The following is a 123,944-nucleotide window of genomic DNA, read 5'->3' as shown; positions in this document are numbered from 1 at the left end:
TGGGAGCTGCGGGTGTTCTGCGACCGAGGCAGGGCCCAGGTACCCGCACTCTGCCGATCTCCACCTCATCTCCTGGCTTTGACAGACAGCTCTGAGGAGGCTAAATTCATCAAGGCAGAGCCGCAGGCTCCCGGGGCCAAAGTAAAACCAGAGCTCCTGTCAGCCGATCTGCACAACCAACAAGCCCCTCACGCAACGTAAATTTGACTCCCTCTTCCCCAAACCTGCGCCTCATATCCATCCCAGGTAGTTTACCACGTCGACTCAGTTACTCAAACCAGAAACCTGGAAACTATCTTAGATTTCCTCCCTGTTCATCTTCACCTGTCCTCTAACAATTCACCACGTTCTCCTTCTTAGTATTTCAAGTATTCTCTTCCCTCGACTCCCTGTCCCACTTCAGATTATTATCTCTTACCTGAATGCCATCAGTTGTAAAACTATTACTTTATGTCCCGATGAGTAAAAAGGTAGCAAGTAAACTGTGACATAATGCTTTCTTATCACTTCGATTTTTTATTTTATATTTATTGAAAGTGTAGTTTTCTATAGGTACAGGTTTTTTTATCATACTTCACTCCCGTGGAAAAACATAAAAAGGAAAACAGAAAAGAGTAACATGGTAACAGTGTTCCTGAAACCTCACAGACAGCAAATTTTATGATTCATTTTTTTGACTCAGATGTGCATGATTTCCACACAATATAGTCCTCTGTGCATGCCATCAAGGGCTTTGGTGATGCAGCATTTCTTAAAGGAATGTTCCTTTTCTGCCTCTGGAATTTTCTTCCAAGCCTTAGACACCTATTTGGCAATTTTTGATTCTTATGAGCCAGTATGACAAATATAGTATGACTGTTCTGGCTAATAGTTATAGTCAAACATCCCGATTTATATGTTCAAATGAAAAAAAAAGAAAAAGTGCCAAGTGGCCTCTTAAAATTAATGAAATATAATATCTTCCTGTTTCATCTTGCCCCTCAGTTATAACCATCCTCTAAGAAACCACCAGGGTGATCTACCCCAAATGTCACAACACTATTTAAAAACTTTAAACAGTTAGAAACATAATGCATTGATCATATGTTTATCCCATCCCCCTTCTGAAACTACATCAAAATGAAAATTTGTGAAAATTGAAAACAAATTATAAACACTTAAAGACAAATAGAATTGAAGGATCCTGACAGCATGAATGGCTAAATATGCCCACCAGGTTCATATGAGGTTGCAAAAAAAAAAAAAAAATACAGAGAGGTTCCAGTTTAGGCTTATTACAGATAAAGCTGCCATGAACATTCATGTGCAGGTTTGTGCCATGCATCATGCCAAGTTACATCAGTCGTATCCAACTCTGTGACCCTATGGACTGTAGCCCGCCAGGCTCCTCTGTCCATGGGATTCTCCAAGCAAGAATACTGGAGTGGGTTGCCATGCCGTCCTTCAGGGGATCTTCTCAACCCAGGGATCAAACCCGAGTTTCGAATGTCTGCTGCCTTGGTAGGTGGGTTCTTTACCAGTAGTGCTGCCAGGGAAGCCCATGTGCAGGTGTGCACGAACATAAATTTTCATTGCTCTGAGATAAATGCCCAAGAGTGCAATTGCTGGGTGGTAAAGTAAATACATGTTTAGTTTTGTAAGAAACTGCCGAACTGTTTTTCAGAATGGCTGTACCATTTTAGATTCCCACCAGCACATATGAAGAATCCAGTTTTTCCACATCCTCAGCAGCAGCAGCAGCAGCAGCATTTGGTATTGTCACTTAAAAAAAAAAAAATAGCCATCTGATAGGTATGTAGTGATACGTAGTTGTGGTTTTAATTTTTGTTTCCCTAAAGGCTAACGATGTTGAACATATTTTAATGTGTTTATTTGCCATCTATATATCCTTTGTTGAAAGATCTATTCATGTCTTTTGCCCATTTTTTAATTGAGCTGTTTATTTTTTTGCCTTTGAGTTTTAAGAATTATTTAAATATTCTAGATAAGTACTTTGTCAGCTAAATAGTTTCTCCCAGTCTTTCTTTTGTCTTTTCATCCTCTTAACTGGAACCTTCATAGGGCAAACATTTTTAATTTTGTTAAGATCCAATTTATGAACTTGTCCTTTAATGCATTACTTTCTGTGTCACACTTTGCCTAGCCCTAGAGTCTCATAGTTTTCTCCTATTTTATTTCTAAGACTTAGATAATTTTGTTTCATAATCCATTTCGAGTTAATTGCTATATGAGGGTGTGACATTTAGGTAGGGGTTCCTTTTTTTTTTTCAATGGATGTCCAATTGCTCCAGGGCTGTTTGTTGAAAAAGCAATCCTTCATCCATTAAATTGCTTTTGCATCTTTGTCAAAAATCAGTTGGGCTGGGAATTCCCTGGCTGTCCTGTGGTTAGGATTCAGCACTTTCACTGCTTCAAGCTCAGGCTCAATCCCTGGCCGGGGAAGAGCCCACAAGCCATGCAGAGCCACCAAAATTAAAAAAAGACACAGGAAAACCAGCGGGGCGTATTTGTGCAGATCTGTTTCTGGGTTTTCTATCCAGTTCCATTGATCTATGTGTCTGTCCTTCTGCCAATGACACACTGTTTTAACTATTGTAGCAATAGTAAGCCTTAATATCAAGTAGAATTATTTCTCCCATTTTATTGTGCTTTTCCAAAGTTGGTTTAGCTATTCTAGATCCTTTGCCTAAAAGATCATTTTAAAAAGGCATTTATGTAAGCTGGCAAGAAAGTAGACTATTTAAGGACCAAAAGACTAAGTGAATGCTGGTGCCTGGAGAGGTAACTGGGCACTGAAGCCTGTTTTGCCTTGAGGGCACTTGCTTAAACATTTAATTTAGGCATGGTGGCCTCATAGGGGTGTAGGGGACAGAACCCAGGGCCTCCGTAGGGTTGGAAATCTAATAGAAGTCCCTACCATAAAGCCAGAACCCCAAAGAACTATATCCTCACCTAAGAGTGAATTTAAAATATGCTAATATCTGAACTGCCCCTACGGGACTACATAGAAAATCTGCTCATCTGAAACCTAGGTAGCTACTAGAGAACTTTTCTTTTTTCTTTCAAATATATGCAGACAGGGCTTCCCCAGTGGCTCACTGGTAAAGAATATATCTGCCAATGCAGGAGACATGGGTTCCATCCCTAATCTGGTAAGATCCCACATGCCACGGAGCAACTAAGCTTGTGTGCCACAATGACTGAGCCTGTGCTCTAGAGCCCAGGAACCGCAACTACTGAGCCCACATGCCACAACTGCTAAAGCCCGAGCACCCTAGAGCCTGTGCTCTGCAACAAGAGAAGCCACCGCTGTAAGAAGCCAACACACCGCAACTAGAGTAGCCCCCGCTTGCCATAACTAGAGAAAAAGCCTGTGCGGCAACAAAGACCCAGCACAGCCAAAAATAAATAAATGATAAATAAAATTATTAAAAAAAAACATATTTGTAAATATATGCAGACACTTTATAATCAATGCTGTGGTTTTTCTGTCTGAATTCCTTATTGGTTCTAAAAACAAAATAGCAAGAACTTAAAATGGTTCCAGGTGGACAGTGCCACCAAGCACCGGCTGTAGCAATGAAGTCCTCTCTCTGGATGAGCTTATCTTCGATCTAGGCCTTGGGGAATTTCCACAGATAGAGTTCCAAGAAAAATAAATTGTGGTCAAAAATTGGAAACAAATAAGGAACAAAGAACTAGGAGCAAGAGCCAACAAAGATGGAGATAGGAAGTAAGAAAATTAGAAAATCAAGCCAAGTAGTTCAACATCTGATTAATAGGGCTTCTGCAAAGAAAAAACAGGATATGAGGGAGAAATATTACAAAAGAAATACAAGGGAAAAAATCTGAATTGAACAAGTCTTTCTGGATTAAATAGTACACTGTGTGCCTAGCATAGTGAAAGGAAAAGAATCAGGTCAAGACACATCTTTGTGAAATCTCAGAATATTAGGGGAAAAGAGAAGATCCTAAAAGATTTCAAGAAGAGAGAGAGGGAGAGGGACTTCCCTGGTGGTCCAGAGGGTAAGAATCCACCTGCCAATGCAGGAGATTCGAGTTTGATTCCACATCCCTCAGAGCAGCTAAGCTGGTGTGTTACCACTGCTGAGCTTGAGCTCTGAAGCCTGTGCTCTGTAACAACAGACGGCACTGCAGTGAGAAGCTGGAGCACCAAAACTAGAGAGAAGCCTGCCCAGCAACAAAGACCCAGCACAGCCAAAAATAAACAGATAATAAAAATTATTTTTAAAAGAAAGGCGTAAGAATGCCGTGGGGAGACTCAAGGCTATAGTTGTGTGTTGAATTGCATCCTCCCAAAAATTTTTATGTGGATGTCCTAACACTCAGATCTTAGAATACGACCTTATTTGGACCCAGGTTGTTGCAGAGATAATTAATTGAGATGAGGTCATATTGGTGTAAAATGGGCCCCTACTCCAGTATGACTGCTGTCCTTATAGAGTGGGGAAACTTGGAGAGACATGCACGGGGAGAATGCCTTGTTCACATTCAGATAGATATATGCCTGATATGTCTATAAGCCAAGGAACACCAGATAAGCCAACAAACCACTAGAGGCCAAGAGAGGCAGGGAATAGATTCACCCACACAACCCTGGTGATGCCTAGTGGCAAGACTTCTAGCCTTAGGAACGCAAGTGGATACATTTCTGTTGTTTAAGTCTAAGTCTAAGTCGCTTCAGTCGTGTCCGACTCTGTGTGACCCCATAGGCGGCAGCCCACCAGGCTCTGCCGTCCCTGGGATTCTCCAGGCAAGAACACTGGAGTGGGTTGCCTTTTCCTTCTCCAGTGCATGAAAGGGAAAAGTGAAAGTGAAGTCACTCAGTTGTGACTCTTAGCGACCCCATGGACCGTAGCCTACCAGGCTCCTCCGTCCACGGCATTTTCCAGGCAAGAGTACTGGAGTGGGATGCCATTGCCTTCTCTGTTGTTTAAGTACCCAACTAATGGTACTTTGTATACAGCAATCCCAGAAAACTCATACACCTCTCTTGAACTAGTACATGTGTTGGATTCAAAACAATCAACAAATTTTGTACATATATATATATCACATACATGTGATAAAAATACCAAAGGGATTGACTTGTTATGAATACTGATAAGTTTAAGAAACCAACAGGAGTAAACAAATCCAAGTGTTTCTTAGATCACGAATCACCCTGAAGACAAAAATAGAACATTGTTTTTTCTGGGGGACCTTTAGGTACAGAAGGCAGAGTTAATCCTACTCTTCAGTTCAGGACACATGATCTCTAGGTATGCATAAAAAGATTTTATTTTTTGTTCTCTTTTTCCTTATTCCCCTTCCCAGCCATAGACAGCATTATAAATTGTTTGATATTTATAATTTTGTGTTTTTGCAAAATGGGTACTGTCTTCCATGTGTGTGTTTTTAATTTACATAAATGATATCATGTTTTAAATCTCATTGTGTTTTTCCACTCAGCTGGAAGTTTTAAAGAGGAAAATTGTACAATTTGTAAATGAGCAGTTTTCTCTTTCCTTCCAATTCTCACATCCATTTAATTCCTTCCCTCCTCTGTTCTTTCCTCCCTTCCTCCCTCGCTTTTTTTTTTTTTTATATAACACTAACTAGGACCTTCAGTACCAAGTTAAAGTGCAGCAGCAATAGAGGGCATTCTAGTCTTGTTGCTGATCATAAGGGAATTGTTTAGTCACTAAGTCATGTCTGACTCTTTGCGACTCCATCGACTGTAGCCTGCCAAGCTCCTCTGTCCGTGGGATTCTCCAGGCAAGAACACTGGAGTGGGTTGCCATTTCCTTCTCCAGGGGGTCTTCCCGACCCAGGGAGGGAACCTCTGTCTCCTGCATTGCAGGCAGGTTCTTTACCACTGAGCTACTGGGAAGCCCACTCTTAAGGGAATATATATCCACTCACTATTTGGTGTGGATCTCCAAGATGTCACCTTTACCAAATTAAGGAAATATCCTTCTGTTCTTAGGGCTTTTCAAAATTATAAATAGGAGTTGAATTACTTAACTTCCCTTTTCTATATCGACTAAGACCATCACAGAGAACTAAACCCTCATCTTTCAAAACAGGAAGCTAATAGATGTCTAAAGCTGAAAAACCATCAAGAGCAGGAGGGCATTTTATTTCAAATTATGATGACAAATACCAGAATAGTTCAAAAAAGTAAAAGCCTTTCATTCTGGGAAGCTAGTTTGAAAGATAGATGGGTAAGGCAGGAGATTGCTGTTTTTGTGATATAACTTTGTCTTCTTTTTGATTAACTATACATGCATGTATCACTCTGATTTTTTTTGAAAAAAGAAAGCTTAATTTAGCCATAAAGTGAGATAAGATTCATGTAACATATGAACCTACACATTTAGTACACAATCACATGATTTTTAGTATATTCACAAGGTTGTACAATTATCACTACTAATTCCAGAACATTTACATCAACCCAAAAAGAACCCCCATACCTGTTGGTAGTCATCTCCCATCCCTCACTCCTTACCTCATCCCCTGGCAACAACTAATCTACTTTCTGTCTCTGTGATCTGCCTATTCTGAACACTTCATATAAATGGAATCATACAAGATGCAGCCTTTGACTGGCTTCTTTCATCTGCCAGTGTTTTCAAGGTTCTTCCATGTTACAGCAGTACCTCATTCATTTTTTTTTTTTTATTGTATTTATTTTCAGCTGTGCTGGGTCTTCACCGCTGCTTAGGCTGTTCTCTACTTGCAGTGATCTGGGGCTACTCTCTACTTGCAGTACACCTGCTGCTCATTGCAGAGCACAAGTTCTAGGGCGTGCAGGCTTCTGTAGTTTCAGCACATGGGCTCCAGAGCATGGGCACATGCTCTGTGGCACCCAGGCTTAGTTGCTCTGCAGCAAGTGGGATCTTCTTGGCCCAGGGATCAAACCCATGTCCCCTGCATTGGCAGGTGGATTCTTTACTAATGAGGGAAGCCCCCTCATTCATTTTTATAGCTGAGTAATACTTCATGGTATACATAGACCACACTTTGTTTATCCATTCATCAGTTGATGGGAGATTTGGGTTGTTTCTTCTTTTTGGCTATTCTGAATAATGCTGCTATGAACATTTGACTACAAGTTTTTGTGTGACTATGTTATCAGTTCTCTTGGGTGTATACCTAGGAGAGGAATTGCTGGGTCATATGGTAACTCTCTATATAACTTTTCGTAGAAGTGCCAGTTTTCCAAAATGGTTGCACCATTTTACTAAAGGTTAAGTCTTAATGGTTCTTTTTTTTAATATATTTATTTTAAAAAAGTATTTTATTTGACTGTGCCAGGTCTTAGTTGCCTCACATGGGATCTAGTTCCCTGACCAGGGATTGAACCCCAGACCCCTGCATTGAGACTGTGGTCTTAACCAGTGGATCACCTGGGAAGTCCCCTTAATAGCTCTTTAGTCTTCTTCATAATCTGACTCTGGCCTCTATCTCCTGCCCGCTTTCTCATTAGCTCTGCCAACAAACGCCGTTCACAGCTTTCCTGTATGTGCCAGGCTGTTTCTCACCTCTGACCTTTGTTTCAGTTTCACCTGCCTGGAAAGCAGGCCAACCTCCATACTGTATCTCAGTTAACTGCCTCCTCCAGAAAGCCTTCCCTGCCTTCATTCCTGCTCCCCTAGGATGAGGTAAGAGTCCCTCTTCTCTGTACCTATACAGTAGGTTAATTAACATGCTTTAAATACCATAACAGATTTTACAATTATGCTTAGTCTCCCTCTGTTTTATTGAAGTCCAGTTGCTGTACATCAAAGTGATTCAGTTATACATTCTTTTTTTTTATCTTCTTTTTCATTATGATTTACCCCAGGAGGTTGGATATAGTTCTGTGTGCTATACTATAGGACCTTGTTGTTTATCCATCCTAAATGTGTTGAAGTGTAATAGTTTGCATCTATCATCTCCAAACTCCCAGTCATCCCTTCCCCTCCCCATCTCCCCCTGTAACTATGCTTCTTTGTCTACCTCCTGCGCTAGGAGGACTTCTTTAAATGCAGTTGTTCTTTTTTTTCCCTTTGTATCCTGTGAACCTACCAGTAGCCTTCAATAAATGGCTGTTGAATGTGTGACTTCTACAGATACTTACCAAGGGTCTATTAAGAGCCAGTATACAAAGAGACCAGATATGAGACTAGTACAGTGAACAAAGGTGTGCAAGACAGTCCCTGCCCTGAATGGGGATAAGCCCTAGTCAATGGGGAAGATGGACACACAAGACATATAAAACCAAGCAAGATCAAAAAGCAAACACTTGAGTTCAGAGGCTCGGACGACTCAAAGTAAAGGGACCTTAAAAAGTCTTCCCTTGTCTTCTTCCATTTTTCCAAAACCCTACACACATTCCAGAGGACTGTCATTACCATTTACACTTGCCGAACTGTGTTAAATATTTTATGTGCATAATTTCATTTATTCCTCACACAACCCTATGAGAAAAGTATTGTACAGCTCCTAACTGACAGACTATAAAAAACTAAGTCTCATAGAAGTTAATTCCTTTGCCTAGGGCCACAGAGTGTTTCGGCTTGAGTTTAAGCCCAGCTCTGTCTGACCCCAAAGGCCATGTTCTTAATCAATAGTTTCTACACTACATGCCCCTCCTCAAACTATACTACTCATATCAACCTAAAACATCCTTCCAAGAAACACAAATAGCACTTATAACCCACATAAAAGATTTCTTTAAAAACAACACATCAAATACTTTCCTTATTTCATTTTGCAAATATTTACTGAGCCTCACATACACTGGGCTTCCCTGGTGGCTCATATGGTAAAGAATCTGCCTCCAATTCAGGAGACCCAGGTTCAATCCCTGGGATGGGAAGATTCCCCTGGAGAGGGTAATGGTTACCCACTCCAGTATTCTTGCCTAGAGAATCCCATGGACAGAGGGGCCTGGTGGGCTATGGTCCATGTGGTCAGAAAGAGTTGAACACGACTGAGTGACTAACACTTTCACAATTTCTTTCACTTCACATACACTAGGCACTGATGACACTCAAGTTAACCTTAATCAATACACAATTCTAGAAACTGTAGCATATTTTTCTCCTCTCAATTGAGTAATGTCAAACATTTAAGTTGATTTATAGCTGAGCAAGTTATCTAAAACACAAAAAAGCAGCTGGTGTCATACTATGCTTCATTACAGCTAGACCTACCCAGCCTTCTCCCAACCAATTGTGTTCCCTCACCATGCACCACCAATCACTCTTCTCTTCCTCACTGGCAATGTTCTACTTCTTTCTCTGCTTACTAAAATCCATCCTCTTGTATGGGGCCGCTCCTGATTAGGCCAAAAGCATTCTCTTATCTAGATTATTTATCACCCACATCAGTGGTTTCCAAACACAGCTCATTAAAATAAACCGGCTGTTAAAATGAGAATGCCCTAAAATCAGAGGAGACATACTTTGACAAAGCAAAGGCCTAGAAACTATTGGGCATGCATGCTCAGCCACATCCAACTCTTTGCGACCCTGTGGACTATAGCCCACCAGGCTCCTTTATCTGTGGGATTTTTTAGGCAAGAATACTGGAGTGGGTTGCCATTTCCTATTCCAGGGATCTTCCCAACCAACCCAGGGATCAAACTCCTGTCTTTTGCGTCTCCTGCATTGGCAGCCAAATTCTTTATCACTGCACCACCTGGAAAACAATCTAAATGTCTATCAAAATGGAGTTGGTTAAATCATTATGGTATATAATGTGAGGACAAAAAACTGTATCTAAGTTACATTAAGTGAAAATGTAACTTAATGTGCATGGAATTCAGTTTTTCAGCAAGATAGGTAGATAGATAGATAAAACAATCTTGTACACGCACAGTATATATTAATATCCAGAAGGATTAAAAAGAATGTCATGTATGATTGCCTTGAAATGGAGCACACAAAAAAAACTCAGCTGTGAGAAAACTTTTCATCTTACTCTTCTGTAATTTTATAATTTTGAACTATCTGCCTATATAGATGGATATATTTTAATTATTAAAAAAAAACAACAACCCAAAAAGACTCTTAAGACTCAGCTCAGTTCTAAAGATCACAATCTTTGGGGGCAGGGACTAGACTTTTAAACTGTTAAACTATGCAGAGATTCTGATGATCCATAAGGCTTAGGAACCACTCATATGGTACTTAAGGCCTCATATATTAAAGTGTACATATGAGACTATAACTTTATACCCATAACTAGAAAAGCATGGGGGGAGAATATTTTATACTGTTTTTCCTATAGTTCTCATCTCAGAAAAGGTACTCAATAAATATTTTTTGACCAAAATAGTGTAAAAGTATAACTACTTTTCTATGACATTTCATTCCAGTGCAGAAATGTTTTTAAAAATACATTTAACATGGCATTATGGGACAATTTAAAATGACCACTTTCAATATATGAAGGGCCAAACATCAAAAGATGCCAACAATGATTTTTTATTTTTTAAACACCACAGGTATGGCTAGACTGCAAGGGGCAAGTGGTGAAGTCCAAAGCTAAAACTGTAAGAGTTAGGGATGAGTTCCACTTCCTCCTTGCATGAATGAGTAAAACGAGCATCTAGAGGAAACTAAAGTTGTGGATAATGGATTACAAAGGAGTCCCGCATTATCACTGAGAGCATCCAAATCCCCTTCCTCATAAGGAAAAGTACTTTTCCCTTCTCTCTGGTGATAGACATGCCTCTTCCACAGTTCCCAGCTTTTTCTTCTACCGGTGCTTCCCATGTCGATTAAAGCGTTTGTAGAGAAAGCTGATGCGTTTGTTCAGGTTGTGCAGATCATCAATGAACATCCGATTTCCTACCATTCTCTTCTTTCGAATACAACGCTGCAGTTCATTCCCCTTCCAGCCTCGAAGCCACACGGGGCCCTTGATCAATTCTTTGGGGTGCTTTTCAAAGTTTCCTGTGTAATGTGACAGAAGGCATTAGTTCCAATCCGAGAGAACCCAACCTCCAACAGCTAAGCCCTCACCACAGCTGCATTTCCCTCAGCAGCACCTACAGACAGGACAGTCAGGCTACAGTATAAAGACCACACATTCTGGAGCAAGACTGCTTGGGGTACATATTCTGACACTATCACGTACTAGCTTTGGAAAAAACTACCTAACCTCCCTGTCCCTGAAGTTCCTCACCTGCAAAGGGGAAAGGTTATGAGGGTTAAATGTGTTAAATGCACGCAAGGGACACAGAAGAGTGCCAGGTAAACTGCCAGATAAGTGTTTGTTCTTACTATTCAACAAGGTACCATTTCCACACAGGTGAAAAAACAGTCATTACGGCGTAACTGCAATTCTGAAATTCTGCACCACGGAGTCAAGTCTTACCCAGGATCCCGATGTTGTCATATACCCCAAACATCGCCCTCTTCTCGTTCCAACGATCAACCACTTTGGGGGGCGGGAGGGTGACCCTTACATGGAACAATCTGGGAACACCTATGGATGGGAAAGAAAGAAAATGAATCTGAGCCGCTTACGAGAAGCAGCTCTCGGGGTGTCCTGCATCAGCCACTTACCCAGAAAGAAACTTCTGCAGGCCAGCGGCACCTGGCCCCATAAGCCCCTGCCTGCCACCCAAAAGAGGCTCCCTGCCATTGCTCTCGTCTCTCCCCGGCAACACCGCACGAGCACTAGAGGGAGGGCCGGACGTGGCCTTCCAGGAGATAACAGAACCTTCTCCGCTGAGGTCACACGGGTACTAACTGCATGCAGCCATCTTGGATTTTACCCAGGTAGCTCTGGGCTCAAGGCCCGCCCCAGTCCCGTCTTTCCCAGCCACAAGCCCCGCCCCTCCGCTTCCGTTCTGCCGGCCGGAAGTTTTTAATGCGCTAGAAGAGCGGAGAGTGTTGTCTCCTTGTTTAGGGAGTCCCAAAAATGAACTTCAAGCAAGAAAATTCACCCATTCTTGTTTCCTTGGGCTTCCCTCGACTGAGGGTGATGAAAGTCCAGAACCTGGAGCCCAGAGCTTCCTTTCTCCGTGCCCCACAGCACTTTGCGCTGTAGTTGTTTTTATTCCCCCTATTCGACCGGGGAGGAAATCTAAGGCTGAGAGAGTGAAGTGAACTGCTGGACGTCACATAGCAGAGGAGATGGCGGAAGCTGGACTAGAGCCTAAGCCTTGTAACTGTCGGCTCCTGTCCTGGGGGTGACTGAGTGGGTCACTATCCCAGGGGCACGGCCACTGCTCCGCTAGGAACTCGACATCTCCGGCAGGCACCGCGGAAAGAGAGGACTTTGTAGGGAAGGAGGCGGCCGCGAGGGCGGCGGGGGTGGGGGAGGGAGCTGGAATCTAAGTCCCGCCCTCCTCGGGCCTTCAGGCTCCCGCGCTCTGATTGGCCGGTCTCTGCCGCGAGCGTCGCGATTGGGTCCCTTGCGGCCGTTGAGATTTGAAATCCATTTTCGTGGCTTGGCCCGCGCCGCGCGGGGCTCAGTGGCGGATGTTTCCCTCTGCCTGGCGGGTATTGGCTGGATTCTCTCCCCGCGGGAGTGCTGCCTCGCAGATTGGTGCATACTGTGCCCTCCGTGGGTTTTTTTGGTTTTTTGTTTTTTTTCATTCCAGCCCCACAACGCGAGTTGGAGGGACGGCGGGTGAAGCTCTCTTGTAAGGTGTGGCGTTCTGGGGGAGCGGGGAAGGAGAGGCCGGGAAAATCTGGCATCCGGCAGTGGGATGCGGTATTAGACTGGAGGTCTAGTAGATGTGTCCTTGTGGTACAACGTGGTGGAAACAGTCATAGATCCGCAGTGGAATTTGGGCAAATCGCTTAACGTTCCTTAGTCTCAATTTCCTCACCTGTAAATGGAGCCAAATTACTATGGACTCCATGAAATAGGCATTTGGAGACTTAGATCAGGTATGACGTTCGCGTAGCCTAATAGAACCTGGCACAGAGTAGACAAATAGTCAATATTAATGTTCTGTGGTTCTGGAGACAGGAAACCCATCAGCTCACACTGGGTCACTGTTCTGGTCTCAGATGAGACCTCTCTATATACTTAAGAAGTTTTCCCATAAAAACAGAAATAACAATGCTAAATGCATTGATATGCCACTTTACAGTTCTTTAAATATTTTAATATCCCTTGACTCATTTGATCGTGAGAGCAACTTTGTAATCAGAGATCAGTAATCCTGTTTTTTATAGGTGAGGCCCAGGGTGGTTAAGTGACGTGACCAAGTGTCAGAGCCACAATTAGAGTTCGAGTCTAGTCCAGGGTTAATCTCACATCCTTTAAGATAATGTTATTAGCTTGACACAAAACTAAAAAGCATGTATATTCAAGGAGAGTAAAAGAAGCAGATTAAAAAGACAGCCTTTAGATGTAGACCCTGACTTATTTGCTGTTTGGCTTCCAGCCCTGTGAGCCACTGGGAGAAAGATGTCTCCCCAAGTATGTGAATTCCATCTGCCCTTATCCCCAGAGGAGTTGTTGAAAAGTGGAGGGGTGAATCAGTATGTCGTACAAGAGGTACTGTCCATCAGACATCTTCCATCGCACCTTAAAGGTAAGACTCCATAGCTGCCACTGTGACTAGCACTTCAGAACAACTGCCCTCATGTGATTCTATTGCCTGTCTGTTCCACTACACCACTAAGCTCCATGGGGGTGAGGGACATGTCTTTTCTATTACTTTCTGTTTTCTCTGTAGTGTTGTGTTACACGAAGAATATATTCATTAACCACTTTCTCTAAGTTATGCAATAAACAGTTCTGGTGTATATGGTTAGTCTTTGGGGAGAATTTAATTTTTGATGTTTACCTCTTACATATCCCAGAATAGAGTCGTGATGGTTTTAAGAATTATAGAAGATGTCTTCTAGAATGTCTGAGACTTGACGTGACCTGTTTCAGGTTAATAGTTTTTTAGAGTCTAGATCACATTTCCAGGAATGTCCAATGATGGAAAAAAACCATATGTGCACAGTGGCGATACTGTACAATATATGTATAGTTCAGTTACACACTGAAACTTATAGATGACCGCAAACAATTCCTGCAATTATCAACAAGACCCCATGCAGAATGTCACTGTACTGCTTGGAAGTGTCTTGTATCAGTTAGATTGCTTTGGAGAGTTACAGAAAGTAAAGATTAAGTCTTTTATTGCCCACAGCAAGTAGGGTTCATTCATTATCAAGCAGCTTTATGATATAACTGCAGCTTGTCTCTTCTTGGCCTTCCCGTTATTGTTACCAGATAACAGCTCCTTGCTCTAATGAGCAGAGGTAGAGAAATGGATTTTTCTGTCTTTTATAACAATTGCATTGCTTTGGGCATTTAGAACCCTAAATATAAATTCTGTAAATAACCCATGATCAGATCATTTAATTGGTTCAAGTATTTACTGGTGATAATGCTGTGTGCCAGGAAGTGTTCTCATCACCTGGGATACAGTAGTAAACAGACAAGATGACAAAATTGTTTCTCTCACGGCTTTCAACAAGTAATAAATTGTGAATGCCAAAGAGAAAAAATTTTTAAGATAAAAAAAGAATGCAGTGTGTGTTATAGATTGGCATTTTATGTTGGATGATAAGAAAAGACTTGCTGATAGGTGACATTTAAGCAGAGACCTTACAAGTGAGGACATTAACTATGCAGATTCCAAAGGGAGGGCAGATAGGAAAAGCCAGTCCTGAGGCCCTGAGGTGGGGAAATGACAGTGTGGTTGGAGGGGAGTATGCTAGGAAAAAAAGAGGTCAGGTGGGAAGTAATACAGATTATTCTAGAGTCTTGAACCTCAAAATGTGGTCTTCAGGAGCATTAGTATCATTAGTTAGGAGCTTATCATGATTTATGAGCTTATTAGAAATGCAGGATAAAAAACATCCCCAAACTGCTGAATCAGAACCAGTCCATCCTAAAGGACATCAGTCCTGGGTGTTCATTGGAAGGACTGATGTTGAAGCTGAAACTCCAATACTTTGGCCATCTCATGCGAAGAGTTGACTCATTGGAAAAGACCCTAATGCTGGGAAGGATTAGGGGCATGAGGAGAACGGGACGACAGGATGAGATGGTTGGATAGCATCATCGACTCGATGGACATGGGTTTGGGTAAACTCCGGGAGTTGGTGATGGACAGGGAGGTCTGGCGTGCTGCGATTCATGGGGTCGCAAAGAGTCGGACACGACTGAGCGACTGAACTGACTGAAGAAGATCCCCAGATGGACATTTGGTGGCTCAGACATAAAGAATCTGCCTGCAATGCAGGAGACCCAGGTTCAATCCCTGGGTCAAGAAGATTGCCCTGGAGAAAAGAATGGCTACCCACTCCAATATTCTTGCTTGGAGAATTCCATGGACAGAGGAGCCTGGTGGACTACAGTCCATAGCATCACAAAGGGTGTCTACTGTGTTGAGCAGAGACTGTAAGGGGCAAGGGAAGAAGCAGGGGCTAATTCAGAGGCTAATGAAATATCAGGGAGCTTGCTTGGGGTGATAGCAGCAGAGGTGATCATAAAAGGTTAGATTCTGAGTAAATTTTGAAAGTAGAGTCAACAGGATTGTTGATGGACTAGATTAGATTTACAGGGTTAGAAAAAGAATTGAGGATGATTATAAGGCTGTTTGACTTGAGCACCTAGAAGAATGGAGTTGTCATCTACTGAGATGGGGCAGTGTATGAAAGGAGAAGGTTTAGACTGTTGGTTATATGATTGTGGAGTTCAGGGGAGAGGTGCCAACTATTGATACATATTTGGGCTTTAGTATTCAACATATAGAGGGTGTTTAAAGCCCTGAGATTGAGTTGAAGAAGAAAAGCAGTTTCAGATGTAAGACCTAAGACAGTCCCAACATTTGGAGGCTAGAAAGAGGAGAAAGAACCAATAGAAGAAATTAAGGACCAGTCACTGAGGCAGAAAGTGAGCAAAGATGCTAAATGGAAGCTAAATTAAGAGACATTTGAAAAGGGAAAGGAGAGATCAGCTGCACATTTAACCCTGGACTTAGCAACGTGGCACTTGCTGGTAACCTTGATGAACACTATTTCAGAATGGTAGGGTCAAAAGCCTGATTGGAATACAGTTGTGAGAAAGTGGGATGAAAGAAGTAATTAGAGATGGTAGGTTTAGATGAGCCTTTCTGTTTGTTTGTTTTTGTTTGTTTTTTGGCTTTAAGGAGTAGCAGAGAAATAGGGTGTAGCTAGCGGGGCAAACAGAGTCAGGAGAGGACTTAGTATTTTTTTTTTAAGATGAGCAACATTACATGTGTTTATGCTTAATGCAGGGCTTCCTAGGTGACACTGGTGGTAAAGAACCCACCTGCCTATTCAGGAGGTGTAAGAGACTTGGCTTCCATCCCTGGGCCAGGAAGATCCCCTGGAGGAGGAAATGGCAACCCACTCCAATATTCTTGCCTGGGAAATCCCATGGACAGAAGAGCCCAGCAGGGTACAGTTCATGGTGTTGCAAAGAGTTGAACACGACTGAAGTGCCTGAGCACACATGCACACATGCTGAATGGGAATAATCTGAGAGGGGAAAGTTGATGATGCAGGAGGGAAAGGGAAGGATTGTTGGAGAAGCATCCTTTATGTGATGGAGGTTGGGAGCAGGAGATGGTTTTATTAGAGCAAGGACGGTTTATCCACGGCAGTGCAAGAGAAAGCAGAGCATATGGGCCCAGATGCAGATAGTGCCTGCCAGTAAACAGAGTTTGGCGCAGTTGGAGGTTCTCTTCTGTCCGATTCTGTTTTGTTATAGGCAGAGAAAAGGTGTGAAATAATGCCTAGAAGAAAGCAGATAGGCCTGGGAACTTGTAAAAGGCTTACTAAGGGCCTACTTGAAGTCCTGAGATGAGAATAGTTGGCATGGTTGTATGTTTTTTCGAGCCACATTTATAAGTTTTGAAAAGCAGAACAAAGAAATGAATATGTGATGTGACCTCGACAGTCGTAATAGTATGCATAGAAGATAAACTGAAAAAAAAATTAGCCAGATGTTAACAGTGTTTGTTTCTTTCTCATATTCACTTTAGTGTATTTTCTAGATTACAGAAGGAGGTTTGTAAGAATGGGAGATGGTTTACAAGTACTGAGTTACATTGTGTGCCAAGTATTGTCCTGACTGCTTCACATGGATTATCTCACTTAATCTTTACCAAAAAATTCTGAAAAGCCCTACGAGATATGATCTATTATTATTCCCAGTTTACAAAAGAAGAAACTGAGACTTGGTAAGCTAAGTGGCTTAGTCTAGTAAATGTTCAAGCCGATTGTAAATGTAAGAAGTGTGACTAGACTAGATCAGTGGGTGATGCTTCGGAGAAGTAAAGCGGGGTGTGAATGGAGAGAATCAGTGAATGTAATAAAAAGTAGGTAACAGGTAATCTTTGAAAGAATAGCTGTTAGATTCATCAATCTCAAAAACTAGGTTTCAGGGAATTGAGAAAGACAGATTTTAAAGGGACATGAGAGCAAAGTCAAATGAAAGGCATCGATCGGTTTTGTATTGTTTGTTTTAAAGAAGTGGGGGCCTGAGCGTGTTGTCAGAAAGAGAGTGTTCCTGGAAAGGATGAAATCAGAGGTGAGAGAAAGGAGATAAGACTTTGGCAAGGCAGTGAGAACAGCTTAGCATTGGAACAGAAAATCTTTTCACTTGAGACTGAAGCAAAGTGGGAAGGTGTTGGCGGAATGATTTGTTGACTGAGAGGCAGGATTACTTCGGGTCTCATTCTTTTGGGTAAAGTAGAAAACAATCATCTACTAAAAGAAGAGAGGCAAAGGGTCAGAAAAAGTATAAAGGGAAGGATATGCTGTGAGTATAGTGTAAGGAGTCAGTAGGAGTTGGGGAAATAAAATAGTTTGTTAAACATTGCAAAGGACCAGGTCATAGTTGGACAGTGTAACACTATAATGTGATGAATCAGGTCAGCAAGCCAGCAGTGATAATGGAGTACAGGTTCAAACTTTATTTTCCAGGCAAGCCAACTTGGTACCTCAGAAAAGATTTTGACAGAATTCTTTCCCTCCCCACCCACAAAAAGAGCTAGATCTACAGCTTGTTTCAAAAATTAACTCCATACAAGTGTAGCAAGGCTGTGTCCATGGGGTTTCCCTGGTGGCTCAGCAGTGAAGAATCCTTCTGCCAATGCAGGATACTCGGGTTCGATCCCTGGGTGAGGAAGATCCCCTGGAGAAGGAAATGGCAACCCATTCCAGTTTTCTTGCCTGGGAAATCCCATGACAGGAACCTCGCGGGCTATAGTCCATGGGGTCACAAAAGAGTCAGACACGATTGAGCGACTAAACAGCCACAACAACAGCACTCTCTCATTACACTGGACAGCAGCAGCAGTTGCAGCTCCCGGACAGCCATATAATCACAAGGGTAAACAGCCTGTACACTTAAAGCCATCCTCTACCCAGACAGCCATTCTGCTTTTCACTTTGAGGAAGTATAGCATTCAATAAATGACAAGAAATACTCACCACTTTATTATAAAATAGGCTTTGTACTAGGTGATTTTTGCCCCCAACTGTAGGCTATTGTAAGTGTTCTGAACATGTTTAAGGTAGACTAGGCTAAGTTGTGGTATTCAGTAGGTTAGGTAGTATTAGATTTTTGACTTAACAATGTTGTCAATTTATAGCAGATTATTCCAAATGTAGCCCCGTGGTAAATCAAAGCAGGTCTATGGTAGCAGATGAACCTAAGTGTACTGCAAATGTTTGACATAACACACTAAAGGACTGGAGAACTAAGTAACTAGGAAAGCCAGCATTTTGACTGTGATCTGTATACGAAAGAGCTTTACACAATTAGCATCAGGTAGTTAGTAAATTTATCTTTTAAAGGAGTGTGGGTTAGCAGTTCTGAAACTGTTACATGTGTATGCTAGGATTAAGCAAATACATAAATGAACTTATGTTTTTAATATACACTAGAGAGGTAAAAATAGATACTGGGGTATGTCCATTTTTACCTACACACATGTATGTCCTGCATTTCGCAGGCTGGGTGGAAGGAGCTCCTAGTGGTCAAGTACGGGACAGTCTGAACAACAAAAGAAAAAGTAATAGGAATGGATTAAAACACAGAATGAACAAAACATTCATGAGCCCATTCTGACATAAGTTATGTATTGAAGGGAAAGAAATAGCTCATACAGTGGCATTCCCATTAGTAAATATAAAAGGAATGATAGAAATAGACAAATCACCATTTAATAAAAGTAATCCATCCTAAAGGAGATCAGTCCTGGGTGTTCGTTGGAAGGACTGATGTTGAAGCTGAAACTCCAATACTTTGGCTACCTCATGCGAAGAGTTGACTCATTGGAAAAGACCCTAATGCTGGGAAGGATTGAGGGCAGGAGGAGAAGGGGACGACAGGATGAGATGGTTGGATGACATCACCAACTCGATGGACATGGGTTTGGGTAAACTCTGGGAGTTGGTGATGGACAGGGAGGCCTGGCGTGCTGCGATTCATGGGGTCGCAGAGTCGGACAAGACTGAGCGACTGGACTGAACTGAATCTTTGTGGCAAGTAAGAATCATCCATTTTTGCTTAAATTAGGGGGCAGAATGTAGTGAGAAACAGGATGTTTGCATAGTTGCAAAGTATCTCCCTGTAAGATACTTATTAGTTGCAAAGGGCAAAATAGTAACTTTGCAGTGAGGACACCTGGGGAACCCTACAGACTGATCAGTTAACATTGCCAGTAATAAGGCATCATGTCCTTCCGGGTATAATGGTTGAAAGATGCAACCTCCCTTTCTCAGTGATCTAGCCAAAAGCGCATGACCTCAACCTAATCATGAGAAACTAGCAGACAAACCCAGAGTGAGGAACGTTCTACAGAATAACTGGCAAACAACACTTCAAGTGTCAAAAGACAAAGATGGGAGGAAAGTAAGGAGGTGTGATGGCTAAATGCACTGTGGTGTCCTAGGTTGACTCCTGGCCTCGGAAAAGGATAGAATTAGAACAGCTGGCAAAACTCAAGCTCTGGAGGTTAGTCATTGGCATTAAGTTAATGTTCATTTTTTGGTTTAGAATAGATCTTTATAGTAATATAAGATGTTACCATTATCTGGGTGAAGAATACAGGAACTCTATACTGTTTTTATTTTATCATTTCAGAATCTAAAAAGATTCTGAGTTTGTATTCACCGTTAAGTTGGACTAGTTGCAAAACTACTCTGACATTTAATTTCTTTTGCCTTGAAATAGACACAGTACTATTTGCTTCATCTTGCTCAGAGATGGAGTAATAAAACTCAAGTAATAAAACTCAATTGTTTTGATAAAACAGGACAAAATGTCAGTTGTTATTATAATAGGTTTACATTGAAATGAACTGTGTCCTTGAGTGATTCTACCAAGAAAATCAGTTAACTCCATTTTTTTTCTGTCTTGAACAGAATTAACCAAAAATGCCTCTCCCCTCTGTACCGATCAGTTTCTTTCACCTTTACAGCATTTCAGACTGCTTTTCGAGCTCAGGGGCCCCTGGCTGTGCTGGAGCATTTCGATACCATCTACAGCATTCTGCAGTAAGTAAAGTAGCACCTCCGGTACTTTAAAAAGAACTGGTGGCTGTTTGCCCTAACTTTGCATGTTAGTCCGGAAATTCCATGTTATAGTTCACTGATACTTGGTTCTGGGTGCTGATATTTCTGCTCATGAGCATTTACCCCAGCTCGCCACCGTATTTATTCAGTCAAGTGATTTCACATGTTTTTATAAGCATTAGACTCCTCAGGTTTGATATGGTCTGTTAGAATGGGCTCTGCAGGTTCCTGGCTCACCCCCGGCACTTTCTTTCCCTCATAGTCACTTTCGAAGTATAGACCCTGGCCTCAAGGAAGACACACTGGAATTCCTGATAAAAGGTGTTTATGGGAAAGGGGGTAGGGGATGGAAAGTGTATGTTGCTGTTTGTTTGCTGTTTCCTGCATTTTATCAGCCATGTGATGATATCAAGGCTGTGGTGAATCAGTTGGTTTGGCTAAGCCCGGGACCTCTGACCTACTAGGTCTGTAATCTTGGTGGGCGATACAGAGCAATGTGTGTTCACTGTAAGGGCAGACCAACAATATTCTTCCTACTTGTGGGCTGCCTCTCTTCAGTGGAGGCTGTTCTTCCCGTTGCCAGAGAGAACGTGGGGTAACGAGTGAGAGAGTAGGGATATGGCATGCTCAGGACATCAGGGTCAGGGGTCCAGAGGACTTAGCCTGTGCTGTGGCCACTGAGAGATGAAACACAGATCTTTGGTAATCTGATGGCTGCAAGTGCTGGGGCCTTGAAGTTGGGTGGTGTGAGGAAAGTGAGTGAAACTGACCCCAGATCCTGCCCTTTGCAGTGGTGTCCCGCCACTCCCAGGAACTCCCTGCCATCTTGGATGATGCAGCTTTGAGTGTGTCAGACAGAAGTGCCCACCTGAACGCCCTCAAGATGAACTGCTATGTTCTGATACGCCTCTTGGAGTCTTTTGAGACCATGAGCAGCCAGACAGGTCTCATGGACCTGGAGCTTGGCGGGAAGGTAATTTGGTGTTCCTGGCTCGCTTAATATGGGGTCTGGGGAGATGGGGGAGTTGATGGGAAAGATGGAAGTCAGTGATTCTGAGAATCCTTTCCCTTTCTGCCCTTGGTCCTTGTTTAAAGTTTATGAGCCGGGGCGTGGAATTAGGGAATGGAATAGATTTTTTTTCCATAGTCTGGACTGTATAGACAGCACCGTTTTGATTCAGGCATTATTTTTCACACTTTGGGTTTGACTTGATGCCTGCACATTGGCCATCTTGGAAGGCTGAAGGCAGAGGGGTGGGGTTTGGGTACCTCCCTGAAGCTCTCAGAGCTGCAGACAAGCTGCGTGAGCAGACAGATGCAATCTGTCCGAAACGCTCATACAAGGGGGATATGATTCATGTGACCCTGTGAAAAGCTTTTCGTCCTCTTCCAAGTTAAAATTAAGGCAAACCACACTGTTCAGATAAAGTCACAATCAGATGGGCCTGGCTAATGGGGCTTATGATCATGCTGCACTCTGACTGGGAGCATTGGAAACAGGTTTCAGATCCTCCTCCTTCCCCTTATTTCTTAGAATATGAATGACCAGATTTCCCCACCCCCACTTGCTACCCTTTTGTGTTGCTGAAAGAGGAGTGAAACCTGAGATTAAGCCCCTTAACCTCTTTGTGGCCTAAGTTTTGTGCCAAGGAAATGCCTGCCCCACTCTTCGACATCAGACAGTCCCAGCTTCTCTTCATCAGTCGTGTCTCCCTCCTCATCCCCAGGGATGAGTCCCTGGGTTACATTGGAACTTAGCGCCTGTGACTGTTGGGACGGGTGGTTTGGGCGAGTGCCGTGAGTACACTTGAGTAAAGGAGCTGTGGGTTGCTCCTGTGCTTTTTGGCAGTTTGACTCTGCACTTGGTGTTGGTCTGTACAGTTACTTACGTCATTGTAATGATTTCACTCCTGACTGTGACGTTTTTACCAAATGCGTGAATAAATACATAAAGATTGGTATGAAAAAAAAAAATAATAAATAAAAAAAATAAAGTTTATGAGAAGGTACTCAGAAGTATCATGGTGTATGTTTCACTGAGAAGCAGCTCTTTTATATTTTGGAAGTTGTAATCCTTCTGTCTTACCTTCTACCTTGTCTTGACACTGGATAGCTTGGGCACTCAGACTAACAGACTGTGATCCTCTTTTCTTCTTCATTTTTTCCTAAATATATCCTTTTTTAGGGTAGGAAATCCCGGGCCAAGACAGCCCATGGCTTTGACTGGGAGGAAGAGAGGCAACCAATTCTTCAGCTTTTAACACAGCTGCTCCAGTTGGACATCCGTCACTTGTGGAACCACTCAATAATCGAAGAGGAGTTTGTCAGGTGGGTGGTGACTGCGCCAGGGGTTGCTGGCCGTGAGGAATGAGGGCTCTGGTGTTAGAGATGCTTTTGAAATGCTTCATTTCATGCTGCAGTTCTGTCTGTACTACATCGACATGTGCCGGTTACGTTGAGTTGTTCAGAAGTAGACAACAAGGTTAGAAACTGCTTTATTGACTCACTTAGCAGTATTTACAGAGAATCTCCTAGATGCATGGCTGGTATCATTAAAGGCACTGAAATCCAGCATTTCTATCCTGTTAAGAGTTTATATTTTAGAGCATAAAACAATTTTTTAAATAAGCAAAATATGTAGTATGCTTTCAGGTTTATTACTGTGGAGAAAAACAGAAGGGGTGGGAAGTATGATGGGAAAGGGCTGTAATTTGTATCAGCGGCTCTAGCGAGACTTTTTGAGGTGGTGACATTTGAACAAAGCCTTCGAGGAGGTACTGAGAGCCATGAGGAGAATTGGAGGGAGAGCACAGGCAGGAAATAGGTACCAAGGAGGGAACGTGCTGAGCAGGTATAGGTAATAGCATTGAGGTTAGAGCGACAGCTGAGACAAGGTGAGGGTTGAGCTGTGAGGTCAGGGCAGGGGGAGCCAACTGCAGGTCCCCGTAGGCCATCACGGTAACTGCCTTTGCCATCAGCGTGGGTGGGGCCCCTCGGGGTTCCGAGCAGGGCAGTGAGGTGGTCTGGCTGCCTTAACAAGGTCACTCTGGCTGTTGTGTCAAAACAGACTCTGGCGGGAAAGGAGGAAAGCAGGAGACCAGTTAGGAGCCTGTGGTGGTGACTTGGGCAGGAGATGGCCGTAGCTTAGACCCAAGAGGGAGTGGAGATGGGGAGCCGTGGTTGCAGTCTGTACTTGTTCCTTAAGGAGAGCCTACAGGATGAGCTGGCAGATGCATTAGAGGTTGGAGGGAGGGTGTGGTCGAGGATGACTCACCTGAGGTTCTGGGCTGAGCATTTGAAAAAATGAAGCTGCTAATAACTGAGATAACAAAGCCTGTGGAAGTGTGTTTGAGGGGAAAGTAGAAGTTCTGCTTTGGATGTAGAAAGTTGGAGGTGCCTGTTAAGACATCCAAGTAATGTCACTTTTGGATGTGAAATGTACAAAGCAAAGTAGTAAGGGAGAGAGATCTGAGCTCGAGCACACATTTGGGAATGGAATGCATTTATATAAATGGTGTTTGTAGCTGTGAGACCGAATGAGATCAGTAAATCAGTAAGCATAGCTAGAAGAGAGCAAAGACTGTACCTCGGGGTACTCCAGCATCAGGAGAGTGAGTTGAGGAGGAACCAGCTAAGAAACAGAGGAGCCTGGGCTCCTGCTGCCTGATGAGGCATGTTTCAAGGGAAAGGGAGTGACCAGCTGTGTCAGATGCAGCTGAAAGTTCAGCCAAGATGAGGACTGAGTTGGCCATTCAACATTGAGAAGTCATCAGTGATTTTGTCTGACTTTAATCATATATTCAGCTTGTGTGCAGACATCATAACTGGTGGAAAGGAGGGAGTACCTACATGGCGGTCAGCAAAGCAGCTAGATGTCGCAGGTGATAGAGCAGAGGAAACTAGAAGATCCTGACTGCAGCAGCAGAGATAGAATGAATGAGGCAAGGGCAGTATAATTGAGTCCAGACCACTGATGTCATCATCTCAATCTTTTCTCAGCTTGGTTACTGGCTGCTGCTACCGCCTCCTGGAGAACCCCACCATTAGTCACCAGAAGAACCGCCCTACCCGAGAAGCCATAATGCACCTGCTGGGTGTAGCTTTAACACGATATAACCACATGCTGAGTGAGTCCACCCTTCCTTTTCCCCACCCCTTCGCGAGGCCCAAGATCATGGCTCATGTGCAGGACTCCACAGGTGCCACTGTGAAGATCATCCAGATGCTACAGCACTTTGAGCACGTGGCATCCATCCTGGTGGCAGCTGTGAGTCTTTGGGCAACTGATTACGGAATGAAGAGCATTGTAGGAGAGATCGTAAGGTGACCCTGCCTTCTCTACATTTCTAACTCGCATTTTCCTCAGGGAGAAGAGGAATGTTGGAGACAAATTCTCTGTGTAACACTTCATTCCTTCAGATGTTGTTCTAAGTCAGGTCCAACTCCTTGCGACCCTATGGACTGTAGCCAGCCAGGCTCCTCTGTCCATAGGATTTCCCTGGCAAGAATACTGGAGTGGGTTGCCATGTCTTCCTCCAGGGGTTCTTCCCAACCCAGGAATTGAACTCCTGCATTGGCAGGCAGATTCTGAAAGGTTGCTGCCGCAAGCTGTGTGTTACACCAGAATTCGTGACCTCTGGAGGAGAGGATTTCAATCCGGGCTCAGAGACGAGGCTTGACTGCTTGGAGCTTTTTGTGTAGCGAAGTTTTATTAAAGTATAATAGAGGTAGAGAAAGCTTCTGACATAGACATCAGAAGAGGACAGAAAGAATGCCCCATTGCTAGTTTTTAGCAAGGCGTTTTATGTCTGTCAGCAAGCTGCTAATCAGATAAGAGAGACATCTCAAGGCTGGGGGAGTTTCACCAGGCCCTTCTCCCACAATATGCATTTTTGAGATAGGATGGCACAAAATGTGTCATCCCCGGCCATAAAACAATTGACACGAATGCTGGTTTGTTGAGCCATTATCAGCCCAAGGTTTGAGAAAAGAAAAAAAAGGTTAGTCTTAGGCGGAACTATTTTGAAGAAAGGCAGATTCCAAAGCAAATATGTCATTTCATTAACATAGCTTAAGAAAAATATTTCCATAAGGAAAATTGGCTAGCTCAAGGCAGAACCAGGTGTTATTAGAAGCCTCTCTTAATTTTGTTGTAGATAAGGGGAAAAAATGTCTGCCACTTGTAGTTTACTTCCTCCTTCCGCTTGGGGACCTCTGGCCTTCCTACCTGTTACTCTCTCAATTCTTTACCATCTGACCCGCCAAGGAAGCCCCTTTCAGATGTTAGATGCCAACTTAATTCTTGCCAGGACCTAAGTGATTAGGTTATGCTGCTCAGGCTGTGTTTATTCCCCTGTGTAGAGAGATTGGACAGAAGTGTCCCCAGGAGCTGAGTCGGGACCCTATGGGTGCAAAGAGTTTTGCCACCTTCCTGACGGAACTAGCAGAGCGCATCCCGGCCATCCTGATGTCCAGCATGTGCATTCTGCTAGACCATCTGGATGGAGAGGTAGGTGGGCCCTTGGTCAGTGGGTTGTGAGTCCATTGTTGAAAGGCTGTTTCTTAACATGAAGGTAATAACTTTCACATGAAGTCAAATTGTCGGCTAGTCACTGTGGCAATTCCTTCTTGTAGAGAAGCAGATGAAGTTTATTGAATTAAAGGGCCATGTTAGTATCACACTGGTTTCATCCCAACCTGGTAGAGAGATGACAGTTCCACAGCTTAAGTCAGTGAGAGACTTGGCTGTGGTTCTGGGTCCATCCATTCTGCAGGATGAAGCTCCTTCCAGCCACCCGGCTCTCAGATGCTCCCACATCAGCTGTCTCACTTCTCTTGTCCTCAGTGTTAACCTGGCTCCTTCCCAAACTGATACTAGCTCTCTTCAGTGAATGTTAAGAACCACGATAATCTGCTCATTCACCTGATGTACTGATACCATAACTTTATATTGCAAGACCCCATTCTCTGGCTCTTGGTGTGGCAAAAACCCTGAACTATTCTCCCATCAGATTCTGCAGTGCACATGGTCAGCCCTAGGGATGATTGCTGTTTCTCTGTCAGTGAATTGTGGGAAGGGGATTGTGAGGGAAGGCAGTGTTATTAGTAAGGATCAAAGGCTTTGAGGCCTCAGAAGCAAGGTGGTAATTAATGCTTCTCAAATGTGTGTTGGTGGATGGATGTGATTTCACATTCAGCTGCCACCATGGCTACCTCCTTGCACGGTGCGGGGAGGGGTACTGCTCTGGGCTCTTGTTTGTTTTGTCCCTACATTCTCTTCTGAGCAGACAAGGCCCTTCTGGCGTTCAGCTTTTTCCAGTGACCTCAGGGTGAATGCCGAGCTTCCAGTGGAGGGGGGTGCGGGTTCTATCCCTGGTCAGGGAACTAAGGTCCCGATGCTGAGCAGCATAAGAGTTTAGGGCAAGGACAGTCAGTGTGGGGGTGCAGAGCCCCCACCAGCCTCGCTCTCACTCAGAATTACATGATGCGCAACGCTGTGCTGGCGGCCATGGCAGAGATGGTGCTGCAGGTCCTGAGTGGCGATCAGCTGGAGGCGGCATCTCGGGACACCCGGGACCAGTTCCTGGACACCTTGCAGGCCCACTGCCACGACGTCAACTCCTTTGTGCGCAGCCGCGTTTTGCAGCTCTTCACCCGAATTGTCCAGCAGAAGGTGAGTGGCCGTTGACGTGATAGACATCCACAGAACCCCTTTGTGCAGGCTGAAGGAAAAAGGAAAGTAGCTGTGTAGCTGTGTCAAAGAAGAGTCTAGAATTCAGGATTTCACTGCCAGTAGTAAAGGTCCTCCTCTATCAGGGACAAAGATTTTGGCTCCATTCAAGAACTACACTGTCTTAATATGCACAGTATTCCTGAACTGTTCACATCCTGTAGAAAAGTTTCCTCAGATGAGTGGCTCGCACATGTAGAGTGCACTTCACCATCATCTTGACATTATGGCCAGTGTGGGCTGGGATCTGATCCTCTCCTCCTGCCCTCCACAGGCTCTGCCCCTGACACGTTTCCAGGCAGTGGTGGCCTTAGCTGTGGGGCGTCTGGCAGACAAGTCAGTGCTGGTCTGTAAAAGCGCCATCCAGCTGCTCGCCAGCTTTCTTGCCAATAATCCCTTTTCCTGCAAGGTACGTAGCCTTGGCCTACCCAGAAGAGGGATTAAATGGTAACAGGTGAAATTCCACGAGTCAGTGACCCTGGTATTCATTGTTCCTTGGTAGCTTAGTGACACTGACCTTGCTGGACCACTGCAGAAGGAGACCCAGAAATTACAAGAGATGAGGGCCCAGAGGCGAGCCACAGTGCCTTGTGAGTAGGGGCTGTGGGGGAGCTTTCAACCCTGACACCCTTCTCCCCACAGCGGAGAGCTCAAGGCAAGAGTCTAAGTGAAACGTTCTCATTCAGCCGCAGAGCTAGACCCCGCCGAGGAGTGGGAGGCCATGCTGCCAGAGTTGAAAGCTACCCTGCAGCAGCTGCTGACGCTTCCCCAGAAAGGAGAGGGGATGTCCAAGGGCGTTGCCAAGACAGAGACCCCCGAGGAGGTGGAAGCACGCATCCGTTGGTTGCTAGCCAAAGCCAGTTACAAGTATGGGAAAGAATGCAGTATTCTCTTGTGACCCATTAGCTTTTGAATTTGCCTTTGGGGAACTATATATATATATATATATATATATATATATATGTTTTTAATTGAAATTTAGTTGATTGGCAATGTTGTGCTAATTTCTGCTGTACAGCAGAGTAACTGTTATACACATGTATACATTCTTTAATGATACATTTTTTTTAAATGAAATCTCTCTTCCAAGCCTGCTTTCTAGCCACATAGTTCCCTTCCCATGGGGCAGCAACAGTCGTGGTTAAGCGCCTCCTTCTAGAGATAATGTTTAGTCACACGGTCAAACTTACCTTCATTTCCCCCCCCCCCAGCTCCTTTTTACACAAGTGACAGAGTTCTCCACCAGAAGGTCTAGGTTCTTGGTGAACTCATGAGCTAGGCTCTCTGACACAGGCTGCCGTGACACTCTCAAGGGGGCAGATTGGTGACAGGCCGTGTTCTGTCAGGCAGGCCATCATCCTCACTCAAGAAGCCATAGGCCACTTCCAGGAGTCTGAACCCTTCTGTCATGTGGACCTGGAGGAGTCGGAGGAGACCAGGTTCCTCAGTCTCTTAGGAACCATCTTCAAAGGTAAATTCCTTTTCCTTCTTCAGTCAGCAAACAAGACACTTCAGCTAGTATTTATGGCCCATTGACTTTATCTCAGACACTGACCTGACTCACAGTTTGGCACTGAAGGAGGCCAGAGTGGGGTCTGCAGTGTGTCTTCTTGGGAATGGAAGCAACCTACAGGCCTGAGGTCACAGTCACAGGGAGTGGAAGGGTATTTCAAACCAGAGACAACTCAAGGAATCTTTTCTGAGAAATGAACCAAGATATTTTAGACTAAATTCTAAATTTATACTTTCCTATTGGGAGTTCCCTGGAAATCCAGTGGTCGGGACTCCACATTTCCATTGCAGGGGGCATGGGTTTGATCCCTGGTCAGGGAGCTAAGATCCTGCAAGCTGCACGGCATGACAAAACTTTCCTATGGTAGAAACACATACTCATGGATGGTTACAACTTTTGGGTTTCCCCATATACCCTTGAACAAAAACTATCTTGTTCAAAAACTTGTTATTCTCTAACTCTAGGCCCAGCAGCTCCCACCCAGGAGAACCCCCAGGCGGCTGTAGGGAACTTGGGCCCAGGAGAGACTGGCTGTAAGGACAAGCCCAGTGGGTCAGAGCCAGAGGAATGCAACGATGAGCTGGTGAAGCAGGAGTTGCTGGTGCAGTACCTGCAGGATGCTCACAGCTTCTCCCTGCAGATCACCAAGGCCATTGGCATCATCAGCAAGATGATGTACGAACACACAACTACAGGTGCGCCGGCGTCCCCACCACACAGCCCAGGGCTTGCAGTTGGAAGGACCCGTCTTATCCATATTTGATTGATGTCTGTGTGCTCCTTTGAAGGGCCCAGATTCTCTACTTCTATTTGGCTAGTGTAGCCCTGTAGAGTGTGCATATAGTATTTCACGGGGCTTTGGAGGGAGGTGGGGTCCTCAGGAGAAATGGGGCGGGTGTCCCCTCACGTGTTGATACATTAAGAGAGGTTCTGTCTTTAAGTGTTGGGGTGTTTCGCCAATAGGTTTCGCTGATAGGTGACATTTGTGTCTGTCCTCTCAGTTGTGCAGGAGGTGATTGAATTCTTTGTGATGGTATTCCAATTTGGGGTACCCCAGGCCCTGTTTGGGGTGCGCCGCATGCTGCCTCTCATTTGGTCGAAGGAGCCTGGCGTCCGGGATGCTGTGCTGAACGCTTACCGCCAACTTTATCTCAAACCCAAGGGGGACTCCGCCAGGTACACGGGCTGCATTGGCTTTTGCTAACTTCCCTGAAGTCAGCCTCTCCCAGGACCTATCTAGTTTCCTGAGGGGAGGCGGGGGAGTGGGCTCCTCCTAGGGGACTTCTAGACCCAGAGGCAGTAGGTCTGTCATGGACTGGAGGAGGGAACTCCCAGTGAAACCCAGCCTAAGCAGTTATTTGGTTTGTTTTTGTTTCTTTTTATTGAAATATAGTATAATACAACATTATGTAAGTTACAAGTGTACATTGTAGTGATTCACAATCTTTAAAGGTTATATTGTTTTTAGTTATAAAATATTCTCCATGTTGCACAGTGTATCCTTGTAGCTTATTTTATACAGGATAGTTTGTCCTGTTAGTCCCCTTCCTGTCTATTGCCGCTCCCCCACCCCCTCCCCACTGGTGACTGACTGCTAGTTTGTTCTCTTTGTCCGTGTATCTGAAACAGTTGTTTATTGTTTGACGTTGGTGGGATTGCCTAAGAACCTATTTGCCAGGTTTAGCTTCTCTGTCTTTTAATGATCCCTGATCTCTGCTGTTCCCACAGAGCCAAGGCCCAGACTTTGATTCACAATCTCTCTCTGCTGCTGGTGGACGCCTCAGTTGGGACCATTCAGTGTCTTGAGGAAATCGTAAGTATGCTTACTTCCACTTACTCATTCAGCAAGTATTAGTGATTATGGTGGGCTCAGCAACTTACTCAGCCCCTCAAAGAAATATAAGATGATTTGCTTTCAACTCTAGTTGGCAGCCAAAAAACATAAAACATTTTAGAGCAATGCCACAGATAGTTAAGCAGTACAGATAACAGCTATTGTAGCAACAGTAATGTAACACATTGTGCCATGCACTAATTTAATCACTTTACTCCTATTAACATGTTTCATCCTCACAATGGCTCTAAGGAGGCAGTATTATTACCTACATTTTCCAGTAAGAAACTTGAGGTACAGAGAGCTTAAAGAACTTGGCTAACTTCAGCCAGTTAGTGACAAAGTTTAAGATTCAATCTCAGGCTTCAGAGTTCCAGAAAACATACTCCTGCCTCGTACTTTATGTTGACGAGTAGAGAAGAGAGCAGTGTCAGGTCAAAGAGTCGAGGGCAGAGCTTCCTGAAGGTGGCAGGACTTGATTTGGATCTTGATGCGTCAGATTTAGAGAATTCAAGAAAGGAGGGGAAACATTTCAGACAGAGCCAAGCAAGAGCACTGCCTCTGTTGTAGAAGGAAGACTGTTGCGTTCTGGCTCAAGATTGTTACCTGGAAAAGATAGTGAAGCTGGAAACAGGTTGGAGCTGAACTGGGAAGATCCGTGGGATCTAGGACTTAAACCTTATCAGCATTTCAGTGCGGCAGAGCTGCTTTGAAGGGTTTGGGTGGTGGGGCCCAAGGCAGAGATGGTGCTGACCACAAGCCTCCACTGGGAGGAGCAGCACCACCAGCCACGTTTTCTCCTCACTGCGGAAAAGAAAAGCCTGCTGGAGGCGCCTGGCCCGAGATCTCACAGGGCAGCATCTGGCCAGGAGCCCATACAGCAGGCCACGGAGAGCTATTTCTATCAGTACATGGTGAGCAGGGCTATGGCCTGATGAAGCAGACATCTGGGAGAGCGCAGCACACAGGCTGGTGGGAGCCAAAGCCGGGAATGTTCCTGGAGGCTGCTGCGGGTGTGCAGTGACAGGGGTCTAGACTTCGGGGGTGGGAGGAACATCTATAGAGTGGCACTTCATGGAAGACAAATTTTAAAAGGGAGAGAAGGTGGGATGAGCGACCTACGCATAAAAAATCAGGTGACAGAGGTTTGAGGCATATGAGACTGTTGGTGATGTTGTCATTGGCAAAAGGAAAGGCAAAGATGATGGTGTCCATTTGGGACATGTTGAGTTGGTGGTAGCGAGAAAACCTACTAGAAATCTCCACAAAGTGTTGTCCAGACTATAAATGTGCACGAACTCAACAAGGTCAGTTTGAACACGTCATCTAAAGAAACGTTTTGAAGGCAGGAGAGTGGAAAGTAGCAGAGGTGGAGATATCTCCCGGACCCCAGCTTTATATCTTCAGCTGCCTCCTTCCTCTCCACCTCCGGTTCTCAGTGTTCTCTTCAGAGGAGGCAGACCGGGTGTCAGGGGAATTGTTACTTTGGGGCCTGAGCCCTTTTTCTTTTCTCTCCAGATCTGTGAGTTTGTGCAGAAGGATGAATTGAGCCCAGCAGTGACCCAGGTGCTGTGGGAGCGGGCAACTGAGAAGGTGCCCTGCTCCCCTCTGGAGCGCTGCTCCTCCGTCATGCTTCTTGGGATGATGGCACGGTGAGGCTCAGATCAGACAGGCCGAGGGGTGAGCGAGGAGAGGAAGGTTCCCTGAGGACCGTTATTACTGCTCCAGTGAGAGCACTCAGGCCTGGCCGAGCTCTGCGCGTGCGTCGCCACCCAAATGGAGAGCAAGTGACAGTGCGGTTCCAGCCCGCGCAGCAGAGTGGGGTCAGCGGCGCGCAAGGGATGCTGAGGGCCGGCCCCACACGCAGCACTCCAGGCTCACGAAGCCCTGAGGAGGGTGCTGGCTCCTACCCTCCTTGGTGGTGTTCCCCACCCAGAGGTGTCCGTGAGCAGCTTTAACTCTACGGCTTCTTCTCCTAGAGGAAAGCCAGAGATTGTGGGAAGCAACTTGGACACCCTGGTGAATATAGGGCTGGACGAGAAGATCCCACCAGACTACAGGTTGGCCCAGCAGGTGTGCCACGCCATCGCCAACGTCTCAGACAGGAGGAAGGTACGTGGGGTGGTAACGTCCAAACTAGGGACAGTGGGTGTCCTGTCCACCCTTGACACTCACCCGTGTTGTCTTCCCGGCCCTCAACAGCCTTCTATGGGTGAACGTCACCCTCCCTTCCGGCTGCCCCAGGAGCACCGCCTGTTTGAGCGACTGCGGGAGATGGTCACGAAAGGTGAGCTGCCGCGCAGGGCATGGGGCAGAAGTGGCTTCTCTGCCTGCGGTGGCAGCTTCCCCTTCTTCCTGCGCAGGCAGCGTCCACCCAGACCCGCTCTGGATCCCGTTCAAGGAGGCAGCTGTGGCCCTCATCTACCAGCTGGCCGAGGGCCCTGAGGTGATCTGTGCCCGGATGTTGCAGGACTGTGCAAAGCAGGCCCTGGAGAAGTTGGAGAAGAGTGACCACCAGGAGGCCCCGAGTAAGTGGGCAGGAGGGGTGGTGGGCCACCCTGACCCCCTCAGCCCTCCCTGTCCGTATCTGTCACTCAGGCTGCACAGTCACTGCTAACATGCTCTCTACCCTCCTCTCTTGCTTCTTCTTTTCTTTTTTTAAATAATTTTATCTCTTTTTGGCTGTGCCCAGTCTTAACTGCGCAGGCTTTTCCCTAGTTGCGGTGAGTAGGGACGACTCTGTAGTTGTAGTGCATGGGCTTCTCCTGGTAGTGGCTTCTCTTACTGTAGAGTGTGGGCTCTAGGGCCCAAGGGCTTCAGTGGCTATGGCTCCCAGGCTCTAGAGCACAGGCTCAGTAGCTGTGGTACCTGGGCCCAGTGGCTCCAAGGCATGTGGGATCTTCCTGGACCAGGGATGGAAACCCGCGTCTGCTGCATTGGCAGGCGGATTGTTTACCGTTCTCCACCAGGGAAGCCCTCCTCCTTCCCTGGGTGTAAAGCACGTGAGCCAGGGGACCATCAGTGAAAACAGTGCAGGGGCCCGTGAGACTTGATGGCCTTTCTTTCCCTGCTTTCCTGCCCCCGTCCTGCAGAGGAGACCCCCATGCTCCCCACCTTCCTGTTGATGAACCTGCTGTCCCTGGCCGGGGACGTGGCTCTGCAGCAGCTGGTGCACCTGGAGCAGGCCGTGAGCGGAGAGCTCTGTCGGCGCCGAGTCCTGCGGGAGGAGCAGGAGCACAAGAAGAAGGAGCCCAAGGAGAAGGTGAGCAGCGCGCCTGCGCTTTTGGGTTCCTGCCCCAAGTGTTGCCCAGACTCGCTTCTGGCCCTCAGGTCCTTCACTTCACGTTTCCTTCTGGGGAGCTCTGCTTCTCTCCTGTTCCTTGAGCTCACGGAGGCTCTGCCTCCTCGCTCCTGATACCCTGGAATCGATTAGTGAGAATCTAGATGGATTACCCACGAAGCATTTAGGTAAATCCAGAGCATCGAGGTAGGGACCTCAGCATAAAATCAAGGCTGTGGCCAAGGCAGTGTTTGCTAGAACCTGCACACTCCCACTGCCTTGCTGGCAGCCTTCGATACTGGGTCTGGCCCCTGATGGGACTTTTGTGTTCTCTCCACTGGAGGCAGTGATGTCTGGCAGACAAATGAGATACAGCCCTGCAGCAGTGGGGTAAAGTCTGACCGTCTCTGTGACCTTGAGCCATTGTCTGGCAGGTTCCATCGGTTTATTTTGTCCAGGAAGTTATATGCTGCTATGAGGATGAATCAGAAGAGATGTGGGATGCTTTGGCCACTTTCAACACAAATGGAGGGGACCTAGTACTTTTCCTATTTAATTCACGAGTCCTTCCTCTTCAGATACACGTGACAAGCCTGTGAACAGCTTTGCAGAATTTGCCCTTCCCCAGATCCATTCATGCGAAATGAAGGGTAGGCTGGAATCAAAACTGTCTGCTCACCCATGATCCCTGGCTGCTTTCCCATCAGAATTCAAACTCTGAGTCCACCTTGGAGGAGGAGATGGGGCTGGGTGGGGCCACAGCTGATGACACCGAGGCAGAACTCATCCGCGGCATCTGTGAGCTGGAGCTGCTGGAAGGTGAGAAGGGCTGCTGGGTGAGCCTTTCCGCAGCCGGGTAGCCCATCCCACACCTTGACTTGGTCCTTCACCAGGCAAACAGACACTGGCTGCCTTTGTTCCACTTCTGCTTAAAGTCTGCAACAACCCTGGTCTCTATAGCAACCCGGAGCTCTCCACAGCCGCTTCACTCGCCCTGGGCAAGTTCTGCATGATCAGGTGGGCCCCAGGGTGGAGCTTGCCTTCCCGAGCAGGGTGGGGGCTGGTGCGGTTTCCCTGACGATCCTCTCTTTGCCTCTAGTGCCACTTTCTGTGACTCCCAGCTTCGTCTTCTGTTCACCATGTTAGAAAAGTCCTCGCTCCCCATCGTTCGCTCTAACCTCATGATTGCTACTGGGGATCTGGCCATCCGCTTCCCCAACCTGGTGGACCCCTGGACACCCCATCTGTATGCTCGGTGAGTGACCCCTCCCAGCACCATCACGGTCGCCACCAGCCCTGGAGGCCATAGGAAGTCAGTGTGGGAATCCCCAGAACTGTGTCCCCCTGGTCTTTAGGGCTCCCTCCCACATCTGGGCACCCCCTGGCTGGGTGTGACCCAAAGGGATTGATGCCTCTCATCTAAAGCCTTGGCACCAGGCTTGGCCTCCTTCCCCAAACTCAGCTCTAGACAGCTTCTACCTGCTATACGGTACTGTCAGGAGAGGCCACGGCTTCCTACTGAGGGCCTCCCTGCCACCATCGGGTATGCACACGTCCTAATGCCGTGAGATTTCATCCCTAGCCTCCGGGACCCCTCTCAGCACGTGCGGAAAACAGCCGCGTTGGTGATGACCCACCTGATCCTGAAGGACATGGTGAAGGTGAAGGGGCAGGTGAGTGAGATGGCTGTGCTGCTCATCGACCCTGCCCCTCAGATCGCTGCCCTGGCCAAGAACTTCTTCAACGAGCTCTCCAACAAGGTGAGAGGTGGGGTGGCTTACGGCTTGCTGCCAAGGGACCGGGCAGTCATGTGCCGGTCTCTGTGACGTGACTCTCTCTCTTACAGGCGAATGCCATCTATAACCTCCTTCCAGATATCATCAGCCGCCTGTCAGCCCCTGAGGGAGGAGTGGAGGAAGAGTCTTTCCACACCATCATGAAGTAGAGTCCCTGGGCCTTGGGGCATCGGTTCCATTGTAGAGCAGGCTTAGGAGTCACACAGACCTGTTTGTGATGTCCCGTCTGATGCTCTGAGCTGTGTGGACTTCAGCACCAACCCGCCTCTGCACTATATTCCTCCTGTGTAAAATAAGGCCCCCAAATACTTGTTCCTTAGTTCTTGAGAAGATTCAGTAAGATAAAAGTCCTAACACCACGGTGATAAGCACGTAAATAGGACTCACTGGATGACAGCTGCTTTTGTTCTAAGTTTCCAGTCACACTGTAAATTCCTCAGGAGGGTGGGGTGGACCCTTCCCTGAGGTGAGGGAGCGGGCAGGAGGGATAGGCCAGGGCACAGGCCAGGGCAGAGGAGAGTCTGCTGCTGAGTTAGGAGGGCGACAGAAGGCGGGTGCTGGGGAGGGCCTGGGCGGGTGTCAGTGGTGGGCTCGGGGCCACCCCCAAGGTGGTCCATCCATTTCCCCTCCACAGGCAGTTGCTCTCCTACATCACGAAGGACAAGCAGACCGAGAGCCTGGTGGAGAAGCTGTGTCAGCGCTTCCGCACGGCCCAGTATGCTGCCTTCCTGGAGGGTTCTCGGGGCCTCTGTGGGGCTGGGGGAGACCCTTCCCTCGGGGGTCCCGCTGAGCCTCACCACACCTTCCCTGCCCGCAGGACTGAGCGGCAGTACCGGGACCTGGCCTACTGCGTGTCTCAGCTGCCCCTCACGGAGCGGGGTCTCCGCAAGATGCTCGACAATTTCGACTGCTTTGGCGATAAACTGTCAGATGAGTCCATCTTCAGCGCCTTTTTGTCCATCGTGGGCAAGTTGCGGCGTGGGGCCAAGCCTGAGGGCAAGGTGCGCGGTGCCTGCTGCATTCAGGCCGCAGCTCACACAGGTGTTCTGAGGCTCAGGGTTTCTGACTTAACCCCTAGCTGATTGCAACCAAACAACTGGGTGACCTGAGACCAGATCTTTCTGTCTCCATTTCTATTGTTTCTTTTTTTCTTTTCTTCAGGAGATGTTCTTAACGGCCATTTTAGGTTCAAAGCAAAATTAAAGTATAGGATTCCCTGTGTACCCCCAGTTACCCACATCCCCCGCCACAGGCTGTGCGGGACATCTGTGAACCTGCCTTGACACATCCCCGTTGCCCAGAGAGCGTGATTTCCAGGAGGGTTCACTCCTGGTGATGTGTGCTGATGAATGTGTGCTGATGACTGTGCCCACCACCGTGTGCGCTTCACACTCGACGCCCCACCCTGAGCGTCCCCTGCTCGCCTGTTCACCCCGGCCCAGCCCTGCCACCTTTTACTGTCAGGGCAGCTTCGCCTTTCGCAGGATGTCACGTGGTTGGAACCAGAGTGTGCTCTTCTCATTCGGGTTCTTCATTTAGTTCCGCGTTCAGGATTCCTTCATGTCTGTTCGTGGACTGGTTTCTTTTTATTCATAGAAATAACAATTTCCAGGCCTGCTTCTAATCTGATTTTCCCTCCAGGCTGTAATAGATGAATTTGAGCAGAAACTTCGGGCCTGTCACACCAGAGGTTTGGATTCAGTAGAGGAACGTGAGGTTGGCCAAGGCAGTAGCCAAAGAGCCCCGTCAGCCAGAAAACAGCCAGCTGGTACACGGGGCTGTCCTTTGGGAGAGTCTGGGCGGGGCCCTCCTCTCGGGTGGAGGTTCCGTTTTTTCTTCTGGACTCACACCTCTGCCTCTTGTAGCCGCTCGACACCGGCATGTGGCTTCTGCAGCATCAGACAACTTTGTCACACCGAAGCCCCGCCGTACTACCCGCCAGCATCCAAACACCCAGCAGCGAGCTTCGAGAAAGAAACTCAGGATTGTCTTCTCGAGCGATGAATCCAGCGACGAAGGTGCAGTGCTCCCTTCCAGACCCAGCCCAGGAGTGGGGGTGCTGGCGGGGCAGTGGGGGGGGGTCCTGCTGTGTAGGCCCCACCCCCAGGTCATCTTCCTGTGCAGTGTAGTCTAGGACTGTCCCATTTGTTCTCTGAGACCTATTTTTCACCATCTTTGTGACTCAGCTTTTTCTTATTCCCCCAATTCTTTGTACAGAACTGTCAGCAGAGATGACAGAAGATGAGACACCCAAGAAAACCACCCCCATCTGCCGGGCATCTGCTCACAGGCAGAGGTCCTAGGGGCAGCCTTGCCTGTCCCAACCCCTCTGTGCAGGTGTCTTATAGTGACCGTGAATTCATTCCCCTTGTAAAATACTTGTTTGCCTGTCTCCTTGGTTTTTTAATGCATAAGTGGTCATTGTAATGTAAGGCTTTGCTCTTAAACTAGCCCAACTGAACTGAGTTGAGCTGCTTTCCTTGGAATATATATACATGTTTGTCCGTTTCCTTGTTTTCTAATGAATAAATATTTTTATATAGTTTTAGAGGTTTTTCCTAAGCTTGTCTTTAATTCGTCTTTCTCGCTAGCCCGGAGGCAGGCAACAGCAGAGGGTTATTGATCCAGAGGGAGACGCTGAGCCCAGGGGTCTGATGTGTGTCCAGTCCCTCAGTGCCTCATCGCTCCCTCCCAGCCTCCCCCCCGCACATGTGGCAGGACGCTCCGCTGCGTAGAATTAGGCAGCCTAGACTCCAGAGCCACACTTCTCAATCTGGGGGCGATTTTACCCTCTGGGAGACATTTGGCAACCTCTAGAGACTACTTCTTTGTCACAACCTAGCGGGGAGGGGTGCTACCAGCAGCCAGTGGGTAGAGAGAGGCCACGGATGTTGCTAAATATCTGACAATGCACAGCACAGGTCCCACCACAAGAAAAGGATGCGTCAGCCAGTGAAGCTGGGGTTGAGAAACCCTCCTCTGACCAACAGCTCGCTTTGTCCTGCCCCCACCCCCACTCATGCCCCTCACCCATCTCTAAAGACAGGTGACTGAGCTGGCCGGGCTGATGGGAGACCAGGTCATGACTTCCCTCCAGCTCTAGACAGTGTCTCTAGAGACGGTCCCCCAGGGGTTCCTCACAATGTTACAGGGTCTGCAGGAAGTCAGCCCCTAGATGCAGGCCCTATATACCCCCTCCTACTCCCCAGGTCCTCTCTGCTGAGTCACCTGAACCGCAGGCAGTGTGGCTGCTGCCATGACTACACTGGTGTCTCTGCTGTCATGACAACAGCAGACTGCGTCAGTCCATGGTCCCTGGGCACTGAACTCCCTCTTTTCAGCAAAGGACAGTAATGAGAAATGACAGGCATGCGGCAAAGGGGAACATGCTGCAGGAGGTGGGGGGGTCCTCCTAAGGCCCTCTTCAGGCAAAGCACTGTGTCCTTGGGGGCGCCTGGGGAGGAAGCCCCATCCACTTTCCAGCAGACTCCTCAGTGTGATGCCTCCCCTCACCATTAGGTGCCCACAGGCCCTGCTCTTGCTGCTCTTGCAAAGCCCGGGGCATGGACCATGCAGATGGCCGCCCGCCACAGCAAACATTGGAGGAGGACAGTCCCAGAAAAGGAAGGGACTGCTGGAGTCGGGGTGCAGGACCGCGTGCTCTCTGCCTTTTAAGCAAAGGTTATCACCAGCCAGGCTAAACTTAGCCACAGGCTTTTCAGCTGGAGAAGGGGGCTGGTCTCATGTTACGCTGGGCCAGCAAAGAGGCCCCAATTCTGTCCCCCAGCACCTGCTGATGGGCAATGTCCATTCTACCCCATCCCACACCCCTCCCCTACAAACCCTCAACCCTTGAGTCCTCAGATCCAGCCTTTTCAATATCCTCAGTTCACAGACCCGGCACAGTCTCTGGCTTCCGACTGGGCTTGGAGAGGAATGGATTCCTTCCTCCACATCACCTGTGGAGAGGAGCCAGGGGCCTGGTCTCACCAAGTGCCCAAGACTCCTGATTTTTTTTCCCTATTCTCACCCTGCCCCCAACATCTCCTGGACATAGCCACGGGAAGGGGAGGCCCTGACTCCAGGGCTGGCCTGCACGTCCCAGGATGGGGAGGGACTTCCGCCCTCACGTCCAGCTCTCAGCCCGGGGGCTGGACCAAGCTGGACAGGGTGAAAGGGGCATTGTCTCCCAGCTCAGGCGGCACAGCCCTCAGGTTTCCCAGGAGCGCCTTTGTGGGAGCCCCCTGGCCTCTACACGCCCAGCCCCCAACAGAGATGCTATCCCGCCCCTGGGGCCCCCGCCCGAGCCTGGGGGAGAGCAGCTGGTGCACCCAGGGCCTGGTTTCTCAGGTCTCCCCGCTGTCCGCACTGCAGGACATTGTGACCTTCAATGCTGAAACCTCCCTCCACCGCTCACGCGTCCTCCGGAACCTCCTTCCGCTCCAGGGCCCCACATCCCATTGCCCACACCGGCCCCCGGCCCAGAGAGGCCCGAAGCCAAGTGATGGGGGGTGGGGGAAAGTGGGGAAGCGGGGAAGTAGCCGGCTGGAGGCCCCTCCCGTGCTTTTCCTTTGCAGTGCGGGTGTCACTACCGAAGAGCCTCGAGAAGTTCCTCAGCAGTCCTGCTTCTCAGCCTTTGAAAGCTGGGGAGCGGGGGCGGGAAGTGGGGAGCCTGCAGCCGCGAGCTGTTCCTGCCTCCGGCTCCAATTCCCCATCCAGCCGACTCCCCAGGTCTTCCCGTTATTTCTTTGCGGCAGCTTCAACGTCCCTGGCTCCCGAGTGTCCTCATTTCTCACCTGGGCTTCCGGCCCCGAGTTTACTAGTCTTCCGCAGTGCTCCCCCCTCCCCACCAGTCACCATCATCGGTCCCCCTCCTCCTTCGGGCCAGTCTCAGTCTCCTCCCCTACGCCATCCTCAGCCCACACGCGCGGTGCGTGCACATTTCAAGAACCTGGCGGACCCGAAAAAAAAAAAGTGGGGGGCCGACTACTCGCGAGTTTACGGGCGCACGTAGCTCAGGCCTCCGCACCCCGGGGGCTGGGACTGGGCGAGGCGGGCCCGCGTCGCCACGCCCCCTCCCCCGCCTCCCTCCCCTATAAATTCGGGCTGCAGCCTCCTCCTACGCTCTCTGCTCCTGCCCGTTCGACAGACAGCCGTAGCTTCCGTGCTGTGCCAGGTAAAAGCCTGGCCGAGAGGAGCCACAAAGGGCTGGGGGATAGGCCCACCCAAAAGGGACGAGGGGGCGTTCGCATGGCGGGTGTGCGGCTGCGGGGGCTGGGGTCGACTGATCGCGCCCAGCCGGGCTCCCCGCATTGCAGGGGCGGGAGGAAGGACGTGCGGAAGCGCAGGTCGGGGATGGAGGCCTAGGGGGAGGGGGGGGAGGGGCGGTGGTCAGCGCGGGATTCCATCCTCCTCGCCCCGCGCTCTAATGCTCACCTTCCTCTGCCCACAGCCGCATCCCTGAGACAAGATGGTGAAGGTCGGAGTGAACGGGTGAGTTACGGACAGGGATGGAGTGGGGTGGGGCAGGGCAGTCTTGCTGTCCTCACCGCATTGCGTCGGTAGGTCTCGCGCTAGCTGGTCTCTGCAAGCGCTAGGGGAACCTGGATGCGGTGGTCGTACCCACCGCCCCCCGCAAGGAGAACTCAAGGTCAGCGCTCAGACCTGGAGGAGGCCCTCGAAGGCCTCGCCTGCCCCTCATCTCCGGCTATTGCACCTCCTGTAACTCCGCTCCTGCGGAACCTTCCCCCACCTTGCGGCAGATAAACACAGGAGATTCCAATTCTTGCTTGGGCCACATCCCTTAATCCCGCAGCTGGGGCTCTTTTCTTTCCTTTCGCGCCCTGCAGGGTCATGTGCCGGGGAGGAGCCCGTCCCCCACTCCCAGCCCGTGCCCCCAGCAGGCGCGGCCCCCAGGGTGCAGGAGGCACAGCTGCGCACAGAACCAGCTGGGAGAGATCATCTGCGGTAACCCAGCCGCCATGTTGCAACTTGCTAGGAAGGAAATGAATGAACTGCCCGTTAGGAAACCTTCCTTAGCTCTGCCGTCTTTTCGCCTTCCTTGCCCATGACTAACGCTCCCACCCCTGCCTGGTGGGATGGAGTCATGTTTAGCCCGTAGGCCAAGTGAGGCCAAGCTTTCGCGTTCTTGCAGCTAGACCTCAACTCTGACCCTAGTAACCCCAGACCATCACTTAAACCGCCAGCCAAATTCCGCGGCCCCCCCTCCACCCCTAGGGGTGAGAGGATGCTTTTCCTAGATGGTTCTCTGAGAATTCAAAACGTGGGCTCGTGGGAGTGGTCCTGTAGTTTGGGGGTGTTTCTCCTTTCCTTTTCCGGAGAGGTGTGGTGTCCCTGGCTGGGTGCCATGCTTGAGGGAGCTGAGTCATGGGTACTTAGAAATTTTCCACCGCAAAATGGCTCCCAGAGCTGCAGCCCCTGTGGTCACGCCGGCTCTCTTCGAAGCTCCTTTCCCCCATCTTTGCCTGGAGCTGACCCCACCCTAAAGGCCAGGCTGTAAAGGTCACCAGGAGGATTAAGTGTCTGTGAGCCCCTGGAATCCTACCCTTCTCCCCATCCCATCTTCCAGAAACCAGATCCCCGCTCCACCTAAGCTGGGGTTAAATATAGCTGCCTGACCTTTCTGCAGCTGGGGGCCTGGGCTTTTGCTCTCCGCCCCCCACCTTTCCCCCCTACTCCCTAATATCTGTTGCTCCCAATCCTGATTTTTGGAAAACAGCTTGGAAGGACAAGTGCTGAGCAAGTCAGAACCCCGGGATGAGGGTTTGAGAAACCAGTTTTCCCTCTCTCCCTTTTTGTAGGGGAGAGGGTAGGTTTCCCCGTCCAGTTCATGCTGATCTTTGCTCTCGCCCTTTGAGCTTGGTGATGCTGAGTGGACTAGTGTTTGCGGTTCAGAGGGTGTAGGCTGAAGCTGGGCCAGACAGGAGCAAGCGTTTGCAGAGAGTGGGTGTGATGAATGCCATGTGCCTGCCACGTGCCCGGCCTGTAGGTGGTAGCAGCTGCGCACCACCCCATCAACTCAATAGATTGCCAATGACTAGGGGGTGGGCAAGCCTTTGTGGCCTGATTACCTGTGAGCCTTCACTCTGTGGGCTGGCAGGGTTGCTCAAGAAAAATAAAGTGAGTTCTCGCGAGACTTTGCCGGGGTAGCTGAGGGGCCTCTTCTCTGAAAGAGGGTGAGTCGGCCGGGGGCTGCCTCCGTGCCCAGGAGGACTCCCCCTCACCCTCACCCCTTCTCGTCTCTTGTCCCCCTCAGATTCGGCCGCATCGGGCGCCTGGTCACCAGGGCTGCTTTCAATTCTGGCAAAGTGGACATCGTCGCCATCAATGACCCTTTCATTGACCTTCACTACATGGTGAGTGCCGCCCCACAGTGGGCAGGGTCAGAGCCTGGCTGAGGTGCAGCGCCTTGATGCCCCCCTCCTTCGTGCTCCCCCCCCAGGTCTACATGTTCCAGTATGATTCTACCCACGGCAAGTTCCACGGCACAGTCAAGGCGGAGAACGGGAAGCTCGTCATCAATGGAAAGGCCATCACCATCTTCCAGGAGTAAGTGTGGGAGACGGAACAGGAAGAACTTGGCCTTGGAGGAGGCACTGGGACAGGGTGATCCCCTGGGGTCTGTGGTACCCCGTGTCCCTGAGCTCTGTCTTCACTCATAGGCGAGATCCCGCCAACATCAAGTGGGGTGATGCTGGTGCTGAGTACGTGGTGGAGTCCACTGGTGTCTTCACTACCATGGAGAAGGCGGGGGTGAGCAGCGAGGGACTGGAGAGGAGGGTGTTAACAGGAGGATGGCGGGGGAAGCGGACTTGGGAAAGTGAGAGCCAGTCCGGGTGCCATTACTTGCTCCTTGGCTGCAGGCTCACTTGAAGGGTGGCGCCAAGAGGGTCATCATCTCTGCGCCTTCTGCCGATGCCCCCATGTTTGTGATGGGTGTGAACCACGAGAAGTATAACAACACCCTCAAGATTGTCAGGTGAGCGCAGCAGAGAAGGGGTGGGGAAGCGGGCCAATAGTGCCGCCTGTTGCCCAGTGGATGTGCCCCTGACTTGCCTCCCTCGTTTCCAGCAATGCCTCCTGCACCACCAACTGCTTGGCCCCCCTGGCCAAGGTCATCCATGACCACTTCGGCATCGTGGAGGGACTCATGGTAGGAGTGGTGGGGAACTTGAACATGCCCAGTTCTCAGGCAGGACAGGACCCTTCTGCCTCCCGCAGAGCAGGGCCCTTCAGAGGGATCTGTGTCCCTTAGTTCTTCCCCAGGGGAGGAGGCGGGGGTGAAGGAGGGGTGTGGCCTGGCGAGCACCAGGCGGTGCCTCCACTATCCCCTCCTTGTCCTGCAGACCACCGTCCATGCCATCACTGCCACCCAGAAGACCGTGGATGGCCCCTCTGGGAAGCTGTGGCGTGATGGCCGAGGCGCTGCCCAGAACATCATCCCTGCTTCTACTGGCGCTGCCAAGGCTGTGGGCAAGGTCATCCCTGAGCTTAACGGGTGAGACCCTTGGCTGTTTTCTGCCATGTGGACCCAGGGAGCCAGGAGGAGCAGTGCAGACTGACCCTGCTTCCTTGTGTCCACAGGAAGCTCACTGGCATGGCCTTCCGCGTCCCCACCCCCAACGTGTCTGTTGTGGATCTGACCTGCCGCCTGGAGAAACCTGTAAGTTCGGGTTAGAGCAGCTTCGGTGGCCTGAAGGGACAGGGTGGGGAGTCGCAAGACTGTAACTAACTCCTGTGACCATCTGTTTTTTACCTTGTCAGGCCAAGTATGATGAGATCAAGAAGGTGGTGAAGCAGGCATCAGAGGGCCCCCTCAAGGGCATTCTAGGCTACACTGAGGACCAGGTACGATCGATGGGTCAGGGGACTGGTGTGTCTACATCGCCCCCATGAGCCAGGTGGGGTTCCATATATGGCCCTCTCCTCCTCCAGGTTGTCTCCTGCGACTTCAACAGTGACACTCACTCTTCTACCTTTGATGCTGGGGCTGGCATTGCCCTCAACGACCACTTTGTCAAGCTCATTTCCTGGTATGTGGGGGTGGGGGCAGGATGATGCTCCAGCATGTGATCGAGTCTGGTGCCCCCGGTGGCTGGCTTGGTAAACAGCCCTTCGCTCTCTCCTTCCAGGTATGACAATGAATTCGGCTACAGCAACAGGGTGGTGGACCTCATGGTCCACATGGCCTCCAAGGAGTAAGGTCCCCGGACCCCCAGCCCCAGCAGGAGCACGAGAGGAAAAAGAGTTCCTCAGCTGCTGGGGAGTTCTTGCCCCACCTCGATCCTCCACCACACTGAGAATCTGCCGGCCTCCACACGGTTTCCATCCCCAAGGCCCTGAGGAAGGGGAGGGGCTTAGGGAGCCCTGCCTTGTCCTGTACCATCAATAAAAGTACCCTATACCCAGCCTGCTGTTCCTTGTCTTGCTGAGAGGGAGGCTGGGCTGGGGCCAAGTTGAACTAGTCTTGGTGAGCACCCAAGCTGCCAGAAACCCTGCCCTGGTCTAGCGGACACGCCTCATGTCCTGGGTTCCTCCCTGAGGCCTTTGGGTGCTCCAGGCCCCACTGTGTGCCAGACTGCCATGGCTGAGCCCAGGAACAGCCTGGCGGTGTGTATCCAGAAGCCATTCTGTCTGCAGACCCCCCCCCCCCCCGCCAAGGGTGACACTGGCACAGGAAGTCAGGTTGGACAGAGTCCACCTGGCTTCCAGCCAGTTAGCTGACCTCTGCAAGTGTGTAGCATGGCCAACCTAGGAGAACCAGGTCCCAGCTCTGCCTCAATGTCCGTGCCCTAATGACCACCTGCAGTATGACCATGCGGGTGCCCAGCTCCTAGGGTCTGCAGAGGGGGAGGGCTGGGATGGCTTTACTTCAGGGTCGCCTGTCACCCGTGGATGCATGTGGTCTTACTGGGAAGCAGCACAGACTTGGTGCTGATAACCTGGGCTGAGGCACCGCTACTTAGGAGTTCTAATCTCCACACCTGCGTGTTGGGAAATGATGGGAACTAGCGCACACTGCAGAGAGGACTGTGTAGCCACCACCAGAAAGTGCTGGAAACTGACACAGACGTGTTTAATAAATACTCGCCAGTTTCATTAGTATTAGATTCCACTCAAACGTCAGTTCCGCCCAGTCTGCCTCAGGCAGTGACGCGGAGGGACCCTCATTGTTGTCGCCCCAGTTCTCCAAGCTTTTCTGAGTCTGGGACGCCTTCTGACTCAGCCTGTTGGGTCTCCATGTGTGTGAGACACGAAGGACACCTGCAGCTGATGCTTGAAGAAACCGAGACCCTGAGCACACGAGGGCACGCGCACATCCATGCACACCCACCCATGCAGTTTCAACTTTTTTACCACCCGGTAGTGACGGAGACAAACAGGAGCTTCTGTCTCTCTCCACAACACTGCACCCAAAAGCTGCCTTGCCCAGATGCACTAAGGTCTTTATAACGTGTGGCACTTTCCACAAGAGAAGGGGCACAGCCACGTCACTGCTGTCGACGGGCAGCCAGCCGTGAGCACTTGGCTAACAGGGAGGGAGGCGCACCCTGCCCAGTCCCACTCAGTCCGCCTGCCACACGGAGGGCTTCCTTCTTTGCTGCACAAGCCACAGAAGGCCTGGCCTCCTCCCCTTCATACCAGTGCCTGGGCCAGTTAGCACCAGTACAGAATCAAGACAGCCAGCTGGCCCCAGGCCACCGGGACGGAAGGAAGGACGATCACTGATCACTGCTTACTCGGTGGAGAGGGCGAGGGGCCACGAGCGCTCCGGCAGCATTAGAGGTGGGAAAGCAGCAGACACCTGCATGGAGGCAGGAGGGCCGGCTGTGCAGGGAGTGGCCGGGGAAGGGCAGCCAAGCCTCACTCCAGACACCCCGGAGCCCTGGAGGGGCTAGAGGACCAAAGGAGGAAGCCGGGGAGCAGTGCTCAGTCCCCGGGGCCAGGCTGGTGCCGCAGGACACGGGCTTCCCTTCTGTGAGCCCCCGGCCCTCTGCAGCGGCGGGTCCTGGCAGGCGGGCGGAGCACGGAGGAGGAGGTCCCTATCTCATTGCGCCATCGGAGGAGACATCTCTGTCGGAGTCCTCAGCCTCGCTTGGCGGCGGTGGCGGCGGGTCGCTAAGCGGGACCGCAGTGAAAGCAGGAGACTTTCTAGAAAAAAACACCAGTTGTAACCTCGGGGCAGGGCAGGCAGGAGTCCCGCCAAGGCTGGCGCCCGTGCCCATCCCAGCCTGATGATGCCCAGGCAGGCAGGTGAGTAATGTCTCAGGCAGAGGAGGACCACAGGGCAAGGGAGGACGCCACCTCCCCCAGTCCACCCTGAGGCGGGGAGACAGTCCCCACTTCAACGTGGGGACTCCGAGAGGCTCTGCGGCCCACTTCAGGTCTATGGAGCAGTTTTGTGCCTGTCGGGTTTTCAGCTGCCTTTCTAAGCAGGGGAACTGCCAGAGGCAGGGCATGGGGAGGTTTCAGCCAGGCAACCACAATGGACTCCCGTATCCTCCATCTGCTGAGAGCGTGGGTCTCAGGGCCCACCCTCGAGGGGTGCCAGGCACTGCCCCTCCCCACCTGCACCCGGGGGGCCCTCACCGGTCCCCGGACTGGGTGATGAGCCGGCGGCAGGTCTCCATCTGCACGTCCAGGCCCCGCTTCATGCTGCACATCTCCATGTACTCGTGCAGGTGGCGGTTCATGTCATTCTTGGCCGTGGCCAGCTCCAGCTGTGGGGGGCGGGCCGTTAGGTCAGCAACCACCCCTGCCCGTGCTCCCAGGAGGCTAACCCGCCAAGCCATGAAGGAGGTGAAAGGCTCAGATTCAAAACTAAACCAGCTCAAGGTGGAAGGCACTCGATACGCCATCATTCCTTCCATGTTCTCCAGGGAAGCTCGTCCACAAAAGGCTTTTGCTAAGGAGTCTGGTGCAGGCCCGAGTTCTCTGAAGAGACTCACGGCAAGAGCAGTGAGGAGGGGGCTGAGGCCCTAGAGAGGCGGCATGTTCCTGAAGCGCTCGGCTCCTCCTGGGGTTCCCCACAGGGCCTCTTCTGGCCCATACAGCTTGCCCCCCCAGACAGGCCCCGCTTCAACCTGGGGCCTACCCATCCCTGCGTGCACCCTCAAGTTGAGCCATTACTCAACTTCGAGAAGCGTCTACGAGACTGTCGGCACACGGGCCAGTTGGGCCCTGTGGAAAGGGGCTCCGCTCTCACCACCGATTTCCTCTCATTACTTCGCTCACATGTAAACCCTTTTCAGAGACGAGTGGAAGGACTGCCTGCCTTGCTGAACGTCCAACTGGCTCCAAGCTGCAGCCCGAGTCAAGGACTGTTACATGTGAAAAGATGGGGCTCAGAGTCAAGGAAACACAGTCTCCTTCCCAGACCCTGACTCTGCCCGCAGGCTCCGCGGTGGAGCTGAGAGGCAGGCACGGAGGCCGTGAAAAATCTGGGACACAGACACTCTTGCTGCCTCCCTTTGTTCTGGGGACAAAGAACAGGGGCCAGAAGCGGGTGGAGGGGCAGAACAAAACTGCCCCGGGTGATGTGCTTGACTGCCCGAGAGCAAAGAGAAAGGGCAAGAAACCACCCGTGAATGATCTGAACTGGGCCACAAGGATGGGAACTCAGACAGAAAAAGAAACAGTCACAGGGCCGGACAAGGGGATGGTCAGGACAGCGACATGGGGTGAGATGGCGGCCTGGGGGGTCAGAAGCCCCAGTGAGCACAACTTGGACCGCGGCCCTGGTTCCAGAGCTGGGGTCCCAGGCGGTGCCCCCGGCAGCAGCACATCCAGGGGCAGGATGCGCTAACCGTTCGTTCAGTCCAGGAAGGTAGCAGGGTGCCGCCAGTGCTTGTCCAGACTGGCTGCTTCCTTCACCCCAACCCTGGCCCCTCGGGAGAGCTGGTGTTAGAGGGGAGCGCTGGGGGCTGCATTCAGGAGCCCAGCACTCGGTGGGGCAGCGGGAAGAAATGAACCCAACATGTCCCAGCAAAACACAAGGCTAGGACGTCTACTAGCCTCTCTGTTTATAGCAGGGCTGCGGGAAGGAGACGACCCCAGAGGCCACACTGAAAAGCTCACGCGCGTGCGGTGGGGCAGGGCGGAGGAGTGAGGCTGGGAGCAGATGAGAGCGGAGACCTGGGCCTGGGTCTCTCACCATCCAGTAACGGAAATGGTCCCTGCCTCCATCCCAGGGCCCCTGCAGACCCAAGGTCACTGAGATAAAGGACCTCCTGAGCCCCGGGTGGACGGCCAGGAGCAACACCATAAAAAAACACCAGCAACAACGGCCTGCTGACCCCTCAGGACATCCTAGGTGCAGAGAGGAGGGGAGAGCAGGATTCATGTCCCCTCCCAGCTCTTCGGCTGGTGGCACATATCCAGCTATACCTTTTCTTTTTTCTCCTTTTTCTTGGCTGTGCAGCACGTGGGATCTTAGTTCCCTGACCGGGATTGGACCTATGCCCCCTGCAGAGGAAGCATGGAGTCTTAACCACGTGACCACCAGAGAGCTCACCCCAGCTGTGCCTTTAAAACTGAGTATCAGTCTGGCTGGGAGTAAACAATGGCAGCAGGTTTTGCTTAAAGGAGCAGGGCAGCTGCTGTGTGCTGGGAGAGTGAGGATACAGGAGGAAGATAATTCCTCAGCGGCCACTGCCGCAGTGAGAGCAGTGGGCCTGGAGAGAGGCAGAGAGTTCTAGAAGCCCCAGCCTCGTCTCCAGGTCAGAGTGCATGGAAAGGACCCCCTCAGGCTCAGGCCGTGGGGGTCACAGGAATCACGTGGCACCTTGGCCGCAGCACCCTCATCTCAGGTGTCACAAATCCTTCCTGTAGGCCCCTCCAGGACCTTGAGTTTACGTTAATGCACCAGCTCCACTCGCCAGCTTGGGAAGGTACCTCCAGGAGAGGAAATGAGCATGGAGACTCCTCGAAGGCTGAGCTGAGGCTGCAGCGAAGGTCAAGTCCAGTGGCGTGGACCCCACTACAGCACTAACTATAGTAACAACCGTGATCACAGAGGCTGCGACGGTGCTGACTGCCAGAGAGATGCCCTACACTCCACCTGCGCTGTAGTTCGCCTGACCTTCAATTGACTCTGAGAGTGGTACTCCTAAGACCCCCACTTTACAAACAAAGAAGTAGGCTTGGGACTTCCCTGCTGGTCCGGTGGTGAAGAATCTGCCTTGCAATGCAGGGGACTCAGGTTTGATCCCTGGTCAGGGAGCTCAGGTCCCACATGCTGCAGAGCAACTAAGCTCACACACCACAACTTGAGAGTCCGTAGGTCGCAATGAAAGATCCCACGTGCTGCAACTAAGGCCTGACACAGTTGAAGAAATAAATATTAAAAAAAGAAAAGAAAGCAGGCTCAGACAGAAGAGGCCTGTTAAAAGTCACAGTGGCAGTAAGTCACAGAGCTGGGATTAGAACCTACATCTGTCTGCCTCACTCCCCTCCCCAGCCTGAGGTCTTCCAGACCCAGTAGAGGGGCCCCAGTGGGGAGATCGCCCTTCTCCTGCCAGGAGGAAGTGGGGAGGCCCTGGTGTCCTGCAGTACCATTACGACCCACCGGGAACCAGGGCCCCTCGGCTTCAGCTCACAGCCTTACCTCGATCTGGTCAATGGTTTCCTGATATTCTTTCTCCCGAGTTTTGAAGAGGGACTCGGTATCTTTAATCACCTTCTCCAAACTGTCTTCCGGCTGCTGGAGTGGAAAGGGAAGGTGGGGGAAGCCAGAGGGGAGGGATGGATGGGACAGGGCGAGCCACAGGGCAAGGCCAGGGAGGGAGAGAGAGAGAGAGTGAGGTTAAAGGAAGCTGGAGAGACCCAGGACGAGGACTGGGGACGAGGACTGAGGACGAGGGGGAAGCAGGTGACGGATGGCGGCCACAGAGGGAAGACAGAGCTCGGAGGGGCCGGCGGGTGGGAAGGAGATGGGCCTGGCGCCCAGGGAGGAGGAGCTGGGGCCCAAGGCCGGGAGGTTGGTTACCTCTCCCGGGGCCTCTGCGGCGGCCAAGGCATAGCCCGAGAAATCCTCCCAGAGCAGCAGGGTCTCCTCCGTCTCCTCCCAAGTCAGGCTGTCACAGTCGTCCTCAAAATCATACTCCCTCCTAGAGACAGGGAGCCCAGGCGTCAGGGCGGCCAGGGCGGGGACTGCGGGGGCTCCGGCCTCGGGCAGGTGCGGGGCGGCCAGCGGACTCACAGCTGGTTCAGCATGCGCTGCATCTCCTCGTTGATGCTGAGGGCCGTGCTCTCCTCCTCATCCCCGTCGGGGCGGCTCAGCCCGTCACTCTCCGCCAGGGAGGTGTCCTCCTCCACAGCCTTGCGCTCCCGCTTCCGCCCCCCCATGGACGGGACCTTAATGGGAGACAAGTGCAGAGACTACAGAGACGAGGCCGGGTGCGTGAGGAGAAGGGCAGGGGGGGCGCCGGCCGGGAGGGAGGGAAGCGGGGACCAGCGGGTAGGGCAGGTGGACAGAGAGAAGACACAGTTACAAGACGGAACAGAAACACCAGCATCACCAAGACAGGCAGACAGACGCGGGTGGGGCCAGGGCTGCAGACTAGGAGAAGACAGACGAGAGACAGAGAGAACAGAGCAGTAAGATCGGGGAAATGGCTGGCCGGGACCAGAGTGAGATGTGCCTAATGGCCCAGAGGAGTTCTTTTCTAAAAAAAGTCTTCTAGTGAAATGACTGAACTGAGAGGGAAGTTTCAGGCCACAAGGAGGAAGGGGGCATGAAGTTGATAAAGCAGAACCTGAGTCACATCCAGATCTGGAAGCCAGAGGGGGAAGGGAGGGAGAGAGATGGAGCCAGAGAGTGAAAGAAGAGGGGGGAGGAGGAGGGAGGGGAGAGGAGGAGGGAGGGGGAGGGAAGGGGAGGGGGAGACATGGAGCCAGAGAATGAGAGAAGGGGGGAGAGAGGGATGGGGGAGGGGAGAGGGGGGAGGGGGAGACATGGAGCCAGAGAATGAGAGAAGTGGGGGAGGGGAGAAGGGGGAGAGGAAGGGGAGGGAGGAGGAGGGGGAAAGGAGGGGGAGAGATGGAACCAGAGAATGAGAGAAGAGGGAAGGGGGAGAGGGGGAGAGAGATGGAGCCAGAGAATGAGAGAAAGGGGGGAGGAGAGGAGGGGGAGGGGAGGGGGGGAGAAAGATGGAGCCAGAAAATGAGAAGGGGGGGACAGAGGGAGGGGGGAGGGAGGGGAGACATGGAACCAGAGAATGAGAGAAGGGGGAAGGGGGAGAGGGGGCAAGAGATGGAGCCAGAGAATGAGAGAAAAGGGGGAGAAGAGGAGGGGGAGGGGAGAGGGGAAGGGAGGGGGAGGGGGAGACATGGAGCCAGAGAATGAGAGAAGTGGGGGAGGGGAGGGGGGAGAGGAAGGGGAGGGAGGGGAGGGGGAAAGGAGGGGGAGAGATGGAACCACAGAATGAGAGAAGGGGGAAGGGGGAGAGGGGGAGAGAGAAAGAGCCACAGACTGAGAGAAAGGGGGGAGGAGAGGAGGGGGAGGGGAGAGGGGGAGGGAGGGGGAAGGGAGGAGAGAGATGGAGCCAGAGAATGAGAAAAGTGGGGGGAAAGAGGGAGAGGGAAGGAGACAAGGGGAAGGGGGGGAGGAGAGGGGGAGACATGGAGCCAGAGAATGAGAGAAGTGGGGGAGGGGAGAAGGGGGAGAGGAAGGGGAGGGAGGAGGAGGGGGAAAGGAGAGGGAGAGATGGAACCAGAGAATGAGAGAAGGGGGAAGGGGGAGAGGGGGAGAGAAAGCGGGAGGAGATGAGGGGGAAGGGGGAGGGGGGAGGGGGGAGAGAGATGGAACCAGAGAGTGAAAGAAGAGGGGGGAGGAGGAGGGGGAGACATGGAGCCAGAGAATGAGAGAAGTGGGGGAGAAGGGGGGAGGGAGGGGGAAGGGAGGAGAGAGATGGAGCCAGAGAATGAGAGAAGGGGGGAGGAGGGGAGAGAGGGAGGTGGGAGAGGAGAGGGGGAGAGGGAGGGGAGGGAGGGGGCAGGGGAGAGGAGGGGGAGAAAGGGAGAGAGAAGTGGGGAGAGCAGGAGGATGGAGGGGGTGCTGCACTGAGAGCCCGGCGGGTCAGGAGGCCCGGGAAGCTGAGAAGCTTATGTGAGAGCAAAACTAACCAGCTTCTTCTGTGGAGGAAGCAAGAGAAGATGAAAGGCGGAGAGGAGAGGAGGCAGACAGGAGAGAGGGGAGGGGGAGACGGCGTTAGAGACAGCTCCGGACCCCTCCAGAAGCTGTCCCTCGCCCCCCAGCCTCGACCCCAGGGCCCGGCTCCGGCCTCCCCTGTGGGGCTTGGGTGCCAGCGAGAGGCGAGGCCACCGGGGGACGGGGTGAGGCGCCCGAGCCCTCACCTGGAACATCTTGATCATGTCCTCGCAGTTGCGCTGCTGAGCCAAGTCGCAGAGCTTGGCAGTGATGTCGATGCGGCGGCAGATGTCCATGTCCACCTTCATGGCCTTCTCCTGGATCTTCGTGTCCAGCTCGGTCAGGTTCTGTGTGGGAAGGGGAGGGAGCAGTGAGGGGGCCCCACCTCATCATGAGCAGTATCCCCTCATCATCCCAGTCACACGGCTCCTGCTGGCAGAAGGCACCCCTTGACCTGGGTACCTCCCAGCGGTCTGCCCAGGACAACTGGCTCCCTGGCCAGATGGTGCCCCAGAGGATGTGGACCAGCGCCTGGTGCATATGCAGGGGGCTCCTCCTGGAACTCACACTCCCAGAGAAAGAGAGAGACTAGTTCTTGGTGGCTCAGATGGGAAAGAATCCGTGTGCAATGCGGGAGACCTGGGTTTGATCCCTGGGTTGGGAAGATCCCCTGGAGAAGGAAATGGCAACCCACTCCAGGATTCTTGCCTGGAGAATCCCCAAGGACAGAGGAGCCTGGCGGTCTACAGTCCATGGGGTCATAAAGAGTCAGTCAGACACAACTGAGCAACTAAGCACACAGCCAGAGCTCTGAGCACTGGAGAATGAATCTTAAGGACAATGTTAGCTGACACTCAGCGCTGCTGTCCTGACTCAGTATAAACATCATGACCTTGGAACCATCCTGCAAAGCACTTGCTTTCAATCCTATCCCATTCCACAGACCCAGAGACAAGGCAGAGCAGGTCAGGATGTCACCCAGGGCCACAGTGCGAGCAAACAAGCCCGAGTCCCCATGGAGGCCAAGGGGACTTTCATTCCTCTTCTCTCGAGTTAGGGGGCAGGCAAGGGGGAGAAAATGGAAGCACATAAAGTGGGACGTGGGGTGGTAAACGGGCGAAACTAGAAAGGCCTGCTCCCGGGCCTCAGGCAGCCTTGGGGCTGAGCCCAGGCTGGTGCGGAGGTAGCACGAGGGGCGAGGGATGACCTGGCCGCACTCACGTTGCTCATGAGCCCCTTGAAGACCACCAGCTCGGCCTTCAGCTGTTCCACCTTCATAGCCAGCTCCTCCTGGCAGGCGTCAGCCTCCTGGGCTTCCTACAGGCAGGAGAAACCGAGGTGAGCGGCAGGCAGGCAGCAGGCAGCAGGCAGCGAGCAGCGGGCAAGGCATGGTGGGGAGGGCAGGCGGGGCGGCCCTCACCTCCTGGAGCTCATTCACACGCTCCTGCAGCTGTAACCGCACCGTGTACTCCTCTTCCCACCTGCAGACAGTGAAGGGCAAGCACCTGGGTGCGGGGCCCTCTCCCCTCCGCCCCCCGCCCCCCACCTATCTGGCTCAGGCCGGGCCTTGTGGGTCGGCTTCCCCAACAGGAGAGACATGTGGCTCCAGGCTCCTGGCCAGCGCCCAGCACCCAATACCCAGCTGCCTTCCCAGAACCTCTAGCCTTGCACCCAACTGTGGCTGCGCTGTGCCCTCGCAGGGCCTGTCCCACTCAGGCCCTGGCCCGACCGGCTGTCCGGCTGGCTTCGACCCCTCCTCCTGCCCGTACCATCCAGCCCGGTCTCCCACCTTCGGTCCATAGATCCGGGCTCCTGCTCTCCTGCCTGCACCAGAACAGAGCTGCCCTGCCTCCTGTGGGACCATTAACCCTGTAAAAGCAGCTGCGGGACACACAGGGCATCAATGGCATTGGTCAAGAGCCTGGTAGGAGGCCCTCGAAGTCCACCCCCACGAGCTCTGGAAACTGCCCTCCCAGAGGCCCTCGGTGGGCCGCATAGAGGTGCCCAGGCACAGGCTGGGATCAGTAGGTGCCCACACCCAGGGGAGAGGGAAATTGGAGCATAGAAAAGTCCCCCATTAGAGTGGTGCATGAGAACCACAGGCGGCACCTCCGGAGCTCCAGAAGGCAGAGCCTAAGACCAGGAATAGGCTAAAAAACACTCCTGGCTGAGGCAGGGCCCTCGCCCAGGGCTGGGAGCAAGCCAGCATGTCCCCCTCCACATCATGGAGGCAGAAGGGCAGTGGTGGGGCAACACTCCTGCTTAGGGTTGATGCTAGCTGGACCAGCAGACTCCTCAGACCCCACTGACATAATAGCCCAGCACTTCTTCCCCATCCTGGAAGGACTTCCAGACTGAGAAAGGAGAGGAACTGTACCGGAAGAGAAGCTTCAATGCCCAGAAAGGTGGTCAGGAAGCGGCCTAACACACACAGAGAACACACACTCGGGCCTAGGGTCTGGTCCTCTCCTCCCCGCCTCCATCTCTCTTCCCTGGGCTCCTCCTCCAGGCCCATCTCTCCTTGCTCTCCTGTTCCTCACTCACATCCGCACTGCAGTATTCCTAATAATAACTCTTTGACATCACCGCAGCTGCCCCTCCTGGGTGGCTGGGTGGGGAGGAGGCAGGCAGCCTGGCCTCTACCCACTAGCTCAGAGCAGGCCCGCTCCCGCCTTCCTGGCTCCGAGCCCAGCCTTCTCTGGCGGGCCCCAGCCCTTCTCCCCCTGCGCTCTGGCATTCCCATTCAGACAGCTAGGGCCAGCAAAGGGCCCCAGCAGCATCAGGTTATGTGTTTTCTTAGATAAGACCTGCAGCTTTTCTGGGCCTTGGTTTCTCCATCTACAACGTGAGGGCATGGGATGTGGTATCCTGAGGACCCTGGGGTCCTTGTGTCCCTGGAGGAAGCAAGCAAGACTGACCAGGGGACAGTAACCCTGGACAACATGCACCAGGAAGGGGGGGACTGTGAACTCAACTGTTTCAGGGAGAAACTCAAGGAAATTAGGTAAGGAGAAGATTAATAAAATCTTATAGGGTTTTAGAAAAAAATCTGAAAATAAACCATCTGGAACCTCACTAGAATTCTATTCGTACTCCAGCTAGATTTTCCCATGAGTGGGTTTATTTTGACCTCTAGTCAAAGCTGGGCTCACTTATAAGGTTCTCTAAGCATGGGTAGAATTTGAGCAATTTCCACATAGTCTACATTGAGTGAACACCTTTCTTCCAAATACACAGCATCCTTGAGTGAAACAAGGAAACACTGTAGTTGGCCCAGGGCGATGTTGGAAAAACTGAGACCAGGAAAAAGAGACCCACCCAAAGTCACTCTTGGCAGGGGAGCTGAACACAGAACTAGGAGGTCTTGGGTCTTTTCCAGTTTAGTGCTCAGACTATGCCCATGTCTTCCAGGCTACAGACCGGAGTCAGAACTGCTGTAGAGAGACAGAACGAGAACAAGGGGGTCTGGGGTGGAAGAATGAGTGACTGCCGGTGTCACGTACCAGCCAAGCCTGGCAGTGGGGCCCTCTGCACAGCAGTGTGCTGCAGAGCCATGAGCTCATCAGTCCCGGAGGAATAACTCTTTGCTGCCCTGGACAGCTGGACCAAGGACGGATACTCCGTCAGTGAAAAAAACAAAAAGCCCCAACAACAGCAGTTGTTCCTGTGGTTATGGATGTATTCCAGAACTGTCCGTGTTCCACTGCTGACTGTGTCAATTAACTCCTGCAGGGGCAGGGGGTGGGGCAGGGACAGAATGGTTCTGGGTGGATCTAAACGATGGTTTGGGGATAGCTGAGAGTCCCAAGGACACTTAAATCACAGACTCCCACTAAAAAAGCCAGCCAGCATGAGGGCAGGACTCAACCTCAGAAAGTCTGCTGGTCTGTGGTCTGCTAGACTCTGGCGGGTTACAGATCCCTGAAGGTCGACGCCAGACCCAGCAGTCATTCCCCAGAACATTCAGCCAGTCCCCACCAGACACAAATCTCCGCTTTACCAGACTGGAAGGGTAGTTCCCAGGGTTGTCCACAAGGCGTCAGAGTAGCTCATGAAGAGGTTAAACCTGAAGGCAGAGCCTCCCCCTGAGCCCTCATCTCCTTGGTCTTCAGTTATGGCACCTTGGACACAGAGTCTACAAAGTGCTGGCTGTGCTCAAGCTTCTGTCCTCACAGGCTGGTTATCAGGGGATCCACCTGGATGCAGCCCGCACTCCTGCATCGCATCCCCTCCTCAGGCCCCTTGGGCTACCCTGCAGGGTTTCCTACCTAGAGCCAGAGCTTCATTCTCAGGGGGACAGGGCTTGCCCCAGCTGTGCTGTGTGAGGCAGTCCATTACGGGTGTGTCCACATTTCCAGCTTCCTCTTACTCAGGTCCTTGCTACCCTCTTCACACCTCCTTCTGCACTTTCAGATCCCCTCAGCTTTCACTTGCCCGCCCTGGGTCAACTACAGGACTTTCACCTTTCCCTAGGGAATTCCGTCTTCCCCACACCCCCTTTTTTTGATCAACTCCCAGAAATGCCCTGAGGGCCCCAAGAGCCTCTCAGCAGCGGTGGAACTAGAGCAGGCACAGGCTGCTACCATGGACACTGTTTTGGAAACCCTGGGCAGTGTCAGGATCACCTACTCCAAGGTTCAGCCCAACCCCCACTGCCCCTTCTCCCTCCCTCCCCCCCTGCTTCTCACGGCACTTAGACTCCCAAATTAAAGGTACATCCTTTGCCTCTAACTTTTGATAAGTATTCGGAGCTTATATCACAAAATCGCTCTGAGGGTTGAGGCTGGCAGGGGGAGATAAGTGGTAGCCCAGATGCAACTTCTCAGAACAATGTCCCTTTTACACATCATAAAACCCCATAGTTAACATAGCCATGCAAACACTGCAGGCTAGATGAAAAACAAGGGATCCCTGCAGGATTCTGCTCCTAGACTCCTCCTTCCTGTCAAGAGCCTGACTTCTGCATTCTCTATGGATTCCAGTCTCATCTGTGGATTTCCTAGCTCCTCCTTAAACAGCAAGAACTTTACTCATACTTACTCCTCCCTTATTCTTGGGCCCCAGCGGCTCTGTGCTCCTGGGCAGGTAGCCCCGGCTGAGTGCAGCCTGAGCTGAGCCCCGTCCCCACCTTCCCGGTCCCTACCTCCGCTTGTACTCATCCCGCTCGCGCTTCACTTTGGCCAGCACGTTGTAGAGCGCGCGGATCTCGGGCGTGATGGTGTCGATCTGGACGCCCACCCCGTCGGGGTGCACCCACGACAGGCCAGGCCCTTGCACCAGAGTGGGCTCCAGTCCCGGCCCGAGCCGGCGGGCGTGAGAGAAGGACCAGATGGTGCCGGGCATGAAGCGAGCCGACGAGGAGTAGGCGGTGGAGGCGGAGGTGGAGGGCGCCGGCTGGCAGGCCGCGGACGGCGCGAGGGGACCGGCCGGCGAGCGCGCGGGCGAGACCAGGACCCGCGCCGACGGGGTGCAGACGGCGGCCGGCCGGGCGCCCAGGGGCAGCCCCAGGGGTCGGACGGGGCTGACGAAGCCGGTCTGCACGGCCTGGTCGCGGCGAGGCAGGCCCCGCCGGCCCTGCTTACCCTCCTCCAGCGCCTGCTGCAGCTGCTTCTCCAGCAGTCGGTTGCGGCGCTCCAGCTCGTGCACCTTGGCCAGGAAGCAGCGGAAGCGGAGGTTGAGGGTCTTGAGCACGTTGATGTTGGAGCCCAGGTCGTTGCGGAGCGCCATGGCGGCGGGGGGCGCCGGGCCCGGCCCCGAGGGCGAGTAGGGAGCCGGGCCGGCCGGGGCGAGCGGCGCCGGGGGCACGTCCCCGCCGCCGGCCAAGTGGTCGCCTCCCAAGGGGTCCCCCAGCGGCCCGGCCAGGCCCTGCTGCTCCTGCTGGAGGAGGAAGAGGTTGGGACCGAATAACGGATTCATGGCTGCGCTTTCTGCTAGGAGACAGAAACCCGTGCGGGAGCAGGGATGCTGGGCGAAGGAGGAGAGCCAATGAGACGCCAGGGGGACGCGGGACAGCCAATCAGACGGCTCGGCGGGAGGGGCAGAGGTCATAGGGGCGGGGGAGGGCAGGGGGTAAGCCAATTAAAGGCTCGTTCGAAGGCTGGCACTTGGACAGACCTTTCCGGGTCTGAAGCTGAGCCCTGAGCTGAGCGGACCCCGGCAGGTGCCCAGGATCCAGACAGCGGCTGAGTGACTGAAACCCAGGTCCCTCCAGTACTGCGTGGTTCTGGAGGCACGAAATTCATCTTCATCCCTATTGCCCTCCTTCCTCCTGAGTCCAAACACCCAGCTCTAACTCCATTAATCTCCTTCCCTGGGTCCCCGTGAACTGACCTGATTTCTCAGTACACTACACTGTTCCCCCTTTTGAGGATCCCTGTCTTACCCTCCCTCCTCTGCTCTTTAAGCAGCAAAGCCAGTACCCACCCCCAAAAAACACACAGTGGCCAGAGATCGTAAAACATGTATTAAATTTCACATCCACGGTTGGGAAGCCATCCTCACAGAGGAAAGAGTTCCAACCCTGTAACAACGGCAGTCTAATTCAACCATCCACGGAAGTCAGCGGAGGCTGGCGGCTGCCTCTGGACTGAGATTTTCTCCTCTTTGCTGGCGGGGGCCGGCTGGAACTGCGGGAGGACACAGTGGGAATCTTAGGTCCTTTGGGGGTGCCATTCTGTTTCTGGAAGGCAGCTTTCTTGAAAGGTTGCTCTGCCACCTGCTGCTTAACCTTCTCAGCCCTTGTGGTGTTTCCGACGAGCTGGTCATGGTCCTCAGGCTTGGGTGTGGCCTGGGTCTTGGAGAGGGACGGTGCTGCGGGCAAGTCTGTGTGCATGGCCTTGGGAGGAGCGTGCTGCTTCTGGAAGGCAGCTTTCCTAGAGGACTGCAGTTTGGGTGACTGTTGCTTTAGTTTCCCAGCCTCCTGAGGTTCCCTAACCACTGCTGCTGTTTCGGCCGGCCGACTACTGTCCTGGAGCTTGGAGGATGCCTGGGCCTTTGTGACAGCAGACACAGTGGACAATTCTGCATCCGTCCCTTTGGAGATGCCATTCTGCTTCTGGAAGGAAGACTTCTTGGGGTGCTGCTGTTTCTGCAGCCATTGCTTTGCCTGACCAGCCTTCTTGGCAGGTAGGCTGCTGCTCTCAGACTTGGGGGTCACCTGCCCATTCAGGTTGGGCAAGTCTGGGCTTGCAGGGGTGGATGTCGCAGAATTTCCTGTGGTTAAAATTGAACAGTTTGAGAAATAAGGCCTCATCACTGGGTCTTGATCATCAGTGGAGGAGGAAAAGCAGAGATTAAATTAAGGAGACGTCCTGGGTGTCATCTCCTGGCCAAGTGCTCCACACAACAGGGGCAGTATCTAAGAGCAGATCACCTAGATTCCGGTTAATTAGTTTCACCTAGCCTCTACTCAAGTCATATTTGGAATCTGTAATAAAGAGAAGATACCATCACTCATCCATGGGCCGAAAGGTTTTCAGAGGAAGCTGTGCCCCCTGGCGGCCAGCAGGAGGTGAATCCTGAACAAACTTGAAGCACTGGGCTTCTCCTTTAATCAGAAAAGATGTTTTCTTCCATGCAGCTTTTGATGAGATGCAGAAAAATAAGAAGGCACACAGAGTAACTAAACACAAGCTAGTCTTCATGAATGAAGACTGACATATTAAATATGTATCTTTAAAGTTACAGCAAAAAAAAAAAAGTACAGGGTACTTTGCTACTTCTTGAAGAGATTTGTTAACACTCAAATGTGACTCATGTTAAGAGGCATTGTTTATAAAGTCACCAAGTTTGTGTGCAAAGAAGTCCACCTCTCCCTCATCCAACCAAGCCTAGGGTGACATCGCAGGAGGCAGAGCCCTCAGGTTTGTTTCAGAAAAACCCCACCCTGGCCTTTATGGCCCAGCCCAAACTCCTCAAGACAGCCAAGAAAACCATCTGCAATTAGTGAGATTGCAGAGAACTGACCATCAGAGAATTGACAGTTCTGAGGAGTCCTGTGCCAGCCCAGTGCTGATGAGGCTGGACTGGCTGAGATCTGTTACCAAGAAGGCTGCCCTGGGCCAAGAAACCACACCCCTGCTGGAGAGCATTCAGTGCCGACAACTGCAGCCGCCTGGCAGAACTGAGGGAAGGGCTCGATCCACGCGAACCCTTTAACAGACTCAAATGGGGTTCAGGCCTGGGACCAATTCTAGCTGGAATGAAAAGGGTCTCTCACCCCAGCATTCAAGGCTAGGTTAGGGGGGCAGGGACCCGCCCTCCCCTGCAGCCACACTCCAAGGCCTCTGGAGGGGTAAAGAGCAGAGGCGGAGATGAAGAGAACAAAGAGCAGATTGCTTACCCGTTTGGGACTGGGGGATAGAATTGGAGAATTTCTTGAACTTGGCAATAAAGAAGCCATCCATGTTGTGGGTGTGAGGGTAGAAGCGGCGGGTGGAGCGCAGCGTGGGGTGGAAGCGCCTTTCCCGGAAGCGGGTAAAGCCCTCCTGGCCAAAGTCCAGGCCAGTGGGCACCAGGCGCACATTTCTCTTTTTCAGGGCATAGTCCACCACCCACTCGTTCTCCTCCACCTGACGTGTGGGAGAGATGGAAGGAAAGCAGAGCTGGAGTTGAGAGGGCGCTGAGGGCATGACAACCCCAGGCTAGCTCCTTCCCACGCGCCGACAGGCCTCACCATGATGGAGCAGGTACAGTAGACGAGGTAGCCCCCCGTCTTGGAGGTGGCGTTGACAGAGTCAATGGCGCTCAAGAGCAGCTCTTTCTGCAGGTGGGCACAGCGTAGGATGTCCTTCTCGTCCTGCCCCCAAGACAGAGAGACCCAGGCATTGGAATCCCAACAGGGGGCTTTGAGAGGAGAGCGCTGCTGGCTGCCCAGGGGGGCCCCTCCCCTTCCCCCAGCTACCCCTCCAAGGCTTCTCAGCTGGTCCCCTGCCCCCTGCACCTTGTTCGTCTTCACAGCAGGGTCCTTGGAGATGACCCCAGTGCCACTGCAGGGAGCGTCCAGCAGGACTCGGTCAAAGCCACCCACCACCTGGGGAAAGGGGAGGTGAAGCGGATATTTTGGGCAATGGAACCATACTGTGAGCTTCCCAGGGGCAAGTCTCAACATCCTGAGGTCAGGAAGTGGGGGAGGAGAGGCGCCCAGCGGGAGCCCCACCTTGGGGAACTGGCGCCCATCGTAGTGGCTGATGATGGCGTTGGTGACCCCCAGCCGGTGCAGGTTGCCCACCACACTCTTGAGCCGCTCAGCATTGGCATCGTTGGCAAGGATCACACCTGTGTTCTTCATGAGCTGGGCTGAAGGGAGAAGGGTACGGGGCTCAGCTGCAGCTTTTCTGCCTCCACACCTGCTGAGCTTCCCCCCTCCCCACCGGCCCAGGAACCTGCCAGTGAAGCCTCAGCCCTTCCCCAGGAAGCCATGTTCCCAGCTGTCCACCCAGTCTGTGCTGGGCCCTGTGATGAGCAATCCTGCCACGGTGGTTTTTCCACTGTTACTCAAAGGCCTCAGTTACTTCTTCCAAGTGATAACAGCTTAATTAAATGGTTACAACTAACTGTACGTAACGGATACTTGTGCAGACACATGCAACCCTCATGATCCAAGCAAGACATAAAGGCCAACCCGCGCACCATCACCTCACCACTCTGCAGAGGACCACAGAGGGCCAGGGCCTTGCCCAAGGTCACGTGGGCAGGAAGAGGCACCCGTGGGGCTAGAGCTGGGCCGCCTGTGGAGCCTGTGCTCCTCTCCATGCTGCTGACCACCTCGGGCTGTTTCTTGAGCGCCCTCGAGTCACTGACCCCACCCCTGCTTCCTAAGCAGGGCGCCAGGTGGGTCCCTGCCCTGCCGACCCCTCCTCTTACCTATGTAGCTGGTCTTTCCTCCAGGGGCACAGCACATGTCCAGGATCCGCTCGTGTTCCTGGGGTGCCAAGGCCATGACAGGCAACATGCTGGAGGCCCCCTGCAGCATATAGTGCCCGGCCAGGTACTCGGGCGTGGCCCCTGTGGAAGAGAACCTGCAGGTGACGCGCTGGGACAAGGCCGGGGTGGAAGGGCTCCGGGGCGGGGCGCGGCGCACTCACCAATGGGCACCGAAGAGTCATACACCACGAGTCCTGTCTTGGACCACTTGCCCAGGGGGTCCAGATTAACTCCACGATTGATGAGTGCCTAGAGATTAAGACGGATGAAGGTTTTAGAACCTTGGAGTCAACTCTAAGGCTCCTGCTCTTTCATCTCCTAGAAGCAGAACCCAATCTTCCAAGAGCCTCAGCCCCCTTGCCATCAGTTGAACTTTACTGGTAACAGCACTTTCAAGACAATTTGTCAGGTTACCTAGCACCAGAAGACACACCACACACAGGGCCACACCACTGCCTCTAGACCCCAGGTTTTTAACCTGGAGCCCTTGCAAATGATGAGCTTCAAATACTGCTTGGGCCTACATGTCTTGTCTTTTCCTGTAGGCAGGAATCACGGTCTCACCAGCTTCCCCGTGACTGATGAGACAGACAACCCCGCCCGTCTCTCTGTGAGGCAGAACTTCCATCACCGCCCAGTCACAGGGAGCAGAGGCTGAGGGGATGAGCTTCCCACTCCACAGGGGTCCTCAGCCCTGAGCCGGCAGGTTGACCCAGCTTGGCACCAGGCCTGTCAAAGTTCGTCTCCTGGACTGTGGCCGTAAATGCTCAGGGTGGCATGCAGGAGTCTCTGGGTGCACAGAAGTCACTGCCTCCTGCCCCTCACCTGAGCAAGGTCGCGGCGCCGGGTCTTCAAGGTGTTGGTCCTGAGGGTGATGGGCCGAGGCACCTCGTTGGCTTCCAGGAACTCCACCAGCTGGGACAGAAGACGGCGGGGGGAGGGGGTCAGCTGCCTGAGGGGCTCCACCAGGAGAGCAGAGGGCCAGGAGGCCAGCCACCTCCTTACGTGGGGAAAGAGGAAGGAAATGCAGGAACAGCGTCAGGGACGAGCGAGTGGGTACCTCGGACAGAGGGAAGAGGTCCATGAGCTTGCCCAGCAGGAAGTCTCCATAGGAGTAGTAAGTGGCCAGGTCCTTGCGAAGCCGCTGCAGGTATTCCGAGCGAGACCGACCCTCCTCCCGCTGAGTCCCAAAGTTGCGCAGCACGCCCACGATATCCTGGATGCGTTTGTGAACACGCTGCAAGTCTGCAGCCTGGGCATGTGGGCCCATTAAGGAACTGTTTCTGGGTGTGTGTGTAATGGGGGGGGAGCGGGTGGGCCTGGAAACCTCTTCTCACAAACACATCCCCCCACACCCTGCTCTGGAAGGATATCCTGCTCCATCTCCCCAGCAGCAGGCAGCACAAAAGGCTCCTCCTCGTCCACATTGATCTGTAGGCCCCCTTCTGACTCCTCGTCCTCTCTGGGGCCTGACTCTGCAGACACCTGCTCCTCTTCCTCCTCTTCGTCAGTCTCCTCCTCGCTCCACTGGTCCCTGCACACAGGTCCAGGAGCAGGGTGGCTCACAGACGAAAGCCGATACCTTCTCCTTCCTTGAGCTTTTCTCCTCCCCAGCTGCTGCCTACGCTCCACCCAAAGAAGTTTCCACAACTCACCGAGCAACCGCTTCCTGGGCTTTCTGCTTCCGAGCAGCCCTTTCAATGGGCAGCAACTGAAAAGAGAGACAAGCGGCTGGTGGTGCAAAGCAGCCCATCCACCAGCCCACAGAACACTTCCCACCTGTTTCTTCCTTGAATACAAACAAAACTCTTGCTCCCAGAAAGAAATATAGACCCTACAAAAGCGTATGCTTGGCACAATATTTACGATTGTTGAAATAAAATGAGGGATTCAAAGGATTCATTATACTGGTCTTCTCACACCATATGTACACAGGGTGGAGACGAAAACTGCCCTGAGGGTGCCCGTTTCGCCGTATTTTCCTCCACACTTACTCTACATCATTTTTCACAGTTAAAATCATAATGCATTTTCAGCCTTTCTGCAAGTCAACAACAAGGTGGCGCTTGGCTGTTAAAATACTGTTCCAGTCCTGGTTCCACCTTCACAACACTGCGAGGAAGAGCCTTTCATTTTATGCATGATATTTCTACAGCGTGGAGAAGCCTGCTTCCTGCACACTCGTGGAGCTGGGAGGCCACGGATCAGATTGTGAACCGCGGGTGGCGGTGGGGGGTGGCGGCTGTGCACAGGGGACGGCGTCCTGCCCGGAACACGTGTACAGATGGGAGACTCCACTCTTGCCTTTCTCATTCACAGTTAGAACACAACCATTTTCAGACATATTGGCCAAATGTTGATTTCACATATGGATGAACTTTAATACACTTAAGTAAACTGGACATTTTGGAAGCTTCCAGAGTTTTGGCATTATGGTCCACACGGATGGTGCCTAGAAACTTCAAAACGGTAGCTCTGTAGAGAGGAGGGGGGTTGTAGGCAAAGGGTGCAAGTGGACACTTTACTGGATTTTGCTTGAACTTTTCTAACAACAGATATATGAACGGTATAATACGTAATAACTTCTTAAACTTTAACAAGTAAGCCTTTGTCTACATTCTGGATCACGTTCCTAAGGTGGAATTGCTGTATCAAAAGGAAAAACCTTTTTAAGATGCTCAGATACCAAACGATTTTTAAGAAAAATTTTAAAAACATGTATGCACGTTTCTACTGCCATCAGTGGGGCCATCTAAGTGTGCCCTTTCCCACATCCTCACCAGCACTGAGCATTCTCATGTTTCAAAGTACTCTGTCCCTACGGCTCTTCTAAACTTCCAAGTGTACCGAGAGGAGGTAATTGGTGCTCTGAAACAGTGATGGCACACCAAAGTCCCTTTTCTCTACTCAGGCTTACCCTCATCACTGAGAGACAGTCAAAGCGATCTGGAAAGACTCTAATAAAAGGCAAGGATTGCTTCTGGGAGGCCCAGAGGGATGGAGCTCACCTCTTCACCATCATCCTCATCTTCGTCCTCTGAGTTGGAGCCAGCTCCATAGTCATCTATCATATCGGCATCACTGTCCTCGGAGCCCCAGAGGTCCCCCTGGTTCACCACACCGTCCCCTTCAGAGTCTTCCTCCTCCTCCTCTTCACTGCTATGGGCTGGTGCTGGGCGCTTCTTGCCTCGAGCAACGTTAAATAAGGACAAAGCTTCCTTCTTACCAGGCGTCTGGACAGCTCCTGCAGAGACCCCAAAGGGTTTGCAGAATCCTAGACCAGTGGCAGCCACACACTGATGGAACCTGCCCTCTCGACCCCCGAGAATATCCTGTGGCTGTTCATTTCAGAAATGCTCAGCAACTCCCTCCTTCCCCAGGACCCACAGGACTCCTAACGTTGCACCCAGCTCTTATTTTCACTGACCTTTTGGTAGCTTCCCAGGCAATGGTTTGGCCCCAGGGGACTTATTTGTCTTGGGGGCTTCAGCAGAGCCCAACCTCCTCTTGGCTGCCCTAAAAACATATAAGAAGAGGAAAATGGAACACACCTCCAGGCTCTGCCACCTCCCAGGGCAGGAAAATGTGACAGTCCCCAACAGCTCTTCCCCATCAGCTTGATCACATGGGATCACATGCTGAAAGATGAGCAGGACCGATTTAATCCTTGTAATGTAGGTCTGGACACACTCACCTCTTTCGAGCACGACTGGACAGCCTTTTTGAATTTTCATCACCACCTGTTTAAAAAACAATCAGAATTGAAGATTACAGAAGAAATGAAAAAGAACACTGGAAGAAAAAATAAAAACAGAAACAACTAGAACACTAGTTAAAGGGAGTAAATTGTAACCCACTCCATTGTGCTCTAGGGGCTTCCCTGGTGGCTCAGACCATAAAGAATCTGTCGGCAATGCAGGAGACTCAGGTTTGATCCCTGAGTTGGGATGGAGAAGGGAATGGCAACCCACTCCAGTATTCTTCCCTGAAGAATCCCGTGGACAGAGGAGCCTTGCAGGCTACAGTCTATGGGGTGACAAAGAGTCGGAAACGACAGAGCACACACACCATTGTGCTCTCCCAGGATCCACGTAAGAGATGTCAAGGAGACAATCTCCATCTGGTTGTTCACCAACCAAATCCAAACTGGGCCTCCCTCCAGGCTGCTTTCAATGGCATCATCACCATTCTGGTAACACAGATTCTTTCTTCTGCTCTTTCTTTTACTCTCAACTAATCAGTTACCAGGGCTTCCCTGGTGGCTCAGTGGCAAAGAATCCACCTGCCAATGCAACAGACACAAGTTCAATCCCTGGCTCGGTCCCCTGGCAAAGGAAATGGCAACCCACTCCAGTATTCTTGCCTGGGAAATCCCATGGACAAAGGAGCCTGGCGGGCTACAGTCCATGCTGTTGGGTAAGAGTCAGACACGACTGAGGCGACTAAACAACAAAACAATCAGTTACCAACCACAGATTCTGCAACTGCTGCTGTTCATATATTCTCTAACTAACTTAACATTTAAATCTCAGCTCTTTGATAATTATCAATTGCAGACAATTGATAATTGTCTGCAAGTTAAACTCTCAGCATCCACTTTCCAAGCAGCACCTCTTTCATAGGACACTGAGGTGATATGAGCCCAAAGGGTTCAGCAGAGTTGAGCACTTGCCAACACCTCAATTAATCCCATCTTTTATACAAGGATGGACATGAACTACCTGCCGGTTCTCGCCTCCCACCCTGTCTTCCATGCAGTAAACAACTAAGTGTTATGCAGGAACCAGGTTGGTGGTTACCATCTCCAGCCCCTCCACAAGGCAGTTCCCAGTGACTGGACTGCCCCCTTCCCAACCTCCACTTGCTACAGTGTCACTCATTTTTTCAAAACCCAACTTCTTTACAGGATCTTTTTAAGCTCTCTTAACTCTATGGCTTGCCCCTTCCTCAGAACTCCCTCAACGTTGAATCACACTTCTCCTTGCTTAGCTTCTTGTGTCCCTACCGCATCTTCCCTAAGTTCTAAATGCTGAGAGTATTTCATTCATACTAATCTTCTAATAAATCATTACAAAGTTCTGTTTGAACAGAAAATAAACACACAGACCAGAAAAACCAAAGGAGTTAGGCTATAATGGAAGAATAACGCAAAAGCGGGAGTATCGGAGGGGAAGCACGCCTGACCCTTACCTGCAGGCAAGAATCTGGCGAGTTCGGTCTCTGCACCTTTCTGCTTCCGGGCCTTCCGGCCCGGCCCGCTCTTCTCCTTCTTCGTAGGGTCCAATTTGCGCCCCATGGTCCTAAAGAACACAAAAACGGGAGACGGTAAACGTGCTGAAAGGGAAAAGCAGATCGCAGACGGTCAGGAAAGGGCACTAACTCCACCACAACCTCGACTCCCCCTAGCCCCTCGAGGCCTAGCCAAACCTCCACTCACGCTGAGCCCCGGGCCCTGGGTCCCACGCCCCAGGTGCCCCTCCACACGCCCCAATCCAAGTCAGCGTCTCACTCTCCCTCATCCAACTTCGTTCAGACCCGCCCGAAGCCTCGGCTCACCTGGAAGAGGCAAGCGCGGAGTTCCACGTGCAGCTCGGCCAGGAGATCAGACGCCACACCACGGAAACGTCTCGCGCAGGCGCACTGCGCTCCCCGAGGTCCCGCCTCTTCCGGCCTTCTAGTCCGATGAGGAAGCCGGAACATTTGCTCGCCGGGCCGGCGCGAGGCCGGGCAGGATTCCGGGGCGGACCGCTCCGCTCTCCCCGCAAGCGGAGAAGGCGGTGCCCACGAGGCGTCTTCGACTTCCCCGCCCTCCACTCCGGGCGTGGGCCTTTGGCCTCGTGGAGTTCGGTTGGAAATACTGTACCCGGAAGCCGCCCCTTTCCCTCGAACACTGGCGCCAGAGCTGGGCCCTCTGCCTGACGTCGCCCCGAGATCAGGGGCCCCCACGCCTGTACGCGGATACCCTCTTCCTTGACCGCAGGACCCGCGCTGCCCCTCAGGTAAGGGTCCTCTCTGCCCAGGTTCCCGTCTTGGAGGTCGGGAGGAAGGCATCTCGTGTGCACATTTTACCCGCGCAAGTTAACAAAAAGACTGACTTGAGCCTTTCTGCAAGTCAACACCAAGGTGGCTCTTAGCTGTTACAACACTGTTCCAGCCCTGGTTCCACTTTTACAACACTGCGATGAAGATCCTTTCATTTTATGCCTGACATTTCTACAGCTTGGAGAAGCCTGCTTCTGCACGCTCGCGGAGCCAGGAGGCCACGGATCAAGTTGTGAACCGCTGGTGGCGGTGGGGGGTGGCGGCTGTGCACAGGGCACGGCGTCCTGCCCGGAACACGTGTACAGATGGGAGACTCCCTTCTTCCGTGGACTCTGATGATACAAGGAAACCCCTATTCTCCAGTTACACGTGTCCCAGGGCTCCCGTCACTCACTCACCCACCTGCACCTACACCCACACTGAACCAGAGCACTAAAATACAAGGAAACTTTTATTTTCAGTTTTCATCAAGAAATCTGCTGTGGTTTTTTTTTTTTTATGCTTTTGGTTCTTTTCCTTTTTTTTTTTTTCCACTTTATTTCATTCTAGCCGCTCAGGGGCTGGAGCCTCTGGGTTCCTGGTATTAAAAAGATGCCAACAGAGGTAGCTGTGTCTCGCCCAGGGGCCCGGCCCACTGTGAATACCCCCCAAAAAGGAGAAAAGAAAACACAAAATCAACCAACAAAATAAAACCGGAAGGAGAAAGAAATTCAGATCATTTTCTTCAAGCCTGGCGGGAACCCACAACAGTTCGTGTGTAACAGACTGGTGTTACAGTGGGGAGAAGCCAGGGCCCAGAAGGCCAGCCCGCCAGCTCCCTGCAGATGGCGCCGGCGCTACTGCTGCACGTCTCTCCAGCAGGAAGGGCACCACTGCCCCTCACTCCCTCCCCTCCCCCAGTGCTCTGGGGGGCTGTTCCTCTACAACTTAGAAGATGGGGCAGAAGGAAGGAGAGGGTCTCTCGGGCCCCCAGGGGAGAATCTGGGCAAGGGAAAGTGAGGAAGGTCACTGCTCAGCGGTGGAGGTGGTATTTTCCATCTGGGTCTTCACTGCTGCTGGGCTACCTATAGGAAGAAAAGGCCAAGGGAGTCAGAGTTCCAAGACCATAGCAACCCTCCAGATCCCAAGAGAACTCACTGGTAAGCCCACCCCGCTGCCCAGCCTGTAAAGCTAGGGACAGACAGCAAAGTTTCCAAGTTCCGGAATGGCTCTGTTGAACAGCTGGCCAGAGGAAAATGGTCCTATACCTGCTGTGGAGGTGGTTCAGGCGCCCGGTTTGCCAGGCGACTGAGAATATTACGCTCTGACATCTGTAGCCTCACAGCAACTGGGGGGATTCGGGCAATAGTGGCTGGGAGTCGAGTCACATCAGCTTTCATGTCACTCAGCAGTTCTTCTAGCTGTTTCAGAACTGCATGGGGAGAAAAAGAGGTGGTGAGCCATGGTGGTCAAGACCCAGGTCCGTTCTCCCATAGGGGGACCATCCCTTCCCCCCAGAACTTCTCAGTGACCGGAGTAACTGATGTGCTGGAATACTGTCATTTGTCACTGAGTCACCTGACCTGGCTCCACCACATATTTCTTATTCCTCATGTTCCAGTTCCAGCTGCCCATGATTCTATGATTTTAAAGTCACCTGTCCCTTGATATCTATTGTCTCTATTTCCTCCACTTCTTGACTAGTCATTCCTCATTTCCTTTTCTCATCTTTCCTCTTTTCTTTTGGAGCTCTCCCTTCTTCCTTTATAACAGCCTTCTTTCTGTCTTTTCACCCTCCACCCCCCTCATAGTATCTTTATCAGAAACTGAATGTTGAAAGGGGTCTAGAATTTGACAGGGTATTAAATCAACTGAAATTTACCTCTGAACTACCACAGATGAAACTACGTTATTCTGCTGTTTCCACCTCCAAGAACATGAATATATTCAAGAGTTAAGAAGCAAAGAACTACTGTCCTTGATTGCCTCTAAGATGTCAGCTGCCTGAGGAGGAAGGTGAGGATGCCCAGCATACCCTAAGCTCCCAGACAAAGGGACTGGAGAAAGGCTGGGGCTGGAGGAGTAACCGTGTACTGGGGAGGGGCAGAGAAGGCAAGAGGCCAGGTCGGCAGGAGGCAGGGGAGCCACTGGCTACCTTTGTGCAGGACTGCATTAGCTGGCTTGTTTCCTGCCATGGACTCCTTGGACAGGTGCTGATGACTCTCCGCCAGACACTCCACCTCAGCAAAGCGGGTGTTTAGGGCCATGGAAGGGTGAGAAGGGTCCTCTGACATGTTGAGGTAAGCTGCCCGACGCAACTGCTCCTCAATCACCAGGGCTTGTTCTAAGAGCTGGACAAGAGACAAAGAGGAGACGGCAATCAGACTGATGCTCACTCTGCTTCTGACGGGCCTCTCGGAACCTGTAAAGAACCTCACAGATGGATGCTCCCCCTATCTGGCAGTCCAACATTATACTATTGCCTTTTTTATCCCTCTTTGGAGGTCTGTGTTTTTAAAAGTTCTTCACCCTTTACTGATTCACCCTTATACAAAAATGATAAATATTCAATTTAGAACATAATGTATAAAGAATTCAGATCACAATTCCACCTCCAAAAGATACTGTTAATGTTAGAGGTTTTTCATTACATGTTTTTTACAAAATTGGATTCTATATATGTATTTATATTGCTTTCACTCAAAGTTACACAGTAAGTGAAGTTGCTTAGTCATGTCTGACTCTTTGTGACCCCATAGACTGTAGCCTACCAGGCTCCTCCGTCCATGGGATTTTCCAGACAAGGGTACTGGAGTGGGTTGCCATTTCCTTCTGCAGAGGATCTTCCCGACCCAGGGATCGAACCTGGGTCTCCCACATTGCAGGCAGATGCTTTACTGTCTAAGCCACCAAGGAAGACAAGTCTTACATAGTAAGACTCTTTATAAATAAAATATGACTTTAACCAGTTGCATGGCAGTCATCCTTTGGGTATAACTACCCTATCACTTTTCCTCTTTAAAAAATTATTCCTGTTGTTTCTCTTCTCACTTCCATATCTCATTCCCATTCCTTTCCTTCCTCAAATATGCAATCCTTTTAATATACCTACTTTTTGTGAGTTTTCGTGAAGACAGTATTGTTTCATGTGTTTTCTAATTTACAGAATGTTTTTCTTTACATTGTAAAATTCTTTTTCCCCCTTTCCCCACTACGTATCTTTTTAAAAGGTCCATTTATGTTATAGAAATGTATTTTGTCGCTTCTACCTGCTGCTGAATGCTGTGATGTGAATCCACATTTTACCTACCCACACACCCAGTGTCGAATATCTTTGGTTGCCTCCAGACCCCACCACCGAAACCCATATTGCAGCAAACACTTAACATGTTGCCTGATGGAGCTGTGTAAAAGGTCCTTTGAAACACATTTCAAGGGACAGAATGTTGATACTTGAGTTACGAGGCTTATTGTACTCAATGATCCTCTGGTTCTTAAAAAGAATGAATCCATTAGAGATCAAGAAAAAGGAGAGTATGAGAATAACAGACTGTTGTTTCTTCCACAAGACCTGCCTACATCAAGGTCTACTAGTTTATGCTCAAACAGACCAGACACCTACCTTCAACTTATATACCGTCTCCTTCACCAGCTCCCCTCCCTCTTGCCTCAAGCTATAAGCTTTCTCCAGAATCAGCATTCTCCCAAGAGCTCTCACCTCCTAGCATCAGCCAGCCCCTCTATGCAAATGGGGTGGTGCTTCTCAAACCTGTACCTCAGGCACCGAGTGTTCTGTTCCCACTTGTGCATGGCTGATCACTTTGATCCCACTTGTTGATGGTGCTGGGGTATTTACTTCTCAAAAACACCAATGGACTTGTCTAGACTGGAACTCACTCTTTTCTACAAACTGCTCGCTCTCCTCACTTCTCTGATCTGCCGATGATAATTTAACTTTCTCAGCAACTTCGACTCAAAACCTCAGTTAAGAGTCTCTCTCTTTTGTATATCAAATCCAGTCAAGTAACTCAGGGGTCAGGAATCTGGGCCACTACCCATTTGTGGATGACCCAAGAACTAAGAATGGGTTTTTGGCTTTTAAATGGTTGGAAAAAAATCAAAGTAATAGTTTATAACACTTCATATAAATTATATGAAGTTCATATTTTAGTGTCGATAAATAAAAGTTTTCCTGGAACACATTCATACTTACCGGTTTATCACATATGGCTGCTTGCACACCACTACAGGGTTTGTCTTACAAAGGAACCTGAAATACTCTGGCCCCTTAACAGAAAAACCCTGCTAACCCCACAGTACATCAGTCAAAAACCCTGCTACCCTGCTAACGCCACAGTACATCAGTCAATCCTAAAACTTTGTCAAGCGTTTCATTTCCTTTCTCTCATCCTTTCCCACAGCCAGTGTAAGAGTTGAGCCCTCACTACCTCATGAGTATAGAGTAGTTCTGTAATCTCATGAAATATTGTATTTGTTTCCCTTGGTCGTATCAAAACCCTTCACAAACCCTCAGTAGCTACCCATGAACTGTAAGGTGAAGTCAGGCCTCCAGCCTTACCTCTCTCTCTCCAGCCTACCTCCTACCACCACCAACACGAGTGTGTTCTATACCCCACCTGGACTATTTGCTGTTTCCAACACCCTACCTAAAGCTCTACAGCTCGTATACCCAACCTAACCCTTTTGATCATCAGGCCTCCTGTTTCTATCTATCCAACAGTCTCTGTTACTTCATCCCAGGGGATTTCTCTGGTGGCCCAATGCTTACAACTCCGCTTCCCAAGGCAAGGGGCGCAGGTTATGTCCCTGGTTATAGAACTACGATCCCACATGCCTCCTGGCCAAACGACCAAAACATAAAACAAGCAATATCGTAACAAACTCAGTAAGACTTTGAAGCATTTGTGAGCACTCCCCACCTTCCCCCTGGAGAACTTCTTTATGGATTTAGCAGTCTCCCTCACAACACTTAGACTGACATGCACTTGACCACACATTTGCCGCTACTTTAAACTGAAAGCTTGAGAACAGGAACCAAGCCTGTCCCGGTGCCACTTGTTACTTGGCACACGATGCTGGAAGGCTCACTGGTATGCATTCCTCATTCCCCAATTATACTTAGCTTGAGATTCACGTGCCTTGTCTTCATTTTGATGTCTGCAAAAGGTGCCCTCAATACGATTTGCTGCATTCCTGACAAAGATGTCCCTTCAGTCCTGGGCGTATTAGCCCAAGCATTTCTAAAAATGGAGCTCTACATCTCTGCATCTCCCCACCCCTCATCCGCAGACTCAGGAAAAAGTATGACCAGTCCCCTGACAGCCCCGCCTCCTTTCAGCCAATTCAATCACTGTGTCTTTCCTGAACACTCCAACCTGCAGAGGTCCCCCAGCACACCCATGGTGCTGGTCTCTGTCATTTGTCAGGCAGTCATCTTCAGCCCTTAAGTAACTGCTTACTTTTCAAGTCTGTGTGTCTTGATCTCTAAGACACTTGGGAGCAAAGCCATTCACAGGATACACAGTTAAGTGCCCAGGAAAACATAATATACAATATGGCTGAATGACCAGACTTCCTCTGCAGTCCCTTCTGCACTCTAAAGGCCGTCCCATCAAGCCTGTATTCCTCCCATTCCTGCTCACCTTGAACCTTCGGGCTAGAAACTTATTCTTGATCTCTAAGAAATTGCCACGGTTCATTTCCCCCTTGAAAGGTTCGTTGAGGATAGCATAGCGTGGGTCATTCTGGATGTCCTGCCAACGGGCGTAGCCATGGCTGTTGGAAAATTAATCGCTCAGGAAAAACGAAACAAGGGAAAGTAAGCACGTCCAACTGGGAGACCATCAGATATCCCACCAGAACCTTGGCTTGGACTCAAGCAAAGGATACTTTATGATGCCAGCCAGTAGCCAGTAGTCATGGCGTCGGTGCCAGATCTCGTAAGTCTTCTTGGTGACGGTGGCTGCCCGCTCCTCATTCTGCCACAGGGAGTGCAACTCTGAAGAGAGGTATGGGGAAGGGGGGAGAAACACAAAGGCAGACACCACTGAGGATTCAGCTACTTACTCCTGACCCCAGATACCAACTTACTGGGCCTTTGGCTTTCTAACAGGGACCCCAGAGGAGTGTACTGTAGGCCTGGCATTCCCTCTAGGAGAGGTAAAGTCTCTGTACCTTGGTTTCTGACAAGAACCCTAATTTCACCTTGAATCTTCCCAGTGGGCCCCTTTTTCATACCAGTAAAACCACCATCTGCGATGTTGAACATGAAACGCTGTTTAACATTTTTCTTCTGCTTCTCATCATTCAGGTCCTTGGGGGTCTCTCCATTCTGAAGCATCACCTCTTTTTTCTCTTCTTCCTCTTTCTTCTCTTCTACAGAACAGGCAGAAGAGAAATGTCAGCTCTAGACAGAAGACAGCACCATGGCCCTTACCCGTACATACAGCACCATGTGCTACGAGACCACCCATCTACCTCCATGTAAGTGTTTTGTTTTGTTTTTTTTAATATATAAAAATATTTATTTGGCTGCGCTGTGTCTTAGCTGCAGCATGTGAGCTTTAGTTCTCTTACCAGGGATCGAACCTGGGCCCCCTGCATTGGGAGACCAGAGTCTCAACCACTGGACCACCAGGGAAGTCCCCACACATAACTGTTTCTTAAACCCACAGAAAAGTGCCACCAGCCCACTGACCGTTACAGGAAGGGACGGGGGAGTCTTTTAGCTTGGGATAAAATGATTGTATCAGTATGGATGGGGAGCCTATGGGTGGAGGGGTGTCTGGGAGACAAAGTCCTTCCGTTCAGCTATAGAGTCCTTTTACAGCACGGTCGGCTTCTCCAAACACCCACCTTTGTCTTCCACCACAATGGGAGTCAGATCAACTGCTGACTTCTCCTCTACCTTCTCCACATCAGCATTACCTGGGGGGGACAGATGGCATTGAGAACATACCTAAATAAGAGTGCTCCCCACCTCTGTTAGACCTGAAATAGTCCTAAACCTGAATCTTAATGATACAAGTCATAAAAGATCACCTGAGGGAGGAAAAAGCCCACAGTTAAACTCAGGGGTCAGAGAATCTTCTGTGTCAGTTCCTCTGGACTGCCTCCTGCTGGGCTACAAGTCCAAGTCCTTTGGTTCGCAGCGTCTGCAGGGCATGCAGATGGACATACCTTTGGGATCCGTCTCCATTGCTTCCTCTGTTCTCTCCTTGACCTCTGCCTTTTCCACTTTCTCTTCTCCCTCAGGAGGCTCCACTGGGACCTTCTCCTCCTCTGAGGCAGGGGCAGGGGGCTGTGTACACTTCAAAGGAAAGAAGACAGAGGTTGAAGCAGACGGGCCAGCCCCCCAGAGGAAGAATGGGCCGATCCCACTGCCTCCAGTGTGGTGTCTGTCACCCTCTCACCTCAACGGCAGCCTCAGGGGGTGTGGACTTCACCTCCTTCTCTGCCTCTGCACTCTCTTCTTCTTTGAGATTATTTTCCTCTACTTTTATCCCATCCTCTGCAGACCAACAACAGACATTAATTAAGAAGGTCCCAGATCACAGAGAAGGTCATGCCTTCTCTATCTGTCTCATCTTAAAACTGTCCTCTCGTGCCTTTAAGAGCCAGCCCTATTCTCAGGACGGCCCTCCTAAACTGAGAGGGAGCTTGCTGTGCGTCCTGCCGGAGTCCCCTGAGAACTGAGCACAGGGGAGCAGAAAAACCACAGGCCAGGACAAGAAGAGGACAGAAGACACAGAAGAGTCCAGGAGCACTCACCAGCAGGCGGGGCAGGAGCTGGAGTATTGGGCTGTGTGTCCCCAGGAGTGGAGGGGGTAGGAGTCTTCGGGGACGGTGATCCTGGCTGGGACATCTTCTTATTTTCCTCTACTTCTGCGAGTTCAGGCATGCTCCAGCGCCCATTAACATGTTCAAACTCCTGAACCTGCAGCAATGGGACAAGAGGTTGAAGACCCAAGTCCCAACTAGGCTCCTTCCTTGCTGGCCCTCCAGCTCCCACTAGAAGCCCTGGATCACAGAGGGAGGCTCACGGCTCACCTTCTTGCGAATCAAGGACATAACACCAATCCGAGTAAGGACATGCTGGCGAGACAGGCCTTCTCGAGGGACGCCATCAGCAAAGGTCTCGGCCCCATCTGCTCCTGGCTCACATAAATGCCGCATAAAAAGCGAGACATAAGCCCTGTGGTAAAGAAACAGAGAAATGGGTTAAAGAGCAGCCAGCTCCCAGACCAGACTCCTTCCCACCCGCGGGGTGGTCAGGCCTCATCCCGGAGATGACTGTGGCTCCACATGAGGTAAAGCCCGCCACGGCGCTGAGAGCTGGTCTCCAGACCCTGTCCTGTGCCCCGGGTCCTCTTCCGGGGAAGCAGGGAACAAAAAGCCCTATTCCTAGCAGCTGCACTTTCAGCTTCAGCAGGAGACACAGACTGCCTCCTGGCACAGCGGGCTCCCGTGTGCAGAAAAACCCAGACTCAGAGGCCTTGCTCTACAGTGCTCACCCAAGCACTCGACTTACTTGAACTCTTTCTCCGATTTGCCTCGCAGATCCCTCACGAGCCACTGGGTGGTGAAAGCATCCTGAGGGGGCATCCCATAGCGCATAATTGCATTAAGAAAGGCTTTTCGCTGACGAGCATTAAAACCAAGAACCTGGAGGCAGAAGGAGCCCAGTGAGAGGGAGGCGACCCAACTCCCCCAAGACCTGACAGCCGCTCACACCCACCCTGCCCTAGGACCGAGCGGTACTCACTTCAATATTCCCACCAACACGGGCCAACAGAGGAGGCAATGGCTTATCTTTATCATTCCGCAGGCCCTTGCGACTGGGCCTGCGGGGAGCTACAAGAAGAAAAGGATGCGTGAGTGACGCTGATCGAGATGTTAGACAAAGCAACGGGTAAAAATCCAACAGAAAGGCATGGACCTCACCTTCTGAACGTTCGTCAAAGTCTTCATCACCTTCCTCTGAGGCCACCGAATAATCGGACTGGTTGTCGGACTGGTCGTCCTGCCAATCTGGAGGGAGAGAGGGCAGATGAGCGGGGCCCACTGCTCTAGTGGAACGGCCCATGGGTGGGGGGCGGGGCCGGCCACACACACCTCGGTCCTCCTGCGAGCCATCATTGTAGTTGACCTGTTTACGAATTCTTTTTCCTTTGCCCAGGTTTCGGGCCAGATCTTCTTGCTGCTGCTCATAATGGTGCCGCAGCAATTTCTCCCAGTAGTCGGGATCCACACTTTCTTCCTGTTTTATGATCTCCCGTTCCACCTCCTCTTCCTCCTGGGGCAGAGGGAGGGCCAGGACTCAGGGCTGCTGCTCCCCCAGCTACCCTTCGTCCTCACAGTTCCCACTCTGTTAGCTGCTGTTCATGACTTGACTCTGAAATACTTAGTGTGCCTGCTTGAACCTAAGAACTTGAAAGAAATTTAACTGACAGGACAAACTGTTATCACAAGACAGAGGATGAAGAGAGACAGCATGCATTCTTTTAACCCCTTTTACTGACACACAAACAGTTGGGAGACGGTAAAATGTAGGAAAGAGATTAGAGCCTTAGCAAGGAGAAGCTTCTGAAATACTGCAGAAGATTCTTCCAAGCAATAAAGTAGAAGGGCCATAAGCCCTTTCTGTTCTTCATAAACTTCATAGAAGTTTACCAACTGTGAAAAAAAAATTACATATCCTCTTATATCCCCATAATGTTTATGCTCCTCTAAAAGTCGTTACTTTTTCAGATAGTTTAGGACCACCAGTTCCAAATCCTTTACATTAGAATTAAGCTCTTAACAGCATTGATATAAGAAACCTACATATCCACCATTGCTGCTGCTACTGCTGCTGCTGAGTCGCTTCAGTCGTGTCCGACTCTGTGCGACCCCATAGACGGCAGCCCACCAGGCTCCGCCGTCCCTGGGATTCTCCAGGCAAGAACACTGGAGTGGGTTGCCATTTCCTTCTCCAGTGCATGAAAGGGAAAAGCGAAAGTGAAGTCACTCAGTCATGTCTGACTCTTAGCGACCCCATGGACTGCAGCCCACCAGGCTCCTCCGTCCATGGGATTCTCCAGGCAAAAGTACTGGAGTGGGGTGCCATTGCCTTCTCCGGTATCCACCATTAGGGAACCTGAATAAATTATGGGGGGATGAAATGGATGAAGAGAGTCAAAAGGTATAAATTTAAGTCATGGTGATATTATATATAGCATGGAAACTCTAGTTAATACCATACTGCATATTTGAAAGTTGCTATTCTAATGAAAGAGCAGTTCTTAAAAGTTCTCATCACAAGAAAAAAAAAAGTTAATACTATATATATGGTGACAGAACTAAATTTACTGGGGTGACATCTTGCAATATATACAAATCATTATGATTTGATACAATATATCAAATCACATCATACACCTTTTAATATAATAGTGTTTTATATTATATCTCTAAGTAAATACATTATGGTACTTTCAAACGGTGACGTATTATGCAGCAAAAAGGGGGGGTGAGGGAGAAGTTCCTTCTGTACTGACTGAGATGAAATAAATCTTCCAAGATCAGGCAGACAAACGTGAGGTGCAGAACATCACGGAGAAGAAGCCACTTTCCTTATACAGCAACATGGATGCAACTAGAGATGATCATAGTCAGAAACAAACAAATACCATTATCACTTACACACGGAATCTGCAAGTATGACACATACCTATCTATGAAACAGAATCATGGACCTAGAGAACAGACGGGTAGTTGCCAAGGGGAAGGGGCTGGAGTGGGAGGTTGGGATTAGCAGATGTAAGCTTTCATATACAAAACGGATAAACAACAAGGTCCTACTGTATAGCACAAAGAACTATATATAATATCCTATGATAACATAATGGACAAGAATATATATAAAGAAAATGTGTATATATACATATATATAAATATAAAAGTATAACTGACTCACTTTGCTGCCCAGCAGAAATATTCACAGCATTGTAAATCAACTATTCTTCCCATTTTTGTGTGTTTGTGTGGTGTGTTTTAACACACCAGAAGTTTACTTCTTATTCCTACAATGTCCATTACAGATCTGGGGGAGTCTCCAGGACAGATACCCCTCTCCAGTGTGGGGGCCTCAGCGTTGCAGACTGCTCTGACCGCATGCTCCTCTCCTGGATATGCTCACACCACAGAGGAGGAAGACAGCACTAGAGAGTCCTACACCAACAAATAAATGCTTCAGCCACAAAGTGAGGCTTCTGCAACAACCCACTGCTCAAAAGTATCTCAGGACCCTGTCTAACCACAAGGAGCAGAAAAGAATAACCACTCCCTTCTTTTTTTGGCTGTGCCATGTGGCTTATAGGATCCCAGTTCCCTGATCAAAGACTGAACCTGGGCCCTGAGTAGTGAAAGCGTGGAGTCCTAACCACTGGATCGCCAGGAAACCCCCTTCTTACTGTTCACTAGGATCCAAACAAACCCCATGTCTCCTTGTCCACTGTTATACCTCACTTAGAAGAGGACCTGGGGACTTCCCTGTGGAACAATACTTCAACTTTAGAAAAAACTACTTTCCTTAAAAGGAAAAGGAAAAAAGGCGTTTCTGTGTATATACACATCTATATATATGCATACACGTATATATGGATATATATGTGATTTATATGCACATAAACTAGTTTGTAAAATAAAAATCACTTATCCCCAGCAAGGGTGCTAGGTAGCCAAAGGACTGGGGTGGGGAAGAGATACTTCTATGGCTTCTGAATTTTGAATCAGGAGCCTTACAGCTGACCCCTGAACAACACAGGTTTGAACTACATGAGTCCACTTACACACAGATATTTCTCAACAGTGAATACTACAGTACCACACAGTCCACAACTGAATCTGCAGATGTAGGAGCTATACATATGGAGGGCTGTAGTATTCAAAAAATAAAATTTTATGCAGCCACCTAGAGGGCCATCATCAGGAAAGGTTAACAGTGGGAGGGAGAGTACCAGCCCTCCCTTGCAGCCACTCAGCACTTTCTGCCCTGGGTCCCTCCCACATGCGGACCACCCTGACAGCAGGGCAGTTTTGACCAAAGACTACTAGGCTGCAGACCAGTCAGTCAGACTTTTCAGCCACAAGTACACAACACTGAGGTTAAGATATACATCAGAAAAACAACAAGAGGAATGATTCAGAGTTGGAAGGATGAGAATAGATGGCAAAGACCAACAGAAACATCAGTCAATTCAAAGAACCTTGACCTGGATGGCTCGAAGGGGAGCAGAAGGGAAAGAATTTTTTTTAATTCCATACCCTATTATTATATTGGGGGGAAAATATTACAGAGTCCACACATTCATAACTGAGTATTCTTTGTTTTCTATTTTAAAAGACCCAGAACACAGAAGGGAAAAAGGAAAAACAATTGTTTCAAAAAGTACAGGAAGACAGGCTAAGTATATATCACATCTCCTACCTTTTCTCTGGAGAGATTTGGGCTAGCAATCCAAAGTCTATTTATAGAGCTAATAAAATACATATGAGAAAATAAAGTGAGAGTCTGATAAAGTAGTTAATATAAATGTTTTGAGTGTGAAATGTGGCCAGTCACGTCCAAGAAGTGAATGTGATTTGCTCATACTTACAGAATTTCTTTTCAAAGAGGTGAAAAAATAATCACTGTACTAATTTGCCTACAGATGTTTTCCTCTTGTCTCAAATACCATCGTGGTCTCAACTCCAACTTTTGGACCAATCACCAAGCACCGCACCGCATTGGACTCATACTCACCCCCATTTCTTCTTCTCGCACCACATACTGGGCCACTTTGAATGAGCTCAAATATTCATTCATGCCCTGTAGCTCCGTGTCTTCAGTCTCATCCTGGTTCCGGTCCAGCAGTCGTTCAATGGCTTTATCGTCATAGTGGATGACACTGCTGTCTTCTCCCTCTTTGTTGTCTCCTCCTATGAAGAATTAGGGGTCCACACCCCCAGTTAGCATCAGCAGCTGCAGTGGAGAAAGCTAGCCCCACAGACCGAAGGTCTGAGTCCCAAGACCCTCGGGATTAAAGATGCCCTTTAGAGCAGCCACACCCCACACCAACACAAGTTCCTGACCAGCTCACCTCCATCTGTGGCCTCATCTTTGAACAGCTCCTCGGTGCCAAACTTGAGGATATCATCAAGCTCCTGTTTGGACATGGATCCAGTCTTGGAGCCCAGCCCAGGCCGAACAACTAGATGCGTCAGCATCATCTTTTTCTTGGCCACCTGCGTGATGCGCTCTTCCACAGACGCACGGGTCACAAACCGATAAATCATCACCTTCTTATTTTGCCCAATACGGTGAGCTCTGCTAAAGGCCTGGCGTGGGGTACAAAATGAAGACAAAAACTGAAGTAACCGTGTTTTTTTGCCCTGACTTTCACATAGTAAGCCAAACCCAGCATGAGGCTGGAGCTGCAGCTTGCCTCACACAACTTCCTTTTGCACCACTGCTCCCAGACACCACCCTCTACCGTGTTACCCAAAATAGGATCAGAGCTAACCCCAAAGTCTCCAGCTTACAATAAGGTAAAAGGCATTTAAAAAGAATCTATTGTTTTCCCCTGAAGCAACTAATTCCAGATGGTGGAGCCCTCACAGAGAACACTATATGCATTTCCAGTAAGTTACTGTATGCCAAGGCTGTTGCCTCTGCTCACCTGGATGTCATTATGGGGGTTCCAGTCAGAGTCGTAGATAATAACTGTGTCAGCAGTGGCCAGATTGATTCCAAGGCCCCCAGCTCGAGTGGAAAGCAGGAAGCAAAACTGCTGAGCACCCGGTGCTAAGAGAGGAACCACAATTCCAATGAACAAATGTGTAAGGGGCATCAGAATACAAAACCTCATTAGCAGATGCAAAATGCTACATATAGGATGGATAAACAACAGGCCCTACTGTGTATAGCACAAGGAACTATATTCAGTATCTTGTGATACACCATAGTGGAAAAGAATATGAAAAAAAAAGGTATGTTTTTAAAAAAGAATTGTATATATGTATGACTGAATCACTCTGCTGTACAGCAGAAATTAACCCACCGTAAACCACCTATACTTGAATTAAAAAAAAACCACACACCTCTTTAGGCAAATACCGAAGTATCAATAATGGTATTCATCGTAAGCAAAGAGCACCAACAGATACTGAGATGAGTGTGAAAGTTTAAGGAGAAACAGGATGTCACCATGGTCTCAAGTGTCCCCTAAAGCAATTTATCAATCGCAATGAAGAAAACCTTACAAGGGAGAAATTCAGCAGACACCACCTGAATCAAGTAATCAAGGTCAACACCAGCAGTGGAACATTATCAATGTCACATTGTCCCTGGGAATGATGCACTGAAAAGGACACAGCATCACTTTTGCAGACTCCTGCCCGAAATGTGTAACATCAATCGAATCATGAGAAAACATTAATTAGACTGATATTAGAAAAGCTAGGAGAAGGCAGTGGCAACCCACTCCAGTACTCTTGCCTGGAAAATCCCATGGATGGAGGAGCCTGGTGGGCTGCAGTCTATGGGGTCACAAAGAGTCAGACACGACTGAAGCGAGTTAGCAGCAGCAGCAGACATTTTCATATTTTTATGCATTTAGACATTTAAGAAATAAAAGCTTCTGTTGTAAAAAAAAAAAAAAAAAAAAGAAAGAAAAGCTAAACATTCTATAAAGGAGCTGACCAGTCACCACCAAAGATATCAATATCATGGAAAAAAAAAGAAAGAATGAAGAACTGAAAGAGACAACATCTATGAGTGATGTGGGATGCATGGGGGGATCCTGACACATGGTCATTGGTGACATTCAAGTCTATTACCTGGTTAGTAGTATACTAGACACCTGGAAAAGGTCAGTTTTCACTCCAATCCCAAAGCAAGGCAATGCCAAAGAATGCTCAAACTACCACATGATTGCACTCATCTCACACGCTAGTAAAGTAATGCTCAAAATTCTCCAAGCCAGACTTCAACAATACGTGAACTATGAACTTCCAGATGTTCAAGCTGGTATTAGAAAAGCCAGAGGAACCAGAGATCAAATTGTCAACAACCGGTGGATCATCGAAAAAGCAAGAGAGTTCCAGAAAAACATGTACCTCTGCTTGATTGACTATGCCAAAGCCTTTGACTGTGTGGATTACAATAAACTGGAAAATTCTGAAAGAGATGGGCATACCAGACTACATGACCTGCCTCTTGAGAAACCTGTATGCAGGTCAGGAAGCAACAGTTAGAACTGGACATGAAACAAAAGACTGGTTCCAAATCGGTAAAGGAGTACATCAAGGCTGTATATTGTCACCCTGCTGATTTAACTTATATGCAGAGAACATCACGAGAAACGCTGGGTGGGAGGAAGCACAAGCTGGAATCAAGATTGCCGGGAGAAATATCAATAACCTCAGATATGCAGATAACACCACCCTTATGGCAGAAAGTGAAGAAGAACTAAAGAGCCTCTTGATGAAAGTGAAAGAGGTGTGAAGAAGTTGGCTTAAAGCTCAACATTCAGAAAACTAAGATCATGGCATCCGGTCCCATCACTTCATGGCAGATAGATGGGCCAACAGTGGAAACAGTGGCTGACTTTATTTTTCTGGGCTCCAAAATCACTGCAGATGGTGACTGCAGCCATGAAATTAAAAGATGCATACTCCTTGGAAGGAAAGTTATGACCAACTTAGCATATTAAAAAGCAGAGACATTATTTTGCCAATCAAGGTCCATCTAGTCAAATCTATGGTTTTTCCAGTGATCACGTCTGGATGTGAGAGTTGGACTATAAAGAAAGCTGAGCGCCAAAGAATTGATGCTTTTGAACTGTGGTACTGGAGAAGACTCTTGAGAGTCCCTTGGACTGCAAGGAGATCCAACCAGTCCATGCTAAAGGAGATCAGTCCTGGGTGTTCATTGGAAGGACTGATGTTGAAGTTGAAATTCCAACACTTTGGCCACCTGATACGAAGAACTGACTCACTGGAAAAGACCCTGATGCTGGGAAAGATTGAGGGCAGGAGAAGGGGACGACAGAGGATGAGATGGTTCGATGGCATCATCAACTCGATGGACATGCATTTGGGTGGACTCCAGGAGTTGGTGATGGACAGGGAGGCCTGGCGTGCTGTGGTTCATGGTGTTGCAAAGAGTCGGACGTGACTGAGCGACTGAACTGAACTGAAGTGAACTGTGGTCATGTAAGTTATCAAGGAAAGCCAGGTGAAGGGTATACATGAACTATGTTATTTTTTTGAACTTTTGTGTTCAAAACTATCAAGTTATAAAGTTAAAAAAAAAAAAGAAGAGGTGGTGGTAGTGGCTGAGACAAACCTGCCACTAGCTTGCTATCTGGGCTTGGTAAATCTGGATAAATCCGGGTCCCTCCCAGGCCTCAGCATGCAATGAAGATGATTAAATGAAGTGCCCTTCTTTTCAGCAGAGAGAACAAAGACTCCATAGGGAATAAACACTCTCCCAGGAATAATCTGATACATTCTTCCAATCAAGAAATTCAAAAGTACTCTTCCATATCGACAAAAGACCCTAAACCACTACCCAGAAAAACAGATGCCAGAGAACAAGTGATGGGTCGAGAGCCCTGAGCGAGCGAGGATGCCAGGATCAAAGCCACTCCTCCCCTCTTACCATTGAAGCGGTCAATGGCCTCCTGTCGCATGTTCCCAGTGATTCCCCCATCAATACGTTCATATTTATAACCTTCGTGTTCCAGGAAGTCCTCTAGCAGGTCCAGCATCTTGGTCATCTGAAGAGGAGCAGAGTTGAATTACAGGATTAATTAGATGACAGTCCTCCCATACGTCTCTGAGCTGTCCACTGCTACCCAGAAGTTACCTGGGAGAAAATAAGGACACGGTGCCCACCCTCCTTGAGGTTCTTGAGCATCTTCTGAAGCAGCAATAATTTCCCGGATGCTCTGATGAGGGCACTGCCATCATACATGCCGTTAGGCATCTTAGGGGCTTCCTGGAGAGAGGAGCGAAAAAGAAAAAAATAAGGAAAGAAACCCCACACAGAGCAGTCCCCACCCAGGGACGGACAAGAGGTGTCACAGTGTACCATGGCGGCCACGGGGAAGAGATATGGGTGGTTGCAGCACTTCTTAAGATCCATCACCACGTTTAGCAGAGACACCTGGTTGCCGCCCCCTCGAGCATTGAGTGCTTCAAAATTCCGAGTGAGGATGTACTTGTAGTACTTCCTGTGTGGACGAAAGGGTAAGAGATATCACCCTCAAGAGTCGTTACCTGGCTCACCATGTGGTCCCAGGGTCTGGGGCCTTCCTTCCAACATCTCTCACTTTGGGACTGAGGAAACCTAAGAAGCGCCATTGCCATTCTTTTAAACAAGGAAAGGAAGAGCTGAGCACTCTGGACCCAGCACCCCAGCCACAGGTTCCTTTGGGCCTCGCTGGCTTGGTCACCACCCATCTCACATCAGAGTACGGGAAGGACTGGGAAACACCATACAGATGGGCCGGTGTGTCTAATTGTGTCTGCCAAATGGAGCCAGCGCCCCTTTCCTCCACACTCACTTCTGCATGGGGCTCAGCTCCACACGCACGATCAGCTCTGTCTTGGACGGCATGTTCTTGAACACATCAGCCTTAAGCCGCCGCAACATGTGAGGGCCCAGCATGTCATGCAGCTTTTTAATCTGGTCCTCCTTGGCAATGTCTGCAAACTCCTCCAGGAAGCCTTCCAAATTGCTTCAGAAGGAAAAGGAAAGAAGCTGTTGGAGAGGGGAAGGGAAGGGACATGATGCAGGAGACGGAAGGAGCAGGAAGGATGAGGAGCCGACTGTGGACAAGTATACACTTACTGGAACCTCTCAGGGGTGAGGAAGTTGAGCAGGTGGAACAACTCTTCTAGATTGTTCTGCAGCGGAGTCCCTGTCAGCAACAGCTTGTGCTGGAGCGAGTAGCCATTTAGAACCCGGAAAAACTGGTGAAGCAGATGGAGAGAAGTGAAGTGCAATGAAAACAGGGCTCCAGTACTTCTTTGTAAACTCCCGTTTTACCGCCCAGCAGTTAAGCCCCCGCCTCTACCTCCATCTCTCTTAAAAAAAGGTTTTTTTATTATCTTTTATCTTCTTGCCGTAGTTACTTTTTCTTTCAGCCACACTTCACAATCTTAGTTCCCCAACTAGCCAATGAACCCGTGCCCCACCCCCCCATCCCAGAGCAGAAGTGCAGAGTTCTAACCACTGGACCACCAGCAATGTCTTCCATCTCTAAGGCCTGGCCTCCAATGCTTATCTATCATGAGTGAGTAAGGAAGGCAGAGATCCTTTTTCCCTTTCTCGTGCTCCTAGGTCTCCCCTTCCTGAGTAGGTGGTACCAGAACCCTAAAACTGAAGGCCACAGCTCCCCGACCCCTCACCTTAGACTGATTGTTCTTGAGCCGATGGGCTTCATCCACGATGAGGCAGGCCCAGTCAATAGAGCCCAAGATGGCCATGTCAATGGTGATCAACTCATAAGATGTCAGCAGCACGTGAAACTTCACAGATGCCTCTTTCTGCACAGGAAGGTGACTTGGTCACTCGTATCCAGGCCAAGTCAAGGAACTGGCCGGAGGGTGGGAGTGGGGGAATTCCCTCCTCTCACCTCACCCCAGGGACCAGACTCAAGGACGCCATAGTAACAACTCTCACCCAGCCCTGCCTCCCTGAGGTACCTTCATGCGGGAAGCCTTCTTGCCGCCACGAATGGCATTGTCCTCAAAGGAGAACTCGTTCTCTCGGATGATAGCACGGCTGTCTTTGTCACCCACATAGGTCACCACGTACATATCTGGAGCCCACATTTCAAACTCCCGCTCCCAGTTGATGATGGTGGAAAGAGGGGCGCTCACTAGGAAGGGGCCTTTGGAATGACCCTGTGAGGAAGAAGAGCAGAGGGAGACTGAGGACTCAGGACCCCACACACAACCCCAGCGTCCACGCCCCGGTACCCAGCCCCTCCAGCGGGCAGAGGACTGGCCTGTGCACTGTTGCTGCCCCTCCTCCCTCCCCAGGATACAAACATGCCCAGCTGCCTCCTTCCCATAGCGCCAGGCCTGCCTCCAGGGAGCTCACACACTGGTCTCTTCCCACAGTGCCAGGCCTGCCTCCAGGGAGCTCACACACTGGTCTCTCCACACTAGTTCCACCCACAGTTTTGCTCATCTCAGTGCCCAGCTGGCCCCCAGGACTGAGGCTCCGGGCACCCACCACTAACGTCCCCAAGGCTCCACTCCCTCCCATCTGTCTCTGGGTACTTAGGTCTCTCTTACTATCACTCAACACTGTTCTCCTGGTCAGAGACTACTTTTATCTTCCTTTCTGTTTCCTCGGGATGTAAGAGAAGACCCTGAATACAGAACATCCACCCACACACAATGCCAGCAGCCCCGGCTCTCGCACCTCCTTGTAGAGGGAGTACAGGAAGACTGCAGTCTGCACTGTCTTCCCAAGGCCCATCTCGTCGGCCAAGATGGTGTCGGTGCCCTGAGCCCAGGAGAAGCGCAGCCAGTTCAGGCCCTCCATCTGATAGGGGTGCAGGGTCCCACCCGTAGCATCCAGGTACTCTGGCTGGCGCTCGTACTTCACTGTCGGCTGAAAGATGAAAAGAGGAAGTCATGAGCTGGTGAGGAATTCCCTTCCTTCCCTAAGACAGCAGCTGCTCCTCCTCACACGTGCTCACTAGAGCCTACTCAAGGAAGCCACAAAAGACCGGTGGGGGAAAAGGTGCTTGACAGTTACTGTAAGTTTGTGTTTTATTAGGGTCCTGCAAGAAGCAAGGCAAGATGGAGGTCTTGGTCCCACAGACATCAGAAGACAGACACATCACAGTCTCCCTGGCAACACAATAATTTTACCAGTCAGTATTCTACCAGGTTAATAGTTCTACGTTCTCCATAAATTTACTTTTAACCTTAACCTTACTCATATATTTCACAAAACCCCAAGGAACTGAGCCATGAATTAAGGGTCAAAAGACCCAGGTTCCAAAACAAGTTTCATAAAAGCTTGGTTGTGTGACTCCTCCATACTTAACACTTCCTCAGTCATACACTAAAGCCTATGTTTTTGCTTTTCTGATGAGGGAAAAGAAAGTATTCCTAGTATTTTTCCCCTGGTTTCCAGAGATGTGGAGAAGCCAAGAAGCTGTGTGAAGCATTTTAGCTACACCGACTTGAACGCCTGAGACCACCACTGTCAGAGGAGCACACAAGACACGCCATTCTGCCCGCCCTTTTCTGCCGACTCACATCAACTGTTGGGGTCTCAGGGGGCCTCTCCAACTTCCTCAGCTTCACCTTCTTGAGCTTCTTGCCTGGTCGTCCCTCCTCACCCCTCATCAACTCCCTGAAGAGGACAGAGATGTCACAGCGCTGCCAAGGGTCCTTCTCAACAAGCAACAGCTCTGATCACTGAGGTCGCTCACCTGTGATTCCAGTAGCTCTGCTTGAACAGGTCATAGTCCTGAATCTCCACATCCTCGCTCTCCCAGGATGCCTGGTCATAGGGTAGGTCCCGCCACTTGATCAAGTAGTGGACGTGGCCCTTCTTGTCCACGCTGCAAGGTCAAGAGGAGAAAGCGCTGAGCCAGAAGGCCCCCCTCCTCAGCTCCCCAGTCAGTCTTGCTCTCAAAAACCGCCAACAATAGATGTTCCAAACCAGATCTCTGAGGAGGCCAGACGCCACATAGATTCAGAACCAATATATCTGGTCTACCAGTCTTTGCACCAAAAATGATCTCTAATCTACAGTCTATGGCTCAAAGGCCAGGATTCAGTCAGTTAATAAATAACACACCGAGTGTCTCGTCCGACTGTAAGTTACTGGTGAGGTCCATTTTCTGAATCCCCCGAAGATACGCAGCCCACCTCCAGGATGCCCGGCCGGCTCCACCGGTACCTGTGGTTGAGAATTCGGTGGATCATCATCCACTCGGGCTTTATCCCATAGCGATAGAAGCGCTCCTCCATCTCAGCGAATTTAGGGTCCTTGTTCTTCCGCTTCCGGCTCTTCTCCTCGTCACCACCAAAGTCCCCAGAGGGTGGTTCATCCATGTCATTCTTCCGCTGATAGTTTCGGAACATCACTTGACAGTGCAGCTCCAACTGCAAGCGGGAAGAGAAAGATCACCAGGAGTGACGTCCACCCTTCTCTCCACAGGCTGTACTCTCACTGCCACCCCCATCCAGTCTCTCCCAGGCTCACCTGCAGCTCAGACACCCAGGAGCAGTGCCAGTACGACATCCCTTGCCACTTGACGAAGAACTGCCGCTCTGGCCGCCCCTCTAAGGGCTTGGGGGATGGAGTGTTGGGATCAGCATCTGGGGGCCGAGGCACTGGCGTGGGAGATGGTGGCTGACCCCACTTCCAGATTAGGATCTTCTGAACTTTGCCCTTAAGAGCTGGACACTAAGAGAGAAAAAGAGATGAGTCAACACCAAAGCACTACCCTAGGGAGAAGATGTATACCTGAGAGCAACTTCAACCTCATAGTTAGTAAAATCTCATTTCAATTACAGTCTAATCCCAAAACCCTTCGAGAGAGAGAATAGAATCCCCTCTGTTTCTGGACTTAGTCCAGGACTGGTGTGACAGTATCACTCCTATCTGCCTAACAGAGCCAGCAGCTAGGCCCACAATAACCTAGAACAAGTAGGCACAGAGAAGTCACAGGCCTGGAGCCCAGATTTCCTCGCTTAATCTAATAAATTGGTGCAAACATAATTGCAGTTTTGGACTGTGAAATTTAACATTTAAATTTAATCATTATAACTTGGCACAAACACGTTTTTATCAATCAAAATAGGGACCAATACAATAAACACATTTTTGCCAATGAGAAACAAGTTTATTCCTGTAGTGTAAAACTCCAGGCTTCAGGATTCAATGAATTCTTGAAAAGTACTTTCCGCATCATGCTGGTTGTGGAAGCGTTTTCCCTGCAAAAGTTGTCAAGCTGCTTGAAGTAGTAATAGTCGAGAGAAACAGAGGTAGGGGTTAGGTGAATATGGCAGATGAGGCAAAATTTTGTAGCCCAATTTGTTCAACTTTTTGATTCAACATTGTGTGAACACCGCATGATGTTCAACATTGATTGAACATCAACTTTTTGATTGAAGCATTGATTGTGTCATGTATGGTTGGGTGCTGTCATGGAGAAGAATCAGACCCTTTCATTGCTGTAGCTCTGGTAGCTCAGACAGTCAAGAATCTGCTTGCAATGCAGGAGACTGGACTTCAATCCCTGGGTCGGGAAGATCCCCAGGAGAAGGAAATGGCCACTCCAGTCTTCTTGCCTGGGACTCCAGTCTTCTTGCCTGGGAAATCTCACGGACAGACAAGCCTGGTGGGCTATAGTTCATGGGGTTGCAAAGAGTCAGACACTACTGAGCAACTAACACACTTTCATTGACCAATGCTGGCTGCAGGCGTTGTAGTTTTCAGTGCATCTCATCAATTTGCAGAGCATACTTCCAAAATGTAATGGTTTCACCGGGATACAGAAAGCTGTAGTGGATCAGACCAGCAGCAGACCACCAAACAGTGACCATGACCTTTTTTTGGTGCAAATTTGGCTTGGGAGGTGCTCTGGAGCATTTTCTCAGTCCAACCACTGAGCTGGTTATTGCTAGTTACTGTATAAAATACACTTTTCATTGCATATCACAGTCTGATTGAGAAATGATTCATCATTGTTCCATAAAATAAGAGAAGATGACACTTCAAAACCTTTCCAATTTGCTTCAAATGCAGAACAACCTTAGAATGGCTGATGTTGAGTTCTTCAGCAACTTCTTATATAGTTGTAAGAGGATGAGCTTCGATGATTACTCTCAGTTGGTCATTGTCAACATCCCATGACTGGCCACTACTTCAAAGTTCTCATCTCCTTTGCATGACTTCTTAAACCACCACTGAACTGTACATTCGTTAGCAGTTCCTGGGCCAAACGTGCTGTTGATGTTGCAAGTTTCCTCCACTGCTTTACGACCCATTTTGAACTCAAATAAGAAAACTGATTGAATTTGCTTTTTGTCTAACATCCTTTCCACAGCTTAAAATACACATAAAATAACTAGTCGTTACAAAAAACATAAACCAAGAAATATGCATTAAAATGATGTATAACACAATCACATTTAAGAATGTATTTCAATTATCAAATGGCAAAGTTCAACAGTGCTAAACCTCATTTACTTTTGCACCAATCTAGTAACCGCAGTAAATGGCCCTGTTATATGACTAAGCTACCGAGATCTCAAGGCTGGTGTCAAGACAAGATAGGATGTCCTGGGCTACATCCTATTTGGGAGAACAGGCAAAGCATCAGCTCTGTTGGAAGTCAGTCCTATAGCTTCCCAGGAGAAAGGCATCCCAGGACCACAAAGGAAGGAAAACCTCGGTTTTGGGGCTCAAAGTCCTCTCCTGCACCTCAGCCTGGAGATACCCACAGGGAAAAGGGGCGAACCCTTGGGTTGGTCCAAACCTCTAGGTCCACACCTCCCTCATCTGACCCCAGTTGGGGCCAGGCACTCACCGTGCAGCGGGGACACAGCCATTCGCCGTTGGGGATCTCTGGGAGGGGGGGGTTTAGGCAGTGGATATGGTAGGAGGAAGGACAGGTGTCACAGCAGAGCAGCTCCCCACCATCCTTGCAGACCCGACAGAACTCCATGTGGTGATCATCCTCTTCCTCGGGGTCTCCCCCAACCTCCTCCAGGATCTCCTCGCCCTCCGAATTGTCCTCCTTTGCCTCCCATTGGATGCCTTCCTTCTCCTGAAGTCGAGGACCACAGAGTTAGGTTACAACCACCCCCCACCCGCCCAGCTGGACCACGCCCAGCATCCCTCCAAGAGCATCCCAAAGCCCAGAGCCAGCAGCACCAGCATGTCTCCCCCCGCCCAGGCCCTCCCTGAGGCCAGGCACTCACGCAGTGTGGGCAGCTCCACTTGCCCTCGGGCGCCTTCTCCATGTCCGGGTCCAGGCAAACCATGTGGTACGCACGGGGACATGTGTCACACAGGATGATCTCTCCGCCTTGCTGGCACACCTCACAATAGTCCTGGTGGTCTGTCTCATAACCATCCACAGCAGTCACCTCCTCCTCGCCTGGGCAAGGAAGAGGGAAAGCCCAGTTATTAGAAAACGACCACCTCCCCCCCACCCCCGAAGCCCAGGCCCCATCTCCTTAGGGAGATGCCTCCCCAGTCATTCCCCTCAGCCCATCACATATTGATACAGAAAAGCAGCACACCTTTCTTTTTCTTCTTTGTGGTCCGCAGTTTCTTGCGGCTGCGGCTACTGCGGCTGGTAGAACCATCAGAAACAGAATAGCTATTGATACTGGCATCGTCGAAGTCAGACTCCACATCTAAGTCGTCATCCTCACTCTAATGGGGTGAGAAGAAATATGGCTCAAGGTTCAGGCCAAAGGGAAGGAGAGAGTGGTGGAGAACAGAGGCGAGGGGATCGCGCTTTCACTCGGGGCCCTGGAATCACGGCAAGGACTTACAAAGCGAGCCTAGTGCCCTGTTCTATGACCAACTCCCCACATACTTCAGCAGCCACCGTGAAAGGTGAATCCTGAACTAAGACACCATCCTCTCCAAGGGCTACGGCACCATCACCAGGGAACAGGGACAGGCTGGGCTCTCACCGAGGATCTCTTCCGCTTCGAACCAAAACCTCCCAGCTTGATTTTCAGGGGAGCTACTTTCTTGGGTTTAGGTTTCTTGGCGTCGGGGACACGAGGGCTGCCCTTGGGCTTCCTCCGAGCATTGGGACCTAAATCAGGAGAAAGCAAGTGAGATCATGCAGTCCAAACAACCATGACAGAGCAAAACATGGGGAAAAGGAAATATTCCCCACCCAAGTATTTCTACTGGGTTGGCCAAAAAGTGCCTTTTTAAGTAAAAGTAAGACACATTTTTCACATTCACGGAGAACTTTATTGCACAACGTATCCATCGTTTTGTTCCACTACTTTCTGCCACTTTTCCGGCAACTTCATAATTCTATCTTCCCAAAACTTATCTTTTTGAGCAAAGAACTGTTCCACGTGCCTTTTACAGTCTTGCAGGGAATTGAACTTTTTTTCCATTAAGAGAATTTTGTAAAGATCAAAATAAATGGAAATATGAAGGTGCAATGTCTGGTGAATAGGGTGGATGAATTGGAACTTCCTAGACAGGTTATAACAGTTTTTGCATCGTCATCAAAGAAACATGCAATCTTGCCTTACCCTGACGGAGCTCATAATAAAGGACTCCCTTCCAATCCCACCACATACACATCACCTTTGTTAGGATGAAGACCAGTCTTTCATGTGGTTGCTGGTGGTTCATTTCACTTGCCTCAGATTCTCTTCTGTACAGCATCTGCTTTTCATCGCCCATCACAATTTGTTTTAAAAATGGAATGTTTTTGTTACGTTTAAGTAGAGAATTCCATATGGAAATACAGTCAAGATTTTTTTCGTTTAACTTACATGGAACCCAAACATGAAAGCGATGAACATAACCAGGCCGGTGCAAATGATTTTCAACACTTGGATTTTTTGAGTATGTTGGCTATCTCCCATGTGGTATATATACAACGTTGATTGTTCTCAATTAATGTCTTGATTTGATCACTATCAACTTCAACTGGTCTCCCCAACCATGGAGCATCGTTCATCGAGAAACCTCCAGCCCGCACCTTTGCAAATGACTTTTGACACATTTGATCAGTCACAGCACCTTCTCCACATATCACACAAATCATTTCTTGCATTTCAGTTGCTTTTTTATCTTTCTTGAAATAATAAAGCATAATATGCTAAAATGTTGCCTTTCTTCTTTTGTCTTCAATATTAAAATGACTACACAAAAATTCAACTTTGGTATTTTTTTTTTTTAATGCACACTGATATGACAACCATCACAATACAATCTAACGAAACTGTTTCAAATGAAGTTAAAGACAACCAAAAACAAAAAAAGGACAACTAAGCAAGACTAGAGCCATCTTATGGAAAACAATTAAAGGAACTTTTTGGCCAACCCAACAAAATACACCCCACCTAAAACATTTCTACGTTGAGCTTCCCAAATTTCCCTCCTGATCCAAGATTCATCCCTCCCTCCTAGGTTCTATTTTTGGGCTGACAGAACAACGCATCCACACTTCTGCCAACCACACTAGTCCCCACTTCCACTGGGTCCCATTTTCACCTTTGCCCTCCTTGGTCTTGGCTTTGCGGATAGGCACCTCCACGGGGGGCGGAGGCGGTGCCACTTCAGTGGCTGTCACCATGCTCTCAACCACGGCCACTGCCGCTGCTGCAGCCGCTGCCACAGAAGCCCCAGAACTGCCTTTGAAGGGGTTGTTGGTGCTGAACTCCCGCCACTTCGCACCCAAAACCATCATCATCTTGGAGACAGCGATCTTGGGGTTTTTGGCAGCAATGAGGGGTCTGAGGGAGAAATGGCAGGAACAGAAGAGAGCAAAAGTTTAAAAATAAAAGATAAAAGATGGGGATGGAGGTGAAAAGAGATGACGGAAGTGTGCTCCACCCCGTCCCCAAGACCCTCCTGTTTACCGAACAAACTGGCTGAAGGCCTTGTAGTTGGTGAGGGTGCGATAATCCTCCTCAGAGAACACATGGTCGATGTCTTCCATGCCCCAGTCTTCCAGAAGCTGAGCGGAAGACTTAGGCTCCTGCAGAGAGAGCAGGGTCAAGGCTTGACTCCAAGTGCCCACGCTCACCAGAGGAATCTGAGCTGAAACTAAGGCTGGCGAGTCCGGGGTAAGAGCAAATTAGAAACAAGAGGAGAGAACTCAATTTCAGGAGCAGCCGAGTGTCTGGGAAGCAAAGGACAGAGAAGAGGGTAGAAGTGCAGGCACCTTCGAGTCATCGTCATCCTCGTCCTCCTCCTCCTCCTCTTTCCTCTTGGATTTACTCTTCTTCTCCTTCTTAGGGCCCAGCTTCTTCTTCTTCTTCTTGCCAGGGGTGTAGTCACTGCCTTCGCTGTCTGAGCGCAGGGCTACCTCTTCCTCCTCCTCCACAAACTCCGGCCCTTCCCCAGAGCTGTCCCCCAGCTGCCGGCATAAGAGCAAACGCTGGAGCAGGGAAGGGGGGAGAGGGAGACAGACACACGCATGCTACACACATGCTGACCTCAGGACAGCCCCAAGGCGACGCCTGGGACCTGGCCCCCCACTCCAGGGCCAGCAAGCAAAGGCCCCAGCACTCCAGCCCTTCTCAGGGCTCCTCCTGCCTTCCTCCTACTCCCCATGACATCAGTCACCCACTCACCTCCTTTTTTTGGCGCTTGCTCTTAGGGATTTTAGGGTCCCGAGGTTTCTTAGGCTTTTTCTTCTTCTTGAGCTTTGGAGTCTCTGCTTCTGACAAGTCCTCTTCTGGGTCCTCTTCGTTTTCTACATTTATTTAGCAAAGAATGGTATGCAGGGAAGAGATCAATAGCAAAAGGTTAGCACCTAATCCAGAGGCTTTAGACTTGATTCCCCCACCTCTTGTCCCAGATTCCACTAAAGAGAGCTGCTACGCACGCCACCAATGGAAGCTGATACTTGGGACATAAACAGAGAGAGAGCTGGAGATCCTTGAAACAGGCCTGCAGGGCCAAACCGGGCCCACCTCGGGCAGCTGCCCAGACCCTGAGCAGAAGTCCTCTATATGCTCACCAGGGCAGCCGAATCAAGCTGCATAGTTAACCAAGGAGAAAAAATAGGTCCAGCCCTCCTGTATTCCAGAAACCAGGAATGAGAATGAACGATCCTACCCAGAAGACAAAAACCAAAGACGACACCCTTGGCACATTCCCAGAACAGTACCTGCTCAGTGGTCCCGGAAACCATATCCTTCACTAATCCCCTTTGGCTCATCACTGCTCAAAACCACCAGAACCTCTAAGCCCCAGGTTCAGCTGCCAGCCTAGTATCATGCCCACTCCCAAACCGTACTTCCCTTCCCCATCTCCAGCTCTACTGTTCCTTCCCAGCTTCTCCTGGGTCAGTAGCCTCTTCTCCCCAGGGGCCCAAATCAGCCCAGCTGTCACCATCCCCCCCCTTCCTCCTCCCATCTGGCTCCGCCTCCTGCCGGCTGGGAGCAAACACAAAGCCTGGGGTAATGCTGAGAGCTCCAGGGCAGGCATAGGTGGGAAGGGGCACCGAGGGGGGAGGAGAAGGCCAGGAGGCAGCTTCCTTTGTAACAGACATTCACACCGGGCGCACCAGCTCCCTCCGCACCAGCTCCCTCCGCCCTCCTTCCCAAGCCACCCCCGCCCAAGGAGTGGGGAGTGGAGAAGGGAGTGGAGAGGAGGAGGGAATGCCTCACCCACTGAGGAGAGGGAAAATGGCTCCTGACCACAGAAACCAGCCCAGGGCACCCAGCTGCCAACAGAGGACAGACAGGAAGTGGCAGGGAAGGGGGGTGGGGTGGAGTGGAGTGAGGTAGCCGGAGGGGGAAAGACTACCCTCTCACAGATTTCACAAATGATCACCTGGCCCCACGTCCAAACACCACCCCTCCTAACACTACCCTGGGATGACACAGTTCTCAAGACGCCATTCTAATGTCCTAGACAAGGAAACCCAAGACACCTTGAAGGGTGATGCCACATGAGGGCCTGAGTTACTCCCTCAATCGTTAGGATTTCAATCATCAGAGCTAAGATTTAACAAAAGTTCGGCGGTACTGTGTCACAGTACACAACCTTCTTTCTGACACCCAAAAGGATGGCCTTCCTTGAGGGATGGAAGCCCACAGGAAGTCTCTGAAACTCAGCTTCCTCATCACCTCTACCCAGAATGCAGACCACAAATCCTAAAGCACCTCTAACAGGTTACAGGCCGCCACCTTTCCAACCAGCTGAGAAAAAGGGAGCAGCACCTAGAATAGTGGACAATAGCCTCCTACACAGGTCTTAGCTTCTGACCCCCAGAACTGGCCTGAAAACGCCTCTGGCTCCGCCCTTCCTGCAAGAGGCAGATACTGGGGAGCAAGACACACTGGACAAAGCGCCATCAGCCTCCCCCTTTCCCTCTCAGCCCAGGATCAGGCCAGGCACAAGACAGCCCCTCCCATTCCCCTGGGAATGGAACACCAGCCTGGATCTCTGCAGAAAGAACCATTTTAAGGCCTTCTCCCAAGTCATCCCTGTACTGTCCCTGTCCCAGTCAGCCACATCTCTAAGAGTCACCATCAAAGCTGGAAGTGGAGACTGGGACAATTCACATAGGCAAAAGGGACCCCCATTCCAGCCACAGAACACCCTCCAACTTCTCAGGCAGATGTGCTGACCTGGAAAGAGGCAAACTGGCTGATATAGAGGAAGATTTGGGAGAGGGGCAGGAATGGGGTGTGGCAAGTGGAAAAACTGGGTCACACTACAGCTTGGGGCAGAGTTCACCCTAGGAGCCTGCACAGTTCCCAGTCAACACAGGGGCAGCCCCAGCCTGAGGGGCCAATGGGAAACCCAGATGTGGAGCCAGCACTGGCTGGACAGCACTGCTGCTTCTCATGCCTCCCACAGAAAGCACAGGATCCTCTCACCACAACTAACCCTCCCCCGCATCCTGGGCCACAGCACAGAAATCTGCCACCATGCCCTCCACGGTGACAGGATTCAAGCCTCAGTTTCTGATCCCAGCAGCTGAAGACTCAACGAGAACACTGACCCTCTCTCCTAAGCGGCCTTGGGCGGAAGTGAAGACTTCCAACTAAGAAAGCGCCAAATGTGGAACCATCTCTCCTAGACCACCTCAACTTCCAGCTGGAGCTAAGGAGAGAGAAGGCAAAAGGGAAAGATGTTTGCTGGGAAACAAAAACAGAGCCAGCAGGATCCCAACTTAAAAATAGACACAGAGAAGATGAAGAAATGGCAGGTAGACAAAAAGATGAAGGAAACAAGTAGGTGACTTAGCTAGGTGTTCTGAAGAAACGACAGAGGAGACAGAGATCCACTTTAGAAACGTGACAACAATCATCATTTGAGGATAGACAAGAGTCATTCCAATCAAGCAGGGTGGTTAAAACAATTCGGGTTTGGCCAGTCCAAGGAGCCACCCCAAATCACAGACAGCACAACCCCCAACACACCTACACAAACACTTCACACCACCAGCCCAAACCCCAGGCTACCTGCGCAGGGCAGAGCCTTCTGGGAAAAAAGCCAGGATTAAACCGACTTGCCAGGGAAAGAGGGGTGCTCAGGGTATCACCTCCCTTCTTTCTGTCCCTCCTAATGTATCCTGCAGGCTATGACATCCTATCCCAGCCCCACTCTTAACATTCCAGCAATCTGCCTGACTAAAAGCGCTCTAGATCCCAGTTGAGGAGCGCAATTCAAACTTTAAACAGTTTAAACTGCACAGAAAGCCGGTAACTGATCAAAAGCTAAAAATAATCAGAGAGTAACCCGCACTCCCTCTTTCTTTTCCACAGCAGCAACCACAAGATCCTGCTAACCGAGATGCTCTGACGGTCTCCTCCAAGAGCAATCCTCAACTCCCTCACCTCACCGCCGCTGCCGCTGCGCCCAGCCTCCAGGGGTCCCAGCCACCTGCAGTCCTTCGGGGACCCACACAAGGCAAAGCCTACCAGCCCCGAGAACTCCCTCGACCGGGATCCGCAGAGCGTTCCCAAAGACAGTGCAGCAAGCTTGCACCGCGCTCCGCGGAGCCCAGGAGGCACATGGCTTCCACCCCCCTCGCACCGGAGCTCCGCAGAAGGGAACCACTCCCTGCGGATGCCCTCCACCTCAGGCTGCACGGTGGAAGCCCAGAAACTCAACCCTGCCTCTCCACCGACACTAGGGAGGACCCAGATGGCTCCTTCCTGCCCGGGGGCCCTGAGGGAAGGTGTTACCTGGGTGGGGTGGGGGCAGACTGTTGTTCAAAAGTGCATCCATGTCGTCCTCCTCGCTGCCCGCGGAGCAGGGGGACGGGGAGCCCAGGCCCGACGCCATCCCCTTCCGCTCCCGGCCAGGGAATTGGCCCAGCTGCTCCTGCCTGCGGCCTGGGGCCCTCGACACTGGCCCGAGTCACTGTGCGGGGGAGGGGGGAGAGAAAGAGAACAGTCAGTGACGCGCACGGCCCCCTCCCCCACCCCGCCGCGCTTTCCGCCCACCCCGGCCCCCCCTCAGCCACCCGAGCAGGGCACCCGAACCACTCAGGCTGAACTTAGTTCCACACTCCCGGGGGCGGCCCGGAAGCCGGCTCCTCGACTGGAGCCCCCCAGACTAAAGAGAGCGGCGCCCCCGAGGGCAGGCCGGTGCCGGCGTGGGGAGGGGAGAGGCCGCTGGACGGAGCCGGGCGTGACGGGGGAGGGGATCCGAGTGGCCGCGGCGCGGGGGGTGGGGGGGACCGGGGGAGGCGGCCGGCGGCAAGGCGCTCGGGGACACAAGGTCACTTGGGGGTGGGGGGGCGCCTCCCTGCGCCTGGGGAGGGGCCAGTCCCCAGACAGGGCAGCTCTCCAAAGACTGTCCTCTGGGACAACTCGGGCTCTCCGGAGGAGCCGCGGGGACAAGGGGGCGTGGAGGCTCGGCGCTCCGGGGGGCTGGAGGCAGGGGCGTGGGGGGACGGCGCTCCCACCGGGCAGGGGGCCGAGCCACGTGTCCCGGGGGGCAACTGAGCAGAGGGCGAGGGGGGCGCCGGGCATTGTGGGAGGCCGAGTCCGAGGTGGGAGTCGCTGGGAGCGAGACTCGGGTCGGGCGAGGGCGGGGGCTGGGCGCACTGCGGGGCAGGGAGAGGCAGGGTCGGCTCCTGGGGCAGGGGGCGGTCCGCGGGTCCAGGGACGCCCGAGGAGCAGCCGGGTGGAGGAAAGACCCTCGGGGCTGGTTGGGCTGAAAGGGACGTCTCTTTGGGAACCCCGAGCTCTCCTCACCCCGGAGCCGCCGCAGGTCGCGCTGGGTCCGGCCCGGTGTCACTCCCGCTCCGACTCCTCCTCGCCGCGGCCGAAGGGGGGAAAATGGCTCCGGCTCCGGCGTCGCCTCTTAAAGGGCCCGAAACACCGGCCGGGAAATCCCACCGCACAGGCCCCGCCCCCCCACGGACAGCCCATAATAACCTCAACCAACTCCAACCCCCCCTCCACTACCGCCACCCTCCTCCCTAGGTCTCCCGGGCAACCCCCGCCCCCTCGTCACTCCGGCAACCATTGGCCACGCCCCCTTCGAGCGCGCGCGCGCGTGTCACCCGGGCAACCACCTACCTCCTGGCCATCCCATAATACACACGGACACCACCCCCCCACCACCACTACCACCCCACGCACACACACACCATACACATACATGCCAGGGTTGTTGACATCTCATGATATTGCAGACCTATTGCAACTAACCCTTTATCCCCACCCCCCCGACATCCCATAATAGCTATCCTTTGCCAACTTCTTCACTCTTGGCCCTAACGCTAACATCCCATAATAATTCGTCACCTCTCCCTTCCCATGGCCATCCCATAATAAGCACCCGTCCCAGCCCTTCAGCCTCACATCCCATAATACTTATCCCCATCCCCCACAGACATCCCATAATAACTACTCTTCATCCACCCCCAGTTTGATATCCCATAATAGTCAGAAACTCACCCCCCCATCAACGGACACTTCGGCCTCCTCCCACACACATCCCGTAATAATCAGTCTCCCACTTTCAGTACTGACATCCCATAATAACCCACCCCCTGGCAATGCCCTCAGCCCCTGCAGGCTAGATCCTCACAACGCGACCCCCAGACTTCACACATTCATTCTAGTTCCACAGCCCTTAATAACCACTCCTCCCCATCAGAGAGATATCCCATAATGATCAACAGCCCTACCGTCACCCCACAGATGGACAACTAATCTCCTTTCCTCTAACACTGGAAAGATATCCCATCATTTCACTCCCCCACCCACACACTGACAGCCCATAATAATTGCAAAGAACTCGTGGTCAACCAGACATACCATAATACTCACAGCACAACCCAGAGTCACATCCCATAATGCTTCACCTCCATTCCACCACCCCTATACCTTTCCAGCCAGACATCCCATAATATTCATACTCATACCTCCCCCATCTCCAAGGCTGTCAGTCTATTCTAACACCCACACCAGAAGGGGTGAAGCGGGCTACCCACATTGCCCTGTCCCCGCCCCAGCTTGTACACACCTTCATCCCTTAATGAGCCAAAGCAGTGTCCTGGCACAAAGCCTCTTGATGTATAAGACCGACCCTCGCTTTCCTCATCCATCATTTCCAGACACCCAGGAGCTGAGAGTCAACCTAGGACCCCACCCAGTCCCATCAAAACCCAGGTGTTCTCCAGTCACTTACCTTCAGGTGAGTTTTCAGTAAGACCAACCAAATACCATACTGACCAGATGAGCCATTCACATAAAGTTTAGCTCACCCCAAAGCATCCCATAACAATTAACAAATCCCCACCTAAAGACTATTTCTCAACATTCCAGCAGTCCTTATCCCATACCACCTCCCCAGGTCAAGCAGTCCGTTCTCATTCCTGTGAACAGACATCCCACCACCCACCACGGTGTGAACTGAGGATCTTGCTAGCTGCTCACGAAGACCCAAGATTTGCTCTCCTTGTACTTACGTTTATGCAACAGATGTTGAGGGAGTACCTAGCAAGGCACAGAGCTGGGCACCATAGTGCCTCCCTTCAAGAAGCCTAAACAATCAAATGCTGAGGCTAGATAGAATGTCTGGTGTCAATGAAACACAGTGCTGTTTCCTAATTTCCTGTCACAGGGAATAAAACAAATCCCAACTGGTCTCAGGAGACATCAGATCCCAGTAGAGATTCTCAGTGGTCCTTCTAGAGGTGGGAGGTATTTCTAAAGGATTTACAATGTAGATGGATGGTCAAGATAATCTCCTCTCTGCCCACTATGTACTAAGGCATTTTGATTGGAAAGCACTGTCCATCCCTCCAGCAAAGTGTTTCTAATACAGAAACCCTATAATGTCATCATGTGCTTCCTTCTTGAGGGACTCGTCAACATGCCAGAATTGTTATCTTTATGTTTGAACACCAAGGGCTTCCCTAGTGGCTCAGATAGTAAATAATCCATGGGCAATGTGGGAGACCTGGGTTCAATCCCTGGGTTGGGAAGATCCCCTGGAGAAGGGCATGACAACCCACTCCAGAATTCTTGCCTGGAGAATCCCCAAGAACAGAGGAGCCTGGCGGGCTACAATCCATGGGGTCTTAAAGAGTTGGACACAACTGAGCGACTAAGCACAGCATTCTTGAACATCAAATCCTGCTGACCAATGCCCCATGTTTCTCATTTATATGTTCTCATTCTGTATCCTGAAGTCTCATAACACTCCCAACTGCCTCCATCCTCATCTTGTTGGAAGTTCCATTCTCTGCCCCCACAAAAAAACCCTCATCACTGTATAATACTCACCATTTTCCCCTCCCGTGTACAAGTCAACATCCCAGAATGCCTTTTTCATTTATAATGCCACAAGGAAGCCTCCAGAAATATACCATTCCCTTCCTTACCTGTACCTACCCTGCAGCCACCCTGGGGACCTAGCCTAAGAAAGTCAGAGAACCCAATCTTAAAATCCTTTGGCCCTTAGAGAACCTGAGCCTATAGCCTATCACTTTTTCCTCTTCCTGAGCCCCAGAGAACCAGGACCTGGGTGAGAACCAGTATCTCAGCACCACTTCCTTGCTGCCCCTACTCCAGACCCCAGAGTCGGATAACATCTTCCTCTACTCTCTTGTGCCTTTTTCACACAAGTCCAAGGCCCTTGCGGGTACAACAGGTTGAAGAGCAACCGGAACTTCCTCCTAGGAGAGGCCCTTCCTGACCAGAAGTGAGCGTGTCGCCCTTCTAATCTCACTTCCCTAGAGAAAGGGCCTGGCCAGATGACCCTCCCTCCTCTGGGAACCTCAGGACTGGAGAGCTGGTGAGGAGAGATGAATTCAGGAGAGGCAGAAACTTGCTTTGGGAAATCAGCATCCCTATGCTTCCAAGCATCACTTTGCTGACAAAGGACAAAGGTCCATCTAGTCAAAGCTATGGTTTTTCCAGTAGTCATGTACAGATATGAGAGCTAGAGCATAAAGAAAGCTGAGTGCTGAAGAATTGATGCTTTCAAATTGTGATGCTGGAGAAGACTCTTGAAAATCTCTTGGACTGCAAGGAGATCAAACTAGTCAGTCCTAAAGGAAATCAACCCTGAATATTCACTGGAAGGACTGATGCTGAAGCTGAAACTCCAGTACTTTGGCCACCTGATGCAAAAAACTGACTTACAGGACAAGACCCTGATTCTGGGAAAGACTGAACTCAGGAGGAAAAGGGGGATAGCAGAGGGTGAGATGGTTGGATAACATCACCGACTCAATGGACATGAGTTTGAGCAAACTCCAGGAGACAGTGAAGGACAGGGAACCCTGGTGCTGCCATCCACAGGGTCGTGAAGGGTCAGACACGACTAAGCGACTGAACAACAACCAAGGCTTCCAAGCAGAACACCAGTGATGGTGACAGGTCTCTCCCCCAGCTCCCACCTGACTTCACTCCCCGGACCACCCTTTCGGCACATCCACTCTGGCACACAGGATATTTCCCCCATTCTGCAAGGCTGCTTAGTCTTCCCATTCAATTCTTTTGTCTTCAAGGTTGGGCCTCATTCATTTGTGCAAATCCTCCCCCATGCTTATTCTGAGGACTAAGAGCAAACCCTGCCCTCCTCACTTGGGGGACAGGAGGCAGCTCTTTCATTAAGGTACCATATACCTCCTTTGAGAAGTTCTCACTAACCTACAGAGCTGCCAGAGCATTATTATGCCCTCCTCTCTCCCCATTTCTTTAGGGGATCCAGCCTGCCTCTGGGCCTCAAATTTCATTCTGTAATGTCTACATCTGCCCCATACCCTCTTCTTCCCATATATACACCAAATTACCACACAGATTCATAAACCAGAAGAAGAGTTTTGTAACTGTGTAGTCACAGCTTCTTGTCTGTGGAGACACACATGGTCCCTTTTGTCCACCACAGCCCTTTACCCTATCCTGCCGGTTGGCTCCTCTTACTCCCCACCTCTCCCTGATACCACCACAAGGAGTAAGTCAAAGTCTCTTCTTCTCTCCTTGAGTTCCAGGGGGCTAGGATGTTCACGTCACTGTTGTGGTCTTTTCACCTCTGTGCTCCCCCTCCCTACCCTGGCCCCAGGCTCCCCTCCCAGATAAATTATAAATAAACCACCAGCAAGATTGGCCCACAGAGACTAAGGGTGGGATAATCTCCTGATTAATGCACCCAGGGGGACAGCCTCTCTAGCCTGTTACCTTAGTGTTCTGCTTCCCTCCCTGTGGTACAGAAGAACCTAGAATAACAGAGTGGGTTGTCCATGGAGTTTTCAGCACATGCTCTGTAGTTCTCGCTCCATCTCTGTTCTGTGAGTCCCAGAAACTCTGTTCGCTAAACATCTAAGAGTGTTCCTGCTCTGTCAGAAAAGGGGGGTTGGGAAAGCAACATAGGACAGAAAAGCCACAGGGACAGTGCAGGCCGATGGCTAGGCAGGATGGAGGCGGTACAGGGCTGGGGGGCACTGCCGCACATGTGTCCTGAAGGAGCCAACTCAGTCTTACTCCTCCGGTGTGACTGCTGGGTGGCACAGCTTCCCTGGTCAGACCCCTACCTGAGCTATAGTCCAACCAGAACTCAGGCCTCCTCAGCCTGGACTCAGCCACCCTTGTAGCTCACAAGTTGTTTAGGGACCCAGGTGTCCAGGGTTCAGATCCGGCTAGCTCCAGTCTGCCCCCGGGGCCTCTTCAAACAGCTGTCACGGACTAACCTCTCCAGCCCGTCACTCTTGCCAGGCCTCAGGTCTGGCTCCAGGGCTCACCCCACCCTCCCCAGCTCCTTCCCTCCCTCTTCCTTCCTTTCCTTCCCCCTCCCCTCTCCCCAGAGCTTTACCTACTCAGGACAGCCCCACCCAGCTGCGCTGGGCACATCCCATAATAATCCTTCTTCTTGCTAGCCCCCACCCCCCTAAAAAAAAAGAGAGAGGCGGCCATCCCATAATAGCCACCCACAAGAGACATTCCGCGGTGACCGCCCCCTCCCTGCAGAGCTGCCGGGAGCAGCCATCCCATAATAGCTGGCCGCCTGTTTTACTGGTTACGGCTGTGGAGGGAGCTGGAGAGGAAATGGAGGGGAGGGGGAAGGAGAGGAGGATCAAGGGCCCCCACTTTGTGGATGAGAGTGACAAGGGGAAGGAGAGTGACCCAAGGGGATGGGGAGCCAAGGGGACCTGGACAGGTGGGAAGTGTGGCCCACTGGCCGCCACAACCCTGCTTTGGGACCTTCTCCCCATCCTCAGGGGGTTCCTTTCCCCTTCAGCACCCGGAGATGGCTGCTAGTTAGGGAAGATGCCTAGGATGGGTTGAGGTGCTCAAACAGCCCGAGTGTGGGGGGTGGACTTCAGGTGTTCTCCTTGGGCCATGTGCGGAAGAAGGCAGACCTTAGAGAGGATGGCAAGAGTAAAGGGTGGGGGGGTCGGAGAAGCTCTCCTCAGGCCCTCCCCATTCTGCACCACCATCCCATAATAATCCCCCAGCCCCACTCCCCCTCCCACACACGACATCCCATAATATCTTCTGGAGAAGCAGTCCCCGCAGTAGGTACAAAGAGCTATCCCATAATATGCTCCCCCACCCCCACTCGCCACCCCCCCAACTTGGCCCCCCCCAGTCACATGCAGCCGGTGCCATCCCCCGCTGCTCCCCCCTCTGGCCACCGAAGGCCTTGCCAGCCCATAATACTCTTGCCTCTGGTCGCAGGAGGCCTCCAGCCCATAATATTCCCTTCCACCACCACCCCCCCCTTCCCGCCCCGCACCCCTTCCTCCCGCCTCCAGTTGGAGCCGGGCCTCACCAGCCCATAATATTCCCCAGTCTCCTAAGGCTGCTCCAGCCCATAATACTCTCCCTGTCTCCTAAGGCCTCTCCATCCCATAATACTGCCAGACGCCTGACCTGTGGGCCAAACCCCAGCCCGTTCCACACATCGAGGCTGTGTCAGCGCCGCCGGTCTCCCTCCCTGTCCCTCCCTCCTCCCGCCTCGGCGCTCTCCCTCCCAGGCTGTCTCCCTTCCGCCCTCCTGCCCTGGGCCCCTCTCCCGGCCCCACCCGGGCCTGCCCGGGCCCTCACTTCCCCTCCAGCCTCCTCTTTTGCCCTTTCTCCTCTGCTTGGTTCTTCATGCCATGCCCCCTCTTCTCTCCATTCGGGCACTTTCCCACCCACTTTTCTGTCTGTGGGATGGACAAGGGGCCGGTGAGGAGAGAGTGCCCCCAGAGGGCGACAGGCCAGTCACTGCCCCGGCCTCCTCCTTGACCAAGCACCGTGAAAGCTGGCCCCGCCTGCCTTGCTCACCCATCCCTGGCCCTGGTTCTGATTGCTGGCAGAGCTCCATCTGGGCGAGGATTCACCTGGAACCCTTGCTGTCTTCCAGAGACTCTCCCCTTGGGCATCACAAGCTGGCTTCACCAACGGCCTGTCCTCCCCAGACCGTGGTTGGAAAGAAAGCTCCCCCTTATGGGATGTCTCTCAGGTGCCTTTCAAAGGTGACCTCATTAACCCCCACTAGAACCCAATAAGTAGATGCTGTGATCCCCATTTCATGGGGGAAATAGAGCTTCAGAGAGGTTAAACAACTTCCAAGGTCACATTGCCAAGAAGTGACAGAGCCAAAATTAGTACCCAGGTTTGTTTGATGGCAAAGTTCTGAGAGCCTTTGGGATTCTCCAAACCTCTGGGAGAAACTTCACTCTTCAGTGTTTTCATTGCTCCTTTGGAAAAGACAGCATGGTGACAGTTCCCCAGCCACCCCGGTCTCCAGGGTCTCCTGAAAGAAGGGAGAAGGAAGGCTCCATGTGAGGTTAACCTCCCCCTCCACTTTTCTTCAGGGGACTCCAGGTGGCAACCCCACAGGGATTTCCCTCAAGATGCTCCAGGGCTAACAAGCATCTCTCCTTGTTCTCCTGAACTTATCTCAAGACCAGTGATTGTTACTCTTCCCCAGCTTCTCTCACTACATGGACAGACCATTCTACAGAGGATACGGACCTTGAGAAGAACCAAGGGGTGGTGTCCTCTTTGGTTTAGTTGGTGGACAGTCAGGAGTGCTGTCTTGGAGATGCTGGGCACATCCCAGGTGGAGGAAGGAAGTGCATGAAGGCTGAGGTGTCCAGCTTTGGGTGCTGCCCTTGAGCCACGTCCTTCCAAACCCTCCATGGGGTATGTTTTAGGGCCCAACACCATTGGAACCATGAATGAGCCCTGTTCTCAGCACTCACTCAGCCACAGTGGGTTCTGCACTGGGGTGGAGTCAGGTGAAGAGGGAAGGTGCTGGTGTGTTGTAGGGTGAGTGAGTTAGGAGCACGTGGAGGAAAAACTCCACTGAGTGGAGGGATAGAGATGACACAGTGGACTCAAGGTGAGAGCATGGTGGCCTATATGAGGAGAGAAGGAGAGGAAAGGACGCCAAGGAGCAGTGGGTGTAAGGGAACCGGGGATGAGACAGTGGGCTGTAAAGGAAGGGGAGATACAGTAGGGTGTTCTGTGAGGAGGAGAGGAGTTTGGGAGTCTCAGAGACACCTCCCACTTCCTGGTTGTGTGACCTTAGGACCTCAGCTTCTCCAGGATGTTTCATCTGTAAAGTGGGGGTAATCATTATTCCTAACTCAGAGGGTTATTGTAGTAATTAAATAAAACAATGCATTTTGAGCACAAAACTAAGGTCTTGGCGTGAAGTGAAGTGAAAGTCACTCAGTTGTGTCTGACTTTTTGTGACCCCATGGACTATGCTACAGTCCATGGAATTCTCCAGGCCAGAATACTGGAGTGGGTAGCCTTTCCCTTCTCCGGGGGATCTTCCCGACCCAGGGATTGAACCCAGGTCTCTGGCATTGCAGGCAAATTCTTTACCAGCTGAGCCACAGGGAAGACAAATTGCATAGAAAGTATTTTTACAATGTGTTCACACTCTTCTCCCTGTGTCTGCGATTTTCTCATTTTCCTCCTTTGGGTTTTCCTAACCCCTCAAAAGGTAAATTTCCGGACACAGGGTGGTCTCTGGATTTCCCACATGTAGCTGCCATTACATTGGCCACCCAGTCATCAGGGGATCCTGTGAAAATAGCAGTGGCTGCAGATTTCCTTAAACTTCCTGTTCGTATCAGCTTTTGCTCATTCCTCCGCTGCCTGTAACACCTCCTGAATCTAATCTCTGCACTGTGCAACATGTGGGATCTTAGTTCCCCAACTAGGGATCAAACCAGAGCCCCCTGCTTTGGAAGCACGGAGTCTCAACCACTGGACCACCAGGGAAGTCCTCCTGAATCTATTCTTGCCTCTCTGTTCTCATGGAAACCCTGTGGTTACATTGAGTGTGGGGAAACAGTCCACCAGAGCTTAAACGAAGGAGAGTCCACACTGGAGAAAACTTATTTCCATCTGCCACCGCAGGCACACCTCCTGGACCAAGCCCCTCACCTGTCTTTCTTTCTCCTTAGACTCTCCCCCACCTCATTTCCCTGTAGTTTATCCCACACAGTGTGTCAGGGTAGGCCGAACCTCACTCAAGAACCTCCAGGGACTGTCTGGTGCCCAATAAATTAATGGCTAGCGACTTCCCCTGCATTCTTCCATCTTCCATCTTGAATAATAACTATCGTTGACTTGTTCTTTGGTCCCCGCTAGGTAGTAAACTACTGCACAGCAAGGTTCTACTGTTCATTTTGTTGTTGGGTCTCTAAGTCACATCCAACCCTTTGTGACCCGTGGACTGTAGCCTGCCAGGCTCTTCTGTTCATGGGATTCTCCAGGCAAGAATACTGGAGTGTGGAGAACCAACCCATTCCAGTATTCTCGCCTAGAGAATCCCATGGACAGAGGAGCCTGGCAGGCTACAGTCCATGGGATCGAATATATATAAAAAAAAAGAATACTGGAGTGGGTTGCCATTTCCTCATCCAGGGGATCTTCCCAACCCAGGGATCAAACTTGTATCTTCTGTATTGGCCAGGAGGATTCTTTACCACTGAGCCACAGGGAAGCCCTATTGTTCATTACAGCAGTAATTAACACAACATTGTAATTCAACTATACTTCAATAAAAAATTTAAAAAAATGATTCAACTGTTCATCATTTCAACAAATATTTATTAGGTAATTCTTTGGCGCCAGACACTGTTCTGTATGCTGGGAATACATCAGAGAACCAAAGATCCCTGCCCCCAGGGAGCTTACATTCTACTTGGGGGGGGCAGTGAAGGGGAGACAGACAATAAACTATAAAAGTTATAATTAATAAATAAATAAGTAAATTATATAGAAAGAAGATACTTGCTATGTGAGTTTTAATTACTTTGGAATTCATCCACTTATCTGCATATAAAAATACTCAAATAGAGAACTCTCTGGCTATGCAGTGGCTAGGATTCCATGCTTTTGCTACCGAGGACACGGGTTCGATCCCTGGTTGGGGAACAAAGATCCTGTAAACCATGCAATGTGGCCAAAGCAAATAAACTCAAGTAATTTTTAAAAACCGTTGGGTTCAGTTTGGATAGGGCAAAATGCTGAGGCTTTGGACAATGATGACATTTGGTGCCCTCAGGGCCAGAAGGGCTGAACCCTAATGATGGAGCAATGGATGGAGCAGGTGCTAACCTGCTAACCACCAGGCCTCCTCTAGAGCAGCAGACGAGGAAAGCTCTGCTTCACGGTTCTCAGGGAGGATGCTGGGTCAGTTCTCCGGTTTGGCCACCAGGGGTCATTTTACCCTTGTAAATCACTATCTGGAGGACTCAGGTAAAGACACAAAAGGCTTAGTTCGAACTAAAACACACAGAGGCACAGCCTGGGAAACTCTGACAGTCACACACAGACACACACACATGCACACACACAGAAACATACAGCATTGAGAGACATAGAAATGCATGTGGGACATGAGCATGTCACCAACTCCCTCACTAATCTCACTAATAATGTCAGGGTCTTAGGATGACATAGTGCCAGCCCAGACTCCATTCAAGAAGGAAGGAAACAGTAGGTGGCCGGTATATCAGACTTTCATTTCCTTACTTCCAGCTTGCTAAGAGCAGTCACCCTGTTCCTGCCCTCCTGTCCATCATTCATTGGATTTACTTCCATGTAAACTTTTTGCCTGGCTCTTGTTCTGTTCCCTTTTCCCTGCCCAGAGAAACACCCACCCTCACCTCCTCCTGAGTATTTATGCAGCTAGTTCCACCCCCACCTCCCGCTGCAGCTCTAGGATCCCCAGACAATGCTCCACTGAGGTAGAGCACCTACTCGCTTTGCACCCTGACCCCCCTCCCCCCGCCCCCGCCAGAAGCTGCAAGCCTTACAGACTACAACTGGCAATTGACTTGAGCACTGCTCTTTCCCTGGCATCAATAAAAACAATGTATATAATGGCCTGGGAAGAAATTACACAAACTCTTAATGTTTCAGTACAGGTATGGTTCTAAAGCATGATCCGGGGATGGAATCTTTGAGAAAGTCTAAACTATTTTCATAAAAATACTACTAAGTTGTCATTTGTCCTTTTCACTCATTCTCACAAGGAGATGATGGAATTTCCCAGTGGCTTCGTGACACTGTTGCTCTCACAGCTATCGGAATGTGTGCTTGTGTATTTCTGTTTTAAAGTTATTCTTTTTGATTTCTAGTATGGTTAAATACTGAAAGAACAAAGTATAAGCAAAAGCTCTTTGGAATGCTCCATGTTTAAGAGTGTGAAAGGGTCTGAGACCAACAAGTCTGAGAACTGTTCCTTTAGTACAAGAATGTTCTCCTTATTGTATTATAGGTGAAGCACCAGATACGGAGAAGGCAACGGCACCCCACTCCAGTCCTCTTGCCTGGAGAATCCCAGGGACGGCGGAGCCTGGTGGGCTGCAGCCCATGGGGTCGCTAAGAGTCAGACACGACTGAGCAACTTCACTTTCACTTTTCACTTTCATGCATTGGAGAAGGAAATGGCAACCCACTCCAGTGTTCTTGCCTGGAGAATCCCAGGGACGGCGGAGCCTGGTGGGCTGCCGTCCACGGGGTCACACAGAGTCGGACACGACTGAAGCGACTTAGCAGCAGCAGCAGCAGACCAGGTGCCAGGTGGAGGGGGAAGAACAGAGGACCTGGAATGGAGGAGATCTTGAAGGAGGAAGGAGAAGGCAGGACTTAGAAAGGGAAACAGGGACCAAGAACTTGGAGGGAAAACTCGAACTCACTTTTGCCCTGCCCCCAACTACCCATGCTGGGCGTCAAGTCTAAATTGTTTCAAGTCACTAGACAAGAAGGAAACCAATTCAGTGAGCATCCAATACGCTTTTGTATTATTAATATATGCCTCAGTGCTGGGCAGGCGGAGCCTCCTACGACTCCCTAAGTCTGCTGTGGTCGGTCTAAAGGCAGGACACCCATCTTCTGCTCCATCTACCAGCTGTGGGCCGCGTCTCCTGCCTGCCAAGGGCATTTCATCCAGTCTCCTGCCCCTGCACGGGCAGGTTCACAAGCAACACTTTCTAGGGGCTGGGGAAGGGGTCCTCCCCGGCTCACCATCACCCCCAGTTAAAGACATTTCCAGAGGCGCTCTTCCTTCCGCGCGCCCCTGGGCCCCACACTTCGTTCTCTTCTGCATCTGGGAGCGAGAGCTGCCACTCCTAAGTCCCAGAGCCTACCCTACCGCCCCCACCCCGGTGCATACCCCGGCGTGTCTGAAAGTGCCAGAGGCGCGGGAGCGGGCAGCGAGGGGACTGCGCTCTGGCACGAACGACTGTGCGTTCAGAAGGACGAATCCTCGTGGGACGGGGTGAAGGATGACCGGGGGTCGGAGGGCCGGAGCTGCCCCTGGCTGGCGGTGGTCAGAGTAGAGGCGGGGGCAGTCTCGGTGAGCGGTTTAGCGAGCTCCTCCTTAGCCCCGTTGGCCGCAGAGGTCCTGGCCCGGAGCGGGGCGCTCAGGCCGCGCAGGGTGTTGCGGAAGCCCTCGGCGCTGAAGTAGTACACAAGCGGGTCGAGCACGCAGTTGGCGCCGGCCAGCAGCACCATGACCATCAGCACCCCGCGCACCTTTTTGCGCGCCTCGGAGCTGGCGGGCACTACCTCGCCGCGCAGCAGCCCGTACACGGCCAGCGTGGCGTTGTAGGGCACGAAGCACAGCAGGAAGATGACCAGGCTCGCCAGCAGGAGGCGCACCGTCTTCCGCCGCCGCTGGCTCCGCGTGGCGTCGGGCCGCGCCAGGGTCCAGAAGACGCGGCCCGACGAGTAGACCACGGCCGCCAGGGGCAGCAGGAAGCCCAACGCCTCGGCCAGCAGCAGAAGCGGCAGTAGGCTGCCCTTCCACAGCTCGTCGCTGAAGCTCTCGAAGCACAGGGACACGTAGCGGCCGTCTCTGGCGCAGGACGAGGGCCGGTGCGCCAGGATGGTGGGCACGGCGAACACCAGGATGAGCGCCCACACGCCCAGGCAGAGCAGCCGCGCCACGCGGGGCCGCCGCAGGTGGCGCAGCCGCAGCGGGTGCACGATGGCGGCGTAGCGGTCCACGTTGATGAGCGTCAGGAAGATGCAGCTGCCGTACATGTTCATCTGGAAGACGGCGCCCGCCAGCTGGCACAGAAAGTCCGGGAAGGGCCAGTAGTGCCGCGCGTAGTAGGACAGGCGCAAGGGCAGCGAGAGGGTGAAGAGCAGGTCGCTGGCCGCCAGGTTGCACATGTACACGCTCACCACTGAGTGCACGCGCAGCGCTCGCAGGAAGACCCAGAGGGCCAGCGCGTTGAGGGGGAGCCCGGCCGCCAGCACCACGCTGTAGACCACCAGATGCAAGTGATGGATGGGCTGGTAGTCCGGGCACTCGGTGGGAAGAGACTTGTTGGCCGAGGAGTTGGCTTGCATCGTGCCACTGTGCGCCGAGGAGCTAGGCTGGGGGCATCAGGGGGCGCACCCGCGTCCTAGCATCACGTTCATCTCCAGTCTCCAGGGCCGGGGCCTGGGGGCTGCACAGAGAGCCCCAGAGCAAGTGGAGGTTCAGCATGGGCGTGTGGGTTGTGGTTGCAAGGCAGCCGGCTTGGGGGAAGGTGGGGAGCAGTGGGATGCCTTTGCTCACAGCCTCATCGGCAGTGGAGACCTGGAGCAGGAGGGAAGCCAGAAGTCAAAATCGTGCAAGGAAGGGCTGAAGATACAAACGTTATGGAGCTGAACTCCCTGGCCTCTTGAGACCTTTTCCAGCCTCAGATCTTTCCCCTACCTTCCTTCTGTGCCCAGAACAGCTTTCTGCAGCCAGCTCCATGGCACAGTGTTAAATGCACAGGCTCTGGAATCAGAATTGCCTAGGTATAAATCTGTGCCTTTGTCCTCGTGTGCCTTAGCCACTTCCCTGGTGGTCTAGTGGCTAAGACTCAGAGCTCCCAAGGCAGGGTTCGATCCCTAGTGAGGGACCTAGAGCCTACATGCTGCAAACAAGAGTTTGCATGCTGCAACTAAGACCCTGCACAGCCAAATAAATAATTTTTTTTAAAGGAAAGAAAACTGACTTAATATCCCTACCCCTCATCCTACTTCACAAGGTCATTAGACTCAACAAGACCATATGTATGAAATGCTTTGGTTACTGTTATTATCTGCTAATATCTCTTCCTTTCTTCCTTTCTTCTACAAATGCTTCCTGGGACTTTAGAAGGTTTCAGGTATGTTCACAGCAGTGAACAAAGCAAAGGACTTGCCCCCACCTATTTTCCATTCCACTGAAAGGAGACAGATGATAAAGTATTGGTAAATAGGTATTGGCTTCCCTTGGTGGATGGCTCAGGGGTAAAGAATCTACCTGCAATGCAGGAGCCACAGCAGATGTGGTTCAATCGCTGGGTCCAGAAGATCCCCTGGAGAAGGTAATGGCAACCCACTCCAGTATTCTTGCCTGGGAGATCCCATGGACAGAGGAGCCTGGCGGGCTACAGTCCATAGCATCGCAAAGAGTTGGACATGACTGAATGATTTAGCACACACACACGCACACAAATAGCTATTATGTCAGGTGGTGAGAAGAACTGTGGAGCCCCTCCTGGCACCAGCCTGTTCTGCTTGTTCCCCATTATCTAAAGAATAAAGTTCAAACTCCTGAGTACAGGACGAAATCCCAGCCTCATCTCTGCTGTTGCCCCTGTGTGGGCTGGCTTTGTTGTCAGAGCGACCCGGTTCAGCTGGATGGTTTGACCTTGCTCACTCTCAGTGTCTGCATTTGTAAAATGGGGACAGTAATAGAATGTGGGTCCCATAGGCTGATGGCACACCTCAGCACAGTCCTGCCAGACGGGAGAAGGCCCCGTGAGTTGAACTTCTCTGGGTGCTTCCCTGCAGAGTCTGTTTCCTAGTGAGGATTCTATGATGGGGGGAGATGGTGGTTTGGTCCTAAGGGCTTGAAGGGGGCGCTTAGCGCAGAGAAGGTGGCAATGAGGCCAGGAAGTACTGTGGGCTCTGATAAGACTGCCGGAAAGGGCAGACCACAGCCACTGCCATCCTCAGGCAAAAGGTGGCAGACGAAGGGTGTGGCCAGAGGTAGTGGAGTCAGAAGACAGGACTTGATCTCAAGTCCTTCTTTAATGCCAGAAGGCCACAGAAGCGACCCCTCCATTGTGATCCCCACATGCTGTCTGTTTTGTGTGTGCTGCAAAATATACAGAACTTCAGAAAATTACCATTGTAACCATTTCTAAGAGTACAATTCAGTGACATTAAGTACAATTGCAGCATTGTGTAACCATTGCCACTATTTCTGAAACTTTTTCATCATCCCAAACAACTTTATACCCATTAAGCAATAACTGCTCATCCCCCCTCCCTCCCTCTCCTGGCAACTTCTATTCTACTTTCTGTCTGTGTAAATTTGCCTATTCTAGACCCCCTCCTCTGAGTGGAAGCATAGAATTTCCATCCTTCTGTGTCTGGGTTATTTCACTTAGCTTAAAGTTTTCAAGGTCCCTCCATGCTATAGACTGTATCAGAGTTACAGTCTTTTATGGCTGAATAATATTTTCCTGAGCTTCCCAGGTAGGTCAGTGGTAAAGAACCTGCCTGCCAATGCAGGAGACGCAGGTTCGATTCCTGAGCCGGGAAGATCCCCTCCCTGGATGAGGAAATGGCAACCCACTCCAGTATTCTTGCCTGGAAAATCCCATGGACAGGGGAGCCTGGTGGGCTATCGTCCATGGGGTCTCAAAGAGTCGGACACGATTAAACAGCTAAACAACAAAAACAAATATTTTCCCATATAAACACCACACTTTGTTCATCCGTTCATTTGTTGATGGTCACTTGGGATTTTCCATCTTTTGGATATTGTGGGTAATGGTAATGAACATGGGTGGCCACATGCTGACTTAGGGATCTTAAGGAAAGAAGTTATCTGAAGACTCTGAGCCATTATCCCAAAATACTGAACCTACTCCTTTCAGTAGGAACTACTTAAATCTTTACATGGAACAAAGTTGTAAACCTAATTGTCATGCGTTTCCTAGTGTGTTTTTCACTTGCTTATTTGTTCTCCCTCCAACCAGCAGTTGTAGACTCCAGCAGTTTAAGACTTGTAAGAAGCACAGCTCAAGAATAAAGAAACATTTCCCCTATGAAATACCAATTTCATCAACGAAAATAATGCTGAATGGGTCTTAAACATGCGGAAAAGCAAGTAACACCAGATTCTCTTCCTAAAATGTGCCCACCTCCCATGATCCTTTGCTCCAGTCATGCCAAACTAGTGGTAATTCTGCAAATACTTGACAGCTTCAGGGGTCTGCCTTTAGCGTGCTGTCTCTTCAACCTGGAATGCCCTTTCTCCCCTTCTCTGACTGGTAAACTCAGCCACTTCTCAGGGCCCCATAATGCCTTTCCTGACTCCCGCCCTCCCACCAGGCAGGCATAGTCCCCTCTCTGGTGTCTCCCCAGCACTTTGGACGCAGGTCAGCTCTTCCTACTCAGGCAGTGATGAGCTGTTCTTGGTCTGCTCCTCCCACTCACCCGTGAGCTCTTTGAGGGAGGGCCTGTGGACTGTGACTTACTCATCTTTGTAGCCCCAGCCCCTCCCTCCATAAATGTTGAGTCAAAAATAATAGCTGCCTTACTGATCACTTACCATCTCCCTGGGTGCCTTCTAACTGCAAGCTCTAATCCTCCCAGCAGCCCTTGGAGGTCAGTGTTTCTCCTGATTTTTACTCAAAAGTGGCCAGTGAGCAGTGAAATCAGGACTCAAACCCAGGACGTCCCACCTCCAAAGTCCAAGCTGCCTCCAATAAGAATGGGTGGGTGGGTGTGAGCTGGATGCTGCACCTAAATTTTATTGCTGCCTAGATGAAATCTGTGCCCATAGGTGAACGCTTTTACTTCCTGCTTTGTCCAATTGAAATATGTGCTGTTTAATAACCCACTTCCTTCTTTCTCCCACTTCAAACATTGGTACCACGGACTCATCTCTCACACACACAAATATGCCCTCCTGACAATTTCTCCTTACCTACTGAAACAGTTTTCTGCTTTCAGCTCCTCAGGTCATGTCCTGTGTATTTGTCCCATTTCCCCAACCAGATGATAAGGTCCTAGGGTGAGGATTAAACCTTTCACAGCTTTCTTCCCAAGCTCACTCACGCTTCAGTCTTTCCACTTAGCAGGCCCTTGTGATATGCACTGGCTGCCTGGCAGGAAGTCTTCCCTCTGCCCCCCATGTCCATCCAGCCTGTAATCCTGTTATAATATTTCATGTATCATTCCAACCTCTTCTTATCACATTCCTGACTATCTTTTCCACATGTGCAACTCAGTGAAAGGCATGTCCCTTTGGAGAGCCTTGTTTGGAAACTGCTTGTGATAAAACTTCCGTAACAGTTTACGGCTGCAATTTTTGTTGCTGTTTAGTCCCTAAGTCATGTCTGACTCTTTGCGACCCCATGAACTATAGCCCGCCATGCTCCTCTGTCCATGTCCATGGGATTTCCCAGGCAAGAATACTGGAGTGGGTGGCCATTTCCTCATCCAGGGAGGGGATCTTCCCGACAGGGATCAAACCCAGAGCTCCAGTATCTCCTGCATTGCAGGCAGATTATTTACCACTGAGCCACCTGGGAGGCCCACAGCTACAATTACAGTAGCATTTTACCCTTCTTAACCATTCTTTGGAGAATCAATAGCTCCCTACAGCTAGAATGAGTGAATAAGTGAATGGATAATTCTTTTCCAAGAATCCCAAATCTCTCAGCACTTCCTTCGTGGCTCAGTGGTAAAGAGTCAGCCTGCCACGCAGGAGACACTAGAGACCTGGGTTCGATCCTTAGGTCAGGAAGATCCCCTGGAAGAGTAAATGGCAACCCACTCCAGTATTCTTGCCTGGAAAATCCCATGGACAGAGGAGCCTGGTGGGCTACAGTCCATGGGGTGGCAGAGGGTTGAACAGGACTGAGTGACTAAGCACACAGCACACAAGGCTCTCATCAACAACACTGTCATGTTAGTGAGACCAGAATGTATTAGGTGAGCTGCTACTAAAAGGTGGAGTTAGGAATTCTTCAGAGATGCTCTTTCCTCCCTCCATTCCAAAGCCGAGAAGCCCTTGGGTTGATGTCTCAAAAAGCCACCCCTCTCTGACAGACTCACACAGAATGGCCTAAGCTGAGCATTGAGAGCTGCCAGGCCCCTGCCCTGATCTCCCACCCCATCCGCTTGCTTCCCTGGAGCTCCTTGTCAGAGGAACTGAATGGGCACGGTGCCAGGCCAGATGGCAAAGATGGGAAAAACTGCCAAAAAGGAGGCAAACAGGAAACGGAAGGAGGGCTCTAGGTGTGGGGGAGGGGCAGCAAAGTCCTCTCCTCTGCCCTGCCGTCAGCAAGAGGTCAGGTTGGGGATGGGGGGCGGTAAAGCAAAGAAACAGCAGCAGCCCCAGAAGAGCAGAGACACTGGGACTTCATTTCCCCAAGGAGAAGGGGAACTTGAAGGCCTCAGCAACCTCAGCATGCCCAGAGGTCACGTGAGCACGCAGCTGCACTCACATGCAAGGCCACAGGCAGGTAAGGGTGAGCTGAGGGATAGGCACACAAGATCACTAGTAACATACAGATCAGTGTGTAACACGTGTGTGTGCACAGAGCCTCAGACAGCCAAGCCAGGAGAGAAGGGCAGACCCAGCCCCCATCTTCGGGACAACATCCTTAGATGGAGAGACAGACAGGCAGCTTCAGGGGCACACACACAGGTGTGCAGATGGCCACAAGCAGATCCCTGCCCCAGGGTACTGAGAGGCAAAGAGAGGCCCAGGGACTGCCCCTCCGGCATCCTGCCCCCACCCCACACACACCACGCACAGACCAGAGTATGCGCGGTCACTCTCCTCCTCGCCTTCTCCGTCCTTCAGCTTGCCACAAGCACACCCGGGGCCCAGATCCCTTGTGTCCCTGGGGCCTCTGGGACCAGCCCCACTGCCCTCTGAGCTGGGCTGGGCACCACGCTTTGCTGAGATAAGTCAGCAGGGCAGGGCTATTTTCTGCCTTGGCAGGAAGTGAGAATGGAGAATAAAAGTGGACAGGAGGCTAGATCATGATCTTTCCCTTCCTCTCCTCCACACAACTGGCCCGTGGCGTCCACCCTTCTGGCGCCTGACCAGGGATGCAGAGGGGAGCTGAACAGAAGGGGGGTGGGTGATTTGGGACACTGATGGGGGCAGGGAGGGAAGACAGACCCCTCCAGCTTCCTCCTGTCTGCTACCCTCCCCATGGGCTTCCTGCCCCTCTTCCCCCCTGCTCTCCCCGCCTCTCCGCACATCCACCAAAGGCCTTGCTCTTCTTCTTCGGAATCTACACCCTTCAGAAATTTGGAAAGTGGGAATCTCCAGTATCTTCATTCTTCTTGCCCCAGAAGACCAGCTCTGAATAGCTCTGACCTACTTTTAGATTTGGGCAGTCAAAAGCCCGTCAGTGTGTCTCCCCACCCTCACCCCCACCACACACACTGTGTGATGGCAACCAGACCTGGGGAGCTAGCTGAACCCACTTCCTCTCCTGCCACACCCTGACAGCCATGAGAGGAGGCAACCTCTACCCACAGACACGTGTGATTGTGAAGACTCTTAAGGCCTGTATGTTCAGATTCCCCAAACGGATGCAAACTGTACTGAGCGTCCAGCAGAAGCATGACAAAGTCTAAAGGCTTCATGAAAATCTGTCCCAGGGCTGCTCTGGAACACAGATGAATCCCGCCCATCAGCTTGTCCTGGGTCTGGGGAGTCTGTGAAAGTGATTGATAGTCGCTCAATCTTGTCTGACTCTTTGCTACCCCAAGGACTGTAGCCCGCCAGGCTCCTCAGTCCATGGAAGTCTAAGGCAAGAATACTGGAGTGGGTAGCTGTTCCCTTTTCCAGGGGATCTTCCTGATTCAGGGATCGAACCTGGGTCTCCCGCACTGCAGGCTGATTGGGGCAGTCTGTAAGGTGGAGATAGTATCAGGTCACCAGGTTGAGTGGATATCCTCCTCCTGACCCAGGGGTCATGGTCTTCCCCTCCACGTGTCCTGTCTAACCTCCATACTCCTTCCTCTCTGGTCCAGGCCTGCTCTGCTTTCTGTAGCCCAGATGCTGCTCCAGCCTCTCCCCACCCTTCCCCTCTTGGCCTCTCTTCCAGCTCTTCCAACATCATCCTCGGTTGCATCTTTTCCCTCTCTCTATTCTCACCCCATCTCTCCTTTCTAGGAAAAGGCCAAAAGTTCAATGATTAGTTGCCCAGTGAGTGGCTGTCACCTCCCCACCTGCATACATTTCTCCACCCTGCTGTCAAGAGCTGGAAAAACAGGAAACAAAGTCCCAATCGCTCAGGACTTGGATGGGATCAACTCTCGGCAGCCCTGTGCTCTGGGTGGTCCTTGCTTTGGGACTTGGCTGGGTCCCACAGACTCAGAGAAACCTCGGGAAACCTTTGGATTCATGAACCTGGCCCTGCCCTTGGGCAGCACTGAGTGTGTGCAGTGTGGAGCCCTCAAGCCTCTGCGGTCCCTCCCCAGGGGCCTGGGCTTGGAAGGCTTCTGAGCTGCTGGGGTGCATACTGAGGGCACCAGACAGGGACACAGCCAGGCTCTGTGGTCTCTGGGTGGCCAGGAGGTGAAGCTCAAGGGTTAAAAGTTTCTGCTTCTGTCTCAACCCCAACCCTTGCCTCCAGGTCCCCTTTGGCAACAACCTCAGCTCACTCTGAAGGGACCAGAGATGCGACCTGATGGGAGGTCCCCTTCCCATCAGGGAGGCCCCCACAAACAGGGAACAGCTACCCTCAGTGGTGTGACACACAGGTGTCAGGAGGCCCTGCTCTTGGACTTCCCTGGTGGTCCAGTGGTTAAGCATCCACCTTGCAATCCAAGGGACACCGCTTTGATCCCTGATCTGGGAAGATCCCATGTGCCTCGCGGCAACTAAGCCTCTGAGCCGCAACTACTGAAGCTCCACGCATCTAGAGCCCACGCTCTGAAACAAGAGAAGCCACCGCGATGAGAAGCCCGTGTGCCACAACTAGCGAGTAGCCCCCATTCTCTGCAACTAGAGAAAAGCCCGTGTGTAGCAAAGAAAACTCAGCACAACCAAAAATACATAAATAAATATTAAAACAAAAACAAAAGAAGGCCTTGCACACCCTCAAATATCACCTCCAGCCCAACCCTGTGCCCAGTATCTGAAATTTTATCCACTGCGTGACACTCCTGGACAACATTCTACTAGACCTGGCAGGACTTTGGAGACGCCTGGCCTAAACATCATATAAAGAAAACGCCCTGGGTGAAGGCAGTGTCTCTCAGGCGTCTGTAAGACACTGGAGTTGGCTGGGAAGGTCCCTATGAGAGCAGGTCTGTGCCTTGAACCAGCTCGGGAGTTTAATCAGGTCAGGTCACTGTCACCAGCAGAGGCCTGGCCCTGGATGAGTGGGCGTTGGACGTTGTCTTATCTGAGAATGGGAGAGGGTTGGAAACCATCCCCAGAGGGCCCTCCTTCCTCAGTGGCCCTGGGACCCAGAGTTCAGCGTGAGAGTAGGTGGTGAAGAGGAAGACCCAGCCCCCAGGACAGACAGGCCCAGGGGCTGGCTTCATGCTTCAGGGCACGTCCTCTGTCTGCGGTCTGCCTGCCTGAGGTCGTCCATTTGAGCTCTTTATTCAAAAAGATTTCCCCAGTCCCAGGGCCCCCTCTCACCTCCACTCCCACCCACGTCCCTCAATTCTAAAAGAGGGGTGCTGTCCCTGTGAGGTTCAATCCCACCTGTGACAGCCCCTTACCTGTGCTCATCGGTGTGGCTCGCCGCTGTCCCAAGCTGGCGTCTGCCTGCTCTGCGCCGGGCTGGGCTGGTAGGACCTGCTCCCGGCGGTGGGACACACCCACCTCGGCAGATCTCAGCAGATCCCGGCGCCCTGCACGCACCCGCAACCAACCCCAAGACGGCGGGCAGGGAGAGAGACAGAGGAGGAAGCGGGTGACCTCAGTGCCTTCAGTTTGGCCAGAGAAGAAACCTCAGCAGAAAATGGCACTTAATGCAGCCCCAACCCTCACCCACTAATGCCCCCCCCATCCCTCACACACCCCTTGTAGTTTCCGGGAAGCCTAGCTGTCACACCCCACTACTGCAGATTCCAAATGACTAACCCCAGCCTCTTGCTCTCCTGCCTGTTCCCCTTGGCTGTCTCGTCTCTTCGGGGTTCCAGCAGATGGTTTTGCTCTTGTCATAGGTGGCATATACCTCCCTCTGTGTGTTTGTGGGGGAGGGGGAGCAGGACTCAGAAGACAACCCCTAGTCTCTGTAGCCTGGGCTGAGCCCCCTGTCTTCCAGATCAATAGGGCCAGGCATGTTGTCTGCGCTCAGTGCAAAAAAACAACAAAAAAAATGAGCTTTGAGCCCTAGGTGAAAAAGGACATTGTGGTTGAATGAGTACTGGAAACATTAAGTTGAACAGGTTTCTCTGTTACAGGGTTTCTCAGGGTCTTAAAGGGTTGACCACGTTTTAATAATAAAAGCTGGGTGATGGCGGCATGAAGGTACATTGTGTGTTAGTTGCTCAGTCATGTCTGACTCATTGCGACCCCATGGACTGTAGCCCACCAGGCTCCTCCTTCCATGGGACTCTCCAGGCAAGAATACTGGAGTGGGTAACCATTCCCTTCTCTAGAGGGTCTTCCCAACCCAGGGATCGAAACTGGGTCTCCTGCATTGCAGGCAGATTCTTCACCGTCTGAGCCACCAGGGTTGCATTACTGTATATTTGTGCATGCTTGAGCTTTTCCATAACGTTTTCTATTAAATGCTATACAGTTACCCACGTGTGTGACTCCAGAATACGTTTTGGGAGATCCGTTATTTTTTTTAATGTGGATAATTTTTATGAAGTTTTATTGAATTTGTTACAATATTGTTTCTGTTTTTTTTGGTTTTTCTGGCATATGAGATCTTAGGTTCCTGAACAGGGCTCTAATCCACACCCCCTGCCACTGGAAGGCAAAGTCTTAATCACTGAACAACGAGGGAAGTCCCCCAGGTTATTTTTTTAAACTTTTTTAAAAAGTTGGTATGTTGTATTTTCATTTTTATTCAATTCAAGAAATTTTCTTTTTCCCTTTTTTTTTGGCCACGTGGCATGTGGGATCTCATTTCCCCAACCAAGGATCAAACCTGTGCCCCCTGCATTGGAAGCATGGAGTCTTAACCACTTGACCACCCGTGAAGTCCTGATCCCAGGTTATTAAAGGCCGACGCTGGAGTCACATCTCTGTGCACGCTGTCATGACGCCGCTCCCCCACATTTGGACCATTGGGCCCGTGACTGGATGTCAAAGCAAGGGCTTCCGGCCCAGTTGCTTCCTCCCTCCTATAAAAGGCGAATTCTGCCTTACTGCCTGGGGCTGGACCCCCTGGACAGTCTCATTCAGATGACCCTCCAGAGGGACAGTCCTACAC

The 123,944-nt window shown here is 50.9% G+C and overlaps 7 protein-coding genes, 4 long non-coding RNA genes and 2 other non-coding genes across 71 annotated transcripts; 6 read left to right on the top strand and 7 right to left on the bottom strand.

Moving 5' to 3' along the window:
• Positions 1 to 10,465: 10,465 nt before the first annotated feature.
• Positions 10,466 to 12,313, bottom strand: MRPL51 (mitochondrial ribosomal protein L51). 2 transcript variants are annotated; one of them, XM_081588232.1, is made up of 3 exons: positions 11,951 to 12,313; positions 11,377 to 11,487; positions 10,466 to 10,952 (listed from the first exon to the last, which is right to left on the bottom strand). In XM_081588232.1, exons 1-3 carry the CDS (start codon positions 11,952 to 11,954, stop codon positions 10,756 to 10,758), a joined length of 312 nt encoding a protein of 103 aa, XP_081444358.1. In that variant the 5' UTR covers positions 11,955 to 12,313; the 3' UTR covers positions 10,466 to 10,755. The 2 variants fall into 2 exon arrangements, with proteins under 2 accessions (XP_081444358.1, XP_081444357.1); XM_081588231.1 differs by lacking the exon at positions 11,951 to 12,313 and adding an exon at positions 11,568 to 11,791.
• On the top strand, positions 11,782 to 38,274 carry NCAPD2 (non-SMC condensin I complex subunit D2). Of its 22 annotated transcripts, none has more exons than XM_081588205.1 (33): positions 11,846 to 12,287; positions 13,406 to 13,555; positions 19,952 to 20,013; positions 20,480 to 20,555; positions 20,836 to 20,894; positions 21,365 to 21,546; positions 22,759 to 22,901; positions 24,573 to 24,700; positions 24,773 to 24,896; positions 25,935 to 26,082; positions 27,049 to 27,246; positions 27,578 to 27,712; positions 27,806 to 27,893; positions 27,990 to 28,170; positions 28,650 to 28,774; positions 29,281 to 29,511; positions 29,818 to 29,992; positions 30,545 to 30,629; positions 32,169 to 32,302; positions 32,630 to 32,762; positions 32,853 to 32,937; positions 33,014 to 33,178; positions 33,743 to 33,912; positions 34,638 to 34,749; positions 34,824 to 34,947; positions 35,030 to 35,185; positions 35,513 to 35,690; positions 35,777 to 35,871; positions 36,361 to 36,441; positions 36,544 to 36,727; positions 37,368 to 37,494; positions 37,592 to 37,744; positions 37,944 to 38,274. In XM_081588205.1, exons 6-33 carry the CDS (start codon positions 21,457 to 21,459, stop codon positions 38,027 to 38,029), a joined length of 3,834 nt encoding a protein of 1,277 aa, XP_081444331.1. In that variant the 5' UTR covers positions 11,846 to 12,287; positions 13,406 to 13,555; positions 19,952 to 20,013; positions 20,480 to 20,555; positions 20,836 to 20,894; positions 21,365 to 21,456; the 3' UTR covers positions 38,030 to 38,274. The 22 variants fall into 22 exon arrangements, with proteins under 22 accessions (XP_081444317.1, XP_081444313.1, XP_081444316.1 ...); XM_081588201.1 differs by having other exon boundaries at positions 11,857 to 12,657; XM_081588197.1 differs by having other exon boundaries at positions 11,857 to 12,657; positions 32,993 to 33,178.
• On the top strand, positions 20,968 to 21,289 carry LOC145504140 (small nucleolar RNA U85). Its single transcript, XR_014052122.1, has one exon. It is a non-coding gene; the product is annotated as a small nucleolar RNA U85 (small nucleolar RNA).
• LOC145544851 (uncharacterized) lies at positions 36,866 to 40,768 on the bottom strand. The gene is made up of 2 exons (XR_014081672.1): positions 40,319 to 40,768; positions 36,866 to 39,685 (listed from the first exon to the last, which is right to left on the bottom strand). It is a non-coding gene; the product is annotated as an uncharacterized LOC145544851 (long non-coding RNA).
• Positions 40,769 to 40,849: 81 nt separating this feature from the next.
• Positions 40,850 to 45,154, top strand: GAPDH (glyceraldehyde-3-phosphate dehydrogenase). 4 transcript variants are annotated; one of them, XM_081588213.1, is made up of 12 exons: positions 40,850 to 40,902; positions 41,179 to 41,219; positions 43,003 to 43,102; positions 43,189 to 43,295; positions 43,409 to 43,499; positions 43,610 to 43,725; positions 43,818 to 43,899; positions 44,093 to 44,244; positions 44,331 to 44,409; positions 44,511 to 44,594; positions 44,682 to 44,779; positions 44,879 to 45,154. In XM_081588213.1, exons 2-12 carry the CDS (start codon positions 41,197 to 41,199, stop codon positions 44,946 to 44,948), a joined length of 1,002 nt encoding a protein of 333 aa, XP_081444339.1. In that variant the 5' UTR covers positions 40,850 to 40,902; positions 41,179 to 41,196; the 3' UTR covers positions 44,949 to 45,154. The 4 variants fall into 4 exon arrangements, with proteins under 4 accessions (XP_081444339.1, XP_081444340.1, XP_081444341.1 ...); XM_081588214.1 differs by having other exon boundaries at positions 44,682 to 44,783; XM_081588215.1 differs by having other exon boundaries at positions 43,003 to 43,119.
• A 644-nt stretch (positions 45,155 to 45,798) lies between these two features.
• IFFO1 (intermediate filament family orphan 1) lies at positions 45,799 to 58,843 on the bottom strand. Of its 8 annotated transcripts, none has more exons than XM_081588175.1 (10): positions 58,040 to 58,843; positions 54,317 to 54,377; positions 54,118 to 54,213; positions 53,103 to 53,243; positions 52,872 to 52,880; positions 50,947 to 51,125; positions 50,734 to 50,854; positions 50,353 to 50,448; positions 47,337 to 47,467; positions 45,799 to 46,898 (listed from the first exon to the last, which is right to left on the bottom strand). In XM_081588175.1, the coding sequence occupies exons 1-10, from the start codon at positions 58,810 to 58,812 to the stop codon at positions 46,790 to 46,792; spliced, it is 1,716 nt and encodes a 571-aa protein (XP_081444301.1). In that variant the 5' UTR covers positions 58,813 to 58,843; the 3' UTR covers positions 45,799 to 46,789. The 8 variants fall into 8 exon arrangements, with proteins under 8 accessions (XP_081444301.1, XP_081444302.1, XP_081444303.1 ...); XM_081588176.1 differs by having other exon boundaries at positions 50,947 to 51,101; XM_081588177.1 differs by having other exon boundaries at positions 50,353 to 50,445; positions 50,947 to 51,101.
• A 179-nt stretch (positions 58,844 to 59,022) lies between these two features.
• On the top strand, positions 59,023 to 62,453 carry LOC145544839 (uncharacterized). The gene is made up of 4 exons (XR_014081664.1): positions 59,023 to 60,021; positions 61,434 to 61,583; positions 61,855 to 62,011; positions 62,108 to 62,453. It is a non-coding gene; the product is annotated as an uncharacterized LOC145544839 (long non-coding RNA).
• On the bottom strand, positions 59,341 to 68,436 carry NOP2 (NOP2 nucleolar protein). Of its 9 annotated transcripts, none has more exons than XM_081588171.1 (16): positions 68,377 to 68,436; positions 68,011 to 68,120; positions 66,515 to 66,560; positions 66,244 to 66,336; positions 65,829 to 66,064; positions 64,476 to 64,531; positions 64,176 to 64,354; positions 63,881 to 64,072; positions 63,646 to 63,735; positions 62,982 to 63,069; positions 62,761 to 62,901; positions 62,054 to 62,193; positions 61,838 to 61,927; positions 61,571 to 61,693; positions 61,238 to 61,466; positions 59,341 to 60,108 (listed from the first exon to the last, which is right to left on the bottom strand). In XM_081588171.1, the coding sequence occupies exons 5-16, from the start codon at positions 65,882 to 65,884 to the stop codon at positions 59,438 to 59,440; spliced, it is 2,055 nt and encodes a 684-aa protein (XP_081444297.1). In that variant the 5' UTR covers positions 65,885 to 66,064; positions 66,244 to 66,336; positions 66,515 to 66,560; positions 68,011 to 68,120; positions 68,377 to 68,436; the 3' UTR covers positions 59,341 to 59,437. The 9 variants fall into 9 exon arrangements, with proteins under 9 accessions (XP_081444297.1, XP_081444295.1, XP_081444296.1 ...); XM_081588169.1 differs by having other exon boundaries at positions 63,881 to 64,065; XM_081588170.1 differs by having other exon boundaries at positions 63,881 to 64,080; positions 64,194 to 64,354.
• Positions 68,437 to 68,587: 151 nt separating this feature from the next.
• Positions 68,588 to 71,812, top strand: LOC145544838 (uncharacterized). The gene is made up of 3 exons (XR_014081663.1): positions 68,588 to 68,819; positions 70,740 to 70,857; positions 71,178 to 71,812. It is a non-coding gene; the product is annotated as an uncharacterized LOC145544838 (long non-coding RNA).
• CHD4 (chromodomain helicase DNA binding protein 4) lies at positions 69,296 to 100,867 on the bottom strand. 16 transcript variants are annotated; one of them, XM_081588150.1, is made up of 40 exons: positions 100,810 to 100,867; positions 99,793 to 99,970; positions 96,220 to 96,341; positions 95,808 to 96,023; positions 95,503 to 95,621; positions 95,135 to 95,376; positions 93,580 to 93,707; positions 93,178 to 93,313; positions 92,854 to 93,032; positions 92,460 to 92,699; positions 90,128 to 90,331; positions 89,822 to 90,027; positions 89,349 to 89,480; positions 89,173 to 89,269; positions 88,325 to 88,516; positions 87,598 to 87,798; positions 87,301 to 87,438; positions 86,741 to 86,862; positions 86,454 to 86,627; positions 85,979 to 86,120; positions 85,754 to 85,885; positions 85,547 to 85,664; positions 82,563 to 82,687; positions 81,984 to 82,221; positions 81,647 to 81,822; positions 77,977 to 78,157; positions 77,806 to 77,892; positions 77,627 to 77,715; positions 77,393 to 77,526; positions 76,912 to 77,056; positions 76,633 to 76,798; positions 76,275 to 76,372; positions 76,042 to 76,171; positions 75,718 to 75,789; positions 75,100 to 75,237; positions 74,752 to 74,860; positions 74,505 to 74,637; positions 70,994 to 71,192; positions 70,110 to 70,273; positions 69,296 to 69,926 (listed from the first exon to the last, which is right to left on the bottom strand). In XM_081588150.1, the coding sequence occupies exons 2-40, from the start codon at positions 99,890 to 99,892 to the stop codon at positions 69,909 to 69,911; spliced, it is 5,742 nt and encodes a 1,913-aa protein (XP_081444276.1). In that variant the 5' UTR covers positions 99,893 to 99,970; positions 100,810 to 100,867; the 3' UTR covers positions 69,296 to 69,908. The 16 variants fall into 16 exon arrangements, with proteins under 16 accessions (XP_081444276.1, XP_081444277.1, XP_081444278.1 ...); XM_081588151.1 differs by having other exon boundaries at positions 70,997 to 71,192; XM_081588152.1 differs by having other exon boundaries at positions 77,977 to 78,154.
• Positions 76,455 to 76,592, bottom strand: LOC145504117 (small Cajal body-specific RNA 11). The gene has a single exon (XR_014052099.1).
• A 330-nt stretch (positions 100,868 to 101,197) lies between the features above and the next one.
• On the top strand, positions 101,198 to 105,331 carry LOC145544840 (uncharacterized). The gene is made up of 2 exons (XR_014081665.1): positions 101,198 to 102,259; positions 103,642 to 105,331. It is a non-coding gene; the product is annotated as an uncharacterized LOC145544840 (long non-coding RNA).
• Positions 105,332 to 107,613: 2,282 nt separating this feature from the next.
• LPAR5 (lysophosphatidic acid receptor 5) lies at positions 107,614 to 122,547 on the bottom strand. Of its 4 annotated transcripts, XR_014081661.1 has the most exons (8): positions 117,497 to 118,689; positions 117,119 to 117,265; positions 116,062 to 116,228; positions 114,239 to 115,654; positions 112,703 to 114,118; positions 112,001 to 112,133; positions 108,034 to 108,619; positions 107,614 to 107,812 (listed from the first exon to the last, which is right to left on the bottom strand). XR_014081661.1 is itself a non-coding variant. In XM_081588184.1 (5 exons), exon 5 carries the CDS (start codon positions 113,884 to 113,886, stop codon positions 112,780 to 112,782), a length of 1,107 nt encoding a protein of 368 aa, XP_081444310.1. In that variant the 5' UTR covers positions 113,887 to 114,118; positions 114,239 to 115,654; positions 116,062 to 116,228; positions 117,119 to 117,265; positions 117,497 to 118,687; the 3' UTR covers positions 111,652 to 112,779. The 4 variants fall into 4 exon arrangements, 2 of the variants coding, with proteins under 2 accessions (XP_081444310.1, XP_081444309.1); XR_014081662.1 differs by lacking the exon at positions 107,614 to 107,812 and having other exon boundaries at positions 116,058 to 116,228; XM_081588184.1 differs by lacking the exons at positions 107,614 to 107,812; positions 108,034 to 108,619 and having other exon boundaries at positions 111,652 to 114,118; positions 117,497 to 118,687.
• Between the last annotated feature and the right edge of the window lie 1,397 nt (positions 122,548 to 123,944).

This window comes from Giraffa tippelskirchi, chromosome 4 (genome assembly GCF_054371585.1).
Source record: "Giraffa tippelskirchi isolate mGirTip1 chromosome 4, T2T-mGirTip1v1.2.pri, whole genome shotgun sequence".
Taxonomy (NCBI): domain Eukaryota; kingdom Metazoa; phylum Chordata; class Mammalia; order Artiodactyla; family Giraffidae; genus Giraffa; species Giraffa tippelskirchi.
This window is presented reverse-complemented; position numbering and strand designations above follow the sequence as displayed.

Coding starts and splice junctions, on each gene's coding strand:
- MRPL51 (XM_081588231.1), bottom strand. CDS start 11,646: ATGGCAGGGAGCCTCTTTTGGGTGGCAGGCAGGGGCTTATGGGGCCAG. Junction 11,488..11,567: donor CTGCAGAAGTTTCTTTCTGG/GTAAGTGGCTGA, acceptor TCCCATCCATAG/GTGTTCCCAGATTGTTCCAT. Junction 10,953..11,376: donor TGACAACATCGGGATCCTGG/GTAAGACTTGAC, acceptor CACATTACACAG/GAAACTTTGAAAAGCACCCC.
- NCAPD2 (XM_081588187.1), top strand. CDS start 13,429: ATGTCTCCCCAAGTATGTGAATTCCATCTGCCCTTATCCCCAGAGGAG. Junction 36,442..36,543: donor CAGCGCTTCCGCACGGCCCA/GTATGCTGCCTT, acceptor CCCTGCCCGCAG/GACTGAGCGGCAGTACCGGG. Junction 36,728..37,367: donor GGGCCAAGCCTGAGGGCAAG/GTGCGCGGTGCC, acceptor TTTTCCCTCCAG/GCTGTAATAGATGAATTTGA.
- GAPDH (XM_081588213.1), top strand. CDS start 41,197: ATGGTGAAGGTCGGAGTGAACGG. Junction 44,245..44,330: donor GTCATCCCTGAGCTTAACGG/GTGAGACCCTTG, acceptor TTGTGTCCACAG/GAAGCTCACTGGCATGGCCT. Junction 44,595..44,681: donor TAGGCTACACTGAGGACCAG/GTACGATCGATG, acceptor CTCCTCCTCCAG/GTTGTCTCCTGCGACTTCAA.
- IFFO1 (XM_081588175.1), bottom strand. CDS start 58,812: ATGAATCCGTTATTCGGTCCCAACCTCTTCCTCCTCCAGCAGGAGCAG. Junction 54,214..54,316: donor GTGTGAATGAGCTCCAGGAG/GTGAGGGCCGCC, acceptor TCCTGCCTGTAG/GAAGCCCAGGAGGCTGACGC. Junction 53,244..54,117: donor TCAAGGGGCTCATGAGCAAC/GTGAGTGCGGCC, acceptor CTTCCCACACAG/AACCTGACCGAGCTGGACAC.
- NOP2 (XM_081588166.1), bottom strand. CDS start 68,116: ATGGGGCGCAAATTGGACCCTACGAAGAAGGAGAAGAGCGGGCCGGGC. Junction 61,928..62,053: donor ATGGGCGCCAGTTCCCCAAG/GTGGGGCTCCCG, acceptor CCCTTTCCCCAG/GTGGTGGGTGGCTTTGACCG. Junction 60,109..61,237: donor TATCCCCCAGTCCCAAACGG/GTAAGCAATCTG, acceptor TTTTAACCACAG/GAAATTCTGCGACATCCACC.
- CHD4 (XM_081588150.1), bottom strand. CDS start 99,892: ATGGCGTCGGGCCTGGGCTCCCCGTCCCCCTGCTCCGCGGGCAGCGAG. Junction 85,665..85,753: donor GTGTCCTTATTTTCTCCCAG/GTAACTTCTGGG, acceptor GCTCCTCTTCAG/ATGACCAAGATGCTGGACCT. Junction 76,172..76,274: donor CCCCTGAGGCTGCCGTTGAG/GTGAGAGGGTGA, acceptor TTTCCTTTGAAG/TGTACACAGCCCCCTGCCCC.
- LPAR5 (XM_081588183.1), bottom strand. CDS start 113,886: ATGCAAGCCAACTCCTCGGCCAACAAGTCTCTTCCCACCGAGTGCCCG.